The sequence below is a fragment of the Muntiacus reevesi genome, chromosome 6 (genome assembly GCF_963930625.1).
Source record: "Muntiacus reevesi chromosome 6, mMunRee1.1, whole genome shotgun sequence".
Taxonomy (NCBI): Eukaryota; Metazoa; Chordata; class Mammalia; order Artiodactyla; family Cervidae; genus Muntiacus; species Muntiacus reevesi.
Window position 1 is genome coordinate 50753536 of NC_089254.1, and position 144179 is coordinate 50897714.

Below are 144179 nucleotides of genomic sequence, written 5' to 3' on the forward strand. Positions count from 1 at the left end.
AGTGACACCTCTGTTTTCAGCTATAAATGGGGTCGACAGTTCCATGGGGCTTCTATTTCATGCTGACCAAATCTGGCATCAAGTAACCCCTTACTGGCTTTCTGCACCAGGGTTTCTAGTTCAGGCCTGTGAGGGTTAGACAGGCCAGAGGAAGCACAGCCTGGAAGTGTGGGGTGTTGATACCCTCGAGGGATGTCTGCCAATGGAATAGGATTTTCTAGATTAATGCCCTGCTCTCTTGTCGTCAGATACACATTTCTGGGAAACATTCTGTGTTGTTCTCAGCAGGTACTGGCAGAATTGAGACCCACTGCCTACAGTGACAACCTCAGTAACACCTTTATATTGGTTTTTCCTCTTTGCCTGTCTCTCTCCCTGATCCCTCAATCCTGCTCTCTGGATCACCTCCCAAATAAACTAAATACAGGTTCTTGCTTCAGACTCAGCTTTCAGAGCAACCCTATCCAAATAAAATAACTCTTAAATTTGCTTTTCTTGTACTGACTTCTTTTTTGAGTTCCCATTCCATGTATCAGGCTGCCTGGATATTCCATGTATTTGGGGCCCTCATTCTTAGCACATCGTATTCATCAAACTTTCTCTATATTGGTTCCTGACATGATCATAAGGTGGTTAAAGATAAAACCTTCGGTGTCATCCTTGACTCCTTCCTCTGCCTCGTTCTCATCCTGTTACTAAATCCCATATATTCAATCATCAGTTTATCTCCTGAATGTCTCACCCCTCCCTTCCTTTAGCTCCTCTGCCATAGACCTGGGAGCCTTAAATATTGAACCATCAACCTCTCTATAACAACAGACCAGCATCTTTGATCTTATATTATCCCTTCTCTCTGCGTCATTCCAGTTTCTTCTCATCTGTTTGCCTAAATGACCTCTCTAAGACACAAATCTGAAACTGTCTTTCTCTTTTCCTTCTTTAAATTATAACAAATAGAATAAGATCTGAATCACTTAGCATGGTTTAAAAAAACAGTTTAGCCACAGCTTACATTCCCAGTCTCATCTTCCACCCTGTCTTTCCTACAAAGTTGTTTTTTATCCATGTCGAACATTCTCTGATCTTAGAACATGCATGTTCTTCGCAACTTCAATTATCTGTAGATGCTGTTCCTTCTGTTTGAACTGTCTTCCCTCCTCTTCTTGTCTGCCTGGCAAATGTGAGATCCTCTTTCAAGAACTGGCTCAAATGATATTTCCATCCTAATTCTCATTCCTCCCAAGCTTCAGTCTTCTGCAGTCCCATACAATTTTCACATTTCTCTAAAACTTCTCACAATGCATTTTCATAATATGTTCATGTCTTTATTTCCCTCAGTCTACTGTGTTCTCCAGAAATGCAGGAGCCAACTCTGATTTAGCTTGTCTTCCTAGCATGTGGTAGAAAGTGGCCGTTTAAAAATGTGTGCCCAACTTAACTGAATGGTGCTGAGAATATGGAGAGAGAATTAGACATTGAAGAGAAGCACAGGGGTAAGAGGATGATGCACTTAGGAGAGGATATTTATAAACAGACAATTTGGAGGAGGCGGTGAAGAATGATGAATGAAAATGGAGCTTGAATATAAAAGGAAAGTCAGAAGAAAAATGTCTACAGATAGAATGCAAAGAGAAGAGAGATACAGGTGATATAGACATGTTCAGGGCTGTTGCTGTAGTTTAAAAAATATGTTTTAGTCCTACATTTCTTAAGTACTTTTATTGTTTATACAAACTATGATATGCTCAGGGTCAATCTAATTTCAGATTTCAATTTATTCTTTAAAATTTTTGTACATAAAAGTAACTTGTACAAAATAACGTTAAGTGATTTAAATGATCTTTTCCTGATTGAAAACATTTTACAAACAGGAATTTTCCTTTTGAGAATCTTGATGGTCCAGACTTCTAAATCTCAAAAAGAAGGCCAAGCATCACTTTGAGTCTCTTATATTTTACCTGATGTAAAAGCTAGAGGTGGAGCCCGATGAGCAGCGGTATCGGGCTGCCAAAAAGTCTCTGAAATTTTCACAAATGAAAAGCTCAACATGCTTTCATCCTACAGATAAGTTCAGAGAAAACTGATTTGATTTATAGTGTTAATTCACCTTGCTAGATGACAGCAGGCAAGTAGAAAATACTTGAAACTTTTTTTTATATTAATATAGAAGATATGTTGGAGAGATACCAGACCTGTTAGGATGTCTGAGATTCCTGAATTCATATGAGCAAGGATTTCTTACAGTTCTAATAAAAAGGACTTGCCCCTATGAGCACAGTGTTCTTTGTCGCTATCTTGCAGTAACATGATAGTATTTGTGCCATGATATGATATTCTAGGAATTTTTCTTTCTCTCTGATACACTGTCAGTGGTCTCTACAGCATGATTGTATTTATCTGTTCTCTCCCTATCCATGTCTTCTTTTTATCTGGAATATTTTGCTATGAGTTTTTCCTTTTAGGAGACAGTTAGGATTCCAATACCCCTAATATAGTCAGATTTTGCTAGAAAAGAATCTGCAAACCTTCTTCAAATCAGTTATTCTGGATATTTTTCTAGGATATATAGGTGATTATATAAAGAAGGATATATATATATATATATATATGTTGTATATATGCACATGCACACACATATTTTTATCAGCATAACATAAAAAGCTTATTTCTTGAATCTTTATATACTTAAATGTTATCTTTTATATACTAAGCTTATGTGAATATGATTAATATTTGTATTTGTAGCTGAATTGGAAGCAGTGAGAAGATACAAAAGGCAAATTGATGATAAGCATAGTTTCCAGACTAGCTGAATAGTATTGATACTTTGCACATATCAACTTGGATATTGTATGATTTTTATTTTTCCTTGATGAAGTTCATGATTAATTTTTCTTCTGTCAGATTTTTTTACTACAGATATACCAGTTTCTCCCATTACCTTGTAGGAGTTTCTGGACCATAAACTATCCCTGTGAATTGATTCCACACTCCCTCAAATATGACTTTTCATAAGCCAAGTCCTTTAAAAATACATTTCATATATTTCTCAGACTACGTGTAAAATCAGTATCATGCAAACATAATACTTTTCCTACTTTCTTAGAGCATGGTGTTGAGAGGAAAAAAATTTAATATATCTGTGCTACATCTACATTAATGCAGTGGTGCAATATTGAAACTGCTTTTATCTGCCACATTTCTCAAATGAAAACGGCAGCTAAATTTTATGGTAGTTAAACTGTGAACCTTGCACACAGTCTTGCCTGTGTGGATCTGGCCCTTTGGTATTATTAAGGCAGTAGCCTTTATTCTGTATCTTAGACTTTAAAAGTTGCTGTGGATATAAGAAACCTATCATGTGGTCAAGTCTACACCGTAAAATCTTTCCAAAGTGCGCAGCAAATTTTTGATAGAATTCATATGCCTTTCAAGAAATTAGAGTAAAGTTCTGCCTGGCATTTCTGAAGCAGACGGTAGAGGAGACTGTGGTCTACTAGGCTCCCGAAGACCCTAGACATGGACTTTTCAATAGTTCCTGAGTGGTTGGGTAATAACCTGCCAATTGTTTGTAACTTCTGCTGTCTGCCTGATAATAATCTTATATCTTACACACCAAGGAAGTGTAAATTCCACTGTTTGAACAAGCAATGCCAACAATGAGGTGTTTTGAGACAAATACAGTGTTTATTAGTTAGAGTTCAGTTAAATATTTCAGAGAAATTTACCATTAAGCTGAAAAAGGAGCAGCAGATAAACCACTTTCCATGCGAATGTCTTTAAATGGCTTAGAAAGGGATTATGTTTTAAATATTCTTATACCTTTATGGAAATTGAGTATGCTAGCATCCTTGCTGGGATGCCGATAAACTCCTCTATCACCCACAGTCAACAGTACCTCTTCTTTAGCTGTCCTGATTAAATGAGTGACATTCACTATTGGCAAATCCCCCTGGAGTAACATGAGCTTGTGTGTGCCCAGCCACAATACCAGTAATGACATGATTCTGGGATTTGAAACTCTACCTCAACAAATTTATTTCTGTTTTTCAATATATATTCAAAGCAATACTTTGGCATTGTAATGTGATTCTTGACAGGGCTAAGGTAAATTCATCATGCTAAACTGAAATGTTTCTGGCAGATGCCTACTCTGTAACAATCAAATTGTGTGTACTGTAATATATGACAACCACAGTGCTACTTCTAGTTGTAAAACTTGCAAGTGTAATTCTTTATTAATGCAAACTTGGAATGTAACTATGCAGTGTATTATCCCACCTTATTTTTTCATTTAGAAAAACTTTTCAAGACAGTCTGCCAACTTACAAATCATGGGAATTTTTGAGTGATTACAGAAAGAATACAATATTTTTGGTCACAAATATATGCAGGCATTTGATATTTTTCAAGATCAGACACTTGTTGAAATTTAAGAAAGCATACAAGTAACGTGTCTTCTTTTATTAAATATTAATTTTACTCTCCATAGAAATAGTTATTTGTCCTAGGTGGATACTCTTTTTTTAAAGAAGAAATGGTTAAAATGCCAATATTGTGTATTGAAATATTATAAAAAGAGATATGTTTTGAGATAACCTCTGACTAATTAGTGATACAGTTTATCATATTTTAGGTCAAAGAGCCTAAACAACAAAAAGTTTTGTTTAAAGGAAAATGTAATTCAAGTGAATGACAACCTTTTGACTTCATAATATATTTAAAGCCTCAGCACATGTCTCCTTTAATTCCATGATATGAGCTCTGAAAAAAAAAAAAAGCACTCAAGGCACCAAAATATACATTTTAACCAATTTAAGCTTTGGTTTGGATTTCCATCACCTCTTCCTCCATACTTTGAATAATTGTTATTTTCATGAACAGATAAAAACCTTCAGTTCATATTTTATGATCTAGTTGCCAGATGCAAATCAAGGCTCCACGTGGGCAGCTGCATTGTGATCCCCTTCCAGTACCATCCCCTACCTCTGTGGACATGAAAGAACCCACGTAGCTTCCTTGTGCCCTGTTGACTCTCCTTCTCCCTTACAATCCTTAGCACCTACAATTTAGAGACATGCTTGAAAATTCATTAGTATTTGTAATGTGAATTTAAATATTTACATTTTAATGTAATTATTTTGTAAGAAAACAGAAGTTAATTCTATAATCCTCTTGCAATTTTTTTTTTTTTTTGCTAAGAATAGAATAGCTAAAGCAGGTCTGGGTCACTTTATTAGAACTAAGGAAACATAATATGTGATGCACAGAACTTTAGACAAATTAGGCAACCCCTTGGGGCCAGTAAACACCCTCCTAGACTAACACAGAACTTGGAACAGTCCCAGTTGAAAATTTGAATCAGGTTTGCAGAAGGACAAAGGCTGGCAAGAATATAACTTTGGAAGATTTACTCACTAATTTTAGAGCTGCTGGAGGCCAACCAAAGAGATTTGGGTCATACATTACCTAAGACTTATGATGGGAACTGGACTTACTAAGCCAATTAAAGAATGATTCATTCAACCAGTCAGTAATCAGTAACTAGTTAGCAATCTGTTGATTTAGTTAAAAATGATCCATTCATTGTGTATGTAGCCCAGTGAAAATTTCTCCTCTCTTTCACTTATTATGCTCACAATTGTCATCCAGTGTGTGGTAGTAACACAGATCCAGTTCTGCATGTTAAGTAATTCATGGTATACATATACATTCACTCGTTCACATATTAATTCAACATATATGTAGATGAACACCTCTCCTACGCCAGGCACCCTGGCGATCCTTTGTCCATGTCTCTTTGCTTCTGTTTGCCTCTCGCTTCTCTTCCCCTTCCCCCAACCCCTGCCTTACATCTGTTAGCGTACATCCCTAGCATACTAGGAAACTGGAACATTTTACTCCAGCATTTTCCTCACTGGTTCACCTACCTGCATACTGTGTATAGTACCACACCCATCATGTAAACCTACGATGAAATTCTGACAGTTTCCTAATATTGGTGAAACTGTTCATAAGCACTTTCAGATCCATTATCTCATTTAATGAATGCTTGACATTGGTGACCTGAAACATGTAGTGTGTGCACTTTAAAACTTCTATGAATTTGACTTTCATTGAACGTTCATACAGTTGGTTTTGCATGTAAACACTGGGCACATTTAACAGGCTCATTCACCTGGAATAGTCCTTCAGTTCTCTTTCAGAATTGTGTTTAATTCAGTCCCTCCCCACTGCCCCCACATGTGTTTCTACAATTAGTGCCTCAGGTCGGGTCCTTACCATCTTTTGTGTAGATGAACCCACAATCTCTTAAGTCCCTAATATGTTCATCCTCAGTCCTTTATAATTCATCTGCTGCCCCAATAAAGTTATATCAAAATATAAATTTGGTCTTGCTGTTTCCTTGATTTAAGTCCTCAGAAGGCTTTACTTTGCCTCCCGGTCAAAGTTCAGAAGTACACAAAGTGTTGCCTTTTTGAACTCAGTTCTGCTTTTTCCCAACATCACCAATTCTGTCCCTTCCAACATTACTGCAATTTCAAAATGAACCAATAACTATTTACTTTCTCCAAATCCCAGTTCAAATATTACCTCTTCTAAGAAAATTTCCTGGCTCTCCTGGGGAGTGTTAGTCAGCCTCCACTTCTCCCCTCTCTTAGCAATTATACCATCTCTAGTATGTCTTTAATTCTGTCAAATTAATGTGCATTCTTTCTCTAAGCTGTGAATTTGTCAATGGACATCTTGATATCCCTACTCCCAGAACAGGGTCTGGAACAAACAGATTATACTTGGCTGACTGGGTGAATCTTGAGGCATCAATTAAAATGTTACTTCACCAACTCAGTGGAGGGGTTGAACTGGAGGACTAAGTGATCCTGGACCTACTATAGCTTAGAACTATGACTCTGAAGACATATAGATGTCACATCCAGTTGTTTTGTTGCCATTAGTTGCATTCACATGGAGTCTCCAAATAGCATATTCCTGGAGGGATTCATTTCCAGGCTAAGCTTTCTATTGCGGGTCTGCTTATATTAATATTGTTGAGTCATTTTAGGTTGTAGGGAAACAGGAAAGCCTCATTATCTCTAGCAATCCTAAAGCTCAATAAACTTTGGACCATTCCTGGTAATGATACCTTCTTTCTTTCCCTCTCCCACCCTCAGCCAGTTTTAGTGTCAAATATTAGCATGGAAATGTGTGATCATTGAACTAGAAATTGTTAAGTACATTTCTGGAGTATCTAGTACAGTTCTTGTGGTATTAGATTTGACTAACTGTGTTTAAGAGACAAACACGGAAGAGACCACCAGAATTTACATTATTTTGATAAATCTTAGCAACATATGATAACAGTACTGGATTCAGAAAATGTGTGCATTTGGACACACACACACTCACTCTTTCTCACTCCCTCATTAGCGTACTGGCAGGAAACAGATGGCTCACTCCAAGGGCTTAGTTGCAGAGCATTTAATAAAAGGGACTGTTTACAGAGGAAAGTCAGTCAAAAGGTAACAAACATGGGCTTTTGAAGTGCCAGGAGCTAGCGACAATGGGAAACATTCCTTCCCCATGTTGGAGGGGACAAGATCAGGGAGCTGGGGCCGTGGAGGGGTCACTGCACACAGTCACCTCACCGGGAGGAATGGAGCTGTGAAAGATCACTGCCTGGCAGGAAGGAGGCCTGGGAGCAAGGTGAGAATTAACACCTTGACCTCTCTCTCCTCCCACCTTCTGATTTCCCATGAGTGCTTGGCCTCAGCCAATTCCAACTGGGAATCAGAAATCAAGGAACCCTGGCACAGTGCAGGCAGAGACAGAGAGCAGATCTTGAGGGTCATATGGAGAATGACCAGCAAACAGTCTTTTGAAGAACATCTGACTCTTGACTCCTCATCCATCCAACTAGAGGAAACAAGTCATTGATAAACAGGAACAAGACAGTGGAATACTGCGAGTTGATTGACTTTGGGGTCAATGTGTGTAATAAGAAATAAGCAGCACAGTTAGGTAACTATGATTTTCAGTCTCCCTCAGAGCCCATGCCAGGATACCCACCAAAGGCAGCAAAGATGGGAGATAAGAAACAAGGCAGGTAAAATTCAGATCCCAACTTCCTCACTCCAGTTTTAACCCAAGCAGCTGTGACTGAATCTCTTTATTAAGTTATATATAGGATTTCTTTAAAAATATATTGTTCTAATGGAAAGACCTGGGAACAGAAATCAGGTTTCCTACATCCTACCAGTTACTGTGTGGCTCTAGGATGTGAACTGAAGCAATCTGTCCCCATTTTTTCATCTGTAAAATGGAAGTAAAAACGTATATTGTAGGTAAATGGTAGAGCAGCCGAGATCAAATGAGAAAATGTATGTGGTTTCCTTTTGAAAAGTTAAAAAGCTCTACAAATGTCAGGCCCGATCACTTTTGGATACTATCTTGTAAAGCTGGTCCCTGACTATAAGCTTGTCAATATCACATCCTCTCTTTGAGGCTATCTTTACTCTACACATGGAGCACTTTGCTCCACTCCAGCTGAAACATCACATACAAAGAAAAGATAAGCAGTAAGAAAATCCAAATGTGTTGGCAATACGGCTGCATGTTAAAAAGAAAGAACTAGATTCACGCTGAACTCCGTTTTCGTGGGGCATAACTCCCCTTTCCATAGGTCCTATTAACTTCAAAGGGAGCTCCATGCATGTAAATGATTATATTTATTGGATGCGCCAACCCCTTCTTATCCTCCGGGCGCAATTAGAAATATCAGAAAAATGAATGTCAGAGACTTGGATCCATGTTTGATATTCTATGGGAAATTTCCCATAGTTACAGATGTTAAAATTCCAGCCCAATTGTCCAGCTACAAATTTGTAGTATTTCTTCTTTTATCATCCCTGGAATTATTTCTATTTTAGAATATTCTTTTCTTCATTTAAGGAAAAATATTCTCTTCAGGTCCAGACAAGCTAGTGATAATATCTGTGCTTGTTGTACAACTTGGTATAGTAATACAAACTTAGACTGCAGAACCCCTCTCTTGCAAGTAACTGCTAGGGAATCCCTGAGATTATTCCAATACTTTTAGCAATCCCAGTCCCACTTCAAGTTCACTCTAGCATCTGCTGGTTGAGACAGTGTCTAGGAACTAAATTCCTGGGTGCCCACTTTAATATTACATTCACTAAACCATACTGTAATGTCAGTATTTGCTGTAAGTTCAAGCCATTATCAATAGATATTCTTGTTGTCTAGCTGTAAATTCAGGGTTTTTTCCAGTTGAATTCACCACAATCACTGAAAACAGATGGCAGGTGTGTGGAGAACTGTACTGTTCGTACTGATTCATTGTTCTTTTTAAATTCAGTTGTCTCCTGGCTCTTGGTGGAACTCTCTCTAGAACTAATTTTGACAACAATTTAACATCTTCACCCTGTCTTATCAGCAAATATAAGTGCCTTGCAAATGTTACAAGCATGGCTCCTCAGTGATGCTATGTATATTATACACCCATGAGGGCAGGTCAGCGTTTTAACTATACTTTTTTTTTAAGTGACAAAAAAGCAGAAACATGGAAGAAGCCCCTCAGAGTAAATATTTAGAACTATGATGAAAAAGAAAACATGTATACTATTCAGTGATGAAAACCCTTGTTGGAAATGTACCCACATGTAGAGTGAGAGATACAAAGATGTTTCAAAATAATATTTTGTTAAGCAACATGCTTTATAAAAATCATTCTAGCCAGTCTTATAGACAAACAAAACTACATGCACAAAGTAATTTGGATCCACTTTGAATTATCTGTGAGAAATTAGTAGGCAAAGATAGTCCAATTTCAGTAAATATTTATTGAGCAAAACAATCCGAAATATATATAACAATCAAATTTCTAGTGAAAATGTGTGTAAGTAGGTTTATTTTGAAAGGAAAAGTCCTACTCCCAGTGTCATAACCAATTAAATTCTCCAGGTAATGACCCCATTTGCATAGTGAGCGGAGCCCACAAGTGGGAATTTTAATGGGCACACCACCTGAGTACAGTAATCGAGAGTGACACGACTTGAACTAGTTTTGTGCTTACCCCACTGAAAATTCTACTCATATTATTTTTAATGTCAAGCTACAAGTCAAATTTCAAGATGATGGATTTGTTCTTTTTTAAGCACTGAGTTTGAATAAAAGAAATGCTTTAATTCTGTTATGCATTGCATATCTTTGCTTTAACTAATCTGCAGTTCTGATTCTCACCATTGCTCCATTTTCTTCAGTGATTGGAATTTAATTTTATTCATTAATTTGTGAATAATTAGATTAAAAAAATGACATCCTCTGCAGTCAAATTGCTTTAGGATTGCCATTTAATGTACTTTTTACCAGAATATGTATTATCGTTAAGCTGGCATAATAGTTTACTAAAAATGTAATTGTATAAATATGCCCAATTATTCTTTCTGATGATCTAACAAAGTCTAATATGTATTCATGGGCATTTCCCTCCTCCTTCACCTCAACACCAATAAAACGTAGTTCCTGCAGAGCTGATCACAGATGCCTTGTCATCTGAAGGTGTTACTTTTAAAAGATATTCTCCTTCTCTCTCAGGCACTATTCATGTCCTTGAAAGAATTGTGCATTCTGATTGAGGGATCATATGAGGTCCACATTAAATTATATAATAAAGGTGATCTTGAGACTCTGAGAGTCAGACACACATGATGAACTGTGCTATCCAGGTTTTGAGATGACATTTTAAAACTTCTTTTGTTTCACTCGAAGATTGCTTGAGATCCTAACTATTTGTAGGTGTCTGACACCACTCCGTCACATCTGTAATTGGCATAGCATCCAGCAGACAGGCTCTGTACATCTTTACACTGCAACCTACCAAGTTAAGAATGTATTGGTTCAATATAAAACAGCAGGCTGTTTTTAGACATAGTTACTAGTGCACAAGCTTTAATATGGCCTGGCTTCATCCTATAATGAGATCTTTTGGTTCCCTGCTCAACGGGCTTTTATTCCTTTGCAAAAGGCTATGAACTATGTCAAGTGGATCAGCTGCTTTTGTACACCCTCTTTCTTGGCTTTGGAATGTAATTCCTTTGCTTCTACCCCTTTATGCATCAGACAGAACTTAAGAACCTTTTCAGTTTTTCAAGCTAAACTGAGAATTTGTGTGAATTTGCTTTTCACTGTTTTCCTAATAATTACATTCTCCACTGAACCTCAAAGACCTGCCTGAAAGTGAACACTTAATTGCAGAGCTATACTTCATCTTTAACAGATATATCTATACCCTCTGTTGGTAATATGTTGAGGCATGGATAGCTAAATTGATTTCTTCACAGTCACCTCACAAATAAATTTGAGATTCTCTTTTAGCAAGGGTGAAGGTGAGGAGGGATCAAGGGCATAAATAATGGACAAACAGAACTACAACTAGTGGCTGCTGTTCTGTAGGAAGGCAAGGAACTACTCATTTTGACATTTGGCTGCTTGTGGTGGTGGTGGTTTAGTTGTTCACTTGTGTCTGACTCTCTTGGCAGCTCAGGGGCTGTAGTTACTGCCCAGGTGGAGAATGTCACCCAGCTGTCCCAGTGTGACGAAGAGTGAGATGGTGCAGATTTCTGCTTGCTTAGATAGAAATTCTTTCTAGTTGAGGCTTTGATGTGACTTTGCTTAGAATCCTGTTCACCTCCAGACTGCCTGTTGAACTTGATTAAAATTTGGTCATTTGGATGATACTCATTCACAGGCCTTTAGAGAGGGCAGTCAGTGTTCATTGGGAATTCTGCAATGTGAAAATACATGGCGGATTTAGTCACCAGTGATGACTTTTGCGAAAACCACCCCTCCACGTTAGGTTTGCATCAACCCCTTCCATTTTAACCATAATCTCTAAAAGTAATCTGAAATGAACAAGTAAATATTCGCAGCCTCAGTAACAGTTTTCTCATGGGAAGTAGCAAACGTCTCCCGAAGGTTGAAACATCCTGAGGGTTTTTTGATTCCCTTGAGGGATTTAAAGAAAAGAGTCACATAAATTTATTGATTATATGGGACATAGAGATGAAGGGTTAAAAAGAATGCCTTGTAGTACCCAAGCCTCAATTTTAAAATATAAATAGTAAGTGTAGAATAAACCCTACCCCTATATTAACTGTCATTTAAAACAAAAATGGTATGCTTTTCTATATTAGTATTAAAATAAGAGAAAAATGGATATTATAGTGTCTGATGAAATTTTATCTTGCCTGTCAGATAAGATGTAATAAACCTACAGGCCTACAAATCACATGTAATTGGAAAGGGCATAAAGGTCTTGAATAGTATGAAAAATAATCTCATTAATAAACAAACATTCATTAGATGGTTGGGTAAATCTAGGCATTGAAACTGGAATTCAAGAAGGCAAGCCACAGAGACTCTGGATTTGAATCTTATTTATGTTAGGCAGTGACTTTGACGTTTATAACATTAGAATCTAGGGCACTGATAAGAGTTTGTATAGATGAAGAATGAAAAGTTATTACATAAGGTTGCCTTGGTTACTCCATGAACTGTTCAGAGAAACACTGGCTATTTCAGGTGAGGGAAATGGATATAGTCAATATACTATAAGAACACAAAAATTATTATACTCCTAAGTAAAATGTCTTCTCCTAAATAAAGTGATTCAAGGGGTTAAATACTAATAACAAAACATTTCCTACTATTTACAAATTGTGCCTCTAAAAACCCTAGTTGAAAGTACTTCTGATGATTTACTTTTGGGTGAAATTCATTAAAATTAATACCCAATTCCATAGATCTTTTGTGTTTAATTCCAGCATATATATATATATATATATATATATATATATATATATATATATATATTTACCACAGTTTTTTAATAAGTTGGGAGATAATTCCAAAGCAAATAAGTAAAAGCAATTTACTAAAAAACAAATGTGAAAAATGTGAATTTTGCTCTACTGTGAAGTTTTAACAGAAAACCATGTTTTACCATGTTTTGAAATCATTTGTCAACTATGATTTGCAGTATAAACTGATCTGAATCTTTCATAGTTCATTTATGGGCATGAGTCATGTGATTTACATAGGAGACTAAGAAATCTTTCAGAGAAGGATGTAACAAGAAAAGAAAATCCTAAGCTTTTAAATTATAGTTGAATTCATTTAAATATTGATCCATCAATTAGATTAGAGAAATCATCTTTTTTATTTCAAAATAGTATATTCAGGATAATACAGGTCCAGTTTAAAAATATTTAAGATTACGTTTCCACATTTAAAGAGAGACCAAATCTGTAACTGTAAACTAGAGCACTTATGATGGCCATATAATTCAACAAAATATTTTACATACAGAAATTCTAAAATACATATTGAAAATATTTTCACATTTGCTACTTTTGTTTTTTTCATTTATCTTAAAAAATCATACAAGGTACTTTGTGGTATGACTGCAGAATAGACAATAGAGGAAAAGTACTATGAATATAAATATGAGATTAAAATTCTATCAATTAATGCTCTCTGTTACAGAGAAACATTATTTTAGAAGTGCTAACATCATCATTGTAAATAGCAGGATACACTTAAATATTAGACAAATGGTTTGGCATAAAATTTTTGCAGTATAACAGATATACTATTTTAATGATTCCAGGTCATTAGAAGGTTTTATATATCAATATAAAGTTGATACTCTTATATCCTAATATATATACATGTTAACTTTGGATATATGTAAATATTCAGATTCTGGTTACTAAGAAATAAAGACGTTCTCATATTTCATTTGTTACATCAAAAATGCTCTTTAGGCCAGGAAGAGATAGACAGCTGTTTACTAGAATTCTATTTAAGCCTGACAATTTAAGTGTGTGTGTGTGTGTGTGTGTGTGTGTGTGTAAAGAGCACTAAAAGGGGGATTCAAGAGTTTGCTATTTTTTTTCTTTTTTAAGCCCTTTAAGTAATGATATAAGTGGAAACTAGGTTTCATCTCAAAGGAAAAATTCTTGGTGACATACGCATGCTTTAGGTTTTAAAATCTTAAAAGCCAAAAAAAAAAAAAATAAAATAAAATCTTAAAAGCCTACATTTGCTAAAAGGCTTCCTAAAAATATGCATTTGTTTTTACTATCAATTTGATATTCAATTGGAATAATAAAAAATAACTATTCATCCAAAGATATACTTTCAAAATTTCTACAAGGTATTACATTAAATCAAACCAAACTACAAGTTGGGGACATCAAGCTTAGCAGAAGAGCATGTAGTAGGAAAATTTACTCTTCTTTTCATCTGTACCACACAGTCTCTATGTCTTAGTAACTTACTAAATCTTAATAAGTAACTTAATAAGTCTTACTTATTTCTTTACACTTAAGGATCTTTATAACCCACCATTTGGATTTAATGTAAAATTGCAATACTGAAATTTGGTCATAGTAATGGATGTCAAGATTCCCACTGCACTGGAAGGAATAATTTGTATTTAAGGTTAACTGTGCTTACAAATATTGGGGGGTTTGCTTCTTAACCAAATAACCCTTCCCCTTGCAAAATACTTAAAGCTCTCAAAAGAAAAGCATTTGAATAAATCAAAATCAAAATGCTGAGATTTTAATATAAAAATTTTCCTAATTTAAGCACACCTTTTCAAAAGTGCTCCACATTCTTTATAAAATATAGGTATTTTAATAAAGCTTTGTTTTTATCAAAACTTTATCATAACCTCTAAATTATGTAAAAAAATGCTTATTTTTAGTTAACTTAAATTTTATAGTTTTTAAAGAAAGCTGTATTGCCACAACTAAAGAAAATACATACATGAGGCATTTTTCTTGTAACTGCTCAAGGGCACAGTCAGCTCAGGTTGGTCACCTAAAACTTGGTCCTAAAGCTAATTCATTCAAGCAGCAGATGAATCACTCATCCCAAGAGGCCTCCTTCAAATGCCACATTCTCCTCGAAGCCCTCTGAATATTCCCACAGACGTTAGCTCTCCCTTTCTGTATGTATCCCTACAGCCTTTTGAGTTTCCCTCTCATAATCATGACTTCAATATGCCTGTGGGCTGGCTTATTCTTTACAGGTCTCTGCCTAGACTTCCCCCTGCTTCTCTGGATGGCAGCTGAACGCCATCCGTCCCGGCGCTGCAGCGGCCACACGGCAGGCGCTCGGCGTCTGTGAGCCAGCAGAGCGTGGACACAGAGGTGAGGCGCCCGGCGCTGTGTGGGCGTGTTCCCCAAAGTCTACCCTAAGGAGTCTTACTGTAACCACCGTAAAAACATTAACAATAAGTTGTCTGATTTAAATAACCACCAACAAAGAATACATTTGGAGCAAGGGGCTCCTAAGACTGGTTAAAAGAAACAGAGATAAGTATAAAAAGGAGGAGACATTTTGTTTTTTTTTCTTCTTTTTTTCTGTTTTTGGCCAAAATGTCCCTCAGTCACTGCAACCTATTAACAAGTTTAAAAGTAGTTAAAATTTCACATATTAAACCATGTGGATTTGGTTAGAGGGAGAAAAAAAGGCTTTCAGAGATTACCTAAAATAACGAGTTAACAGTGCAAGTACTGGGTTGTTTGATGAGAATTTTACCACGTGCTTTTCTTTTCCCTCAAAAGAAAAAAACTTAAAATACTCTCCAGTTTTAGCGCAAACAGAAGATAAATATTTATGAAGGAAAACAAATTCCACAGCACTCCATACAGATTTCCAGGCAGTCTGATGATTCACAACAGGCATCCATGATGCCACAATCCATGTCACAAGGGCAGTTACAGTCATCTCCCATTTCATCTCCGCAGCAACAGCAGCAGGCTTCTGAGGTGCAGATGCCGCACGAAGCTTGTCCCAGGACTATATTGCAGAGGGTCAGGAACTCACAGAACAGGCAGGCCAGGACACAGTGGACACAGCAGTCTTCATGTTCAGGTCGGAGCAGACCACACCGTCGGAGGAAGAAGGAACACAAAATATGTAAATCATCAGTAAGCTGAGTAATGCTTGATGAAAGCAAGTAATCCAGAACCTAAAGACCTGCAGTCCTAGCAGTCTGCAGAACCTAAAGACCTGCAACCCTAAAAGGGTTGGAAGGATGAAAAGAAACAGGTTAAATTTAAATGAACAATCTTTGGAAGCAGATACTGCATTTGGTGGGGAGGGAGAGACTGTAGTTGTATATACATGGGTCTGTGTGCTTATGGGTTAGAGTATTACTCATTGTGCACTGGTCCTTGGTTATAGGTTCTACACCTCTATGCCTCTCATCCTTCTTCCCTATATCCTACTGCTCTCTGCTAAATGACATTAAAGTCCTTCAGAAAACAGAAAGTTACTACAATGTTCCCACCTGCTCTAAAACTGCAAGGAAAAAAATTTTAAAATGATACATTCAGTATGTTATTGAATAATTAATTCAACAGCTAAATTGGAATCCATTAAACTGGGATCAGCATATTTTATTTCTCAATAAAACTGGCTCAATTTTATGACCCCTGATTTTTTTGGTTTCACAAGAATGAAAAACAGACCCTAGCCCCAACCATTGTTTCTGGGAGAGTTCTGCCTATCTCTAACAAAGGATATGTACCTTAGCAAATGTGAATAATGACACAGTAACACTGCTTTCCCACTTCCCGTGCTTGAAGTACTTGACTGAGACATCTCTAATGATGCCTTTTTGAACAACAAATGTCATGAACTGATATAAGGAAGTGAGAAATCAACAGATTACAATCTAATAAATTTAGTACACCATATTCTAAGCTTCTTTCCTCAGAACTTTGAGTCAAGTAAAAGGAGCAACTGAAGAAAACGTCTATTTCTGGAAGACTTTAATACATGCAATAAAATAATTTAAGACCAAAGTTATAAGACATTTGTCTTATTTCAGAAACATTTATGAATTTTTAGCAGGACTATTTATAGGTGTGTGTTTGTGTTCCTTTCCTTCTTTAAAAATTTCATATGATGCAAGCTTTAATGAGGGGATTCCGCTTCCAAGAACAGCAACAGACAGTATAGAACAATCCCCTATCTATATCCCACTGTGCCATGACTTATGTGTTTCTGTATTTGGCTTTAAGATTGAGTGCCTTGATGGAGTTTCATCAAACTGTGTATTCCATCATAACCACGCCCCCCACCTTTGACTATTCCCGTTTCTCTATTATAGTCTCTAACTTAGTAGCGTCTATAAATTTGTAAAAGGGGGAAATGTGGGAAATACATACTTTACATGCCAGATGGCAAAAAGGGAGGAGGGTCAAGAAAAACTCAAAAAGGAAACTCCAGAGTTGTTTGTAGAATTAAAGGCTAGGAGTTCCCTGGTAACTTAGTGGTTAGGATTCTTGGCTTTCACTGCCATGGTCCAAGTTCAATCCCTGGTCAGGGAGCTGAGATTGTGCAAGCTGCCTGGTTCAGCCAGAGGGGGGAAAAAGAGGCTAAAAAAATACATTGGTGTTTCCTCCCATCCTTCTCAGGGCTAAGCCCACTCTCATATAAAATGGTCTATGGAGCAACTGGAGAAGGATCATAGAATTCTAAGTCTGTGAGTTTCTGTCTTCCTCTAATGTTTCTAGTAGTACAGTAGTCTTCCCTTACAGTAGTCCTCCACATCCCAAGACCCCCAGTGGATGCCTGAAATCAGGATAGTACTGAACTCTATATATTACTGTTTTTCCCCCATGCATACACTTATAATGAAGTCTAATTTATAAACTGGACAAAGAGATTAACAATAACTACTAATAAAATATAATAGCTATAACAATTTTCTATAATAAAAGTTATGTGAATGTAGTCTCTCTTGAAATATACAAATTTAATGCCTTTTCCATCTTAACTACACACTTATTATACACTATGGCCATAACTTTTACAGTTTGAGGTGAAATAACAAAATTATCATGAATTTCTTTTCTGTTCTTCACAACTTCACGGATAGAAAATTGATTCTTACTGCAGACTTTAGCAACCTCACCATATAGTTTGTGTGTGTGTGTGTGTGTGTGTGTGTGTGTGTCTGTGTCTTTCCTTATTAAGTTGAGAACTTTCACTTATTCACTCAAAGAAGTGCTTGACAGCTTCTCTGTGGCATATCTGAGTTGCCAGGATCAGTACTCTTGCACTTTGGAGCTGTCATTATGTAAAATCAAAGTTACTTGAACACAAGCATGGTGATATTAAGACAGTTGGTCTGAAATCAAGAGGGTTGCTACGTATGAACAGGTGGAACACACTGGACAAATGGATGATTCATGTTTTGGGTGGGATGGAGAGGATGGCATGAGATTTCGTCATGCTACTTGAAGCAGCATGCAATTTAAAACTTATGAATTGTCTATTTCTAGAGTCTTCTATTGAATACTTTGGTACTGTGAGTAAATGAAACCACAGAAAACAAAACCATACGTAAGGGGGGACTATGGTATCCAATCATAGCAGGAGAACAGCGAAATCAACTCCATGGATCCAAGTCCATAGCCTTGGGAAGTCCTGCATTTCTAGAGAGCCTCTACTTTCCTTCTTTCTACATTCCTCCTATAAGCTTTTATCCTGATATCTTATATGTCTTAGTTCAATAGAGTTTATCTAGGATTATGTTATCATCATGATTTGTAAAATATCTGAAACATTATAAAGAGCTGATTTTATTATTATTATTATTCCTATTAAGAAGTTAGTGTTTAACTGGCAAGCAAGTCAGTTCTATTCAACATATCTTCACACAAATACCCATATTAACTAATTCTAAGGACACTTCCAACCTTAACTTGTATTCTGCTATGGAATGGCGTGTATTTCAAGACTAAGAGGGGAATCCGTAAGAACTACTTGATACTGAAGAACCTTAAGCACAGTTATTGAACATTAGATTATTTATGGATTAACCATGAAATATATCATACATTGAAGTATATGTAGTGAACTTATCTTGAAGGGAAAGAATGGACTTCCCACCAGCCTTAGAGGGTTACAATACCTTTGAAACCCTCTTTGGTCCCTTCCTAAGTATATCTTCCTCTTTCCTTGCTTTTTGTTGTACTTTGTACAACAATGAATGTGTAAATATCCCTACATAATCTATCAGAAAGGAAATGATATCACATAAATTCCTGTAAGCAACATTTTTCTCAATATTATATGCTTCAGATAGACCTTTCTTGATTCTTGTAGTTAAAGTTCACTTGTTTTACATTATATTTATCCATCCTGTTTAGGAGTATTCTGGTCATTTCCAGTGTTTTGCTATTCCAAACATTAATGTTTGAAACAGGTTTGTGCAAGTCTCCTAGAGCCAACTTGCTAAATAACTGACAGTAGAATTGCTGGGCTCTAGGATGCACATATATTTAATCAGGTTAGGTAATACTGCATTTGTTTCTAAAGTGACTGCTCCAAAATGTATTCCCACAACCAAGTATGAGAATGCTCACTGCTCCACATCCTCACCAAACTTTGAAACTGTCATATTTTCATATATGCCAATTTGTTGCATGTTCATGGCATCTCATGGTGGTTTTCTTTTCATTTACTTGTTTACTAATAAATTTGAACATCTTTTCATGCTTTTGGCCATTCATGTTGCCTCTTCTTTGAAACAGGTGTCATGTATTTCCCTACTTTTCTATTGAATTACCTGTTTTTCTTATTGACATGTAGAAGTTTTTCATGTAGTGAAGACATCCATCCATCAGTCCTTTGTCAAATATGATTGTCCTCTCTTGGTACTGACATTTTGAAGTTAAGAGATAAGATGCACATGAGTTTATGTTTAGACTGAGAGTTTGAAATGATGAAGAGAAATTCAGTCAAATCTTTTCTTTAGCTGGAGATACCAGATGGAGATATCAGATAGACTAAGGAAGTAAGTGGAAGATTGACAAGTCTGGCTAATGAGTAAGTGAAAAGAAGAGGAGTTATTAACAAATTTGGTGGTAGAATGAAATAGAAAAGTTTTAGTGTCTTATTCAAAATAAGGGAGTCCAGCCATTCTGATATACAGAACGGGATGGGAAACCAACAGTAGTCAGGAAGGAGTGACTGAATGTGAATGATATGAAATCAGCTGCCCTCAAGATGAAGAGGAATGAGGGTGACAGTCACAGCTAAACCATTCATAGCTGCTCAGAGAACATATTCATTTGAGAATTAAAATCTGTTCCAGATCTTAGACAATAGTGACAGTTGTTATACAAAAATCAGAAGCCCTAAGCCAAGAACAGATTCTCTCCAAATTTCCATTGGTAGCTAACAAGGTCTACAAAGAACTTAATTCTCGTAAACTTTGTGTTTTTAGTAAACAAAGAACATGAAAAAATAAATTCTTAGTGCTAAATAGATCAAACACTCCTTGCCTGTGTTCAACAACATAGTGTCATTTCTATAATGGATACCAGTGGTGGTTTTATGTAGAAGAGGAAGCCTGGCATTAATGAAGAAAAAGCATTTATTAATTAAGAAATGTGTTATCTTAGAAGAGATATTTTTACCACTCTTGTACTTTGTTTATGAAACTTGGTGATAAATTCTATCTTAAGCTCTTTACAAATATTAATTCATTTGATTCAAATAACATCTCTGAGAAGCAGTAAGGTATTACCCCATTTTACCACAGATAGGTTTTACAGAAGACTTAGGGGATCTGCTCAGAGTCACAAAGGCAGGCAGTGGCAGAGCCAGGACTGGAGGCCACACCATCCCCACTATCACCCATGGTCCAATCCAGCAGCCCCTGCTGCTGCTGTGGGAATGACTACTTTTAACATTTCGTACATCTTCCTGGAGGAGGTCAGTTATAAACAACTAATTTCTGATGATTTGTCTTGCTGGTCTTTTTTCAGCCTTGATTCATGTTTTCTTTCTAAAGATGACTCTGAATTTTAGTTTTAATGAAGACTTGATAGTAAATGTTATCCTCAAGAAAGAGCAAAGTTGATGACTTGGAGAACTCATAAATTTCCAGACACATTGGTGAAATAGACAAAAGAGGGTAGGCAGCCAAGACAGAGATGGTGTCTCAATCAAAAGTAATCTAAATTTAAAACTTAAAAATTCAGGTATGAACAGGAGCAATGTAGAGAGTAAATAGGAACTCTATTGGTAGAGTATACGGTTATGACAGATTTTTAAAAAATAAGCTTTTTTGGTAAATATTAAAACTTACAAAAATAGTTATCCTATCCTGCATAATTTACTGGCAAAGTACTTTCGGCTGCTCTGAAAAATCAAATCTGAAGAAGCCACAATTCAAAATTCATTTCAGAGATTAAAGTGATATTAAGCAAGGTGCATTCATAGAGACATCTACCAAAACCACATCCATTTTCTGTACTTTATAAGTAGAAAAATACTCAGATATGACAACAAAAAAGGAACAAGCCAAAAAATGAATCCCTAAATCCTATCAAATCAGTGTAGCAACCTGATCTGTATTTCTTGCCAAAAGGATTTTTCTTTCCAGTTGTGTTCTGGAAAGCGTAGTTTGATTGTGACGGGAGGTAACGAAAAGGTTAAAATAATCTAAGAAGAAATAGTAGTTATAGTTTACCACCCCTCCCATCACCAGGGGGATGGAAAATCATAAAAGGCATTGAGTTGTTGGTTTTATTTGAAGCAAAGAGAGGATTATAAGAATTAACAAACTAAGAAGACAAATGGAGAAACAAACTTTAAAAAAGATGAGTCCTTTGCATCCATGTAGTTCACTGTCAGAAATAATTGTTTTTCCTTCTGTTCTTGTGGTTTTTAGTTTTTATGGTTTTATTCGGTCATATTTGTAGTTTTTTGCCAAAAGCGTTTAACCTTTGAGAAGCCAACTAGGTTCTGGGAAGGATGCCTTTTCCAAACTTGGCCCAAAAGAATTGCACAATTCAGTGTATTACTGAGAGGAGAATTCAGCATAAGACTGACAGCTACTGTAAATTTAGGAAAACAAAGAAAAAAATCAGCAGCTAAGGAACTAAAAAGAAAGCATAAAAGGAAATACTTGGCACAGTGTTTGATTTAAAAAACAAACAAACAAACAAAAACTATTACAGATTACTTGCAGACATAAATCCAAACAAAATCTTTCAGTCCTCTGGAAGGTCATCAGTGTTAAATCCCATGCAACTGGCATATCTGGTAAGGGTCTGTTATAGCTTCCCAATGCCATGAAGGTAACAACTGAACCTTACTTAAACAGTATCTTACATGACTGGTGGAAATATCTGTGACTGATTTGAGGCTCTTTGTTCTCTTTAAAATGAGACTGAAGATTTAATTTTGTAAGTACACGTGAGTTTAATAATAAAATTATCCCAAATTGATTTACCCAATCATTGGTGGCCCCCCAAACTAGGCAAATATGAGAAAAGCGATTTGTTATAGTGAAAGGAACCCAAAAAGCCATCAGAAAACTCTGCACAGTAAACTCAGCTGTACTCTAAATAAGTCTATTTTTTTAGTTTCCTTCTTTTAAGATGTGGTATGACAGGTGCTTTGAATTTCTTGGAACAAAGACACCAAACAGCAGAGTACAGGGAAGGGCAAACAGCAGTGAATTCTGAGAATAACCCACAACCCATTTTTGAGCAAAGGCAGGTTTGTATGTGTCTTATCATGAGTAATCTCTAATAACACTTCCTATGACTGAAAATGCTTGAAAATACTTTATCAGGTCCCCATCATGTAAAGTATGTACAAAGAAATGGGTTCATTATTTTTTTTCCAACAGGCCAACGATATGCCAAAGAGCAAATGCAGATTGAAACATGAGCAGTCAGTATGTGTAGTTAGTAATTCAGGAAACTGTACTGCAATCAAACCTGACTCTAGCTTTATAAGCAGAGTCAGAGCACCCATAGGTGACTCCATGTCTTTAGCTGCTGAGGCTCACATCCACCCCGGGAGGACAAAGGGGGACTCACCATGCAGGCTAGATACTGCTTTGCTGCAACTGTTTCTCAATAAAATCCAAAAGCAGGCTGAAAGTGGGTTTTGGTCATCCTGAATCGCAGCCAGGATGGCTAAGTTAGTATCTGGCCTCTGTGAAAAGTCAGCTGTGAAGGACGAGATGTAGACATCTCCAGGGAGTTCCGCTCTTCAAGTGATTGTGGGGGCAGGAAATATTTACTAAGACGGCACGGTAGCTCAGCTCCAAGGAGCTGTGTGTGTTCAAGCCAGAGGACGCACGGCATTCTGGCCTATGGCCCTAGAATGACCTGCTGCTTGCATAAATTGGCCTGAAGTCGCCTCCCACACAGAGCCCTCTGGCACACTGCTGTCCCAGCGAGGCCATGCATCTTAGCCAAAACACAGTCAAGATTTTCCTAGTAGGGAAGAAAGTGAGATAGGTCAGGAGGTAAAAGAAAGAGAGCAAGTTACGTTTTCCACTGCAGCATAAAGACCACACTTAGAGAAACTGAACAATAACCTTTACTATTATCTTTCCTCTAAATGAACTCAAAAGAACTGGAAGAAAAACAGCACCATTCTCCCCTACCCTATAGAGAGACTCCTTGATCATTTTCCTAACACGTGTCCAAGTCCTGGAGTCCCTTCTCCTCCTATGGGAAGTGCATTCATATTTTAAATTACAGTAAGTGGAGAGCAGTTTTTTTTTTTTTTTTCCATTCTCTTCTTTGTTGATCCTGCTGCTTGATTTGCGGCTGATTGATTAAAATATTCCTAATTCTCAGAAGAAATTTGATCCAGTGATTGTTGGTCATGACTTAACTGTAACCCTGATTCAAGTAGTCCTTTTTAGAGTCACCTTTTATAAAGTCTAAGAAGGAAACAAAAAGTGAAACAAAAAAAGTTTCCTAGGAGCTTGACAGAAAGAAACCTGCCAGGGAGTTAAACGCTGAGTTAGTAGAAGTGTTTAATTTAAAACACATTAAAAGAAAAGTATGTGGGCAGTGAGGCAGCAAAAGAAAAGTGAAAAAATATCAATGGTGCAAGTATTATTTATATTAGTTTACTGAATCTCTACATATTTAAAATCATATACTTGATTGCTGGTAATAAGTTACTGTCCTCGAAGGGTTAAGATAAGGATTAAGAGAGACAATGTATACAAAGTAGTCAGTAGAGAATTTACCATGTAAGTACTCAATAAATATTATTACTGCGATAACAATGATGACGATGGCACAGTATTTATTCTAGAGAGGCTGCAACTCTCTACCTTTCAATGTACTGTTCACTCTGATTACCACACCCAAATAGAGCCATTCTATTTTAACCTAAGGAGGTTTATTAAAGGCTCTGTTCTTAGTTCAAATACTTAAAAAGAAGACTCAAGAAGGCAATTCTAAGAGAATTTGCAGAAGAGTGGAGCAGAAATCTGCCTGGAAAGATTTAGTCAATCTTGTGTGTTTGGCTACAGCAGGAGATTTAAAAATAATAATCTTTTCCCATATTTAAACTATTATCCATTTATTTTCTCAAGAAGCTAGAAAGCAAAGACAGTAAAACCATACTTGAACCTACTCAGTGCTGACTTTATTAGTTGGCCAGTTGAAATATCTCTAATCCAAAAAGTTTAATTAATAGGAAGGTTGACTTTAACTTTTGGATAACAAAATCTACTTTAGATCTTAAAAGCATTTTCCTAGAAAGAATCACTACATAAACAGTCTGCTAAAGTTGGTCACAATATTATCTATGTTTAGGACAAAAAGTAAGTATAAGAAAATATATATTTGTATAAAAATGATGTAAGAAATCTCTCCCAAAAGCTTAATATTTTCCTATTTTTATTTTTGCCACTGTGCTTATTTTACAATTTACCTTTCAGCCTCACATTTTCTGATTTGTGCTTGTTTAAATATTGTGCCAAAGTATATAATGAAAAAGAATTAGCATTTTTTTTTTAAGCCATGTAGGTATCCTACATGGGTTATCATGTAAAACGTGATGATGGTAATAATAATATAAACAGTAAACAGTAAAATAATACTTTTGCCATATGGGATTCTATTTATTCATTTTTATTGACGTATAGTTTACATATATCAGTCTCAGGTGTACATATTTGTATATGCTGCAAAATGATCACCACAGTGTGTCTCAGGAACATCTGTCATTATATATAATTACACATATTTTTTCTTTCAGAGAAACTTTCAAATATGTAATACAGTATTACTAATTATAGTCAATCCACACAACTTATTTATTTTATAATGGGAAATTTATAGCTTTTGACACCCTGCAACCATTTTGTCCGCCGCCCCCCTCCCCACCTCCAGGCTCTGGCCACCAGCAACCTGGTCCTTTCCTCTATAGTTGTTGTTAAGATGTCACATATAAGATCATAATGATATTTTGTCTTTGTCTGATTTATTTCACTTAGCATAATGCTCTGAAGACCCATCCATGTTGTTGCAAATGGCAAGGTTTCCTTCTTTTTAATGGCTGAATAATATTCCATGGTATAATATACACCATATATTCTTTAACCATTGATCAATCAGTAGACACTTAAGATTGTTTCCATATCTTGGCTATTGTAGATAATGCTGCAATGAACACTGGGGTACCTTTTTGAATTAGTGTTTTTATTTTCTTCAGATGAATATGTGGAAGTGGAATTGCTGGATCACATGGTCATTCTATTTTAATTTTCTGAGAAATCTCTATACAGTTTTCCATAGTGACTACCAATTTACATTCTCTTCTACAGTGTACAAGGTTTCCCTTTTCTCCACAATCTTACCAGCACTTATTTGTTGTCTTTTAGAAAACAGCCATTCTAACAGGTGTGAAGTGTTATCTCATTGTAGTTTTTAAATCAGATTGTTTCTTTGCTATTGAGCTATAGGAATTATTTATATATATTGGAAATTAATCCAAATTTGCATATACTTTCTCCCGTTTAGTAGACTGCCTTTTCATTTTGTCACTGGTTTCCTTTGTCTTGAATAAACTTTTTAGTCTGAAGTACCCTTACTTGTTTATTTTTGCTTTAAATGCAACACCTTTGATTTCTGGATCAAATCTAAAAAGTCATCACCAAGACCTGTGTCAAGGATCTGACTACCTATGCTTTCTTCAGGCCTTAAATTCAAGTCTTCAGTCTTATAATAATTTTTGTCTATGGTATAAGATAGTGGTTATATCTTTTTTGATATAACCAGTTTCATTCTTTTGAACATGGCTATCCAGTTTTCACAGCATCATTTATTAGTGTCTGTCCTTCCCCTATTGTATATTCTTGTCTCCTTTGTCATAAATTAATGGACCATATATCTGTGGGCTTATTTCTGAGCTCTCTCTTCTGTTCCATTGGTTAATGTGTCTGTTTTTATGCCAATACCATACTGCTTTGTATTATAATTTTGTATTATAGTCAAAATCAGAGCACATGATTTCCTGGTTTTGTTCCTTTCTCAAGATTGCTTTGACTATTCTGGATCTTTTGTAGTTCCATACACATTCCAGAATCACTTGTTCTATTTCTGTGGAAAATGCAACTGGCATTTTGATAGGGATTGCACTAAATCTGTATATTGCTTTAGATAGTATGGACATTTTAATATTACGGATTTGTGCTAATCCACGAGCACAAATCTCTTCCCATTTATTTTTCTTCAATTCCTTTCATCAATGTCTTATAGTGTTCAGTATAGAGGTCTTTCATTTCTTTGGTTAAATTTATTCCTGGGTATTCATTTTGATGTAGTTATAAATGGGATTATTTTAAGTTTGATAGATTATTATTAGTGGACAGAAATGGAACAGACTTTAATATTAATACTGGATATAACAACTTTATTGACTTCAATGATTAGATCTAACAGTTTTTGGAAGTGTCTATACATGGTTTTCTATACATCCATAAGATCATGTCATCTGCAAACAGAGAAATTTATACTTCTTTTAAAATTGAATGTCTACTTTTTCTTGCCTAATTGCTCTGTCTAGGGCTTCCAGTACTATACTGAATAAAAGTGGTGAGAATAGGCATCTTTGTTTTGTTCCCAATCCCAGAAGAAACCCTTTCAGCTTTTACTGTTGAATATGTTAGTGGTGGGCATATCATATATGGCCTGTATTATATTTAGGTATGCTCCCTCTATGCCTACTTTTTTGAGAATTTTTATCACAAAGGATGTTGAATTTTGTCCAATGTTTTTTCTACATCTATTGAAATGATCATGATTTTTATCCTCCATTTTGTTAATGTGGTATATCACACTGATTGATTTGTGGATGCTGAATCACATACTTGCATCCCTGGAATAAACGCCAGTTGATCATGGAGTAAGATCCTTTTGATGTATTGAATTCAGTTAGCTAATATTTTGTCAAGGATGTTTGCATCTTTGTTCATCAAGGATAGTGTCATGTAATTTTTTTTTTTTTGTGGTGTCTTTGTTTATTTTTGGTATCAGAGTAATGCTGGTCTCATAAAAATGTGCAAGTATTCCCTCCTCTTCTATTTTCTGGAAGAGTTTGAGAAGGACTGGTATTCATTCTTCCTTAAAAGTTTGGAAGAATTCACCAATAGAGCCATCTAGTTCTAACTTTTGTTTATTGGAAGGATTTTTTTTTTTTTTAATTTTCGTTACTGATTCAATCGCCTTCCTAAAAATAGGTCTTTTTGGATTTTCTATTTCTTCCTGATTCAATCTTAGTAAGCTGCATGGTTCTAGAAATTTATCCAAGTTGTCTATTTGTTGGAAAATAATTCTTCATAGAATCCTATGTTCCTTTGTGTGGTATCATTTATAATGTTTACTTTTCCTTTTCTGATTCTGAGTCATCTCTCTTGGTGAGTCTATCTATTTCACTTATTTCCACTCTGATTTTTGTAGTTTTCTTCCTTCTACTAACTTTAGACTTTGTTCTTATTTTTCTAGTTCCTTGCAGTATAAATTAAGCTGTTTGAGATTTTTCTTGTTTCTTGAGGAAGGCATTTATTAGTATATACTTTCCACATAGAACTGTTTTTGCTTTGTCCCATTAATTTTGATATGTTGTATTTCCATTTCATTTGTCTCAAGGTATTTTATTTCTCTTTTGATTTCTTCTTTGGCCCACTGGTTATTCAATAGCATGTTGTTTAATCATTGCACATTTATGAATATTCCAGTTATATATATATATATATAGTTGATTTACAATGTGTTAATTTGTTTACAGCAAAGTGATTCAGTTATACAACTATATATATATTATTTTTCATATTCTTTTCCATTATGGTTTGTCACAGGATATTGAATATAGTTCCCTGTGCTATACAATAGGACCTCATTGTTTATCCATCTTATATGTAAGATTGCCTCTGCTAACTCCCATTCCTTTTCTTTCCTACCTCACCTCACCCCCCTGAAAACCACAAGTCTGCTCTCTATGTCTGTGAGTCTGTTTTTGTTTCATAGATGTGTTTATTTGTATAGAATTCTAGAGTCTACATATAAGTGATATCGTGTTTGTCTTTCTGACTTCCTTTAGTATAATACTCTCTAGGTCCATCCATGTTGCTGCAAATGGCACTGTTTCATTCTTCCTTATGGCTGAGTAGTATTCCACTGGATATATGCACCACATCTTTTGCTGATGGACATTTGGGTTGTTTCTATGTCTTGGCTGCTGTAAATAATGCTGCTATGAACACAGGAGTGCAAGTAATCTTTTCAAATTATAGTCTTGTCTGGGTATATGCCCAGGAGTGGGATTGCTAGATCATATGGCAACTCAGCTTTGAGTTTCTTTGAGGAATCTCCATATGTTTTCCATAGTGGCTGCACCAATTTGCATTCCCACCAACAGTATAGGAGGGTTCCTTTTTCTCTCCACACTCTCCAGCATTTGTAGACTTTTTAATGAGGGTCATTCTGACTGGCGTGAGGTAGGATGCTGTACTAGTCCTGGTGGCTATCAGAGGCAGGTGATATACAGATGACTCTGGGGAGCACTCATAAGAATCAAGGTGTTCAATCATGGCCAACTCTTTGTGATAAGAATACTCCACCAGGTTCCTCTGTCCATGGAATTCTCCAAGCAAGAATATTGGAGTGGGTAGCCATTCCCTTCTCCAGGGTATCTTCCCAATTCAGGGTTTGAACCTGGTTTTCCAACATCGCAGGTGGATTCTTTACCATCTGAGCCACCAGGAAAAGCACCAGAGAAGGGTACAAGTTCCCTTAGTGGGAGATACCAGTGGACTGGAGGGAGGGGAACACAGAGATGGTGCCTGCTAGCCTCTGTCCCCAGAGAGAAATTCAGTAGGCCCTAGATGTGTGTGTGTTAAATGCTTGTCCCTCGGGTTGACATTTAAAGTTAAGCAAATAGGTCTCATTCACGTATGGTCTGGCACCTCGCAACTGGTTGTCTTTGGTGACAGGTGAGTCAAAGCAAGCAAGACCTTTAAGAGCTATTTTTCAGTCACTGTAACCGTGTGGATCTCATGGAAGGAGAGTATCATTGGTTTTTCAAACCTTAGATGTTTTGGGAACTTATCTCTCTGCAGGTCTTAAAAGTCTCTGATATGAAGTTTAAACCCCCTACCCTCAGGGAGAAGCTCCAGGTTTTGAGTTTCCTCTGGTTGTGGGTCACTATACCAATATTTTGCCTCAGCCCCACTTAACTGCTTTGATATAGGTTTTTTTCTCATTTGCCTAATGTTTAGGAGTTGTTCAGCTTCCAAACCTCAAGTCTCCAAGGTCCTTTGTAAAGAGGAACTTTTATCTTCTTGAGTTATATATTTGGTATGTCTTTGGGAGGAGGTGAGTTCAGGATGGTCTATGTCACCATCTGGAATCGGTACTCCCATCTGGAATATTTGTAGGCTAATATCAGTGGCTATTCGAGAGCCCCCAGGGTTGGCCATGTGATGTGAGGTTTTTGTGGCAGCGTGGGAGTAAACGAACACATTAGGGGGATGCTGACAATATCCGCGGGACTGGGGCCAGACACAACAACACTTCAGCAACTTGAGCACTCCTTAGCCAGGGTCCAAAGGGCTGAGGGGCCCCAGCAGCTCCTGCAGCTCCCATGGAGGCAGGCCAGCATCCCAGCAGGACACGCAGGGTGAGCCTCACTTAAGGCCCAGGGTGTGCTCCCACCCTGACAGCGAAGCCAGGCCCCCACCAAAGAGGCACAGCAGTCCAACAGACACTGCAGGCAAGATGAAGGGGAACAAGAAGCATGAAACGCTCGGGCAAAATGAGACACCAAAGCACATGTCAAAGCTGTGCACAGGAGGTGAATCCTGTTATTTACGGAATTAATTTGTGAATCAATGATGGCACTGTTCCTCTTCCCACATCGTGCGCTCTCTCCACCCATGTATCTCTCAATATCATCTGAATTTTTTTTTTAAGACACCAACACAAGTCAAAGAGCAACAGGGCAGCAGAACACTGAAATCATAAGGTATAAATACTTCTACCTTAATTTAGTGTACAAACAACTCCAGAGCCAAGAAAAATCTATGATCACATTGTTGGCGATACTCTCTAATTGACAAGAGTAGATAAGCCTAGTTTTCTAATTAAAAAAAAAAATCTGTAGCCTTTTTATAACACTTTAAATTGTGCAAAAGAATATAAAAATTCTCTTTTCAGCACTTAGTTACTTCCTAATCCTCTGCACTTCATCACGGCCACTCCCCAGTTGAGGTTTTCCTGAACCACAGCTCATTCCTACTATGACAGTTCAGGCAGTAAATGCCAGAACTACCAAAAGAAGTGCTGTGTCTGTGGTGGTTGTTGCTGTTTGTATGTTTGGTTTTGAGTAGGCTTCTAGCTACAGGAAATGACATTCTTGGGGGCAGAGAAGCAAAGATGTTTCATTTTATAATTACTTTGCTATCTTCAGGAGTAGCACAGCTAAGCATCATCCTGTTTATCAGGATCTGGAAAATTAAAGCCTGTTTTCCAGTCAGTTAAGACAGACTTAGCTGTCACTATTAGGTTCTGTGACCCAACCTTGAACAAGTATTTCACTCAGTGTCCATATGTGTACAGTGAGGCGGGGAATGATCTCCAAATTCTTTTCAAACACTAAGTTCCTATAATGATATAATGTACTATTATCTATAGACAATAGATTCCAAAGTCTAGCTCAGGGTCTTGTCTTAGCCTGGACCAAAGGCACTGCTAGGTTTAACACAAAGCAGTGTTAAGCAGAGCAGTCAAAGTTAAGCAGTCAAAGCAGAGCAGAAAATTAACTGGTGCTGAATACAAGTTGTCTAAGTTGGCCAAGTCCCAGAGGCGGATGGTCAGAGGGCATGTTAGGCGAACAGAAAGCAAAGGTGGATCCAGGTAGTGGGGAAGCTATGTAAAGAAACAGAGGCAAGAATGTGATAGTTTTAGAGATAAGAGTCGCTGTCTATTGTTGGAGCAGGAAAACCAGGTAAAAGCTTAAATTTTCCATTTCAGAAATGGAGAGGCAGGGACAGCATCTGTGGTAGTAATATAGTGTCAGTGGGGTCAGGCAGGATGACTGTGAGGAATAAGAAGGTAAGATTAGAAGGAGTTGATAGGACCCTCTAGGAGGTAGTAACAAGAAGAAAAGAGTCAAGTGTGACTTCCTGGCTCTGGAGCCATTTACTGGAAAAAACACAGAGATAGTTCATTTTAAAATATTTTGAATGAAACACAAGTTAAATCTGAGAACCCTCAAAGGCAGATGCCCAAGAGGTGGCTGAAACACTGGTTTCGAGCTTGGGAGATAGTCAGAGCTGGTAGTTGTAATTCTTTTTTTTTTTTTTTCATTTATTTTTATTAGTTGGAGGCTAGTTACTTTACAATATTGTAGTGGTTTTTGCCATATATTGACATGAATCAGCCATGGATTTACATGTGTTCCTCATCCCGATCCCCCCCTCCCACCTCCCTCCCCATCCCATCCCTCTGGGTCTTCCCAGTGCACCAGCCTTGAACACTTGTCTCATGCATCCAACCTGGGCTGGTGATCTGTTTCACCATAGATAATATACATGTTTCGATGCTGTTCTCTCAGAACATCCCACCCTCATCTTTTCCCACAGAGTCCAAAAATCTGTTCTGTACATCTGTGTCTCTTTTTCTGTTTTGCATATAGGGTTATCGTTACCATCTTTCTAAATTCCATATGTACGCGTTAGTATACTGTATTGGTCTTTATCTTTCTGGCTTACTTCACTCTGTATAATGAGCTCCAGTTTCATCCATCTCATTAGAACTGACTCAAATGAATTCTTTTTAATGGCTGAGTAATATTCCATTGTGTATATGGTATATGTAATGTGTATATGTATAATTGTGTATATGGTAGCTGTAATTCTTAAGAGTGAATAAAATCAAGTTGCCCAGGGAGAATGTCCAGAATGAAAAGACAAGAGATGGAGAGATGTGAGGGAATGGCAGCATTTAAGGAAAGGCCTGGGTAGGGTGAGTAGCAGAGGAGACTGACAACAAGAGAGCAGAAACACAGACGGACTCTTCTTCCCATGCAGAGTGAGGGAAAGTTTCAGAGAACTTTGTGGGAAGAGTAGCAACGGAATGAGACAGTCTTGTGGAAAATGGGGGAGGGTGGCTCTGCAGTTTGCTGCTGTATCCAGGTACCTGAGGGAATGTGCGAATCAGAGTGAGATCTGAGACACACCTGGGTATTTACAGCAGTTTTTATGGCTATCACGGCTTTGCGAGTACGACTCAGCTCCTTGGTATAGAGAGAAGATAAAAAGACAGGCAATCTAGACCTGGGGTTCTGAAAGGCAAGTATGAGAGAATAACAGAGTCTGAAATTAGGAGATTTGCCAAGAGATCCAAATATAAATAAACATATATATTCCAAATATATTTAAATATTTTATATTTACATTATATAATGTAGTATTACATTAAATATAAGTATGTATTTAATATATATAATAGATTATATTATATAAAATACTAGTATATATATTATCATTGCATATATACTCATATATATAATTATAAAATGGTCAACTGGGGTTCGAGAGCTAGTATGTTCATATTTAGTTCATATTTATTTCTAACTATATTACAAAGTAACAATACTAATCAAAGGTACTAGGTTAAAGATGGCTGTACAGAATTCCGTACACAAGCCTGGGAACACAGCAGACCTGTTGACTTGATGAAGCTCATCTGTAGGCCCTGAGGCAAAGCTTCCTTTTGGTTCTCCTTCTCCTTTCACTCTACTCTACAGAACGCAGAGTGAGTGAGCTACCCTCCTATGGCAGATAGCTACCATAGATGTTGAAAAATTCTTTCTACAATAACTATTCTTCTGTCATTCCAAAATGCAATTTCTGCATTCCTCATTGAACATAATTATTAGGCAAAAATAAACTTAACTTCTAGTGTCAAATTTAAATATGCTACGGATAGGGATGCTATTCCCCAAGAGGTCTGGTTTCTCCAACTTGATTTCCCAAGAGAAGTCAAAGTAGAAATTTAAGCAGATTTAATATATTATAGGATATAAGCCCGTTTCGGTCGTTTCTTTCAATTATCTGCACATCTCCCCCAAACTGTTGGATTTCTCAATCTTTAGGAGACAACTATGATTTATTTGTATGAATTTTCCCCTTCAAAATTGGAACTTTGATTAGTTTCCTTGAGCAAACTGTTTATTAATTATCTTTTATTTTCTTCTAATTGCTTCCTATATCCACTTGATAGATGTCTACATCTTCCGTTTTCCCTTCAGTCAGGTGTGCAAGTAGTAAGGAAGACCTTACAAGTTATCAAGAATCTGTGCTGGGAAGGGGGCCTGAGGCCACACTCTGCTGCCTATAAATTAAAATCCTTTCAGAAGATTAATCTGAAACACATTGTCCACCAGATTGTTGACTTTGATTCTTTCCTCTGTTTTCTCCCATACCTATTTATGGAGCATTACATTAAGATTACTGAAACGGTGGCAGAAAAAAAACCACAAAGTTAATTTTCTCCATGCCCTGGTATTGCTGACAATGCCTTGGTAAAAGAATATCACTAAAATGTAAAGACAACTACAACAGTTACTTAAGAATTTAGTATTTAATATAATTTTTAAAGTAGAAATTTGGATATATCTTAATATGAGCAAAATTAAAAAGTTATTTACAAAAATGTGTTCTCTGTCTTATACAACTTGCACACAGAAATGTAAGTGTACAAAACAAGTATGTTACCTGTAGTATAAAAGTAGTATAAAAAAGAAATTTATACTACAAAGAATGCTTAGGATGCAAAGGGCACTAGGGCAGGGATTCTTATTTGTTTGCAATGTCATGGACACAAAATAATATTTTTAAATGTGTAAAATGAAATACAAAAGATTTCAATGGAAATGAGTTATGTTGAAACAGTTATTTATTATACCTCAGCTTTTAATATTATGATAAGTACTTCTTTTTTAACACATTAAAAACAAGACCTAGAGATGATCTGATAAGTACTACAATTTTAAAGTAGTGGCTAGCGTAACTAATACTTCATGATTTCTGAAATAACCATAAGCTTGTTTACTGCTTTCATCTATATTTAAGTAAAATTTAGAATTTCCTTCAAAGTTTAAAGGTTACTGACATTAAGGTTACTTCCCAATTGCCCCCCGCCCCCCATCAATGTCATAGGTTCTTCCCAAAGCTGAAAACTTCTGAACTGGAGGATCTTAAGCACATTTTTCAAATAGCTTCCTTATGTATTCAACTGAAACTTTCCATAGGAAAAAAAAAATTTTTCATCTTACAAGTTTTTTTCAGAAATATGGCAACTTTATACCATGAGCTCCCCTCTATCCTATTTCATACTATACTAGTTAAGGTTTATACAAATTAAATATAAAAGGTCCTCAAAACTGTGATAACAGTATATGTAAGTATTAAAAATTACTGAGAAAAGTTCTAAGAGAAACTAGTATTTCAGTGTTACCTCAATTAGTTTTAAGATTCAGGCAGCGTCATTTAAGAATGCAATTAAAAAAAAATCAAATAGCAATGTAACTATATACTCTGAAAATAATCAATTGAAAGAATTTAATTCAACCTAGAAAAAAATCATTGTTAGCCTTGGATCTTAAGAGAATTTGGAGTCCAATCTTGCAACCATACAAACTAAGAATAAAACTATCTGAAAAGAGTATTAAAGCATTATTATTGAAAATGTCATGAATTATTGCCATTTGAGGTCCTCTAAACTGCAATAAATTGTTGAATGAAATTATGCAAAGGGAATAAAATGAGTCAGGAGGGAAAGAAAGAAAAAGAAATGAGAGCAGGGTGTTGAAAGATCAATAGACAGGTGGACAGAGGTATAGAAAGTATGCTTTGGAGAAATAACCAAAATGAGACAATCAAAATTCTGGACTTGCAGACCAGATCTTTAAAGATGAAGCTTCTCTGATGAGTGCACAAAACAGACATACTTCTTAGACATGCTCCTGTTCCTTAAGACTCCTTTTTCAAAAATTCTTTGTTTAAAGTTAATTTCCCTCCAATATTACAATTCTCAATTCATAAACACTTGAGTATTTAGCTAATAAAACACTAGATCTTCTAAGTGTAGAGGGAGTATGGTGGGGCACACACCCAAAGGAAGCAACTGAAGAAAAAAACCTAGTAACAAAGCACTAGGAAAAAAGAAGAAAAAAAAAATTATAGCAGCACCAAAGAGAACAAGAAGATACAGTATATGTAGATAATACTATAAAATATACTATTATCAAAATTGTTCACATTCCTTTGTCTTTAAAACTATCTATTTAGTCTTAAAATTTTTGAATTTTCTCTTCTAGATAGTCAATAGGCAGACTACATGGCATGAACTGAGGTACAAATTATCCACCAGTATTTTCTTCAGTTCATCAGATGAGGTAAATCATTTTATTCTATCCTCAAAAAATGGAACTATTTTTTAAAAGGTGAAAAATACTTTTTGTTAAGGTGGTAAAATTTAGGCTAATGTGAAGCACAAAACATAAGGACAATGTTTTGATTCATCCTGAGCATCTAAGATAAAAGTTTTACTGTAGGTGGTTACCTCAAATATTTGAAGACAAATTAATATCATATTTTTCTTGTGTATATACTTCCCAAACTACAAGACTCATGAGTCATCAACCAGTTTTCGTCAGAAGATTCCAAACATCCTGCACATTCTGTATCTTTTCCCCAAAATTTCTTCCTTTGAGAATTGTAGTATTATGCAGTGTCTAGTGCTATTATTATAACTATGAGATAATTTTTTTTGAAGTCCTTCTAAAATGAATGGAAACTTCTAGCATATTTTACATCATTACAAATGATGAGACAGTTTTAGATGGAAGGTTTGAAAAACTGTAAATCTACCATGTCAAATCCTACTGGTCATTTCAAAGATCACCAGTTAAATAAATAGAAAGTGCTTAGCATATGAACCTACCAAAGAAGGCAGTGTGAAAGATAATCTCAAAATATGGCTGGCCACTTTCTGGTAATGATCTAAAATCAGAGAGGGATAAGATGTAGATACAGATATCAGTAACTACAGATGGGGTGCCTTCTAATAGATCTCTTCTGCTTCAGTGACTCAAGGGCATCCTTGTCCTGCATCATCCACCAGCTAGTTCTCTACCAGTTCATTACCAACAAAACTCAATATATCCCATCTCTAAAAATATCCTCTTTTAGCTCACAGCCTTTTTACTATTCTCTTTTAGGAAAACCCCTTGAAGAGAGTAGCCTAGCTGTGCCATCTTTAATTTTCTCTACCACTTCAGTCAGACTTTTGTTCCCTTCACACACCAAAAGTATGAAGGTCACCAATGATCTTCACAGGACAATGTCAATGGTCACTTCTTATTCATCTCACTGGCCTTTTCAGTTGCTGTTTGACACATGACCACTCCCTCCAACTTGAAACACAGTCTTTATTGTTTTCTCCTCCATCATTGACTACTCATCCCATTTTTTTTCATAGTGTCTGTTCATTTTCTGACTTATTGAACTGGTCTAGAGCTCAGTTCTTGGATCACTAATCGACTTTACTTCCTGGGCAGTAGTTCTTAACCCTGCATGCTTGTTAGAGTCTTGTGGAGAACTTCTATAGCAGTGGTCACTAACCTTTTTGGCACCAGAGACCGGTTTTGTGGAAGACAAGTTTTTCCATGGACTGGTGTGTGTGTGGGGAGGTGGTTTCAGCACGTTACATTTATTGTGCACTTTAATTCTGTTATTATTACATCATTTCCCCCTCAGATTATTAGGCATTAGGTCCTGGAGGTTGGGGATTCCCGTTCTAAAGGATGCTAATGCCTTGGCCCCACTCCACTTGAGTTAGGTTCTTGGGGGTCTGTGCCCAGAGAGATATTTGACATTGTACTCCCTTTGTCCAGAAGTTCTTACTTCAGATACCCAGGTGCTGGGATTGAGAACCACAACCCCAGGGGATCCCATCCACTGAACATTCTGTACTCTGATGACTCACAAAACAGCTCAGGGTGCAGATCTTTCCTCTCATCTTCAAACTCCTCTACCCAACTGCTTATTTCACTGTACCCCTTGGAAAGAAAATGGGCATCTCAAATTGTTCAAAACCAAACCCTGTTCTTCCCACCTCTATTAATGGTAACTCCATACATTCAACTGCTCAGACCAAATAACCCAGAGCTATCATTAACCCTCGTCTTTCTCTCACACTGAAATATCACCCTTCAATAAATCTTACTCTGCCTTCAAAATACATTCATATACAACACTATCTTACTATTACCACTCTGATCCAACCCTGTCGTCTCTCATCTGAATTATTGCAAGAGTCACACAGCAGGCCCCCAGGCCCCCCTTCTTTGGCCACTGTGTACCTGTAGCCTACACTCAGCACGACAGACAGGTGACGCCTAAAATTGGTGAGTCAGATCATGTCCATCATCTGCTCAAACCCTGTCACTGGCTTCCTACCTCACTCAAACCAAAATCAAAATCCTTAAAATGGTTCATTAGGTCCCTCCATAATCTATACCCTGCTTTACTGTTCAGGTCGTAGCGATATTTCATTTTAGAATAAGACATCTGAAGGTATCTGGGGTCTTTTGTTATCTTCAGGAATAACAAGAGACCTAACAGGTGTTTGTTACCACCTTAGAAACCTGCGAATCATAAGTGTTGTTAGATTCTCAAAAAGCCCACAAACCAAAAATGATCACTGTGTAAGAGAAAATCACAATTAATTTATAGAAGTTGGAATTTTGATCTTAGCTTTTAGAGCTTTTGCTTGTGATAGTAATTCAGTGAAGAGTAGACCACATTAAGGTCCTTCCTGGTGGGTCAGTCAGTAAAGAATCTGCCTGCAACACAGAAGACCCAGGTTCAATCCCTGCTTTGGGAGGATCCCCTGGAGAAGGAAATGGCAACCCACTCCAGTATTCTTGCCTGGGAAATCCCACGGACAGAGGAGTCTGGGGGGGCTACAGTCCATGGGGTCACAAAGAGTCTGACATGACTTATAGCAACTAAACCACCACCACCAGACCACCTTAAAACACAAATTTACTTTAAATACATTTTAAAGTTAAGCTACTGGATTCTGCAGTAATTTCCTTACTTCATCTTTCCCACACTTTTCTTCTCTTTAGCTACGTGTTTATTTGTTTGGGCTTCCCTGATAGTTCAGTTGGGAAAGAATCCACCTGCAGTGCAGGAGACCTGGGTTCAATCCCTGGGTTGGGAAGATCCCCTGGAGAAGGGAATAGCTACCCACTCCATTATTCTGAACTAGAGAATTCCATGGACTGTATAGACCACGGGGTTGCAAACAGTCAGTTATGACTGGGTGACTTTCAGTCACTTGTTTATGTTCTATTTCCTGTCCTATACTATGTGTAAAAGTTATGATTAAATTCAATTAAGGGCCTTATCAATCTAAATTATAAGAAGCTATCAATTTCCATCAACTTGTGGTCTAAACACAAACCAGGAATTTAGAACTCGGATTCATAAATGTCTGCTGGGTCACTGTCTTCCATTCAAATGCAATTAATACTTCTGGAATGAAGGAGTGGGGACTTGAGTTAGATGCTTTTTGAGTAACTTTTATGGAATAACTTGGTATGAAAGTGAAAGAAAGTGAAGTCGTTCAGTCGTGTCAGACTCTTTGCAACCCTATGGACTGTAGCCTACCAGGGCCCTCTGTCCATGGATTTTCCAGGCAAGAATACTGGAGTGGGTTGCCATTTCCTTCTCCAGGGGATCTTCCCAAGCCAGGGATCAAACCCGGGTCTTCCACATTGTGGGCAGACGCTTTACCATCTGAGCCACCAGGAAAGCCCAACTTGGTATGAAGACATGATTAAAAAGCAATTATCAACGATACTCCCACAGCGTGGAGTCACCTACATTAATAATTCAGTAAATGTTTCTCTGGTTGCTCAATTCTCATGCTTTGATAATGGATGTGTATTTACATAATCTGAACTCTAGATCTGACCACTAAAGAAACGATATGCTGGCTTGTCAAGGTTATCATTATTACCTTCTTAAATCTTCAAACTTTCCCTCTCTCCATCCAAATATAAACACAAACCTTTTCCATCTTAAAACCTCTTTGGACATTGGCTTTTCTAGAGCTATTGTTATTAGTGTGTTTTATCACATTCCACAACCTGTATCATTCTGACTTCTCTACAAAAATGGCTCTTAATTAGGCCACCAAATGACAGCCACATTGTTAAATCAATAGAATCATTTCAATTCTCATCCAACTGAGGTGTCACAATAGCTGGTGCAAGCTTCTCCCTTGACTCAAAGCATTTATTGCCTGGTATCCAGGACACCACCCTCTCCAGTTTGTTTCTTCTCTCACCTTTCTTATCGACTCCTCTTGGCCAGATCATCTTCCTCTCTTTGCTTTCTGACCTCTCCCCTAGGCTATCTTATCAGTGCCATAGCCACACTCTGACATCACTTTTAGAGAAAAGTCTGAACTTTCTATGGCATTGTCTTCCCAGTGCTCAAGCTAAACCCACACTCCCATTCTACCAAGCTGGCTGGCCTCCAGTGATCCCTGAGTCACTCGCTTCTCAGCCACCTGACCTTTGCTCTTAAATCTCTACTTAAGAAATCCCATCCAGATGCATGGTTTCAAATATCTGCTCTAAGAGAACTAATAGAAATTAGTGTGCTTACTTTTAACTCCTTCTCTGAAGTTCCAGTTATATATTTCCAAACGTTCTTGGACTGTATGTCATTATTTGAAATTGAACAGGTCTAAAATTCATCTCAAGGTCAGCCTCAAACTATATTCAGCTATTCTTCATGATTTCCTAAATTTCAGTTCCCTTTCCAAACTAACGGAACTAGACAATGAATGACAGTCCTGATTAAATGCATTAATCTGACTGCTACTCTAGTTTTGGGCCTGGAATCCTCGATAAAATCCTGAAACCCTAAAGAAAATGAGGTTGAAAATGGACTATAATCCACGATAAGCCTGGCTGCTGCACTTACCTGTTACTGTTTTACCTAATGAAAACATCATCTAAACTTACCATCATCAAAGAAAAAATTAAAACCCTGACATATTAATAGGACAATTAGGTTATTCAATTCTTCTTTCCACTTAGCCTATTATTCTTTCCACTAAACTGGGTTTCTAGATAGCCTCTTCACTCAGCTACCCCACACCCCAATGCTTCCTGGCCAATCTATCTGTATCTCCATTGTTTTATTTCCTCCTCACCCACCTCCTGTGTGAGTGCTAAGCTAATTCAAATTCTTAGAACAGAAACCAAACACCAAAGGTGGAGTCTATACACAGTGGATAGCTGTCTAGCTCTTTTTTCAGGTGTCAACTAGTATAAAAGAAGTGGTCTGAGATTTTGAGGTGTTTCTGTTTCAAATCTCAAATTATATACTTTAGAACCTTGTAAAATCTTTGCTTTTCATCAAATGGATGGATATAACTTACTATAGATCATAGATTACAAAGTTAACCTATTTTCCTAAACTCCAAAGGAAGTGTATTTAAATATTTACTTTCAGCCTTAAAGTAATACCACTTATAATTTGATCATTTAAAAAATTTTTTAAGAACAGTTGATTTAATATTTCAAGTAAATAAGCAATGATTTTTATGTACAGAATGATTTATATTTTGACATAGTCAACTCTGATCATACCTGTTCTCCACACACCCTTCTTTTTGTATTACTGTTTCAATTAGCTTGCTGGTTGAGAAAATTATTACAATACTATTTTCCAATGGACTGGCAAATATTGCATCAGAAAGCAGAATTCTAAACCTTTCTCCCACACAATTATTCTGACATGGAATGGAAGGCACTATGCCTGAGAAAACAAAACAAAACAAAACATCATCCAAGCAAATGAAGTATTTTGAGGAACACAGCAATATATCTTGCCAAAGTCACAGAAAATTTGTTTCTGGAGGCTCAGATTATAATGTTATAGTCAGATCATGAAGTCCTATTATTATCCTTCCACTAAAGTACTAGTACTTCTAGAAGTTCTTTTTTTTTTTTTTTTTGGCCTGTTTTAGTTCAAATATTTGCACTCCCCTCAATCTCCCCATATAATCTCCCTTGAGGATTGCAGTGATTTCTGAGAGATCAACTATGACATCTGTGAAATGTTAAAGAGTGAGTGCCTGCGTTCTCCAATTTATGTCCCTTACTTGCTTCATCATTTACTAAATAGTTATGATAAGTCAGGTACTAGGCTCTGTGCTTGAAGCTAAAAGATGGATAAAACCAAATCTTTGCCTTCAGTGGGATTACATTTTAGTGCAGAAAGAGTTAAACTCCAGCCTCATTTTGTATTTTGGAAGACACTGTGGGGACCCAAAAGAAGAGCAATCAGCCCAAAATTGGGGCATCAGGAGATGATGCTTGACTTCTGGAAAAAAAAAAAAAAAAAAAGGAAAGGTCATGAAGGCGAAGTAAGTTATAAGAAATATAAGGAAGAGAAGTGGCAAAGTCAGTCAGCTATGTCATTAAATGTGTGTGCTTGCAGTTGAAGGCACAATTTCAAGTGCAAGGAGAGAAGGGGAAGTGGTGAGGTCAAGGAAAGATATTTTTACCAGTGATTCTCAAGGAAGGAGGGGGTGGAACCTATTTGAATCACCTAGTGGGCTTTTCAAACTGACCTGCTCAATTGTGTACATCTCCTTTGAAGCCTGTGTGCCCCACCCAGACTGCCTCCCAGAGTCATGGCTGTCCTCCTCCTACTCATGATACGATGCAGGGGGAAATTCACTGAAAAGGGGAGAAAGACGAGTCTAAACAGAAGACAGAGAAGAGTCATAAAGGCAAGAAGTCAAGAGGCTAGTTTAAAGACAAGCAGAGGGTACCAGTAAAACGGGAGATGACTGGGATGATGTCCATCCATATATGTCAAAAGCTTTCCTGAAGAACTTGTTAGCATCCCCAGTTCACCAAGTCTATAAATAATTCCTCATTTTATCTATTAGTAATAGTTCATTACTAAAATACAAAAAGATCATACAGGTGATCAGAGTACAGATGCTTACTATATAGCCCAGTATTCTGGGCTTACATAATTGCAACTATGGAATTTCTATATCATGGAGAAAAAAGAAATATAATGTTTCAAAAAAATATACAGTGGGCATAAAATGACACCCTTCAGAGAAATCATAAGTATCTGGCTACATTAGAACAACAGGACTTCCCAGGCTGCCTATGGACTGATCCCTTCCAGTCTCATCTCTCCTAATTTGACTCCTCAGCAGCAAAGTACTTAGTGGTTCTCTGAACAAAACACCTTATTTCACAAGCCCCCTTCAGTCTTTTTGAATGCCTCTTTCAACTCCCTTACCTTCTCTTAATCTTCAGGTCTCCATCCAGGCTTTACCTTGTCTAGAAAGCTGACACTGCTGACCCTTCCTTCCCTGCGTGCTCCTTCATGATGATGATGATAACAGCATCCAAGTACTTCATCCAGGCCAGGCTCTGTTATAACTAAAACTGAATGCAGTATCAACTCAAATACTCTTCCAACCATCCTATGATACAGGTGACTAATTATATCCCTGTTTTACAGTAAGCCACTGAGGTACAAAGAGGTTAAGTGACACATCATGGGCCAGTGGTAAAGCCACTGTTTGAACGGAACCGACTGGTTCTAGAGTCTGTGCTCTGAGCACACAGAGGCTGTGTGGCCTCTCTGATTTAAAACAAGACTGATCCTCAGTACTGCCATACACATGATGCTCCTGACTCTCTTGTTCAACAGTTATATTCAATGAACTGCCGGGACTAGGTATACAATTTCTCGGTAAGTACTTAATCTATGTTTCAGTATGAAAGTGTTAGTCACGTCCAGCTCTTGTAACCCTATGGACGGTAGCCTGACATGCTCCTTTGCCTGTGATATTTTCCAGGCAACGATACTGGAGTGGGTTGTCATGTCCTTCTCCAGGGGATCTTCCCAATCCAGGGATTGAACCTGGGTCTCCTACACTGCAGGCAGATTTTTTTCTTTTTAACCATTTGAGCCACAAGAGAAGCCCACTATGAAATGTTAAATAGCAAATATCACTAAAAAGTATAAAATCTCCTCAAAGTATCTTTGTTGACACTTAAGTTTTTACAAAATCATAATAGCTATAGTTGGCACACATGTATTAGGATTTACTATTCCTATGATAAGGAAAAAATCATTTTGAGTCTAATGAAAGCTTTTAGCAATTTGAATATTATAAGATTCTAAATTATAATTATTTCAAAGGTCAAGAATCTTAAACATCTTAAAAAATCTCTACCTGGGTGATGCCATCAAGAAATTGAAGTAATGTATGTATGAATATTTAATTATACAAACAAGTAGGAATCTAATTTAATAATATTCAAATAAAACGTATTTTTCCACATGGGTTTTTTTTCCCCCTCTGTTGCATAAAAAGAACTTTTTAAAAGAACATATTTTAAATGAATATGAGCACATATTTTACTTTCCAGTGCTAGTTTCATGGCGGTGGTTTGGAATAAAACATTGCATCACTTATTAACTTGGGGAAAACAATGAAGCTATTGTACTGGGCATGACTGTAAATTTAAGAAAAACATTTCGACTCAGACCCAGTCAAGCTTCTTCAGGAATTTACAGGCTAGCAGGGAAGGAAAATGGACACAGAGCATAGTTGTGAAAATTGTTTTCAAAATTTTAGTTGGAAGAGTTTAAAGAAGGCAAATGTATACTAATCACAAGATCCTTGCCTGACCCACAGCTGGAATGAGATCAACATCCCACGTGATGTTGGAAAGGCCAGTAAATTACCTTTTCCTCAGAGAACTTTAAGGCAAAATATAACAGTGGTGGCGAGGATATACCATGGAGCCAGAATGATCTAGGTTTGAATCTCATTTCTATCATGCACTAATTGAGTTTGGTGTGTTCACTTAATGTCTGTGTGCCTCAGCTCTCTCATTTATAACTAAATAATTACATACAGTTCATAGAATTACAGTGCTGTTGGGAGGATTAAATGACTTCATATGCATGAAGCAGGTAGAAAAGTTATGTAGATTAATATATAGAATAATCTATGGTACAAATCTTCACAACTGAATCAACATAACTTAAAAAGAGAAATCTGATGGAACCCATGTCTATTTGTCCTGAAGCCTTAAATAATCCACATTAAAGACATATGAAAAGATGTCACCAACTCACTGATGCAATTGCGAGGCTGAGTCAATCTGTACCTCTGTATTAGCAATGGGCTTACATCATAGCAGTGTTTTCCAAACTGTCAGCAAAGCAGCCCTTAATGGGACACTATGAAATAGTTATACATTTAATTTCATTATCTGAACCAGAAGAATGCCTCTTGGGTTATCACTGTTGTTTATGTGCAATACGAAAATCATAACCACAAACACTGTTTATCCAGAAAAAAAGCACATTGCCAGACCAGGCAAGATTAGGTATTTTTGTGGTTTTCAGCAAATACTATTTTGCTACTTGTTTGCTCATTTTGCTGTAAGAATAGGCATTAACAATGTAAACTTAAAACTTTTTTTTTTTTAAATAATTTCTATCCATTTTTAATAGTATCACAAATCAGGCCTCTTCAAGACTGACTGTTCTCACATATAGGCCTCCAGAAATCCAAATGCTATCTCTGTTTAACAAAATTATTTACAGTAGCCAAGACTTGGAAGCAACCTCAGTGTCTACCGACAGATGAATGGATAAAGATGATGTTGTACATATATACAAAGGACTATTAGTAATAAAAAAAATAATGAAATAATGCTATAAAAAGAATGAAATTATGGTATTCACAGAAACATAAATGGACCTAGAGATTCTGAAACATAAATGGACCTAGAGATTCTCATACTAAGTGAAGTCAGTCAGAAAGAGAAAGACAAATATCATGATATTGTTTACTATGTGGAATCTAAGAAAATGACAGGAATTAACTTTACAGAATATAGACTCATAGACTTTGAAAAACTTATGAAAGTGGAAAGGAGGTGGCGGAAGGATAAATTAGGAAATTGGGATTAACATACGCATACTATATAGAAACAGGTAAAAGGACCTACTCTATACAGTCCACAGAACTATACTCAATATCTTGTAATATCCTATAATAGATAAAAATGTAAAAAGAATATGTATGTTTAATCTCTTTGCTGTACACCTGAAACTAATACAACACTGTAAATCAGTTATATGCTAATAAACTGAAATAAATTTTTTAAATTAAAAAAAATTCTGCCATTGTTTTATTCCACAGACATTAGATTCTGCTCATCATGATTCACATATTCTACACAGCAAGAAACTTGCTCTGACAACAAAGCAGCTCTGCTCTAAGGCACGCACCACAGAATCTTGGAACTGAAACCAACTTCTTTTTCAGTTTCTAATCCAAAGCATTTTCTTTAAAAAAAAAAAAAAAAAGGCAGTCCCAGAGAACAAACTTACCTTCACAACTGAAGGCCAGAAGAAACAAAATTTGAAGGTACATCCTTAAATAGCAGCAAAAATCAGGGCAATGTCTATCTTTGAGAAAATATGAATAGGACAATGGAATTTTCATCTTAATTCAAGTAATCACAAAGAAACGTACTATCAGGTTAAACTGCATAGCAAAGCAGTGAAATAAGTGGGCAGGACATTGTAAAATACACTTAGACAATTCCACTGGTGTTTGCTGTTCCTCATTCCCCTAATCCAATATGGAACAGATTTTGTGATAAGAGAAGGATTACAAGGGACTTCCCTTATCCACACCTTTATCCACCCTTATCCACAGCAGCCATAAGGATGTGTGGGTGAGAGGGGAAGAGGAACATGAGAGGGAAAAAGCAGGAAGAGGACAGAGGGAGGGAGAGCAGAATTTTATTCCATTTACATACTATTGGTTTTCCTTGTCCTTCATATGTTAGTTACTAAGTTGCATTCTTCCATTAGAAATAAATTCAGACATGGTATTAAAAAATAAGCAAAAATATATAAAACTCCATAAGCTATTTCAAGTTGGACTACCATGCAAATATTACCATTCTTTAAAATCAGTAAATATCAAATGGAAAATTAGAGGTTAGGAGTACAATAGGAAAAGTCAAATGTATAAAACAAGTAGATTTCAATTGCATTCAATTATTTCACCCAATCACCTAGAAGCAAAGATCCTCTAAAGAAAATTGCATTGCCTTCCCAACTCCTTAGAGAGCCAGTTTAGTTAACAGCCTACCTATGCTTCAGAGATGACCATGCAGCTTACATGTCAAACTCATTTTAAAGTGTCAATCATGTCCTTTTCAATCTAATTAGTTTGGAAAGTAGTGTCACTGACCTGGAACTATGCAGACCATTTATTATCATATCATTTGATCAACCTAACACTTTACCTCAGTTGAGTTTGAGACACCTGTAGCCAAAATGTAATATCCTTTCTCCCACTCATGACTAGTAACTCTCGATACAATTTCCTATTTACAACTCAATTTATCTTGATGAATAAGCATGGCCAACTTCACAGAAGCATCCCCAGAATTTCCTTTATTTAAGATTTCATGATAATTTAAATAGAAAGGTGAATAAGAAAAATATTTGTATCATATATATAATATATACACACACACACACTGCTAAAAGAAGAGAAAGAGCAGAGAAATATGCATATATGCTGAGAGAAATTTGGGACCTTGAATTTGAGGGAAAGTGATTTTTTAACATAAATTCACAAATCATTTTTATAAAAGGAGTTTGTAGGTTATAAACCCAATGCCAACAGATGGGCTGGTGTTTTAATAAAGGAAAACTTTTCCTGCTTCATAGTATTTCATTAATGACGTAATTGCTAATTCTTGAAAGGTCAAGAACACAGCCCAGTGCCTCTAAGGGAGGATCTAGAGGCCAGACCACCATGAGCTTGGAACAAGGCAGAGTTGGTTGAGGGGCGCTGCCCTTGACAGCATTGGTAACTGGAAGATGCTAGTCGGTCAAGCAAGAGTTCACCTAGCCCTTTCTCTGTCAAGAGCATGAAAATTACCAAATTTTTGCTTTAGTTTTGCCTATTTAAAAACTGAACTGCAAGACAAAAATACAAGCAGGTATCTCTGAATCAGAGATTTACACACTGAATCAGGGACCGAAAAAATATATACAATCATATTCCACCAAAACATGGTATTCATATTTTTAAATGTGGTTTAACAAGAAGTATAGCAGCTATATTTAAAGTTATGACTGTTCACTCCAGAAGACAATCTAAAAGCAGGATGTCAGCTGCCAATGCTTCCGTTATAGCCTGGGCCTTCCTTTGGGGAAGTTGCATTTTACCAAAATTCCTGTTTGGAGGCAAAGCAACATTCTTCATACATTTGCTTGATCAAATAATTCTTAGTGAATATGATTTTACATCTGGTTAAGTAAAATATGCATATGCATCACACTTACCTTCAGGTGAAGAGCCCGTCTTTTGGGAAAAGACAGCATTTACTTTACTCTTCTTACTGATGTCACTGTTTACAGACAAGCTGGAGTGAATTTTTCTATGCATTTTTTGAGAAACAGGTGCTGAAAGTCTTCGATTCTCTGCAGATACATGTTTGGCCCCGTGGTGGATTCCATTGCCATTGCTCAGACTTGGGTGGCCGTTCTTTATCTTGCTTATTTCCTCCTCACTTTCCTGTGCTGCAGTTTGAAGCTGAGGCAAGCGCTGAGGTTGGGCTAAGTGAAAAAAAAAAAAAAAAAAGGAAAAACGGGAAATATTTATCCAATTAAAAACATGAGTATTTGAAAATAAACAAAATCCAATCAGTAACAGACTTTCTTGGGTCTCATCCATGATCCTAACGGGGGGTAGGGGAGGGACACACAAATAAATATGAATACAGAGAAAGCATAATTACTAAAAGAGAAATGGTAAGGGGTCATCAAGAGGAACTTTACACAAGGGAAACAAAAAGAAGAGGAAAAAACAGTGCTTCTTTTTTCTTTAAGTAAATTTAAGTTGGAAATCTGCAAAATGTAATTCAAAGCTCATTTACCAGCTAAGTCCCAGGTCCTATTTTGGGTGTCACAGACACTGCAATATTATCTGAGTATCCCTGATAATGATAAACTACTCAACTGCCTTTTGAAATAAAAGAAAAGGAACAATGAATTCAAGCATCAAAGCTGGATAAGACAGTGTGTTGTACTGTTTTCTTTTTAATTTCACTTTAAATTTTGAAGAAAATCTTTTCCATATGTTTTTTTTAATTTTAAAATAAACCATTTATGGCAGCTTAGGAATAGAAGAGAACTTCCTTAATCTGATAGAACACATTTATCGAAATTTAAAGTCAGTCCTGCAGAAATGCTCCTGTTTGGTCAGGACCAAGGAAAGAATGCCCACCTTTACCCTCTTACGTGACACTATGCTGGCAAAAGCAATGAATACCAAAAAGAAAAAACATGCCTGCATCCTGGAAAGGAAGAAACATTTTTGAGATGATACATAATTGAATATTCCAGGGGGAATCTAAGAGACTATACAGTCTGCAAAACTAAGAATTTAGCAAGATGTGTACATGATAAACCATATTAAATTCAGTGAAGTTCTATAAGGCAACAGTAAGCAACTAGCAAATATGCAAGAACTGAACTCTTTACAGAAACAACAAAAGAAAACAAGTCAACAAACAAACAAAAAAGCCTATAAGTATCTAGGAATTAAGCTAGGAAAAGGGGGGAAGAGATTCTATGGCGAAACTGACCAAACATAACTGAAAGACATTAAAAAAAAAAACCTAATAAATGAAAGATTATGTTAATTCTGATAATATGGCAATTATCCCCAATTTATGTAATGCAATTCCCATAAAAATTCTAAAAGGCTTATTTGTGGAACTTGACAAATGGATCCAAAATTTTATAAGTAAGAGTAGTCAAGAATCACTAAGGAAATTTTAAGGAAGAAAAAGAGGATTGTGGGATTTGACTTAGATAAACAGTCTTGTCTTGAAACTACAGTAACTAAGAGAGTAGGCTTTCCCAGTGGCTCAGCAGATTGCTTGCCAATGCAGGAATGGTGAGTTCAATACCTGGGTCAGGAAGATCCACTGGAGGAGGAAATGGCAACTACTCCAGTATTCTTGCCCAGAGAATCCCATGGACAGAGGATCCTAGTGGACTACAGTCCTTGGGGTGGCAAAGAGTCAGATACGACTGAATACACACGCACACACGAACTGAGACAGTATGGCATTGGTCCAGACATAGACATAAACCAGTGGGACAGGAGAGCAAGTCACCAAAATACTTGTGTGTGCAAATGCAAATGTATCTATCTCTGATACAAAGAAATTTCAGACGTTTTCAATGTCTATAAATGAAGACTTTAAAAGAAAAATATAAAATAATATTTTATTGGCATGACACTTAAAAAGGGAAAACTAATTTGATTCTTTGGACAACAAATCACAAAACAAGCACAGTGACCAGTGATCATCTGTGCTGCCCAGCATTTCTAAAGACCCTCATAGATTTTGATAACTTCCTCTAACTCATCCCTGCATTCCTCAAGTTAGAGGGCACGTATGTAACTTACATTCTACCAAGCAGAAGTACAACTCACATGCAGAAGTACAGGTGCAAGATGGCATCCACACCCGGGTGGTGGAGCCTCTCAGCACAGACAGTAAAGAAGGCATTTGTTGATCCTGGCAGTGGGTGCAGTGTCTGGTGTCCACTTCCTAGCAGATCGGTGGGCAAAGCATGCAGTACTAGTAAAGCACTGATTTGGTGGGCATGATCCTTGGCTGTAAAATTCCTGGGAGAGTCTATATGCTGCTAATAAATATTTTCTATTTAAATTAGCTAAAATGGATTCTGGTTTTTGAAGCCAAGTGTCCTGATCTCCCCCCAAATGTTATCTATTTACATTGGTTAAGTAATGAATTCTTAAAATCAACATTTATCTTGCTGGTATAGTTCCTAAGCAGAGTTATCAATCACAGCATTTTAGCAAAAAAAAAAAAAAAAAAATACAAAAAAAACCACAGCAACAGCAAAAACCGTTTGGTGTCAAATTTTACTATTTTATCATTTCCTGGAATTTTAAAATCTGAAGCTGCTGTTTTAATTAGTCTTTTCTGTTTAAGATTATGAGCAGTTATGAAATGCTAATTAAATCTGAATACTAAGAGGTCTTCGACTTAGAAATAAGTATAGCACACAAAACTAACAGTTACACATAGAACTGATAATGGCTAAAATGGACTAATTATCTGTTATCTTGGGACTACCTAAGACTTCATAAATATTTTTGACAAATTAGACAAGTCTTTAGCACACATTGTTTACTTCCATTCTTATTCACATATGCTATGTCTCTTGAGGAAAAATACCTTAACATCCCAGACTCTTTTATTCCTCATGAATGTACACATTGTAAGAAAAGTTTATCATTATTCTTTTACTTAACAAAAGCATCCTTTCAGACCAAGTTTATTAATGTTAATACCCAATTTATAAAACTAATATATGAACTCTAATCAGTTCTTTACTGACAAAGGAGAATAATTATCTAAACATTTAATATTTGGGAATAGCACAGAGTAATGGCTGTAAAATTTATCAAAATGTTTTGTTTTTTTCCTAACTTCTGATGCAAAGAAAAAACAAAGAAAATGGTTATTTCTCTGCTTAGCAGCTATATATGTCCTTCTCAAAGCTAAAATTGACAATCAAGGCTTGTGCAAAAGGAGATCTATTTCTTATGGGTGTGCAATCATTTGATCTAGAGATTAATTTGCTGCTCCTGTAACTTCTTGTATCAACTAGAATGACATCCTAATGACTGCTATTGAACATAAAACCAGTTATGCATATGTATTTAACGGGATGCCAAAGAAGATAGTTAAACCTAATTTGGTGTTCTTTTCAGAGCTCTTTCCAGTAATCTCACCAAATAAATGGAATGTTTTGGACGACTTCTTCTCTGAAAAGAATAATTCAAGCAATTGAGAGCTGGGTTAAGTTGAAATGTTATTGACCAATGCTGTGGAGACTTATCAATCAAAAATGCCCTGTCATATTCCATAATCCAAGATCAATTTATAATTATTATGTAACAAGCATTCCCTATAAATAAAAATAAAGGTGGTAAAAGATAATCAGGTCTTGCCACCAAATTCTAAAACCGACAGATCTGACCTATTCCTAGAATCAAAATTGACTATTTGCAAATTACTGTGTATGGTCGGAGTGACATTCAAACATATTCTTAATGATTTATCTACATTTCAATCTTCAAAATTAGATCTATTTCTGTTGGCAGGTAAATGATAGTACATTCATTTTCGTTTCACTGCCACCTAAGTCTTTTTAGTATAGTTTGTACCATGGTCAATAACCAAGTTTTTTTTTTCACTCCAATTTCTTAACATTGTGATTTTGTCAGATGCAAGCAAATAGAAGCAAATCAAAATTGGATAAAACCTAGATATATGAGTTATATTAACAGACATTCAACTTCATTGATGCTTTTTCATAGATGTGACTTAAATCTTACAGTAAATGTACAAATAAAACCAAATCAGAAACATGATTACGTTCTTGAATAAAGAACAAAAATGTCTGACTGACTGATTAAACCATAACTTAGCTTTAAATAGATATTTTCCCCTTACTGTGTAAAAGTTGTGTATGGCTTTAAAAAAAAAAAGCTCACTAATATGGGAACGACACAATGCTTCTTAAAACACAAGTGATGCCTAGGGACCCTCGCTCTCCCTTTAATGATCCACTGCTCTCATTCAGCTGTCTTTCTTTTTTCAAATCTTTACATATGTGACAGCTCTCAAAAGTAGACCATAGACCATCTGGCATTTTCAGAGGTGTAACTTGTGCAAATTCAGCTCTATTGGGAGTGCACTGCTATCTTCTGCCTGCGTTATAAAGGGACAATAGAATGTAGAACTTATGAGTTGTTTTGAATTATTCATTTTTTTGCCTGTATATTCAAGAAATTTTACAAACTCTGCATTTTGTACTACATAATCACATGCGTTAAAGGTACAAAGAAACTTTTTGACACCTCTTTTCTACAGAAAGCTGGCATTTTGTTTGATATGTGAACATTCAGCATCTGTTATATCATTCTAAACAGGATGGGTGCTTCCACAAAAGACCCCATTTTAAACTTACTCTATATGAGCAAAAAAAAAAAAATGTATTCTTGATATTCAGTAATGAATGCAATACACATCAAAATTTCAAATACCAGTTATTTGAACATTCAGCATCTCCAAACCTGGATAGCATTGGTCACCTGCTTACCATATGTGTAAAGATTTTTCAAAAAATCATTTCTCACACAATGCAGCATGATTGTAATTTTAATATCCATGATGAATAGTTACAAATGTCTTAAGAAACACTATGCTTTCTAGGTTCAAATGTTTTCAATCAGGAAGGAAACCGATAGAATTAGATGTAGTGATTTTCAATAAGAATAAGCATGGGAGTAATGAGTCAATAGCATGAACTTCTTTTGATAATTTAAAAAAAAAATTGGGTGATACTGGAGCTAGTAATAACTATACTTGAGACTGCAGCTGCTGGAGGAGCAATATAAAGCAACATTCTGCTATAACATATAATCTATTAGCATGTGCAAATCATCTTCAGTTGCTGGTCTCTTTACACAAGTCAGATTTAATAAAATTACAAAAGAATTCTCATGCCATTTAGTCAGTTTTAAATGGCTGTTGCACATATACAAAAAAAAAAAAAAAACACCTGAATTAAACGCTTAGGATTTAAAATTGTCAGTAACAAAACGATCAAAATAGAATATGGAGAACAGAATGTGTAAGGGGGAACTGACTTGGCATAAACCGAATTTACTCTTCCTGGGGATGGTTACCAAGCTTTTGCTGCGTACCCAGCACTATGCTACTCCTTGGTCACTGTGAGACAGACAGACACCCAACCACACACGCACACATACACATGTAGACTTTATATATACTTATATCAAAATAGCATTTTATTAAATATACATAAAATATACATCTACATACAATAATAGGTTCAAAAGTTATTTATTTCAATATGCACTGATATGACTAAACTATATTACTGATACTTATTGTTATGATGTAAACTTAGGCTAAAATCAACTAAAATAAATGTGCTATTAGACAACTTGAATCAGCGTGATACAGTCCTTTCTCAGTGTACAGACCCAGCATTCTAATACAGTTTGGAAGCTCCTGGCATTTCCTACCTATTTCCTTAGTTCCCCTCCAAGGGCCCTCTGAAATTTATTTCTCTCTCAAGCTTCTAAACTTTTGCATCACATCTTCGCCATCTTCATTTTATTTAATGTGTATACTAACATATTGAGATACATTTTGGAATTATAATTTTTTTAGAACCTTGACCATTTAAGAATCCCAATTAAATTCTGTGGTTACATGACTGGGATCTCACAGGATAGAGGGGATTGTTCTTTTATGCTCTCACATAGATTAGCAATTTTAACAATGACTCCTTTTTAATTATTGCAAAATAAATCATCAGATGTCAGGAGTTGGAGGTACTTCTTCCCCAAACAAAAGTATACAACTTTTAGAAGTCTGGAGAATCGAACACTATTCTCCATTCACAAGAACATTTAGGAAATACTTGAACATCTTTAAGTACAGTCTGGAAGAGGGTGATTGCTAGCTCTTTGCCAGATCCATCCTCCCCATCTGTCCCGGGTATGGAGCTAACCTATTTCCCAGCATTCCTTGCAGTGCGTTTCAGCCACGTGACCATGTTTGCTCTGAAGGGCTGAAGAGAAGAATTTATTTCTGTCACTTCTAGGCCTAGACCTTACGACTTGGGTGTGTCCTCCTTATGCTTCTTTTTCCTTGCACTTGGCAGCAACCCAGCTTCGACCACGGCCGAGGGAAATACCTTAAGGGATGTTGGAAAAACCAAACAGCAAGAATCTGCATGGCAGCAGAGAAGAGAGCCTCTTACTGACCTGGAATGCTCATCTCATACTGTTACATAAGAAATAAACTTGGATTTAGCCATGGGATTAGTGCTGAGACTCATTATAAAACATAGCTTCTACCAATGCCTATAAACAATTATGTAAAGTACATCTACATATAATACACATAAACTGTCCCTAGCCCAAAAGATCCAAAAGACATCATACTTCACTAGTAAAAACGAAGCAAACCAGTCTAATAGTAGTGGAAAGACCACTGCCAAATCCACAGACTCTGGTGGATCTTAGAAAGCAAGTGCTCAACTTTATAAAGTAGGAACCAGTTATTACTTAGGGATAATCGTGCATGTTGTGATTCTGTAGGAAAAGTATCCCAGCCTTACTCCACCACTCTAGCATAGCGATACAACTCTGTCAAATTCTACCTTTATCGTGGCTGGAAGGAAATCCAGCAGGGTGACCAACCATCCCAGCTTGCTCAGCTTGAAGGAGGTGCTGGGAGGCAGAACTAATAGCTTTATAACTAGGACAGTCCCAGGCAAACTGGGAGCAGTTGGTCACCTTAATATCAGGAGCAATTTGTACACAAGTATTTTCTTCAACAAGATACTGGCAACAACAGATAGTGGGAAGTGTGTACGCTTTTACAAACAAGACCCACTAAGGTCTGAATTCTGGAGCGAGTATGTCCTGGTTCTCTGAGCTTGAGAAAATTACTGTATCCCCCTGGGCAGCAGGACATTCATTGGCACAATGAGAGGAAATGATAGATCTCATGGACCTAGAAGGGCTTGTCTTCCCAGTTCCACCCCACTGATCTCTCCCTCCTCACTCTCCCCTACTTAATCCCCACCCCATTTGATTCTGATTTATTAGTTGGCTTTTATTTTTTATTCTGTGTTACCAGATGCTTTCCCCCACTATAATTCAACCCCAAACCTTCTTATAAATAAGCAGATTTTAAATAATAAATATACAGAGATAAATAAATATACAGAAATAAAAATAAAGATCATTAACGAAAGTGACCTACATTTTCTTTTTAATATCTGCATGTATTACAGAAAAGTCCCCAGGGAGTACACCAAGGAATAATACAAATCTTTATTATATCCTGTCCAAGTGGAGCTTTAGTTGAATCATGTTTTTATCCTCAAATGGATGACAAATTTGGCTTCACTTTATGCCAGCCTTTGAATATCATAGCTTTTACTTAACTTACCTGGATAAGAGGAGCCCACCACCCACACATTTGAGAATAGACTATTCTCAGTTTAAGTTAGCAGGTTTCATTATGGATTGCTGTCTGCAAGCTTCATTTGTATATTAAAAGGACATCTTGTCCACCTATGTAATCCCATAGTGAAGATGGGGCCTCTGGTTGCTGTGGTCTCCTTTGTTCTCTGACTCAATAGGTATTTTCCATCATTTGATTTACTGATAAAGTGACCTCTGCTTATAAGTATTTATAGTTCTATTTGTGTGTGTGTTAATCACTCAGCTGTGTCTAGCTCTTGCAATCCCATGGACTGTAGCTTGCCAGGCTCCTTTGTCCATAGGGATTCTCCAAGCAAGAATACTGGAGTGGGTTGCCATTTCCTTCTCCAGTTATAATTGTAAACATCTATATAAATATGTGTTAATATTTTACAGAGAATAAATAGCCTAAACAGTGCTTTCTGTATGCCTTAAAATACATTTAAAAAAAGACAGCACAATCCAAAACTCTATTTTACATATTGAATTATTTTTTAATATGATAACTTTAAAAGGAATATGATGCCTTCATGTTCTTTTGAAGAATGACTTCTGAGTTTTCTAATAGGCAATAGTGGGCATATTCACCTAGATAGAGATAGACAGATAGATAGGTAGGTACACACAAACATATATATATATTATAAATATAAATTTATATTAAATATAAATTATATACATACAAATGGAATATGTTTACGTATACAAAGGCATTTCCTTTGTATGTTTTAATTTAAGATCAATTAGTGGGCAAGCAGAAGTTTGAAAAGTCCTACTGTTATCATGCTGTTTCAACAAATAGAAGTTTTTTTCTCACAATTCTCAAAACAATAGCAAGTTAGGAAGTATCAGGTAGTTACACCTCACTTCAAAAGTCATACCATTAATCAAACATTTTATTGACCTTGCTAGTATTTCACCATGAGGCTTATAGGGAAAGATTTTTAAAACTATTATTTGTTTTTAGAAGTAATCACTTTAAAATCACCTGATTTTCTCTCACAAAGGAATAGAACATATCAAATATTATCTTTTCAAATAACATATCAAAAACACTTAGCCAAGTTAGGATTTGCAAACATTAAGCAGCATATACAAAAGTAAAATTAGGGTGGATGGCACCTAAAAAACCATATACGGAAAATCCCAAATATCTGAAATTTTCAGATTCATCCAGAGTCTTTATACAGCGATTGCAGCTTTGAAGGACCACAAAGCATTTAAGAAGACATCCCATTAAGAAGCCTGTAATACTCTTAGCATGCAAACACACTGAGATATCTAGATAGGTGCAGAAGTGCTTTCTGGTATAGGTCCTAGACCCAGACTGCTGCTGGGTGCATTCAGCCCTCCTCCATGGGATAAGGGAGAGGATACAACGGTTAGATAGCATCACTGACTCAATGGATATGAATCTGAGCAAACAGGAGACAGTCAAGGACAGAGGAACCTGGTGTGCTACAGTCCATGAGGACACAATTTAGCAATCGAACAACAACAAATATGATAAGGCTCTCTGGTAGGGCACAATACAAGTCAGAAATCCTAAGATGGAGGATTCTGATCTAATATAAAAACCTGCAGCAGGAGTAGCATCAACTACTGACTGGCAATTACCAAGAGCACTGCCAACGGCTAAACAACAATGGCCCTTGCCATCTGCCTCTACGGAGACTGAGCCCTGTGCTGCTATTGCCACTGAACTTCAGCAACCCCTGAAGGAGTTCAGGGGGGAGTGAGGCACTCTGGAAATACAGACCCATCTGATTGCAGAGTTCCCAAGAATAGCAAGGAGAGATAAGAAAGCCTTCTTCAGGGATCAGTGAAAAGAAATAGAGGAAAACAATAGAATGGGAAAGACTAGAGATCTATTCAAGAAAATTAGAGATACCAAGGGAACATTTCATGCAAAGATGGGCACAATAAAGGACAGAAATGGTATGGACCTAACAGAAGCAGAAGATGTTAAGAAGAGATGGCAAGAATACATAGAATAACTATACAAAAAAGATCTTAATGACCTGGATAAACAAGATGGTGTGATCAATCACGTAGAGCCAGACACCCTGAAGTGTGAAGTCAAGTGGGCCATAGGCAGCATCCCTAGGAACAAAGCTAGTAGAAGTGATGGAATTCCAGTTGAGCTATTTCAAATCCTAAAAGATGATGCTGTTAAAGTGCTACACTCAATATGCCAGCAAATTTGGAAAATTCAGAAGTGGCCACAGGACTGGAAGAGGTCAGTTTTCAAACTACCGCACAACTGCACTCATTTCACATGCTAGCAAGACCATGCTCAAAATACTCCAAGCTAGGCTTCAACAGTACGTGAATCATGAACTTCCAGATGTACAAGCTAGATTTATAAAGGCAGAGGATCCAGAGATCAAATTGCCAACATCTGTTGGATCATTAGAAAAGCAAGAGAATTCCATAGAAATATCTACTTCTGCTTTATTGACTACTCTGAAGCCTTGACTGTGTGGATCACAACAACAAACTGGAAAATTCTTAAAGAGAATGGAATACCAGACCACCTTACCCACCTCCTGAGAATCCTGTATGCAGGTCAAAAAGAAACAGTTAGAAGCAGACAGGGAACGATGGCCTGGTTCAAAATTGGGAAAGGGGTACATCAAGGCTGTATATTGTCACCCTGCTTATTTAACTTCTTATTCAGCTTACATCATGTGAAATGCTGGTCTGCATGAAGCACAAGCTAGAATAAGACTGGCAGGAGAAATATCAGTAACCTCATATATGCAGATGATACCACTTTAATGGCAGAAAGGGAAGAGGAACTAAACAGCCTCTTGATGAGGTTGAAAGAGGAGAGTGAAAAAGTTGGTTTAAAACTCAACATTCAAAAAAACGAAGATCATGGCAATCTCATCACTTCATAGCAAATAATTGGAGAAACAATGGAAACAGTGACAGATTTTATTTTCTTGGGCTCCAAAATCATTGCAGATGGTGACTGCAGCCATGAAATTAAAACACACTTGTTTCTTGGAAGAAAAACTATGACAAACCTAGACAGTATATTAAAAATCAGAGACATTACTTTGCTGACAAAGATCTGTAGAGTCAAATATATGGTTTTTCCAGGATTCATGTATGGATGTAAGAGTTGGACCATAAAGAAAGCTGAGTTCCGAAGAATTGATGCTTTTGAACTGTGGTGCTAGAGAAGACTCTTGAGAGTCCCTTGAACTGCAAGATCAAACCAGTCCATCCTAAAGGAAATCAGTCCTGAATATTCATTGGAAGGACTGATGCTCAAGCTGAAATTCCAATACTTTGGCTACATGATGGGAAGAGCTGACTCATTGGAAAAGACCCTGATGCTGGGAAAGATTGAAGGCAGGAGGAGAAGGGACTGACAGAGGATGAGGTTGGATAGCGTCACTGACTCAATGGAAATGAGTTTGAGCAAACTCAGGGAGATGAAGGACAGGGAAGCCTGGCGTGCTGCAGTCCATGGTGTCACAAAGAGTTGGACACACTAAGCAACTGAACAATCATCCTAGCTGGAATGTCAGTAGTCAATATGAAACAACAGCAAAACGGCTAGTTAAAATAAGCAGTCTGCAGTCCTTGGGACACAGAGTACATGCAAAGGAACTCTGGAGCTTTCGGGGACTTGCAGAAATCTACCCATATATTGGTATTTTGGAGTTCTCCTGGCTTTTGGTAGCTGCTGCAAGAACACAACAAACTCCATCTAACTGGCCAACATGAAAGTCGACTAGAAAAAGCAGACAGTTTTATTAAAGAAAGCTTTTTTACCTGCAAGCAATACAGCCAAACCCAGCAACACACAAATAAATCAGTTGCCCTATAAATCGAAACAGAGACTCCCTTCAATAGAGACAAATTTCAAAAAGCTTTCCTTGTCTGAGTGCAAGCCTTGGTGAGTAGAGCAAGGGCTAGATTTCAGCCCTCACTTGCCTTTGTGCAACTCACAAATAGAGAACCGTAAGAAACAGTCCTGGCAGCCAGTAATGGTTAGACTGCTGAAGTTCAGATCTCTTATCTGAACTTCAGCAGCCATATTATTTGTTCCAGTCTGAATGCAGGGTGCTGATCAGGTAAATGTGATGTGATGGAAAATGAAATGAGGGGATAGTAGGGAGGTGCAGGAGTGGCAGGAGCCTGAACCTCCAGGCTCTCTCAAGTGCCTCTCCTTAATACTTAGTAGCTCCCATGACTCATTCACAAGGGATACAAGCTGGGGAAGGAGCCTGAGGAAGCATATGACCTGGGTCAAGCTTCACCACCTGCAGAAGAGCAAGTGACAGGAAGCCATTAAATCAAGACTAAAGGAAATAGGGATCCCTGAATCCTGAAACAAAAGTGGCAAGTCAAGGGACCAGAGTCAAACTATTTGACACATAACTTCTGTACCAGTTACCAGAAAATAAAGCATGCCACACCACCTTCAAAGGAAAAAAAAAGGGGGGACTGGGGTGGAGGGGTACATTCATAAGCAACTAACAAAGATCTTAAAGAACTTATATAGCTACAGGGAAAAAAAAAAAAAAAACAATCCCTAGTCAAGTAAATAAAGAATTGTGACTGTTTCACCTTAAGGCAATCCCTGATGCTACCAACAAGAAAAGAACTGCTAAGGCCCCTGCAAGGGAATCCTCCCCAAAGCCCTTCTCAGAGATGGCCATGAAGGACGCTCAATAAGGGAAAATTTCTTAGGAGATAATCCTCAGGTAAACACATCCACTGGCCACAGAAGCCAGGCCAAGGTTAAGGAAGAAACTTGGCAAAGATGCTTATGATAATCCTGGGCTTCCCAGATGGTGCCCAGGTAAAGAACCCACCTGCCAGTGAAGGAGACCTAAGAGACCTGGGTTCGATCCCTGGGTCAGGAAGATCCCCTAGAGAAGGAAAATGGCGACTCACTCCAGCATTCTTGCCTGGAGAATTCCATGGACAAAGAAGCCTATGGGCTACAATCCATGGGGACACAAAGAGTCGGACATGACTGAAGCAACTTAGAACGCACGTGATAGTCCCTGGCCAGGGCATCTTGTGGACTATCCTGCACCAGGGTGATACGGACACTCCCTAGACCAATCCTATACTTGAGTTTACAGAGCAGCTATCCTATACTTCCTTCACCATTATACAGTCAGATATGTTTTAGGCCATACTTTCCAAGAAGATGAGGCACTACACTCAGATTTGATTGAGCTCAGATTCCTTGATCATTTTAGAGGAGGAATAAAGATCACCTGGAAGTCTGTGGAATAATAACCATATGACACTAGCTCTAGATGTATAATAGGAATGTGACTTGTTTTTCATTAGGGACAGGCAGAGTACACAGTTGGTTCAAAAGAAAACGATCTCATTAGGTAGGAATATTTTGAAATGATACGTAGGGAATAAAATGTATCTGTGTAGGCACACAGAGAAATGGGCGCCAGTCAGCCAGGGGCTGGACCATCGCAGATACCTATTCTTGGTCTACCCAACATCATCCCCTTTCTTCTGGTGGTTGTGTAGGCAATAATGAGAGCAGGACCTCCATTTGCTGACAAGAGCCCTTCTAAAATTAGTATTTTCAGTTACACAGGTTTTGCATGCAGAGCTTGACAACATTAGGCATTTGCTGACTTGCCTTTGATTACATAGCAAGTGCCTTAAGGACAAGATTCTGTCTGCTCAGAGTTCCATCAACCTTATCAGGAGCATACCAGCTGACAAAAAACCTTGTACAATGTTCAGCACCCAGTGGACACCTAGTGAAAATTAACTGATGATGATAAATTATACTAGCTTTTAAGCTGTCACTTGATCCCAGTGTATAACAACCTTCCTGAATAAATCAAGCAACAGTTTGGTATTCAGTACCATTATAAACTTCTTCCTTCACCTTCACGAGTCTAGGGAATTGCTTAAAAGCATAATATGAGGATGGTGACGCTATAGGAAGAATTCAAGAAACCCACTCTGTTACAGGGAATTAAAGATTCAGTTACAGATATCAAACTATGCATAGGGAAATACATCAAAAATACTAGTCAAGTGACCTTTTTGAAAACAGCCTAGGAAAAGTCAGTATACCAAATTATAGAGCTTAAAGTTTTTCCTACTCCCTATAATAAAAGTAAATCCAACTTAATGTACAAGTAAAATTGGTTTCTCCTTGAGATTTCAGGAGTGGCAATGCAAATTAAGTTTCAGTTATGAGATACGGAATCAGATAGAGAAAACTATGTATTGCTAACCGAACATTTAAAAAGTCAACTTATTTTCAGTAGTTTATACAAGGTAAATCAGAAGAAAAGTTTAACTTGTGTTATTATGAACTCCCCAGAGCTTTAACAGAACACATAATAGTTAAGCTTCATTGGTGAGTATTTGTTATTAGGATGGCTCTTCACTCTTCAATAAATTTCTTTAAGATACGACCCAAGACAAGGAAACCTTTATACTTTACTTCAAATAACAGCTCTCATTATGGATAATGCTGTCTCTGACACAATCTGAAAAAAAGGTCTCCAAGCAAAGTTCTCAGAATTGACTCTAAGACTAGGATGGTCCTCATTGTCATGTCCAGCCCCAATAGGAGATCCTGTATTTCCTCCATAAAGAATAAAAAAAGCTGCTTATCCCTGAAATGAACATCAATTTCAGAAAAATGGTATAATAAAATTTTTCAAGTCTGTGTAGGTAGATTCACAAATATACATTTAAAATTCTCATATGTGAACAATGGATTATAAACTTAAGCATTATGGAAAGATTTCAATATAAAAATGCATAAGTGAAAATAACACTATTTTCTCATTATCTTGTCTTCTCCTAAGATGAAATCTCTTCCCCTACCTCCTTACAAGGCTGCTTTAAATTTCTGGAGCCTGATTGGTAGAATGTGAATTTTAGATTCTTGCCCTCACCAACATATAAAGACATTTTTAAGTTCTGTGACAATAAAATGTTACCCAAACATAAGCATCAGGAAATGACTTAAACACAAAGGAACAAGCTCATTAACCACATCTGAAGATGAGTATGATTGAGACCGTTTATACAAACATTTCTTCCTCTAATTATGCCATTAAAACACACAAAATTCATCAAGGTACCTTTGGCTGCATACTAAATTAAATACGTTATTGAAAAATATTTGTTGAGTACATACTCTTGCGCCAGCCATTGTGCTAGGCATAAGGGATTTACAGTGAACAAAACTTTCAAAGACCTTGCCTTCACAAAGCTTTCAGATAGGTATTATCTAGCCTAACAAGAAACCCAAAGATAGGACAGCTCTAGTATTACTGATTCCGCAGGTTCTATATTTTCACTGCCATCCTTGGCACGTCTCCTTTCCCGTCTGACTTTTCCCCACACAGTTACAAGACTCCTTGACACAACTCCAGACACCACATTGAGAGATGACGACAGCCCTTGAAAAAAAGAGGGAGCTCATTCCAGCTGTCTCTTTTAAGAATACAAAAATGCCATTCCCAGAAGTCCTCCAGGAGACATCTTCCAGTTTCATTGGTCAGCAATATCTCATGCTGACCCCAAACTGTCCTCCTGTCTGCTTCCAGAGCAAAATTTGTTAAAGGTCTGCTCTCTTCACCAGACAGGAGGCTCCTCTGTAGGAAAAAGCATGCCACTCATCCACTTGTATAGTCACTCAATGAGCACTTATTAAGTGCCCAACACTTCCTAATATCCACTCCAGCACTTAGAAAGTGGTCATTTAGAAAAGAATGAATGAAGGAATGGAATAAGAAAACAATAATGTTCACTTTATACCTCTCAATTTCAATCATTTAAATAAAATCTTAAGTACATTTGGCATACCTAGAAACATAAATAAGTCTGAGGAGGCCTTACAAATAGCTGGGAAGGGAGGCGAAAGGCAAAGGAGAAAGGCAAAGAAGGTGGCATTAGTGGTAAAGAACCCGCCTGCCAATGCAGGAGACATAAGAAAGGGATGTTCAATCCCCAGGTTGGGAAGATCCTCTGAAGGAAGGCATGGCAATCCACTCCAGTATTCTTGCCTTCAGGATCCCATGGACAGAAGAACCTGGCAGACTACAGTTCATGGGGTCACAAAGATCAGACAGGACTGAAGTAACACCCAACTGAATGCAGAGTTCCAGAAAATAGCAAGGAGAGATAAGAAAGACCTCTTAAGTGAACAATGCAAAGAAATAGAAGAAAACAATGACTGGAAAAGAGTAAAGATCTCTTCAAGAAAACTGGACATACCAAGAGAATATTTCATGCAAAGATGGGCACAATAAAGAACAGAAATGGCAAGGACCTAATGGAAGCAGAGGATATTGAGAAAAGGTGGCAAGAATATACACAACTAAACAAAAACGTCTAATGATCTGGGTAACCATGCTCCTGCGGTCACTCTCCTAGAGAAAGACATCCAGGAATGTGAAGTCAAGTGGGCCTCAGGAAGCATCACTAGGAACAAAGCTAGTGGAGGTGATGGAATTCCAGCTGAGCTATTTCAAATCCTAAAAGATGATGCTGTTAAATTGCTGCACTCAATATGCCAGTGAATTTGGAAAATCCAGCAGAGGCCATAGGACTGGAAGAGGTCAGTTTTCATTCAAATCCCAAAGAGAGGCAATGCCAAAGAATGTTTAAACTATTGCACAATTGCACTCATTTCACATGCCAGCAAGATTATGCTCAAAATACTTCAAGCTAGGCTTCAGCAGTACATGAACTGAGAACTCCCAGATGTACAAGCTGGATTTATAAAGGCAGAGGAACCAGAGATCAAATCTGTTGGATCACAGAAAAAGCAAAAAAAAAAAAAAACAAAAAACAAAAAACAAACTACTTTTGCCTCATTGACTATGCTAAAGCCTTTGACTGTGTGGATCATAACAAACCGTGGAAAATTATTAAAGAAACGGGAATACCAGACTACCTTACCTGCATCCTGAGACACCTGTATGCAGGTCAAGAAGCAGCAGTTAGAACCAGACATGGAACAACAGACAGGTTCAAAATTAGGAAAGGAGTACATCAAGGCTATATATTAAAAAAAGAAAACGAAAGGCTGTTTATTGTCACCCTGCTTTATTTAACCTCTATTCAGAGTACATTATGTGAAATACTGGGCTAGATGATTCACAAACTGGAATCAAGACTGGCGGGAGATATATCAACAACCTCATATATGCAGATGATACCACTTTAATGGCAGAAAGGAAAGAGGAACTAAACAGACTCTTGACGAGGGTGAAAGAGGAGAGTGAAAAAGCTGGATTAAAACTCAACATTGAAAAAACTAAGATCATGGAATGCAGCCTCATCACTTCACGGCAAATAGACAGGGAAAAAAGGCAAACAGTGACAGATGTTGTTTTCTTCGGCTCCAAAATCACTGTGGGCAATGACTGCAGCCACAAAATTAAAAGAGACTTGATCCTTGGAAGAAAAGCTATGACAATCCTAGACAGCATATTGAAAAGCAGAGACGTAACTTTGCCAACAAATGTCTGTATAATCAAAGCTATAGTTTTTGCAGTAGTCATGTATGGATGTGAGAATTGCACCATAAAGAAGGCTGAGTGCCAAAGAATTGAAGCTTTTGAACTGTGTGCTGCAGAAGATTCTTGAGAGTCCCTTAAACAGCAAGAATATCAAACCAGTGAGTCCTAACAGAAATCAACCCTGAATACTTATTGCAAGGACTGATGCTGAAGCTGATGCTCCAATACTCTGGCTAGCAGATTCAAAGAGCCAGTTCACTGGAAAAGACTCTGATGCTGGGAAAGATTGAGGGTAAAAGGAGACAGGGGCGACAGAGGATGAGATGGTTGGATGGCATCATTGACTCTGTGGACACGGGTTTGGGCAAACTCCAGGAGACAGTGAAGGACAGGGAAGCCTGGCAGGGAAGCTTCAGTTCATGGGGTCACAAAAAGTCGGACACGACTTAAAGACTGAACAACAACAAACACAACTGCCTTCTCCCACACCTCTCTGATAAGTCTTCGCCTACTTAATCCAGATGATTTTTAGAACCTGTAGTGACTGTGTTTATTCTCCAAAGCTCCACAGCTATCCCACACACATTTTATAATTTATACAGCCATTTAGTGTCTGTAATTTACAAGAACTGGAAAAATGAGAATGTCAAGTTTGTTCATCACCGCTGACCTTGTATTATTTTAATCAAAAGAATGGTGCTCTGTTTTCCAACAGTAGACAAAAATACACAGATAATAACTGGAACTAGTTAAAAAAACAAAAACACCTAAAACTAAGATTGTTATCTTAGCACTTGAAGATAAAACAGTGGGTTAAAGTGCTCACTAGCTATAAACTTATGTTTTCTTTGTGGTACACATTTCCCCCAGATATTTATTGAACATCACTATGTATCAGACAGTGCTAGGACTAAATAGAGGTGAAAAAAGAGACTAAACATTAAATGACAAATAAGAAATAGAATATGCAAGTTGAAATGATGGTAAGTGCTATAAAAGAAAACTACTATTATCAGAGAGAACAATAACGGAAACTATTTTGGTCTGGATACCCAGGAGTGGTATTTCCACAGAGATCTGAAGGGGACAAGCCTTGCAAAGAGGATTAATGGGGTTCCAGGCCAGGCTAACAATTTGTGACAAGCCCTGAAGTAGAGGGCTCAGCACACCGCTGAACTGATGGGAAGCAGTGTGGCTGGAGAATATTTGCACAGCCTTTTGGACCACGTATTTATTGTGTAATTCAATTTACAATTTAGAAAAACCATAAACTGTGCTTCCATAAAAAATTCCTGGCAATATTTTTCTAGATATTATGCTTCTTTACTATATAAGCCATTACTATGGATGGAGGAGTCTCGTAGGCTACAGTCCATGGGGTCACAAAGAGTCGGACACGACGGAGCAACTACACTTTCACTTTCACTATGATAAATTATTCACTGATAAGACCACTCTCAGTGTAACTGACCAGAAGTTGGCTTAAAACTGTGAATCAAGACACTCTCAATAAAAGGGTTCTTAGAAAGTTACATAAAGGGGCCATCAACTGTATATAAATGTAAAATAAAACAACAATTTGGAATATTAGGAAACATTTATAGAAATCTTATCCTATAATTACCTGCCAAGAAAGAAACACATAAATCCATTTTCCTGAAATGTATAAATCTATTTATATTGAAATTGGGTGAAAATTGTTCTGAGGCTAAAGAGAATAGCATGAATTATCTGAAGTTCTTTAACAGTAAAATGAATGGTTGTGAGGGAATCTTGCTACTATCCTTATGAATCTGCTCAGATTTTAGAAATAATTCTATCACTCTGATTTGTACTTATCTTCATATTTTATTCCAATTTCCTAAATCAGATTTCATTATTCAATTAAAACACAATTCTCAAGCAGTATGTCTCAACCTTTTCCTAACTCTACAGGGTTTATTTGAACAATATACACACATTAGTAACATCTTGGTGAAGTTCCAAAAAGCACACTCTTCCTCCAGGAACTGTGCTGTCTCTTGCCTTGCACACTCCACTGGAGAATCTGAAATCTAATACTGGAACCACAGATGGGTAGAATGCTGACCAAAAGTGATTTTTATCAAGAAGGGAAACTCTTAAGGAAGATCAAAATGGGCAATTGGACAGTGAGTTGAATAAGTTTATCTACCAGGGGCCCTTAAAATTTCTCTTAATGTCTAGTAATTATTTTCTATTAATACGGACTTTCAAATCCCACACTGTGGTTTACAAATTGCAAGGGGTAACTAGATATTTTCACTGATAATGAAAGATAATTTTCAAAAATTACAGCCCAGCTTCTGACACTAACTAGTTGATTACCTTTGGAAAAAATGTTTACCTCTTTCTGCTTACTGAGAAAACAGAGGTAGAATGAAGGCACTGAACTCCAAGGTATCTTCCCTAACTTTAATATTATAAGATTATAAATCCATGATTCACTATCAACAGGTAGAAAAACAATGTATATATGACATGGTGGCGAGAAGCTAGAAAACAATCTTGAAAAGGCATCAGTTTAAGTATCCACCTCATTACGACCTTGTCATTTAAAATCTAAGCCACCTAGATAATATCTATTAACATGCTTATTAAAATGTTCTTCTTTTTCTAGAGAAAGAAGCATGAGGCGGGGAGAAGGTATGGTGTTGTAAATACAGACTTTCACTGGTAGCAAGATTAACCTAAAGGAGTGGTAGTAGAGAACTCTTCCATGCACAGCCAACAAGGACTCATCTAACAAGGTCCGCAGCTGAGGGGTGCTACTAGTGACGATGGTAGATAGCTAACAGGAGGTAAGATGAAATCTCTTCCTTTTTTTTCTCCCCCAAAATTGGAAAACTAATGAAGAGAAGAAAATATAGAAGTAAGTACTTTTCTCTGGTTTGTGATATTTGGTTCATGACCGTCAATGATTAAGGGGAAAGGAGGCTGGACTGTGTCTGTCCTGTCCTGCAGGGAGCTGACTGTCCACAAGCTCCCTGTGGTCAGTATGCCACTTGTCCTTGTGCTCTGCTACGCCAGGTGCCCAGGGTCTGGGGCCCCCTGGTTTAAATTCTCTAGTGCATCACTCTTCCGTTGTTTATGAGGGTGGGAGTAACACAGCTGCTCAGCTTCAGAAGGTGGAGGGATCTGATGGTCTAAGCTTTGTGTATGCACACTTTCCACTTGCCCTCCTCTTCTCCAGTCCAAATTTCACCCCACACTCCAAGAGCCCTGGTATCTCCAAAATCTTAAGCTTTCAGTGGGTAATAAATGTCGTACTGCATCATAAGAGTACGTGACACTTGGTTCTGGCTTTCGGTGCTACTAAGTCAGTTATTATTTTTCCATCTCCTTTCCATATTCCAGAAAATTAACATTTCTGACCCATTGTTGTGTCCTTGTCTGTCCTCTATGTCCTCAAATTCATGTCTTTTTAAATATTATTATTAATTTACTATCATTTAAGGGATATTTCCAAAGAGAAAGGAATATATGTTCAATGTGCCATGTTGAACAAAACATGTTTTACTTTGTAAAATGAACTGAAAAAGACTCAGGGAGAGTTAGCAAAATGTTAACACTTGTTAAAGCTGAACACGGTTGGTATTTTTGTATTTGCATATTGGTCCCCATTTTTAAAGTAGCTAATTTAGCATGAAGATAAGTCAGAATTCCATTTATTAAGCACATAAATTCACACAGAAGTGAATTCCTATTGATTAGTAACATAGGTAGAAGCACCATTTTATACTGAAAACACTAATACAAGAGGTAATACCAGGAACGAAGGACAAAGAGACTATTCTTTCTGTAGAAGAATATTCTCCTGTATGGGTCTGCTGGTAAAGAATCTGCCTGCAATGCAGGAGACCCGGGTTTGATCCCTGTGTTGGGAAGATCACCTGGAGATGGGCATGGCAACCCACTCCAGTATTCCTACCTGGAGAATCCCCATGGACAGAGGAGCCTGGCAGGCTACAGCCCATGTGGTTGCAGAGTCAGACATGACTGAGTGCCTAGGCACAGTACAGCATTCTCTTGTGTATATTTCTTATCTGATTGAGAGGCTTCGTTTATTTTAAAATTAATACTCAGTTTTAAAGATAAGAAAAATCTATGCAGTGCACATCTTCTGATGATCTGTTTTGGGTAGTTATTTTTAGGATCGTATGAAAGAGGCCATGATACTGAGTAACTTGTCTCTCCCCCTGCTCCAGGATAACCAGTGAAATAATCCAGAGAATCACACACCATTTTTTTTTTTCCTGGTCCTCTACTTAATATATTTCTGGGTTAGTCTAAAAATGCAATTACGGAAGAGATTCCATTCTTTTCAAGGCATAACTCAAACAGGTCCTGTGTTTTGACCTTTAACCCAGGGACTAGTTACTCTCATCATTATTATATAATACTCACTTATAAACTTAGACTTAATATTTCCATTTAGATTTCCATGTTTGACCCTTTACCATCCTCATGTAGTAGTGAGGGAAGGGACTCCTTCTATCTATATTCTCGAGATGCAGAAGTTGAAGCTGGATGGTGAGTAACTTCCCCAGTACCAGGCAGCTAATGGGTTTTAGGCAAGATTAGAATCCAAATCACAGGACTCCACCCCTTACTGTTCACACATACACAGCCTTTCTCCGAGCACCACTGTTGCAGGCTGCTGCTTTACTACCAGAGGGCTCAATCCTGTCAAGATGGAGCTGGGAGACAAAAATCAGTCAAGATTTTGGCCATTACTGCATTTTCACTTTTCCTCCAAATGCTTTGTCTGTTTAGAATTTGAGAGTCAAGCTAACTGGCTTGCCAAATATATACTTTTCCTGACTTTAAAAAAACCCACTATGCTATGTTTATATCCATCATCAGCTATACCTCTAGTTCGTCCAAAGTCTTACATACATAATCATTAATTTTATGTGAGATTTCAGGGTTAGTTTGCAAGGCACACTAGAGTGGATTCCATCAGGCCCGACTAATTGGAAACTCTCAAAATTGAAGCAGCCCTTATGAAAACTTATACAAATTAAGTCATCTGAATAAAGAAACTTCTTTATAACATTCTGCAAGGAATTAAGTTTCCACCCCCACACCCCAGTCAAAGGACCAAGTTTTAATATTGTGTGCCAGAAAAAAAAAAATCATAGATATACACTGAGGGTGAAGATGTACATAGTAATAAGCCTCTTTTCCAGCAGAACATCCACACTATTTTCACATTTGTATTAATATGCAAAGAAGTAAAAACAACACTACACCTACAGCTAAAAGGGAAAAGAATAAAACCACTCTGAAATGATTTAACAACGTCATCCTTACCCCCTCAAGAAATGTTATTCTAGGACTATAAACTATCCATTTTTCAACTCATTGTAATTTAGTGTTTCATACACTAAAATGGACACTAAAATCTGTCATTATTACTGACCAAGCTATAATCGCAGCTATTCAGCTTGTCAGAACTGTAGATTCTGACTCTGTGAGCTGAGTTATCCTATTTTGTTTTTTTAGGTCCAAGAAGTAGTGGTTGGGCTTTTGTTTGTTTTTAGCAAAAAAAAAAAAAATGCAGAAAATGAATACTCCCACATGTTTGTGCTTTTAGCACATTAAATATGCACTCTGAATGGTTCCACATAAATATTTTTACTTTAACACTGTAGATGTCACCAGAAAAACAAACTAAATTGAACAGTTCTTCCCAGTGAATATTGTAACAAACCCTTCATTTTCTGTAGGCTTAATGGGGACAAGGGACTGATCATGAACTCTGTGTTTATCAAAATAAGCAAACCTGAGAAAGACAATGAGGAGCAGAGTGATGAATCTTTGGCTAAATAATGGAATCCATTTCTCAGGAAGAAAACTCTTGAACATATTTAAAATAATGATGATGAAAGTGAAGCATTTATGTGTCTCAAAAATTAAGAGTTGATGGTAAACTGCTTGCATAGGATCTTCTACTACATGTATTAGGTATACTATAGCCTGATTAAAGTCCATGATAAAATTGAAACCTTTGAACAAAGTCCTTCAAGGTTAGAATGATTAGGTTTTCTACTGTGTAAGTATGAATATTTATTCCTGATAGCAAGATAGTTCCTTCCACAGAGGTAGTTTCTTCATTTTTACTTAATAAAGTCAATTTATTCCAAACTCTATTCCTTCTTTCCTCACTCAGAATATATTTATTGCATAAATCTAAGTTTTCTTACTCTATAAGTGCTTATATATTTATTGCATAAATCTAAGTTTTCTTACTCTGTAAGTGCTTATTTTTCTGGAGTAGGTCTATTATGCAGTATTTTGTAAAGGGTTAACGCATAATAACTATATAACCAAACCCTTTTGAATGCTTAAATATTGTGATACTGATTATTTTTATACAAGCAAATGATTATTATTTGGTTTATTGGCTACAAACAATGGTGCCAGAAGTTGTATAGAACTAATGTTTTCTAAGCAGGGCTATAAATATTTGCTATTCTTCTTCTTTATGGTGCCCAGTTCTAAGTAGCAAACTGTGAACTTTTATATACTAAGAATGGTTTGAAACTGCCCCCAATAAATCTTCTCAGTCTTAAGCTACACTTCCATACCATTGAAAGAAATAGCTGATATTGCACAAAGTTTTGAAATATACTCTTTTCCAAAGTATATGCTTCATCAGCAATTTATTTTAACATACACATCTCCCTCTCAAAGAGAATTGAAACTAATTATGTATTGTCCCAAATGCAAAGATATCACTGATACCATATGAATTCATATATTATTAAAAAAGCTGATTTTTTTTTTACTTATTAATGTGACTCTTAGGTAAACTGTATCTCCATTATAAGAAACTTTGGTCTACTCAAAGAACAAACTCTAGCTATAATAATCAGGGCAATATTCTTTCCAATATATTTACAAACATTTTGCTACAGTGTTTGGAAGACTGCTTATTCCAGAAATTTTTAACTTAAAATGACAACCTATTCTAATTCAGGACTGAGTGTCTAAAGAAGATGAAAGACACAAGCATTTGTAATTCTTCAGAAAAAAACAGGCAAAAGGGTTTTCAAACTTGAAATACCTGACCCACATAATATAAACCTTGATTTTGATTTAATAAATGTCAAGATTACATTAAGATACACCATAATTCCTTACTGTCACAAATTTTGAAGTCTTTTCATTGTGCCAGTTAACAAAGGCTACATGTATAAATTATAATCATTCTTACCAGTGTTATAAAACTTAAAGGGTTACATAGCAAAATTAGAAGAAACGCATTCTGAACGATGTGAATGTCTCTTGAGAAAACAACTTCCCCAAAGGCTTAGAGCTAAGCCAAGTGGCTAGCACCTGGGCTCTCCCCAATAGGCAGCCATATCCATCAGATCCTCTGGGTCTTAGAGTCACAACTTAATAATAACAATAATAAAGTCTTTAAAAGTAAAAACTAATTTTCAGCTTATTGTACAAGCTTATTTGTTGTAGGGCAACACATCTGATTGAAAACTTTAAAAGTTCTAAGTCTGAGCTGTGCCTCAGAACTAATTGGGGAGCTTTTAATAGTTATGATGGCCCAGACCCTACTCCCAAATGATTCTGAGGTCATTGATCTGGAGTGTTTTTAAGCTAATGTGGAGATGAGAACCACTGCTTTGCACACAGGAGTATGACTGTAGAATCATATTCCCGCCCATCCACATCCCCCAGATGTTCAGCTTCCATTATTAAGATCTTTTTTTTTCCTGCAATAGGAAAACACCTATATTCATACCACAAAAAGAATGGTAGATGCCAAGATTCTCTGCCTATCTCTTGGAATGAGAACAAGTTCTCATGGAGGCAATGAGTAAATAGTTCTGAAAATTAAAGAAGCCATTTTCCTAAGATGTCAAGTATATATTAAGCCTAGCAATTGCCTTGAATTTAACAAAGATAGCATTCCAAAGGAGTACAGTAGGTTGCAATTTTCCCAACATTTTTTCCTGACCTAAGACAAAGGCAGGATGCAGTCATATCATTCATAGTGGTAGAATGGCAATAAATCTCAACTAGGAAATGTACTAGAATTTTCAGTTTGGAATAAGCTTATAATCTGGGAAAACTGCCATTTCCCCCTGTGATTTTAATGCATTCTCTATAGAACCACAAACGGCACAGTCCTTAGCCTTCCCTCTGCTCCACCCCTACGTGAGAATCACTGCTAGGTGCTCTGAAGATCAACTCTGCAGCCCTCAGCACACTGCTTGACTTTTCTGAACTCAATGTTATCTACAGGTAATAATATTTACTCCACCTGCCTGATAAAGTTGCTGATAGGCCAAGTTAGATCATCAATATGAAAAAAATTTCATTAACTGTGAAAAGCTCTAAGTAATAACATTGTTACTATAACTAATAAAAAGCATTCTTTGATATGCATTAACTGTAGACTGAGAAATTAGCTCCTTAAGAGAAGCAGAAATAGTCAGTCCACCTCTTAAGACAAATTACTAGAGCTTAACCAATTCAAAGCTGTCAGTCTCCTACAGAGAAGCTAAGTATAGTCAAAAGGTACCGATTTTCATTTATTCAACAATTAACACGTACGTACTGGGAACCGACTCTCACGCATGGCCCTGGGCTAGACATGGTGAGGGCTACAAAACTGAGTGAGATGCCAATTCTGCCTTTAAGGAGCCTTCAGCTCAGTGACAGGGAAGAAGGCCATCCACACAGCCACTAAACTTTGAAATGAATGAGTCCTTTAGGAGAGAAGATAAACACTCTGCAAATCCAAACAAGGGAGAAATCACAGATGTCTGGCTGGAGATGTGGAAAGAGGTAACTCATGTGAAGCTTGGGAGAAGGAAATCCTCAACAGGGAGAAGGAAGAGCGAGGGGCATATTTTGGCTAGGAGGTAAGTTCATGAAAGGAAGTGGAGGACAAAGTAAAATTTATTTATTACTACAGTTCATCCAAAATAATTTACTGAAAATTTATTGTTACCCTAGAGTAATGCTAATTGCTGGGAATGCAATGTAAAGCCAGCAAACATTAGACATGTAATAGCAACAATCAATTACGAATTGTGACAAGCATTAGGAAGGAAAAGGTGCTAAGAGAAATAGGGAAACCCATTTCAGTTTGAGTGGTCTGGGAAAGCCTCCTTTTGGAAGTGACAGTGAAGCCTGGAGGGAGATCTGGAATGCAAAAGCCCGGAAACAAAGATACTCGGAGCATCTTAGGGACTAAAAGAAAGCCAGTCATAAATACAGAGGCAGGCAGAGAGTGACAGGAGGAAGAAGAATTTCAAACTAGATATATGTCCTGTCAAATTTTACAGAAAAAAAAAAAAAAGGACTGAGAATAGATCACTAGACGGAGAAAAGTGACCTATAAGAAGACTAATTTAGCTGTCTTTAACTATTCCATGACAAATTAAGTTAGGCTAAGGTATTAGCTATATAGAATTGGTTTTGAACACCAGGAGCTGATACTTAAATAGAACCTAAAATGTCTCAGTGATGAAGGAATTAGGATATAATCTGATTCCTTATAAAACAGTGCCATAAAAAGGCAAGGATGGACCACAAGTGGAAGTAAACCAGAAATTGTATATCTAGTAGTAGCAGAGATGTATCAATTGACATTAGAGACCACATATTTATACCATGGGCTTCCCTCGTAGTTCAGACGGTAAAGAATCTGCCTGCAATGCAGGTGACCTCAGGTTCGATCCCTGAGTCGGGAAGATTCCTTGGAGAAGAAAATGGCAATCCACTCCAGTATTCCTGCCTGGAAAATTCCATGGACAGAGGAGCCTGGTGGTCTACAGTCCATAAGATCATAAAGAGTCAGACACGACTGAGCAGCTAACACTTCCACTTTCTTTCATTTAAACAGAGCTCCTCTCCCTTCTATACAACATTTCTGGTCTACGATCCATAGCCCTTGGAACATGAAGTGAGAAGATGGATGGTATGGTTGGCTATCTAAGTTTCAGCGTAAGTTTGGCAGATACAGTATAAGTTCATAGAATTGAGGGGATATTAAAAGATCATTTGCAACTCCAAGATGGCCATGAAAAAATGGTAGGTGAAGTGAAGGAGGAAATGAGAGACTATGGGGAAAAAGTAAATAGTTAGCAGGTTAGGCATAATTAAGGTAAAGTGTAGGAAGAAATGAGAAAGTGAATTTCTGATTTCAAAATCTTAGAGCAGGTCTCATTGGTGGCAAGGTCCAAGGTATGTCCATATTTGTAAGATGGCTCGAGTGAAACAGTTAAAATGGGCAAGAAATGACGTGATTTCAAAGAAATTAAAAGAAGCTCTACATCAAACAAGGGAAGCCTGACTTAGAGGACAAATAAGATACTAGTTAAGCAAGCTCCGGGAGTTGGTGATGGACAGGAAAGACTGGTGCGCTGCAGTCCACGGGGTCGCAAAGAGTTGGACACGACTGAGCTGAACTGAACTAAGCATAGATCATGCTAGAAGCTAGAGCTGAAGGCAAGAATAGTCACAACAATATTATACCCAACACACGTTTACATAATGACCAATGTACCACCAACACCCCTCAACCACCTTTCCAGGCACCAGACTGGCAACTAGACTCAAATTTAAAGCTGAAATGATGAAAAGATTTTGTAGCCTGAAATTAGCTGTTCCACCCTTTCTTGAATTAGTTTGAGTCCAAACAAATTTCAATTTCATGGTAAAGCATTATTCAATCCTCTATTTAAAAAAAAAAGACTCATTTGCATATTTATATATACATATATAGTCTTTGAAATTTGAAAAATTAAAAGGAATCTTTTGTTTAAAAAATGAAAAGGCAAGTTGTGCATATCTAAATAAACACCGAATGGCTTTTGCTGTTTCTTTCAAAGAGCCAGACCTCAAGTCAACCCCTTTAAATTGGCTAAAGTAAAAAAAATATCGAAGACTTAAATATGTAAGAATATGGGTTTAATTTTACATTCCCGGTACTAAGTTTTCTTATTCAGAGCTATTTGGGTAAGACTTTTAGAAGTTTACTGCATATGGGGGAGGAACAGTGAGAAAAGCCTAACTCAGGACTAGTAGGACAATGTTAATTACACTCAACCACACTATTCGCTAGGTGTGCTGCTGCCACTGGTGCAACCTACATTTTCATTCCACTTTGTGATTATAACAGCACCTTGGTGATGTAGAAAGAATACAGAGAAGATAATCTGCAAAGAAGGCCTCTAAATATGACACATGGATGAATCTTTTTCATAGAGACAAGCAATGTATGGGCAGCATCCAAAGATGAGACATACGGTCTTATTATCATCACATCAGCATGAATCAATTATTTGTGACATTTGAGATTGTGGGAATCCTTTTCCTTAAATCTCCCAATCTAAGTTCTCAAGAACCATGGAAAATGTATTTAATTAAATAACATGCCAAAGCAGAACAAATTTCTCCACCCATTCTCTTCTCTGGTTCACTTAATACAATTTCACCCTCTAATGCCAGCATCTGAGGGTTTTAAAGAGAGATTTCCCTGACTTCTGTGTCTCCTGCTACAGAACCCAGGGACTTAGGAAGAATCTAGCTTCCAGTAGAGAACCATGGAGTTCAGATTTACCACCGAGTCCTAAAGGACTCTTTAAAGAATCAGGGGACAAGTCACAGTATTGACTCCCAGCTGTGCTATGGTGAAGAGTAATGGGGCTCCTGAAAGGAGTGGAGGGGAATTCCATCAATCTGCTACAGCCCCTCATTCTCAGCACTGAGCCTTGGTAAAGCTGGAGCCAGGTCTCACCCTTTGTAAGGCTGGATAAGAGCTGGGAACCACTGCCTCCCTTCCTTCTGGCAGCTGTTTTCATAGCTATATGAGCTACTCATGCATGGGACTAACAATTTATCAACAGATGTGACAAGTCCTGAAAAAAAACTTCATTCTTGAATTTCAGAAACTTACTAAAAAATTACAAAATGGGGTACAGGTGATATTTTTTGCTTACCAGAACTAAATCTTTGCTCTCTCAATGCTTCATGGGCCCAGCTTCAGGGGCATGTGACCCATGCAAGAGCATTGAGCACCAAGTTTAAAAGGACCCGTGTACTTGGTTTAATGCCCTGTGGTTTCCATTGTGAAATTCATAACAAGTCTTCCACGAGGGGCCCTGCGTTTTCATCTTAAATAGTTCTCCACCTTCAAAATGGCATAGCTGGTCCTGTCTTCTTCAGACCCTAAAGAAAGTGGAATCTCCTGGCTTACATGTGACCTGAGCATTTCCTACAGGTAACTGGGATCTAAAGTAGCTTTGGAAACTAGTCCCTTAACCTCATCATTTTTGCTGCACAGGAGAATTTTCTTTTTAAAATATTATTGCTTTTAATCCAATAAGATAATTCACCTCATGGGAAAAAATGCAATGCCGAAGAAAGTATACACACTATTAAATAGAGTCTTCTTCACCAGTATATCCTCACTCAATTTCACATTACTAGAGCTAACTATTGTGAGGAGACATCTTCCATTAAGAAAAATAAATACACACATATATTAATTTGACACACAGACACTTAATTTTATCTTTTTTTTTTTTAATTCCAATTCTGTATGTCTACTAGATGAAGAAATTCTCTGAAGTGAAGTGAAAGATGGAGAAGATTCTTTAGAATCTACCAATAAAGATAACCACCAACTTCAAATCATGTTTATTATTTTTCACTCATTTCAGAGTCCTCAGCTGTATTCATTCAGATCAGGTGACTGATGATAGCACAAAGGAACAGAGACCCAGGGCTAACCAACTGGCTGCCTTATCCCAAGCCACTAGGCTATTGTGAGAAATTCAAGAGATTTGGAAGCAAGAAAAACAAAGATAAAGTCCTAGTTTTGCCATGTTGATTGGTGGAAACATGGATTTCTGTTTCCTCACCTGCCAAGTATGGCAATTTTTAGGAAGCTTTCAAATTGTCTTCCCAATTGAAGTCTCAAATTTAGGAAAAGCTATTTCCACCACCTATCCTCAGGTTCACACTCAGTCCTTTTTTCTCACCTGGGAATGTTCCACTTCAGAAATCTTTAAGTTCCTATTTCCCATCCTATTTTAGGAAATATAGGATATTTCCCTATCCTATTTCCCATATCTCATTATTCTCTCTTTCCACCTATCCCATTCACTTACTGCATCTATACCAACTTTTGTTTCTTTAAAAAAAAAACAAAACAAAAACAAAAACAGAAATCTTCAGGGATTCATTAGTCTCATTGGTTTTTCTTTCTTATTTGGAAGATCCTTCCAGTCTTTACTTCTTTCCCTACCCATTTGATATTCATGACCCATCACTGAAGCCCTCGTTGGACAATGTCCTTAAACCCTTTGCCCCACTGTCCTTTCATCACAACTATCATTTGCCCAAACTAAAAACCTTGGTCTCCTTTCCAGCTCCTGCCAGTCCCTTACCCCAGATGTCTTACTGATTGAAGCTGAGTCCACCTACTTCCTGCAACCTCACCTGCCACTCTACCCCAGTCCAAGTCTTTACCTTCTTTTCTCAGCTGGATTAATACAATGGTCTCAGTTGTTCTCTTAATGCCTTCAGTCCTTACCATTTTAAACTACTGAAACGCAATCATCCTAAAATATAAACTAAAGCATAAATTTAAGCCATTTCTACCTTCCATACCTTCCACCTTCCCTTAACCTTTGTGAACAGATTCTTTCCCTCCATCTCTTCACTCCTCATCTAACAATTTACATCCCAGCTTACACAAAACTTCTCCACCTCTCCTCAAACTGGCCACATTCTTTCTTATCTCTAGACCCATAGGTGCACTGTTCTTTAGGCTTCGAACATTCTGGCTCCACCCCTGCCCCTGCTCTGCCTGAGTTGGCCAACTCCTTCAGGTGTCATCTCAGACATCATTTCCTCTGGAACGCCCCCTCGGACCTTCCTCTACCTGAGCATGTTTCACAAATGTGAACACACAGCCACCTGCAGTTACTTATCATAGCATTCAAAACACACACTATCATCTCAAGATGAACTGTATGTCTCTTCCACCAGACTAAATTCTGAATGTGGAGACCACTCCTGTATCATTCATCACTGTATTCAACACAACACAGTTTCAGCAAACTATTAGCACCCCAATGTAATGTAACCAATTTTTTATTCAGTTTTCAAAGTTATAGTTTGATTCCTAATCCTGAAAATTCATTATAGTAACACATTGTACAAGTATTAATCTCTGCATAAATTCACAGAGTGTTCAGACCCAGGAAGTTTGAGGTTTGAGAACTAAAATTATCTAGACCGCAGTATTTATGGTCTTGATCACTGAAGGTTATTTATTTCTTCAGTGGTTAGCATTTTCACGGTGGTCTCTAAGCTAGTTCCCAGGCCTCAGCTCCTCCCTCCAGTTCAATGAACTTCCAAGTGGAAAAAGAGTAAGTCTGGTTCCCTCACTGAGCCCTCGTCCACCACTTGTACTTCAACACCATCTCATCTCACCCCCAAAAGATCAAAAGATTTTAGGAATGTCTGAAAATCTTAATCTTTAACAAAAGAGTGGTAATATGTAAAATGGAAACTGAATGAATCATGGTATTTGATAAAGGTGAAAAGTGAAGTAATAAATAACATTAATAGGAATCTAAGAATAATAAAAACTATATTTTATAGATACAAAACATAAAAACTAACTTACGAGGGCAGAGAGAAATATGAGAAGAAAAGAGAAAGAAGAGAGAGGAGGAGGTGGAGATAAGGAGAAAGCAAGGGAAGGAAAAATGAAGGCAGGCATGGAACTGAAGCAGTCTCAGACTTTTCTTATAAATAGGCAAGAAAAATAAGGAATAGGGGGAAAGGCTCTAACCAAAGTGTCATCCCTAACCACGTCCACAGACAATAAACATTACCCAGAACACTGCCACAGTTCACTTAGAATGCTTTAAAAGAGCCTTATCAGTGAATAGCAGTCAAGCTTAGGACTTGACAGCTTTATATCCTTAGAGCATCTGTGGAACTTGAAAGTTAATATAAATGAACCAGGTGTAGCTTGGGAGTAAGAAGGGAGCAGTTGTGTGTGTGTGCTCAGTCGTTCCTGACTCTGCCACCCCACAGACTGCAGCCCCCATGCTCCTCTGCCCATGGAATTCTCCAGGCAAGAATACTGGAGTAGGTTGCCATTTCTTTCTAGAGGGGAGCTTCCATACCCAGGGATAGAATCCTTGTCTCCTGCGTCTCTAGCAGGCAGATTCTTTACCACTGAGCCACCTGGGAAGCTTACCTAAGAAGGGGGTTAGAAGGATTAAAAGGGAAAAGGCAATGATTCAGAATGTTCATCATAGGACCTTAAAGCTGAAATAATAGAAGCAAGATGGGTAAAGAATCTCTTCCCTCCTCTCATTAATTCAATACACTTAAGTAATCAAGCATTTATTAAGCATAAACCATGTAACAGCAACTGTGCTGGCCTCTGTCATGAACATAAGTATTAATGGTCTCAGAAAAACCTGGTCTCTGTATCCAGTATATCTGGACATATAACCCATCACAGAGAGTGGAGAAAAAAGCCCTTATAACTGATACTTGGGCCCAAGAACAATCATAATAAAAACTGATAAATCCACTTGAGTGCTTACCCACTTAGCTCTATGCTAATCAACATGCTGAAGCTGAAACTCCAATACTTTGGCCACCTCATGTGAAGAGTTGACTCATTGGAAAAGACCCTGATGCTGGGAGGGATTGGAGGCAGGAGGAGGAGGGGACGACAGAGGATGAGATGGCTGGATGGCATCACCGACTCTATGGACATGGGTTTGAGTGAACTCCGGGAGTTGGTGATAGACAGGGAGGCCTGGCATGCTCTGATTCATGGGGTCGCAAAGGGTCGGACACAACTGAGTGACTGAACTGAACTGAATCAACATATAATATGCATTGTCTTATATAACCTTTAAAATAGTACAATGAGGCATAAAGAATTAGTACCTACATTCTAAAAATGAGAAATACAATCTCAGAGAGTTTAGGGAACTGTCTCTACGCCAGTACTAATGATGCATCCAGGGTCTGAACTCTGGCATTCAGCTTCTATTGCTCTCCAGGACCCTGAACCTAAGGTACTTAAAACAAAACATGGACAATGGTTCTCCTTAGCTTTTGGGGCAGAACCCAGATGAGCGAGGGGTGACACACCTCTAGGAAAAAGTGTGTCAGGGAACTGGAGCTCCATTCTAGAACAGTCTAAAATGGCTGTCATTGACCAGTACATCATATATGGGGAGCCATCAGAAATGGCTTATGATTATCCACCCAACCCTGAAACCAAACTATGAATTGGTTTTGGAATAATTGATGGTTAAAGATTCCTCTCTATAGCAACAATTAAAGCATCTGAACTGTAGCTACATGGCCATTTGGTCAGCATATTGAATGGGATAATTCTTCTGAGAGACAAATAGAGGACCAAACACTGAGCACGATGGAAGTCACCATGACCTGCTCCCAGTATGGACTCCCACATGAAGAAGCACGAAGTATTAAGCAAAGAATCTTCAATTGACTATGAAACGTAACAGGAAAGCCGTATTTCCCAGTCCTATTGGGTGGTACTTATGGGAGGTGAGAGGAGAGCTTGTTTATGCCTCTTTTGTATAAAATGAATTCTAAAGAAAACCAAATAATACTGTGATGTGCGTTCAAACATGAGTGCCACTGAAAAGATTTAAATCCAAAGCTCTCAGTTTTCTTCCCTTACATTTAAAGTTAAAAATGCTCTAAGTATATAAATAGTACACCTGAGTAGTCTCTGCTTTTCAGTATTTTACATAGAGGAAGCATTCTCTAATGTAATGAAATGGTATTCATTAATGGGTACTCAGCAATAAGTTAGCAAAGGTTGGTAAAAGCAATGAGAGCCCCTAACAGCAGAGCCTCTGGATGATGTGAGGAAACTCAGCGGATGCCAAGAGGAGGATTTCAAGTAGAAGCAAGAGTGAAAAAGCATGACATACCAGCTCAGTAAAAAGGAGGCAATTGTGAATTAGAGAGAGAGGTTTGTGTTTTACGACCAATTAAGTGCTTACTATTATGAGAACTAAAACCTCTTCAAAATGAATAAATGGGTTAAATAGAATGGGGATTACCATTTAAGTAGAGCATTCTAACTTTGCTTCAGATCTTGGGAATTCTACAAAATCACAAAGGAGAGAATTAGCTGAGCAAAATAGTTTCATTTAATGGGAAATTTATTTCGGAAGGGAAGCTAAGGAAAATTTCTGGAGTGAAGTAATGACATTTAGAATTAGGAGACGTTTATGTAAAAAGTGATGTCCAAGGATAAAGTTAAGTAATAAGAATTTTCAGAAAGACCTAGAAAAATCTGAGACACCTGAGGCACTTTAGAAAGAAGAAGAAAAATGTAAGCTCTCCATAGGAAATAATTAGAATAGTAGAATTTGACCTAAATTAAAGGAAAATTTACTCATGCCTATGAGTATAAGCACAGTAACACATGCACATGCACACACACTCACAGATACACTCCTTCCTACCTTAGAAATACCCCCACAGACTGAGATCAAAATGTTAGTTCTATTCCTTTTCTAGTCTAATTAAAACATGAAATGTTGCCTATTGCCTGTTATCAGTTTATGCATATTATGGGTTAAATGGAAAAATTAGTATTAACTGAGGATGTCACTTCACTGCAACATTTATTCCACCAAATCAGAGGACTAGTGATTATTAAAACATGGCATAGCTCCAAATTATATACTGTCCCACATACGTCAATCTGAGGGGAAAAGCCAGTGTTAGCCATAGAAAGAGACTCTTACAAACTCTAAAATGGAAGCCCCATTCCAGAAACTAAATACCAGAATATTTTTCTCAGAATACAAATGCCTTTTAAATTGTAAAACGAATTAAAAAAAATTATTAAAAGACCAAAACTCTCCCAAACTTCCTCACAAAACCTTCTTCTGTTTTTAATTCTTTACTTATTTGAATTAGACCTTTTTTAAACAAATTTCAGTGGTTGGAAATATCTTTTTAATTTAAATTTCATAAGAAACAGAGCTACTATGCACATCCCCTGACCAGATTGTGTGTGGCCTATTTATTCGAAATGTTTGATTCCATATGGATTTCTTCTCTTTATAACTTCAAGAAAGGTTTCTAATAAGTTAGCAACTCAAGGACAACTGATTTGAAACCCAGACCTTGAGAGCACAGTCCCTCAGGTCTGCCACCTGCGATGATTTCTAGAAGGACCAGGGAAGGCTCACAAAGCTGGAACTTCTGTATAGAACTTGTACCAAGTGGGAGCAACAAGTGGGTGGTCCACTGAGGTCAGGGTTAAAGTTCACAGAATAATTTGGAAATTATTCTCAGCTTGGATCTCGTTTATGAGGCCTGAGAATACACCCTTTAATTAGAATACAATTTCCAAAGCAGCCACTCCCTTGACTTTCCAGAGCCCAGTTATTCTCAGAAAAGTAAAAACAGCCCCGTCACACTGACAGTTAACAGTCCCCTATAAATTATGCCTTAAATGTCCAACGAAAAAGGCAGCAGGCATCCGGGACAACAGAGATGTTAGCTGCCAGCCCTCACTCACCACTCTCAAGAATAGATAGAAAGAAGTTGCATTCAACAGCAGAGTCACTCCCCTTTGCTTCTTGCTTATGCAGCTGAACTGTCCCATGGAAGCTTGGAAAAAGAGTGGGTTGCACATTTGAAAATGTTCCCACACCCCAGCCGGCCTTATTTTTCTGATGATCCCTCCATCCAGCCAACCTCGCACTACAGTGGGAAACTAAAATCAATTCCATGAGAGCCAGCTGTCCGCCTCTTCCTCGGAGCTCAGGGAGCCATACAGGACTCCTGGCACAGGGGCCAGCCCAGGCCTGACTCACGCAGATGCTCCCCTCCTCCCCACGCAGCTCTGAGCCACAGCCTTCTTTCCAGGGCTATTGTTATGACCAAAGATGCACTAGGCCCCCCAAAATGCTCTAGATGCTGAAGTAAGAGGAAAACACACATCTCTCTAACTGCAGGGTTAAGAGAGACAGACGTTAAATGACGCAGAGACGGCCAAGGACTCAATGGGGAAAGCTGAAGATGGAAAGTCAGGCTAGTTTAGCAGACTTCAGTGTCTGGGAGTTGGAAAAGCAAAAGCTATCAGATTATCAAACTTGCAGATGCTATCCAGACTTGAGTTGGTTTTAAAGATGACATAAAGTGTTCCATTTTGGAAAATCCACATATCAAATGTTTCTGTAGACCCAACAGAGTAGCCTTTGTCTAGAGAAGTGTGACTGGGAAAATAACAAAAATGTAGTTTCTGAAATCTGTCATCAGAATTCATAATCCAAACTCACCCACAAATATGTGGAAATTCTTGGCATCTTATGTTTTGAGCAAGAGCAGCATTACTGTCTTTGGCCATTATCTTCTGATAACCATTCATCTGTCAATTTTCCCAGCCATTCTCTCAAAGGAGGTAATAAACCTCTCTCTCTGGACTCTTTCAGTATCTATTAGTATGTACCTAGATAGTGGTTCCTTATTACTCCAGTACCCCACGATACAGGCTGCATCATTATCTCAATAAAAAAACTATTTCATGCACTTTACAATATTTTTTTTATCACTGTCCATAATCAATACAGACAATAGAGAAAGGAGATGTTTTAAATCCATTCACTTTAATAGTATGAGTTCTGTGGCTAAAATGAGTTTCATCAAATAGCACTAAAATTTTTTAACACAACAACATGACTCTCCATATCCTTATGCGATGGTGCTCATATTTTAGTTTTTGTCCTAAGAGTTCTTATTCATGTTTTCCAAGTGTGGGCCTTGGGAAGGGAAACTGGTGAAATAAATCAATTAATGAAATACACATACTTAAAATTCTATGAATATGGGGGGGGGGGAATAAGCAAACAATCATGCCTCCCAAAAGGTAAAGTTAAAATTGTCTGTAAGACCCTGTCTCACGCTCTCTGGTTGCTGAAAAATCACAGATAAAATATGCCAGTATCTTACACACCCTTAAGTTTCACAATAGCAGCGTCAACATTTAGAAAGAAGACAACCAATATATGTTTTGGAGATAAATATTTACTTGAAATAATTTTTTTTTGATTCTTTAGAGAAAGCTGAATAAACCTTGTTCCTCACTAATTTCCGAGTTTCACTTCCTTTCTATTCCCTTCCCCAGTAGAAAGTATAAAGAACCAAAATAGTTCTAAAATTGAACTAAAACACGGTCATGCTTAGAGCTTTTGTTTGAAAACTTGAAGTCTCCTTCTATAGTGTTTTTATTGTTTTTTTTTTTTCTTCTACAAAGTTGGCTTTTTCCTTCTACCTGTTTTTTTTCTGTTTGGTTTCAATTATTCAAAGTAAATGTAATAAGTAACACAAAAAAGTTTCAGTATTATAGAGTTGTCTGAAGAATTAAAACAAAAAATAAATAAAAACAAATAAAAACAAAAAATAATAAAGTAACACTTGATTCCCAGAATAAAACTTCTCCTCTGTCTTCTCTGAAAAACTGAAAAGTGACATGGATAATTTGGTTACCATAAATGATAATTTCAGATGTTGTACTCCTAAGGCCATCCCGGCATGGCACAGCACAGTGGTATTCTTTCTATATATACGTTTACTACAGAGACTCTTTCACTACATGGCCAATTCATCTTGAATCCACCAGGGGGAATTTAGTGGCCAGAACAAGCGCAACCTGCCATCAACATGGATTTTGAATAGCACTTAACAGATACTGGTATTTCTGGACATTCCCAGAGTAAAACAAAACTAAACCAAAGCTTCTTACATATTCTACAGAGCAACTTTAAGAAGAGGAAGAGAATATAAAGAAGCTAAGTAGTGATAAAAGTGTTAACTGGGAAAAACAGTTTGGAGTCACTTGGCCAGAACAGGGACCACATGGCGTTGCCAAAATAGTCCTCACTGTCCTCTAACTCGTCTTTATCTTTTTAGTTTCACTGTCTGTTTATACGTAGAATTGTCCAACTTCTACTTAGTTGTTACTCAAGAAGGGATTAAGTTTTGTTTAAATCTCTCTGAGAATGGAGTCCAAAATTTTCAGCTTAATACTTCCTTTTTAAAGAGAGGATGAAAGCTGGCAGACAATATTATTTATACTCTGCTTTTACTTCTATATTTTAAAAGACTCATGAAAAACACTTTTAGGTAAGTTGTTGATTTACAGATTTCTAGTAGAATTATATGAGATGATTAACTGAGAGCATATTATTACAGTCATGTCCCTGAATCACTCCAATTTTCTCCAAAAATACTTACTTCTGATGAGTTCATCATCCGAACAATTTCCCCAAATGGACTGGTCTTGCCTCTCTCCATGTGTGAAGCAGCTATCAGTAGCTTGAGTTATCTCTCTCTCAGTATTTTCTTTATCACATTTTTCTAAATAAAAAAAAATATGTATTATCATTAAATGTTACATATTTTTCTGTTTTCATTTTTACAGATTTTTCCCCCCAAATGCTTCTAAATCTGCCATAATTTAAAGAAATAGGAGCAATATCTCTACTAACCATTGCATACGTCATTAACTCTAGAGATTTACTAGCATCTACTCTATGACTGCGCTTCAGAAGCAGCACTAGTGGTAGAGAACATGCCTGCCAATGCAGGAGACTTAAGAGACACAGGTTTGGTGCCTGGGTCGGGAAGATCCCCTGGAGGAGGGCATGGCAATCCACTCCAGTATTCCTGCTTGGAGAATCCCTTGCACAGAGAAGCCTGATTGTCTACAGCCCATAGGGTTGAAGCATCTTAGCACACACACATGCACTTTACGACTAGCATTGAAGAAACATTCTACTGTAAAAATTGTCTGTTAAGATTACTGTAACCAGGTCATCACAACATAACAAATGATCTGCCATGTAACAGTTCTATCAAGGATGGAAGTGAGTCCATACATGTAGAGCAAGGGTGGCAGGGGAAGCATCAAAGATGATGAGAGATTTATATGTGAGCTTATGGGTTCTCCAGGGAGGAAGCCAATGAGTAAGGAAAAGTAATGTCTTATCGGGAACATAACTTAAGCAAAAAGCTGACTATAACACAAGGTTAAATGAATGTTATGAGAGGTCTAGAGCACTAAAAAGATTCAAAGTAAGAAGATACTCATCAGAATTCAGAGCTCAAGAAAAGCATGATAGAAAATGGTGCATGTTGGATAATCTTTAAGATCAGCAGGAATTCTCAAAGTAGAGATGAGAGAAAAGTCATTCCAAGTGAAAGAATTGCAGGGCAAACTCCAAAAGCAGACACTTGGGCAAAAGTTCAAATTTTCTGCACTGTGAACTACTTAAAGAAAATTAGGAAATAAGATTGTGAAAGTTTGAACAGGGACATGCTATAGATATTTGCATGCCAAGGTGAAAAATCTGGACCTGATTTTAAAGTAAGATAAATAAGTGACAGTAGCCATGGTAGCTTTGTGAACTGTTTAATCAAAGCCACACATGGGGGAAATGAACAAACTATATACACACCAGAGGTTCTCAATCCTGACAGTACTTTAACTCATTCAGGGGCCTTCTTAAAAAATAGTTTCCTGGGCCTCATAACCTAAAATTCTACTTTAATTTGGGAGTAGGGTACCCACGTGATTCAACTGTCCTTAAATCCTTAAGAATCACTGGCGGATGGATGCATCTAACAGGGAGAACAGAGTAAGGGAAACTAAAAGGGAGACTGATGAGAGTTTTGTCAAATGGATAAGAAGATGGGAAAGGAGGTAACTGTGAGAAAATAATTAGAGGATTCACAGACTATCAAAGAAGAGGATAGCTGGAGATGACTGAGTTGTCTTAGAATGGATTTGACTGGGAAAACCTAGAGATCAGGAAAATAATTTATAAAATACATATTTGTATATGTATCTATGTATAACTGAATCATTCTGCTGTACAGCAGAAATTTGAAAAAGGAAACAGCAACCCACTCCAGTATTCTTGCCTGGAAAATTCCATAGACAGAGGAACAAGGTGGGCTACAGTCCATGGGGTCACAAAGAGTCAGCCATGACTGAGTACATCGGCACAGCAGAAATTAACACAACATTATAAATCAACTAAACTTTTAATATATTTTTAAAAAAATAAAAATATATATTTGTATATAGTAGATATTTGGGCACTGTATTATGCAGTTGAATACATAATCAATTATAAAACACATCCCAACCTTCATGGACTGTAGCCCAAACAACAGTCTAGTGGATGAGTTTAGTTTTGAGCATCTGAATTTGCAAGTCACAAAGTTATAGCTGAAACAGTCATCTTCCTAAACTTGAAGTCGTTCAAATTCAAATGAATTCAAATGAATAGGATCACCAAAACTGTAAGTCTATGAAAAGAAGAGTATCAGGCGGGTTCTATACAATTAGAAAGGAATCAGAGAAGGAAGAAAAACTAGATGATGTCAAGCCATGGAAGCAAGGAAAGGAAAGAGATTCAAACAGAAGTTGTTAGTCAACTGTATTAACATTTCCAGTGGAAGGAAAAAAAAGTTCTGCACATGCAGAAATTTCTCCTGTACCATGGGGATTTCACAATTGAAAAGTTCTACCATAAAACACATTTCAACACATGAAAATAGAAGGACACTCAGGAATAAGTCCAGAGGCTAAGATTTCTGAATTAAAAAAATAGGGTCTTCAATGCTAAGTATTTTTAGAAAACAAAACTGTATTCAGATAGCAGTAAAATATAAATTAGAACCATACTAAACCAACATGTTCTAGATTTATGTAGCATTTACTCAGCATTATCCTAGGGAAAATGTAACCTTCCTGAGATGTGTTATTTTCAATTAAAATATTGAGTTTTTTAAACAACTTCTGAAGTTTTTCCAATGCTACAGTCAACCCAAGGCCTTTCTGAGATGATCAATAGAAAAGATTTTTCTAGTAGCTCTACACAGGAACTCTCGCCTCAGCAGAGTCCTACATTCTTGCTGCTACTGTTATGTAGCTGACTGCCGCCAGGTGTCATGCTAGTAGGCTTGATTCAATTAGTAACTCTAATTGAAGCTGAATGAAATTAATTATATAATTTTGAGCTGTTCAAGTTTAATTCCATTAAAATTAATTCATGAAACCAGGGCATTATGAAGCAATGCTGACTAAAAGAAAATAGGTATGAATAAAGCCTCTAGACACACTTGACTCACATTTGAATCAAGTCCAATATTCAAGTGCTAAACACAGACCCTCTCAACTCTCCACTGACTAAATGAAAATGTCATGTGGCTCATACACACACAATTTTAGTAGTGACCCACTGCTAAGAAGAAAACAATGCTCCTCCTGCTCTGAATATTTATTGAGACAGTTATCTTTTTTTTTTTTTTAAGTTTCCTTATCTGTGAAATTCTAGAATTAGATGATCCCTTGAGAGCTTTTCAAGTTGAAAAAGAAAAGGAAAATTATTATTCTCTGTCTCATTATATTCAAGAAATGATAACTATGTAACTACTATTAAGTCACAATCATCAATCTACCCATCGTTGCCTCCTTTGAAAACTAAATGTTCTTAAGAGTTGGTCTCAGGCTTTTGCTATGATCATTAACACTCAGAACCAAAGCAAGGCTCAGAAAAAACTCCAAATTTAAACTGACTCACCAATTCTTCACTCTTATAAACTTCTGTGACTACTTGACTATTATGTGTTTTTTAACATATCTATTTTTATTTTATTAACACATCTTTAATATTAATGGAATACAAATATGGCAGCCTCATAAATGGTGTGCAGTTGTATCTAATATTGAATAAATGCACTGAGAGAGAATGAAATTTAACTGGTTACTGCAAAATGGGCACCATGATGTCCAGCCAATCTTATTAGAACTTTCAATAGGTTTGCGTCAGCCACTACTCATTAAGAGGAGAAAATAGCAATTTCTAATAATGGATTTCTGTTATCTGTTTACGTTGCCTATCACTTCTGAATTACAGCAGCAGAAGCCATGGTCCTGGTTTAATTTATTCCTTTTTAACTTTATGAAGGTTTGTAGGTGCAATTCAGCTGCTATTTGGGCCTGAAAGATATGACAGGCCCACAAAGATTTGACAAAGAAATGTTTGATATGATGTCAAAGGCAATCAAATAATTTCAATGATGCATAAAATCAATCTATCTTTCTACAGATTTCTGTATATACATCCTTTCCTTCCCAACTATATATATATACAAGCACTCTTTCCCAACTTAGTAACTTTCTCTTAAAAGGGGATCTTCGTCATGTCAACCATGCTGTTCTTCCAAGCCACTGGCTCTCTACTATAGACCATGTTTAACATGAAGATGCACAAGTCCCATCTTTGGGGTCCCAATTTGGGTGATATGGAGAAAGGAGGGTGTCACCATCATATATGGCCAGATTTGAAGGGGACTGTTTTAGGTAAGCTCTTTGGTACTATACAATTTAGAGAAAACTTCCAAAGTGTTAGTTGCTCAGTTGTGTCCAACTCTTCATGACTCCACGAACTTAGCCTGCCAGGCTCTTCAGTCCATGGAATTCTCCAGGCAAGGATACTGGAGTGGGTTGCCAGAAGAGGGAATCCTTCTCCAGAGGAGCTTCCCAACCCAGGGATTCAACACGGGTCTCCTGAATTGCAGGCAGATTCTTTACCATCCGAGCCACCAGGGAAGCCGTTCTGTACTGTAAAATTTGGAGAAAACTTAGAAAAGGCCATCAAACACTGAGCTATAGGCCTTGCTTCTCACCCCCTTGTCACAGTATTCCAAGTTATCCAAAAATACAATTTTATCCAATAGAGGGATTTAGTTCTGTCTCTATGTTAGGACAACACTCAGAATACTAAACCTGAATTACTACACGTAACACTAAACAGTCCTACTAATAGATGAACATTAAGAAGTATGTTTTAGATATCTAGTTAAAACAAAAGTTGAAGACACTTTAAAAATATCACTAGAGCAAAGGACAGTCACATACCACTGGCATCTGCTGCCAAGAGGCTAGCTCCCACACATTCTCCTTTGCCCACACCAAGGAGGGAAACACAGAAGAATCGGTGGATGAGGGGGAAAAGCTTGGTCCTTGATAATGAATTCTCTAGCTGGGAAAACCGAACACACACACACACACACAAAACAATCAAGCAATTATAAAACAGAAGAGAATGAAAACTGCCCTGGGTCCTAATTCTGGGTCAAAGACTGACCAGCTGTGTGCTGGGGCTCGGCCTCATTCTCTTTATCCAGAAACGAGGGCACTGACCTGGATGGCTGCAGAGATCTTTGTTGTCTGTAAAATTCTGTAAATCTGAGTCTGCACAAAGGCTAAACAATAGAGCCAAAACTTCATATACACACACACTGTAGGGTGTTTAGAATGGAGAAGAGAAAAATCATAGAAAAACTCTGTAAAGCACAAGGTTTGAATTAATTTTCAAAGAAAATGATGAGCATGAATTATGCCAAATAGTCAAAGCAAAAAGGTAAGAATTCTAAAGGATCAATTTAAATATAGTATGTCCTACTCAGAAATGACTACCTGAAGGATCGATACTCTATTTTTTATTATTTTTCTAAAGAAAGGTGTGAATGGTGAAAAGTAATCTTTCTCCAATCTTGATTATTCTTGCTAAAGGATATGAGATTTAGGTATATAGAATTTCCATTTGATTTAAAATTTTATAATATTTTGCCCAGTTGGCATTATCTAATTTTACTTATCTCAAACAGGTGGGGAATAAAATAACTTAATAGTGATTAATAAGAGAGAACAATCTAAATGTGTAAAAGAGTACACTGGATAATAGTACATGTAAAATATTATATATACCATATAACAACCACTTAGCTGATATGTAGTTGTTAAATAAGTAAAAAAGAAGAAAATGCTTCCTTTTGTATCCTGAGGGATATTTTTATCCATGAGTTTGTAGTCAAGCATATTTATTAACTGAATAGATAAATGGTTTTAACAAATAAGAGTAAGAAATGTATCTAGTAATGTTGTAGTCTGTTTCCAGGATGAAATGAACTTATCAAAGTTACTAATAAACTTTTAAAACATGTACAATACTGTTCACGAATCATCATTTTCCAGAAAGAGACAATATTGTCTAAAAGTCCAGATATTTGAATCCTTCTTGATAAACAGAATCTGCCTAACAATGCAGGATATGCAGGAGACATGGGTTTGATTCCTGGGTCAGGAAGATCCCCTGGAGGAGGAAATGGAAACCCACTCCAATACTCTTGCCTGGAAAATCCCATGGACAGAGGAGCCTGGGGGGCTACAGTCTGAGGTGCTGCAGACAGTCAGACAGGACTAAGCATGCATGAACAACTCAATGAATAAGAACAAACGATAAATAAAAAGACTCAGGTTCTCAGGGACAGAAATACTATCCTTGCACTGTACTTTTTACTGGAGAAATGTTTAAGAATACAGAATCTGAAATCAAGGGACCTGGGTCCACCACTAACTACATGGATGCTGGGCAATTTCCGTAATCTTTGTCAGATTCTTTATCTTTAAAATGGTAATAACGCCAGTCCATATATCAGGAGGTGGATGTGGAAAGAATTGGAACCATGCCTGGAAAGTAGAAAAGTAGACTGCCTGGTATATAATAAGGGCTCATTCACACTTGCTACTAATATTATATTACGTGTCATTACAATAAGCACCTTTTTAAAACCTTAGGGAGGTGTTGAGAACAGTATCTATCTATTCAGTAACCACTATATAAAAACCAAGCTAGAAATCTGTTTACAGACTGAATATAAGGAAAAGTATTTCTTCTTCTGAAAAGCTATGTATATATATATTTTTTTCCTTATGGACAATGAAAATGATATTAGAGAAAATGCTTTCTTTTTGCCTCACATTTGCAGATAAAATTGAATCATTGGGTTGGACCCTGCAGTTATACCTATACATTTCAATTTTCCCTCAGGTTTGGATCTCCTAGTTTCCATTATTCTGTATGTGTATGTGTGTGTGTGTGTGTGTGTGTGTGTGTACTTTAAAGTACTTTTACAGGTTACCTTAAATATTCTCTTGAACTAGGCATAGGTTAGGTGTAAATGCACAAACCAATCATCAAATCTACTTCTTATCTGTACTTAATATGTATATTTTGTGGAAGACTAGTATAAATGATGGTGCTTGGCAGATATCCTTATAAAACTGCATAAAACTTAATCAGGATACAATTTACTTATTTCTTAAAGCAAGGAATATTAGCAGCTTTCTTTATGCATATAATTTGGGGCTGCTCCATGCTTGATCTACTTCAATTAAATATTTTATTTTAACCTATGACAGATCACTTATAATCTGTATAATATGTATATTCTTACTGCCATGCAATCTATATTCACATCTCCTTTATCTATAAACAATTTCATTTTTACTCTTCCATTCAAATATCAACATTATTTCAGATTATCTATGTGTATTCTGGATTATGAAATCTTAAATAATCTGAAACTAAAATGTTTGGGAAAAGTAAAAAAAAAAAAAAAAAAAAACAACTTTAAAAAATCTGGGTCTCTATTTCCCAGAGGCTAAGACAAAGTGGAAATCTACAAATATTTTACAAATGTAACCTTTAAAAACCAAAGATAAGGCAGCTTTCAGGAAGACCTGAGGCTCTGGAATTTCACTTCCTCGCTGATCCAAATAAAGAAAAAAGAAAAAAATAATCCCTTAAGCTTAATGACCTTTAAGAAACATTGCAAAACCCTCCTGCTTTGCTTGATGTTCTAAAACAGATTAAAATCTCATTGTCCAAAACATTTTAAGATTAAAACCAAAATATTTTTAGCGGATGAATGAGCATATCACTAAATTTCTTAGTTTTATATACATACAAAGTTATCATATAATCAGACATACTGTGTTTGTTGAATTAATTAAATGCTTAAATCAATTTAATCAACTAATTGTTATTGCCATTATTTTGAAAAATAGTAAGACTTCTGAGCAAAAACTAAATTCATTCCTTCAAAGGGCTTCTTATGCAGTTAGAAGCTTATGGTGTGTTTAGATTTGAAAGAATGAGAAAAATGACATTGACTCAGCTAGTTTAGTTGGGGTGGGTAGAAAACAATAGGTTTTATACACAGCAAATCAGAGAACAATTTTAAAATTATACAAAGATGCAAATGAATAAAAATATGCAAATAAATAGGTACAAACTGCAGCAATAGTGCAAATTAATATCTCAACAATCAGAGCTCTAAATAAATGAGGGGTAAGAAGAATTAGGCACTTTCCAAAAAAAAAGGAGTGGGGAGGTTAGAAAAACGCAAGCTGACACAGGGCACCAGGACACATGATCTTAGTCATCTCACTCTCCTGCACCCTTTTACATCAGAATCTAAAGTTCCTCATCCTAAAAATGTATTTTCAGGATACTTGACCCCAGACTCCTGCATCTTCAAATACAAGTTCAATAATGTTCTTCCTACCAGCAAATTCACTCATATTAAAGCCAAACATTCATAAGGCTCATAGAATTTTGAGTTACACGGGCTCATAAAGATCTCTTAACACAACGTGATAACATAAATTCAGTTCAAAATATCAATATCTAGCATCCCAGGAAGAAGGCAAGGAGAGCAGACATGAATAATTCCAGAGACAGGGAAACAGCCTCAGAAGATACCTTACTTCAAGTTAGGAGTTCTTAAGTATTCAAAGACTTCCCCCAAATCGTCTAAAATTGACTTATAATATTCACTGATTTATAGTATTTTGTTCTTTGTCATCAAAGTCTAATCTTTCCTCCATGTGACAGAGCCTCCATATTCAATCTACTTTTATAAGCATGATAATCTTTTTCAGTTCAGTTGCTCAGTCATGTCCGACTCTTTGCAATCCCATGACTGCAGCACTCCAGGCCTCCCTGTCCATCACCAGCTCCCAGAGTTTACTCAAACTCATGTCCATTGAGTTGGTGATGCCATCCAATCATCTCATCCTCTGTTGTTCCCTTCTCCTCCTGTCCCAATCCCTCCCAGCATCAGGGTCTTTTCAAATGAGTCAGTTCTTCGCATCAGGTGGCCAAAGTTTGGAGTTTCAGCTTTAGCATCAGTCCTTCCAATGAACACCCAGGACTGATCTCCTTTAGGATGGACTGGCTGGATCTCCTTGCAGTCCAAGGGACTCTCAAGACTCTTCTCCAACACCATAGTTCAAAAGCATCAATTCTTCAGCAATCAGCTTTCTTTATAGTTCAACTCTCACAACCATACATGACTACTGGAAAAACCATAGCCTTGACTAGATGGACCTTTGTTGGCAAAGTAATGTCTCTGCTGTTTAATATGCTTTTTAGGTTGGTCATAACTACTTTTCTTCCAAGGAGTAAGTGTCTTTTAATTTCACGGCTGCAGTCACCATCTTTTTACTCTTTTTACTTTTTAGTCTTTTTACTCTTATCTAAAAAGCTATCCTGAAAGAATTTGCCGTAATGACCGCCGAAATCCAGAGACACTTTATCTAGAGTAGTTCCCCTACTTAGCAATTAACTCTATTATAAAAGAAATTGAGGACTTTACCTTCTTCCCCTTTTTAAAAAATAAGGTTACACACCCATCTTTAGTGTTTTAACATCATCATTATTCTAAGTGCCATAGTTTTTAAAACTTTTCTGTTACCTCTCAGTTATACTAACAGACTCTATCAAGAACATTCTACCCCAAGCCCTCTGGTTAAGGGATGAACTCTTATTGAGCACTATTTACAAAAATGAAGGCCAATGGAAGTCAAAACTGAACCAGAGAAGTTCTTTAATCTGTAAAAGCATTTCTAAGCTATGATTTGAGTCTGATCTTGAAATAAATAAGTGAGAGAGGATGGAGAAGAGCATTACAAATAGTGGTAAAGCCACAAATATGACGATAATGAGAGACTCTGCAATATATTGAAATTGATTTCTTAGACTTCAGAATGGTGGATATGAGTTAGAAGTTGGGAGGTGCTTCCTCTCTGGTAATTCTCCTAAAGGAGAAAACCAGGAGCCTCTTATTTAATCCATCAATACAACCTCTGGCCTTCTGGATTATTTCTTTGGGGCACTTCCTACTCAGAATCCTCCTTTAAGACCACCAACCCATTCTGGCTTTACAATCTCTGCAATCTCATTAACTTCCAGTTTTAGTCACCTCCAGGAGGATAACCATTATGTTCACCCCAGTTCCTATCTTCACCTATAGATTTGAAGTTTTAGCTCTACACCACTATACCTTTAGCAATTCAAACTTAATATTTCCACTTCTCTTCTGTCCCTGCCTGTTTCTCCAACTGTAGCTTGTACACTGGTCAATGGTATTCACAGAATCACTGTCAGTTCTCTATTTTCTCCTTATTGTCCCTTTCCCAACAATCAATTGCTAGAACCTGCTAGTTATAGCTCTCAATTTCTCTTAAATCTATACTTTCTTGCCTATATCCACTACCAGGGCGTATCCTCATTTCCTCTTCCAAATAGAAATGCTTTTCTAAAATAAAGATTGAATATGTTACTCCTTGGCTTAGTAAGAATTAAATCCATTATGCATATGGGTGAAAACCTGATAGAGTTATTTTAACATTGTACATATTTTAATGCTGCAAATTCCTACACCTTTCCCATGTTCAATAATTTCAGCTTTTTATCTCAGTAAGAAATAAACAGCAAAATCTCTCAGAAAATCTTCCTAAAATCCTGCATGCTGCTTGGGTGATGTGATGAGAAAAATAAGAACAAAGTATGTCTATATTCATAAAGACCTAGAAGATTAAAGGCTGATTCACCATGAAAAAAGCAGGCGAACTATTTCTATGAGTAGATACAGCGAGGAGAGGAAACTGGTTCCCTCATCCTCTGCCACCTGACTTCAGGGGGTGTGTCACCTGCCCAGCCACAAGCTGTTTCATTTGCAGTGCTCAACTCTGCACAGTCCAAACCAAAAAGACCTACAAATTGTGTCTTCTTCAGCTTGAATCACTCACAGCCTAACTCAGACAAGACTGATCCCTTGCTATCCTGAGATTTCTCTCTTAACCTCCAGAAGCTCCAGAGCAACAGGCCGTAAAGTAATCTGTCACAGGGCTCTTGTAGTTCTCTTGAACTGATATTCAGACAAGGGATTTGGTGCACACACACACACCTCATCCTCTCTCTCACTTAGCTTACAAGTTCTCTCTGGGCAGAACATGTGTTACACATTTTCAATTGTCACAGGATTTTGTACATGGTAGGCACAAAGGAAATAGCTATTCATAAGTTTTCCAGTTTAAATATGTTGGTATATTTGGTAAGATATATTATGCTAGCAAGAAAATGTATTTCAGACTTTATACCCGAAACTACTTAAAAACCAGGCATAAAAGCACATGCATATGAATCATCTTACTTCAGATCATGTGGGTGTGAATCTGAAAACAGAAGTGGACTGCTAGCAGAAACCACAAACGAAATTAATGCTAAAATAACTCTTTTCATAGTTCCTGCTTAGTGAACTCTAAGCAATTAGAATCTAGAAAATACAGCTCCATTTCCAAAAGTTACAGCAGAAACCTTAGCTCCTTCAGGATGTGTAGGCTAACCTAAAAGTAAAATACTAAAAGCTTAAGAAACTTCAGTGTTAATGGCGAGAGACACAGGAGGGGGGAAAAGATGAGAGAGAAACAGATTATGAGAAAGAATCATCCAAAACACAGGACTGATCAAGACAGCAGGAAGGGCTGCAGCAAAGTTCAACTATGCAAACATCTAGACTCGAGCCAGTGCAGAATCAATCTCCCCTTAATAAAAACTGAATAAAGACTTTTAGCAATAGAAACATAAAAATCATATCCCATGCCTTTATAGGGTGGAATACTTATATTAACTCAGAAAAACAATTTGGTGGAATTGTTTCCCTCTTCTGTTTGCTGTTGTTTTAACTAATTTTCCACTTGCAAATGGCCTTTTAGATTGTGGCAATTTATGCTTCCTTTTCCCCCAAATCTTTTATTACAAAAATATAATGCTAGTAAAGTAATTGCACACTGTTATTAGACCTTTCCATGAAATCAACTCAACATGATCCAGGAAACAAGGTTCAAAGAAACAGGAAAGGCTCTTACACACCCAAAAATTCCACAGCTTCCCCACTAGCCCTGTAAAGGTCACTCCATTATATATGTTAAATCCTTGTATGTGAACTGACTGAACAAGGTCAACAGGCATGACTCTTGCTGACCAGAAATCACAGCCTGCTAATTGTACTTCGGGTCTCTCAAGCTCCCCATATAGCCTGGAACACAAGACCAGTTGGTACAAACACACTCTTCCCACACATGCCTGATCCTCCTCCCTTGCCCCGACTCCCACTGCTTTCATTCTGCCAATCTCCAACCCTAAGCCAATTCCAAAAATCCATTCTATCTGCTTCTATTCCCAAGGTCCCGAATGCTTCTTGCTGAGAAAGGCAATCAACCATGCTGACCGTGTCCACTAAAAATTCATGCCACTCATTCTTTGTTAAGCTCTCAGTGTTACTGAGCAATCCTTTTGTTTGCCCCAGATGGACTCCCTCTTGAACCCTTCCCAATCTCTTCCACACATCTCAAATTTCTTGACTCATCCTAACCCCAGCTTGCTCTCAGCAAATGTTACATCTATTTTTCTGAGAACATCGAGGCCTTCAATAATCTCTTATTCATATGAAATTTTCTCTAGATCATCACTCATCCTTTTCTCCTATCCCCATCTCAAAGGGGAACTTTCCAAAGACTCTTATCATCCCCTTCCTTCCCAGGATTTTACTCTTTCAATTACAAACGCCCACTGCACCATGGTTCCAACCCAGGCTCTTTCATCTTTTCTCTTTCTATCCCATGGTTTTCTTTCCATTAGTGTGTGATGGACATACTCAAAATTCCGCACCCAAAAGCAGCCCTCTCTACACCCTGCTTCTAACAAACTACAGCTCTTCTCATCTTCCATGGCCCCTAAATGTCTAACATTTCTGTGACCAATCCTATAAACGCTCTCTCTGTATTCTTTCCCTTATTCTCCCCAAAGGGTAGCCATTCCCCTAAATCTTGTCCTCAAATACCCTCTCTCACTCTTGTGCCCATCCATCAGCTACGTGGTGCTAAACTGTAAGCCTGACCCTCACCACTCTCCTACTGACAGATTCTCTTTTTCAGTGGCCTACTGGAGATCCTGGCTTAGGGGTAATTTCCATGGAACCAACATGATCAAAAAAAAGACTCAACTCCTCCTATGTTTCCACTCAGGTTACAAAGCAAACCTATGACTTACCTTAAATTTCTATCTTTCCACCACCTCCCATATTAAGTATTTTACCCAACCATATAAAATGCCATTGAACAAAACTGGACACTGTGCCTAGTTTCAGGAGATTCAAAAATGAGTAAGTAAAAATCAACGCCCTCAGCATTCTCTTACAGCAAGGTAGGTCACTGTCCTACTTTTGCTATTGTTCTAAACCCAGTCTCAATTCCACTCCCACTGGTACTCCTCTCATCTTTTGTCAGGCTATTGTAAAATCCTTCTGCAAAGTCACGACCTTCACTCTTGCCTCTCCGTTCAAAACCATCCTCTGAGCTGCCACCAGATTTATTTTCTAAAAACACCAATTTGGTCCTATCCTTACCCTTAGCAAGAACTTTCAATAGCTCACTACTGCCTACAGAAAGGATATACAAATTCCTCTCAGGAGAATCAAGGAGCTCCTCAAAATTACTTTAGCTTATCTTTACAACTTTACCTTATTTTCAACTCCTTAACAGAGCTCATACAATGCTCTTAGTGAAGTCCTCCATATTCTGTAACAGACTTTGCTTTTCACATCTATCTCCACAAATCTTGTGGAGTTTTGACTATGATTCTTGGTCCAACTCAAATCAAGAGTTTTTTTCTTGAGTTTTCCAAATAACCCAGATAGAGATGCTATCTCTCTCCCATGTTGTTTGCCATCACTTTCTTTGTGTCTTTCTATAGCACCTTTCCATCTTCTTTATAAGTATGTGTAAATTTATTTCTCTAATATACTGCAAGCCCCAGATTTCATTCATCAATATTTTTCTCTCTGTATCTGTCACAAAACATCATCTCTATTTATATATTGTGTGTATATATTGTGTATTTGTGTATATGTGTATTTATATATTGTGTGTAATATATACGTGTGTGTGTGTGTGTATATATATAATAGAACATTTACAGAGCACCTGAGTAAGGCAGAAATAAACAACGTGAGGACAAACAAAAAGGGTATGATAGGGATGAAAATTGCTATGAAATTACCCTGAATTACAAACACAAACATATATTAATAAATGTTTTCCCTATTCCCATCCTCCATCCTGACCCCAAACTATTTCTATTCTTTGCCATTTGCTGCCAGGACTCACAGTTGTTCCGGACAGCAACCAAGCCCTCCATTTACCCAATCATTTATTCCACAAACATATACTAGAGCCTACTTCAAAGTCAACAGTGCTCCCTGCCTATCTCAAGATTTTGTGCTATCATCTCCTTCCTTAACATGGTCCCACCCAGCTCAGTTCATACCACAGTGTCCCTCAGAACTTTATTCACAGTTCTCAGCTCAAACAATTCAAGCTCTCCAAACATTTTCTTAAATCTATTGTCAAGGTTTCTCCCAGTTACTCCTCCTCTTATGCATTGATTCTTTTTCTTAGCAGAGGGAACATGACTATGTCAAGCTGATGAGGCTTGCATTTCTCTAAACTTACAAAATGAACATTAGTTCCTTTAAGCGAAAAAGGATTTGGAGCATAAGGTCTACAGCGCTTGAAATGCCCCCAAATCCTCTTCCAAATCTAGACAAAGTTTGTTATAGTTTTCCAGTTAAGCCTATTCTCTCAAGCACCTGTACTGAAAATGTTTCACTCACCTTTTTCTTAATTACCTGTATGTGGTTGCCAGTATCATTAAGAGTGTGTTCCCTATAATTTATCAATAACATTTAATAAAAGTCTCAACCATCTTTTTGAGATTATTGAGCTAAACATAATTTATCATTCTGTTTCTATGAGAAAGGATAATCCAGATTTCAAAAATCCAACTTAAAAGTGAATACAGATCATGTGAAAATTAGGGACTTCTTTCCTTATTATGCCATAAAATGCTGAGATCCCTAGAGAGAAGTCCAGGATGATGGGACAAAAATATCTACTGAGGTGGTAGAACAAAGAATTAAAAGATCTATTTATTGACTTATTTTTATCTCATTCTTTTCAATGTGTGTTTATATATTTCTTTTTTAATATTCATATATATTTGTACAATAGTATACATAATCTTGACAGGAAACTTTTTTGAAGATGAAGACTCAGGCCTCAGTTCAGTTCAGATCACTAATTGGGATATGGGATAAAAATGCTGGAAAGCTCTAAGAAACAGTACACATGGAGTGATATGATTTAAAGTTTGGAACTTGAAAGGGAGATGTTTCTCAAGATTTTTTGAAGGCTTTCTATAAAAAACAAAAAGACTTTTTAAAAATCAAAAGCCTCTAAAAACAATGATTCTCAACTAGAGATAAAGAGCACCTGGAGACTGTCAAAAATGCAGACTCTTGAGTCTTACTCTCCAGATTCTGATTCTCTAGGTCTAGAGTGGAGCCAAAGGTGTCGGTAGCCTTGAGAGGCTAGAGTAGCATCTCAACACCGCTGTTATTCCAGGCCAGATAATTCTTTGTTGCAAGGGGCTACCATACTGTGTGCATTGTAAGATGTGTATAGTGTTCTCCCTGGCCTCTAACCCACTGCATCCCAGGAGCATCCATCCCACCCCATCAAACAAGTTTCCAGAAGATGCCAAATGTTTCCTGCAAGGCACTTCGTCCCTGATTGAGGACCAAAGACAGAAGTTGCCCAAAGATGACACACTCTGAGAAATGCCATTCTTAAAGTATAAAACGATATGGTAAATGTCAAAGAATATGGATATTACGAGCATACGTGGTATAAATTGAAATAAACAGGCTTCTCATAAAGGAAATCTGATTAGCCACTATAAATTCCTGACAAGTCAGCTAAGCTTCTAAGTCAAAGCTCTTCTTATGTAATTTCAACTTGAAGATTTTCTCCCTAGCTTCTATTTTAAATTATTTTTAATTAACTTTACTGGCATTTTGCATCCTGCTATGAAAAGTCCGCCTAATAGTCTCAGAGGACTCTCCCAAGAGAGAAGAGTGCATTAAATCACACATTATCACATTAAAGAATATTCCAGCACACAGTCCAACAGTCTAAATCTTGACAAATGCAATGGGGGAGGGAGGGGGGATGCAAGGACCAGAACAGGCAAAGTGATTCACAGTATCCAAAGCTGATTATTTTCAATTCACCCATCTGTAGGAAAAAAGTTCTATTGATTCTCTACCTTAATCCACATTTATCACAATGACATATATTTCACAATTTGTGCTTCCATCCTGGATTCTACTGACTATGTATGAGACCCTGGACAAGTCACTTAAGTTCTTTGGACATCCCTTCTAGAAAGTGAGCCAACTGAACTAAGCTATTTCTAAAGATCCTTCTAGTTACAAGTAGCAAACATGGAAGCATTTAATTAGAAGGCTCTTTTAATCATATGGATTTTATTTTATTATTTTTTTTTTTATATGGATTTTAGTAACTGTACAAAAAAGCAAACGCCTACCAAGGTTGATAGCACAATGAATTTTAAGATGCTTGACCCAAAAAAGAAAAAAAATGACAATCAGATGAACTATGCATACAAGATCCATTCTCTTTTAAAACAAAAAGAAGTTTGGCCCAAACTACCATTCACTTATCAAGACACTTACACAGGTACTCTGTGTGAGAAGGACAATCAAGTCAGTCTTTCAGAAGTTCACCATAAATAGGGAAATAGTTTTAAATCACACATTTACTCTCCAGTTTCTATAACAGAAATCACAAATCAGCTGCTTTGGAGCCATTTCCAGCCTGCAGGTGTGGTTGTTTTGTTTGGCCTGGATAAAAATTGGATTTAATTAGCTGCCAACTTTTAAAAGGGAGTGATGATACATAAAAATCCATATTTCCAGTATCTCTTGAAATACTGGAAGATATTAAACCCAAGTGGCAACAGTGAGCTGGACCAAGAAGCACTGCCTCCTGGGCCCAGAGCTCTCCAGGGGTCCTCAGTCCCTACTGCTCCCTATCTTCCCACCCCCATCCCGGGTCCTTCTGACAGCATGGGGCATGTGAGCTTATATCCTGGTCTGTAACAATTTTCAAAATGCACAAATAAGATTTTTAATGCTTTCAGAGCAACAGAACTGTGCTTGGAGAAGAATCACAGCCAAAGGGGAGAAGTTGTAAAGACAGCAGTCTTGCTCTCAACATGAAAAACTTTCATAACTATCAATATGAATGCTGATAAGCAGAATGTGCTACACTATAGGCATTTAACCACCTGAAAAAATGTAGAAAGAAATCCTAGACTAGATGGGGAGTTCAGACTAGAGACCCCCAAAATTTACTTTCAATTTTAACTTTTTATGCCTTCAGTTAGTTAGTACACATAGCTCATCACAACACAGTAATACCTGTACAGGTTATATGTCTTTACATACACACACATATATATGCATATGCATATTAACACACATATATGCATATGCATATTAACATACATATAAATTTAATTTTGTTTGCAGAGGAAGACTTGATTTTATCCTTCTCCTTCATGAAAAGACATTTTCTACTAACTTTCATAGAACATTCCATTTTTCTTACTGATTTTAATATACAAAGTTTTAAAATTAGGTTTCTATTAACTAAGCAGCCATATCTTACCAGAGTATTATTAAATTACTCTTCTGAAAAGATGATCAAGAATCCAAGGATAGAAGAACAAGGATGAAAGAATTCGAGAAAGAGTTTAGAGAAGTGTGGCCTGCAGGCGAAGATTCTTCACTAGCATCTTTACCAACAAAACCACCCTAACCATGGCAGCTACATACAATTTTCTCCCTGCCCACTTGATCCAAAACTTTTTTCCTTATGAGATCTGCTTGTTTGAGATACAACCTTTTAACAAGATTCTGAAGATTTTCTTTTGTAAAAAACTTAACTTTATATTACATTCACAAATAAATTGATGCCTATTTAAAGGATGCGGCAAGTCAAAGTAAACTAATTTAAAAAACTAAACAAACAAACAAAATTGCTGCTGAGGCTGAGTCAATTTTTAGGTAAAACATATCCTAAGAGTTTCCACACTGATAATGTGTTACATGCAGTCCACAGTTTTCTTCAGAACATTCTAGAGGTTCGCTTCCTAAAAACATATCATGTGATACAGCATTACATCTGCACAGGTGGATTAGGCATCACTGCAACTTCTGCTGACTTTAAAATGTATATTTTTAAAGTTGGACATTGCAGATATTGCTAGTTCTAAGTCAACTGTTTTTCTAGTGTGTGTGAGCTTGATTTTTGACATAAGCATTTGTTAACACTAGTGATTAACAGCTCAAGTGTGAACCTGAACAACCCATCAAGAAGCCCATATGACTACTGAGGACATGCCTAATGACAAGAAAATAATTGCCTTGGCAATATAATGTTCCGAACATGGGCTGCTTCTGGGAAAGTGTGTTTATCATTCTGGTTCTGATTTTCTGATTTTCTCTATTTAGAAAAAATGACTCACTGTTTAGAAGCAAAAAAACAACGATAAACATAATTCAATTTAACAGCCTTTGAATGCCAGGACATTTTAATTTAGTCATGGATGTTTTCTGCTTTTACCTACTATGGGTTCAACATTAACTTCTCTTCCACTTTTTAGTGCTTTAACAAAAAGAATCCCAAGAAGCTCATGACATTATTCTTAAGGATGGGGGGGGCTGGGGGATATCAGGCTTGAAATCAGGATTTAAAAATAGGTTTCTGAACCTTGGAAAATTATTTAGTTTATATGAGTCAGAACCCTTCAAAGCAGAGTCACACTAAGAGGAAGATACATCAGATTAAGATCCTTTCTCTGTCACCAATGAAAACCTGATGTATGTTACCTTCAAGAGAAGATCCTGTCTGACATGTGTATAAGCTTCTTATGAAGTTTCCCAGGAACAGGAGTACTTTTTTTTTTTTTTTACAGACTGTATTTGTTTACAACTTGAATGAACACAAAGAGCTAATTCATTCTTGGAAAGCATTTCTTTTGAAACCTGTTTATTTCAAAACAAAAACAGTTATTGAAAGCATGTGCATGAGCCATTCCAAAGCAATTGGTCACAGAAACCTGTATTATCAAAGTTGCAGAGGAGCCCACAAGAAATAGAAAGATGAAGGGAGAGTTCAGGTTTCTCAAAAAGCAGAGGCAGTCCTGGATTTGCTGAAGACACAGAACTTAAGCGGTGGGGAAGGCTTCGGAGCCCACACTGTTGGGTCTTAGGCCCTGAAATGCATATGTTTAAGAAAGAAGTGATCCTGTCATCCAGTTTCTCGGCAGCCAAAGGAAGGGGGAGTGGAGAGATCAGCGGATCCCGCCCTCTTATCCGGTTGTTGATCTGAGGCTGCGATCCTGGAGAACTTGCTTGAATACTGCTAACTATGCAAAAGTTCACTACGACGAGGTAGGCTCAGTCCTTGCACCAATTCCCCCCACACAGATTCCAAGCAGTAAATGTGCGAACACATTTTAAAATGCAACAGTCACAAAGGAGCTTGCCAACTTGCAAGCGGCACTCACCCTGGGCTGGGGCGCCCAGCCGGCCACCGCCAGCCTCAGCCCCGCGCTGGGGCCCGGGAGCCAGGGCTTCCCCCGCGCCGGACATGGGCCGCTCCGCTGAGCCCGCGCCGCGCCTCCGCCTAGCTCGCCGCCCTTCGGGGTCGATGCACCAGGGGCTGGGAGGTGTTGGGTGCAGGGAACTGAATGCTTCTGGCGAGGATTGGGGGGGAAAAAAAACTGTTTTGAGAGAAGAGCACACACCACCCCTGCGGGACATTCCCTCCCTCTCTGCTTCCCTTCCCCAAACCCCACCCCGGGGAAGTTTTGATTTGAAACCCGGGAGGAAAACTGTTACCTAGCAAGTGACAGCAGCCAGTCCTAGCGGACAGAAGAGGGGCCCTCAAGGGGGGGGCGCTAGAAGGGAGATCGGATTTGGGAACAGCTCGGGGAGGGGAGCAGACCCCTCCTCCTCCCGCCAAGAGCACCGCCACCTACCTCGGCATCCCCCAACACACTCAAAGCCCTTTCCTCCTCCTCCTCTTCCGCCTCGGAAAGTTAGCGAGGCTCCGGCAGGGGACGCAGGTCGCGGCGGCTGGACGGCGGCAGCCGCCTCTGGGTGTCCCTCCCAGCCTGCGTCCCGCTCGGCAGACACCTCAGTGGCGGCAACGGCAGCGGCCGCTCCTCTGGCTCCGCGCTCTCCACCCCCTCTTTCCCGTCAGCTCAGCCCGGCCGGTTCCCCTCCGAAACGACTCTTGCCCCTCTGCCTCTCTTTCCCCCTTCCATCACTCCTGCACTCCAGAAAGGCTTCTCGCTCTGTGGCGCCTTTTCATCATATCCGGATCAGAGAGGCCTCGAACTCTTGGCTCTCTGCCCCGAGGCTGGGGGCGGTGCGACCCGGGCTCGGCCTCCCGGTGCCTTGCGCCGGGCTCTGTCTGGGTCAGGAGGCCAAAGCCCGACAGGGTTGGCGCTGGGCGGGATGGGGTGGGAGTGTCCTCCCGGGGGAAGGAGGAATTGGCTATTCCCCGGCTGCCCGAGTGCCCCCCACTCAGAGAGTCACCCCATCCCTCTCCCCACTCCTGCCCCAGACCCACTGACATTACGGGAATGCCTTGAAGGAAGTAGAAGCCTTCGGGGTGGACAATGCAAAATGAAAAAGTATCACTTTCCTGACAGAATACAGAAAGAGTAGTTTTGAAACCCTGACCCCTAGCAGAGCAGTTAATCTCTTCATCTCTGGCTCTAAAGTCTTTATTCTGTTTTTCAGTTCTTTGTTTATGTTGGTCAAACAGGATCCCAGACAGGAAAAACCTGTTGCAGCTGCACGAAGACTCCAGAGGCATCCAGAAAAAGGGTGACACCCTTGAGGATGCCCTGGCCCTGGTCTCAAGCCCCGGCTATATCAGGGCAAATATCTCCTCCACAGATGACTTCTGTGGGGAGATAAACTTGTGGTCGGAAGTAAAAAGCTGACAACCTCCATTTACAAAGGAGATGTTCTGATTGCACTTTAATCTGACAAGCCAAGAATAACATCTATAAAATAGTTTGCAGATACAGAGTACTTCAGATAACTTTTGCTGTTTATTCATTGAGAGAAAAATGCAAAATTTGTAGAAAGCTAGAATAAACTCATTCCCTGACTCTTTAGGACAAGGGTAATTTACAGTAATGCTATCAAAATTGGAGAAGATGTACATTAGACACATCTTCCTTCTAGGGGTAGCAATAATATCCCAGGAATTTCATCTCTTCAAGAAACCAACTGGAATTGGTTCCAATTGATTAAGAAGACATATTTCTTGCCTATATAAACAATGAGTATAGCCGAACTTACTTTCAACTAAACCTGAAAAACTGTCTTTGAAATTTCTGATGAGTTATTGAGACCATATTCTGCCCCAAAAGGAGGATGACATTCTGCCCAATAACCTATGACTAATAAATGCTTTTTTTTTTTTTTTTTTAAGTTTAGAGATTTCAGGAATGGTGTATGTAAAAGTGCCTTAACTCTCTGAAAATTTGTCTGGGGGCCTGGACTGCTTGAAATCCACTTGATGAAAACAGATCAATTCTGAGGGCAACTGCATTACTATTAGAGAGCAAACACTGAGGAAACTTTGCATCTAGATTCTATTCTATCCCTATTTTATATATTTCTCTGCCTTTTAAAAAATACCCTCATTAAGGTGTCAAACTCCATGAATACTAAGAGTGCTAAGAAATTATAGCACTCTTCTAGAAAATCACAGTGATAAATATTTGTTAATTTAATTTCACACAGTATTTAATGTTGCACACACTGTAGGTGTTTCAATAGAAACTCCTTGAATTAAATTTAAACACCTTACTCTTTAATGGGAAAGAAATTCAAATAAAAATATTAGGAACAAAGGAGAGTCTGTGTGGTAGAATCACCAAAAGAGTCAAATACTGTATCTTGCTCAGTGACTTTGAGTAAGTCAGTCAACCTCTCTATGCCTTGGTTGCCTCATAAATGAGAATGATAAGAGTACCTCTTCACTATGGTACATATACACCATGGAATATTACTCAGCCATGAAAAAGAATTCATTTGAATCAGTTCTGATGAGATGGATGAAACTGGAGCCCATTATACAAAGTAAAGTAAACCAGAAAGATAAAGACCAATACAATATAGTAACACATATATATGGAATTTAAACAGATGGTAACGACAACCCTATATGCAAAACAGAAAAAGAGACACAGATGTACAGAACAGACTTTCGGATTCTGTGGGAGAAGGCGAGGGTGGGATGTTCTGAGAGAACAGCATTGAAACAAGTATACTATCAAGGGTGAAACAGATCGCCAGCCCAGGTTGGATGCATGAGACAACTGCTCAGTGCTGGTGCACTGGGAAGACCCAGAGGGATCAGGTAGAGAGGGAGGTGGGAGGGGGGTTCCGGGTGGGGAACACATGTAAATCCATGGCTGATTCATGTCAATGTATGGCAAAAACCACTACAATATTGTAAAGTAATTAGCCTCCAACTAATTAAAAAAAAAAAAGTACCTCATCACAGGTCCCATAAGGACTAAATAAGATAATTTTCAGAGATTATCAGATATGAGGAAAATACTCAAAATACTATTATTCAGGAGAAGCATTTTAACGAGTAATGTTGAACTTGGCGTAATGACTATGTCACAAGAGCCACATCAAAATAACAGGTAACCATGCCTGGTATACATGTTTAGTCTATACACAAACTATCCCAAAGACTCTTACATCAGCCCTTTCAGTACCTTGCCAGGCTTACACTGTTAGAGTTTACAGTTCAAGTCTGTCTAACTGAAAGTCTATCTCGTGTCTTTAGGTAAACTCAGGTCTCCCTTCATAAGCCTTGTGTTTGACACCCAGGAACTGAGTGTGGACTCCTCAGTGTTCATCAGGCTGTCCATTTACCCAGTCCCTCGCTCTATTTGTTCAGACATCTGTCTCAATACTCAGCTTAGTTCCTAATGAGCACTGCAGTGCCCTTATCCTCTCATTCTTTTATTCAGTAATATGTATGGGGGGGGAGGACACTGTCATGGGTGAAGATAAGTAATGTGGCCACTGCCTTCAATGAAGCTCACAGTCTAGAAGGAAATATGGATATACAGCCACTGACTGGGACCATGAGGAAGTTCTGGAATACCACAGTAGTACTTCTTTGCAGGGAAATACTGTCTAGTCTAGGATCAGGAAAATGTTTCTGGAAAAGGTATGTCTCTGCTACTACCAGAAGAAACCAACAAGAGAAACAATTGCTCCAGGCAGTATGTATGGAAGTGCAGAGGTCTGAGGGCAGCCTAGCATCACTGAAAACCTGAAAGAAGTTCAATGGAAGAGGATAACGCAATGCAAGGGAGAGAAATGGGGGATGGAGCTGAAGAGAAGAACAGAGGTCTTAATCAACTTTGAAAAAGGAGGACATACTTTCCAAATTTCTTTGTATAAAAGCCACTCTGGAATAATAAGTAAAATGATTTGGAGGCACTGAGATTGTGGCTCAGAAGTCCAAGTTAGATATGAGGGATGATGATAGCAGTAGGAATGGAGCCCAAAAAGGCTGAGATAAAGGATACAGAAACTAAAGGAATCAAGAGTAACTTGCAGTTTTCTGCATCTTGGTGGGCGGGGGGCAATATTACCTACAGAGATGGAAACATTCAGGAGAAGCATGTTTGGAGGAAAAGCTGCTAAATTAGTCATGTAGATGATGTAGTGTCTGAGAAACCTGTGAAATGGCTAATTGGAACCATGCAGGAGGCTGCTGGATAGGTGTCTGGAATACAAGCACACAGATGGTACTTTACCAGCGAGAAGGTCGTAAGCACCCAAGGTAAGCGTGCTGTGTAAGAACAGAAGGCCCAAAACACAGCTAAGCCCTGAAACTCAATCCAAATGGGTCCTTACTAGCCCTTCCCCCACTCCCCACCCCCTTCCCAATGCCACAAGACTGTTACCTGATGAGCTTTGAGAATCATCATTTAGTACTATTACTGCCTGTGCCCCTCTACCAGCCCAAATGCCTCAGGGAGTATCACATAATGTCTTTATTAAACAGATTTTATCATATCTCATACTATAGTCATGGGCTTCCCAGGTGGTGCTAGTGGTAAAGAACTGGCCAGCTAATGCAGGAGATTTAAGAGACATGGGTTCGACCCTTGGGTTGGGAAGATCCCCTTGAGGAGGTCATGGCAATTCACTCCAGTATTCTTGCCTGGAGAGTCCCATGGACAGAAGAGCCTGGCAGGCTACAGTCCAGAGGTCACACAGTGTCAGTCATGGCTGAAGCAACTTAGCACACATGCACGCACACTGTAGTCATCCTGATACATCCCGGTTCCCTGGGGACTGGCCTTCTACTGGAATTAAATACCCTAGCCCTGACTCAAAGCCACTGAAATCCCAACGTGCCTTACAACAATTGTGCATTCCAGTGGTGCCTTACAACCATTCCTGCCTAGTGATGTACACACTCATGATGATGTGATGATATGTAAATACATTGTGAAAGATATCTGACATGAGCTAAGTGAATGAAATGAACCAATTAAAAGAGTTTATAAAGCATTCTAATGGACTACCTGAGCTTCATCGCCCAGTCAACATTCAGACATTTCTTGTGCAACTATTATACTCTAGGCAACAAGTTAGATTCTGGAGATTTTTAAAAAATGTTATTTAATGTCTTGAAAAGCATTTAAATTACTTTTCAGCTGGCTAGAGGCATATCTGCCTAGCAAAGTCAATGTTTTTACATAGCTACCTTAGCCAAAGGTCTGCGACTGGGTGTGCAAAAGTGCTTCTCAATGGGTACACAAGACAATTCTCTGGAATGTGAGGAGGAAACAGTAGAATGAGAATTCATATTTGCTCTTATGTCATCATTTGCAATTTCAATTCTCAAGTATGTTTTAAAGCTTATATATGTATTAGTACAGAAGTATGTATAATTTATAAATAAATACAAATTAGGGGTTTGTGCTTTAAAGTATTTTATTGTTTGTGTGTGTGTGTGCTTGCTAATTTAGTTGTGTCCAACTCTTTGTTACCCCAAGGATTGTTGCCTGCCAGGCTCCTCTGTCCATGGGAACTTACAGGCAAGAATACTGGAGCAGGTTGCCATATCCTACTCCAGGGTATCTTCCCAAACCAGGAATCGAACCCTGGTCTCCTGCTTGGCTGCTTGGCAGGCAGATTCTTTACCACTGCACCACATTTTTACTTGATTTAAAAATGATTTGTACATTCAACAGTACATTCACCCAAATTGTACCAAGGTTAATTTTCTCTAGAAAACATACATAACTACTTCATTTAGGTAGAAGCATGACTTCAGTAATCCCCAAACCCAAGTACAGAGGAACCAGAAATTAACCCTGAGTCTCTTAGTACCTCAAGTAACCTCCATGACCTTCGCATGGTGCCAACACAATGGCCACTGACTTTCTCAAATTCTAATAATTTTTTTTTTTTTTTTTGGTGCACACATACTTTTCAACAAACTTTATTTTCTATTGTTTTACCTCACAGAAAATTTAGAGCACAGGGGCTTTGAGAAAAAGAGCTTAGCTCAGGGAGCTATTAGGTCAGAAAAAGTGACAGCAGAAGAAATGACAGCTGACAGACAGGGAAGATACAGGGAAATAAATACGTCATAACAACGCCTTTGTGAATTCAGCTCAGTGAAACAGGGCCAGCTCCTAATGAGGGCCTGAGTCATTAAGGAAAGGTTCAGTTACGTTACTGCTGCATTCTGTTTTTTAAGAAGGCAGGTCAGTATTTTTACGTTTTAGGAAAAATTCCACCGAAAAAAAATTTCACATAAAAAAAAAATGTTGCCACTTGAAAGAATAACTTTCACAGAATTACATTTTTTTAAAGCTGCCAGGGAAATGAGCAATCATGATTCTAGGCCAATTTGTTGTAACTGTATTTCTCCATCTCCTGGTGCTCTGTTTAAAGAGGAGAGGTCAAGTGGACAGGTTTCTGGAATCCCATCCTTACTTCAAATGAAGTACTTTCTTTCCCCCTGCCACTCCCCCAGAACACATGGGTACTTCCCTTAAATTTTTAACTGAGAAAACTGGTTCTTCCACTTTAAAACTACCCACACAAGAACATTTGAAAACTACCCACAGGCCCAACTCCTTCATTTAACATATAAAGAAATATAAAGACATAAAGTTCAGGATTTCCCTGGTAGTCCGGGGGGTTAAGACATGGTGCTTCTAACGTAGGCCCAGGTTCAATTTCCTGGTTGGGGAACTAAGATCCCGCATGCCAGGTGGCCAAAAAATAGAAAGAAAAAAACACAAGACATAAATTTCATTAAGTTCAACAAACATATACTGAGAGTTTGATATGTCAAATCATATGCTAAGCATCAGAATTTCAAAGACAGAGGAAAGACCCAAAGCTCAGAATGTGTAAGGAAAGAGACGGGGGCAGGGAGCTGAGTGGGAGAGGTAGCAAATCAACAATTCACTGCCCAGCAGAACAGGAGGGAGCAGCACCTAACTTCTAGGCCGTGGGTGGGGGGAGCCAGGGCTTGTTTCACAAAGATGATACCAAGCTGAGTGCTGCTGATGAGTAAAAGTCTGCCTGTCAAATAGCTTAGGGAATTCCAGACTAAAGAGATAACGCCCACAAGGCACAGAAATGTGAAAGCCCCAGAGAAGTTAAAAATGACTCAGCTTCTAAACACCCAGGCTTCTTGTTCTGATTGATTATCTGGATAAGCTGTGTAAATGAATCCATCACTTCCAAGTGATGGCAAAGCTAGGGCATATCTGATCTTCTATTCAGGAGCTCCAAAGGTTTTCTGTAGTAAATGTGTGACCAAAGGATGTGGCACAGAATCTCCTGTTGCTGAATTAGCGTGACTGGTCCTTCCCTCTGAGCTCTCAGGTAGTGTCCCTTCCAGTTATCTGACTCCTCTGGCCTGGGGCATTGGCCTTTGGGTATTTCCTTGCTGTCAGGGTACTTTCCACATTGCATTCTGAAAGACTGGACTGAGAGGTTAAGGGAGACAGTGACACATGTCAGATAAGAACACGTGGAGTGAAGGCAGAAATGAAGATGTGTTTTTTATCATATGCAGCAGACAATAAGGTACATAGACAGTGAACGTGGATTTACCAGATATTGTGGGAAAGTAGTAAACACAAGAGGCCCTCGAAAATGATGACAGATATGCTAAAACTGCAATTAGGGATAATTTTAGCATGATGACTCTGACAAAGATATGTGAAATAATGGAGAAGATGAGGATTTCTTTTTGTCACCACAGCCCCTAAATTCATTTATAGCCTCAGGTAAAGAGAGGAACTTATGACTCTGGGATTTAAACCAATGCCTATATTTCTCCAAATTTTCTATTAAGAAATAGACACTAAATAAAAAATGCAGGATTGCAGATCAATTATATTTTCCATTCAATCCTGGGACCTTTATTTCACTTTGGGAAAAAGGCAAAGTTTTGCTGAATATTCTTGCACCTCCGATTATTGTTTTCTCTCCCACTTTGAACAGTCCCTCCTCCTCAGGCACTTGGATTCTCTTGTTACCCCGGGTTTCCAGCCTTAAACACAAAGATAATAACAACCCATAGTCATCCTAATTTAGGAGCAGCAAACCTGTTTCCATGCTTACCATCCCTCTGAAATGTATCCAGGCCCACAAGGGGAACTGGGTTATTTGTGGCCATGTTATTTAGGTGGCAAAGAGTTGGAGTCCCCCTGGGCAGTCATCCCTAGTAGAGCAGGAAGTTTACAGAGTGGATGCAGAGCATGAGTTATTAAAAGAAACAGGTATATATGCACATGTTAGCAACTAAATGGATCTTTAAAATATCGTATTTAGCAAAAAAAGTAAGAAGGTAATTTTAGTGTGGCACCAATTAATAATTAAATGTATGTATACACAAAACGGGGACTTCCCCAGTGGCTCAGCAGTAAAGAATATGCCAGCAATGCAGGAGATCTGGGTTTGATCCCTGGGTCGAGAAGATTCCCTGGAGGAGGGCATGGCAACCCACTCCAGTGTTCTTGCCTGGAGAATCCCATGGACAGAGGAGCCTGGTGGGCTACACAGTCCAAGAACACTGCAGAACACTGAACACAGCTTAGCAACTGAGCATGCACACACAAAACAATAGAGCACCGTTTATAACAATACATCCAAGAATAAAGATTTACATAAACATCTTAGAATGGTAATGAGGGGAAGGAAAGGAGTGAAGAATAGGAATCAGAACATGTAAATATAAACAGACGAGCACACACACAAGAAAGGGGACTTGCACAGACCATGATAATGTGTGGTATACTAACGTGCTGACAAACTCAATTCTTTGCTCTAGAGGTCCAAATCCATGACAACTATTACTGCCAAATTAATAAATAAATGAATTATAAATAAATAGCAGTAATAATAATCTACTAACCAAAAATTCAAGCAAGTCTCATTATCAGGCAATGTAATAAAATAACAAGAAATGACAATGTTCTAGGGTATATTTTGAAAGAGGTGTCTTACATATATCACTAAAATCACTACAGAGACAATTACCTAATTTATCTGTGTTGAAAGTCAGCAACACCAGAACACTTCGGTTAAAACAGCCCATTTATACAAAGCCATGTTTTCTTACTCATTCTTGTATAGGCTGTTGTAGTCTGCTAGTACCGGCCCCTAAAAAGATATGTCCACATTCTATTCTAATTCCCAGAGCCTGTGCATGATACATCATTTGGTTAAAGGGTCTTTGCAGACACAATTAAGTATTCTGCAATTAAGAGATCATCCTGGATCATCAGTGTTGGCCCTCATGTCAGCAGCAAGTGTGATGGTCACTTTTAGGTGTCAACTTGACTAAGCCAAAGGATGCCCACATCACTTGGGCTTCCCAGGTGCCACTAATGGTAAAGAACCCACCTGTAGAGACCTAGGAGATGTGCGTCTAATCCCTAGGTCAGGAAGATTCCCTGGAGGAGGGCAAGGCATCACGTTCCAATATTTTTGGCTGAGAAATCCCATGGGCAGAGGAGACTTGTGGGCTACAGTCTACAGGATCACAAAGAGTCAGACACAGCTGAAGTCGCAAAGAAGTTGGACACAGACACATGCACGTGTCTGTGACAGTGTTTCTGGAAGAGGTGAGCATTTGAATTAGTGGACTGATTAAAGTAGATGAGCTTCCCCAGTGTGGACAGTCACCATCTGATGCTTTCAGGGCCTAAATGGAACAAAAAGGCAGAGGAAGGTTGGATTTGCACCCCACCCAACTGTTTGAGCTAGACCATCAATCTTCTGTCACACTCAGCACTCCAAGTTCTCAAGATTTCCATCTCAAACTAGAATCTGTGCCCTTGACTTTCTGGTTCTCAAGCCTTCAAACTACACCACAGGCTTCCCTGGGTCTCCATCATGCAGATGGTAGATGCTGGGACTTCTCAGCCTCCATCCAGTACTTTGCAATAATTCATATATATCCCCTATTGGTTCTGGATTTTTATTTTTTTTTAGGAGACTTCTAACACAGCAAGTGTCCTTAGCTGCACAGATAAGAGAAGGCACTAGAGAGATGCGTGCAGGGGTGGGGCAAGGTGGGCACAAGCCAGAAAGCTGATCATTACCAGATACTGAAAGAGTCTCGGCCCGATGCTCACCAGGAGCCTCCAGAAGTGCAGCCCTGTTAACACCTTGGTTTCAGACTTCTGGACTCTGAAACTATGAGAACAAAGGTTTATTGTTTTAAGTCACCAAATCCGGGATGTTTTGTTACAACAGTCACAGGAAACTAGTACACTTGTCTTCAGGAAAAGCGTAATTGCAGCTCTTTAGGCCCAGTGTACTACTAATTATCTGATGTTTGCTGTTCTCTCACTATCAAAGGGAAAAGCAATCTACTCTAAATTCCTGAAGGGAATCAGCCCTTTTATTAAAAGCCTTTTCCAGGTTGATGTATGTCTACCTCAATACCTCTACAGGTATAGCCCATCTCTTAGCATTAATTATAATTACTATCATATACCAAGTCCTTCAAAATTCATACATTCTTTACCATCCATCCATCAATTTTATCCTAGGGATACCCTGTGTAGTATGTATTGATTATATTATAATCACTATTCTATAAATATAAGGAAACACTGCTAGTGGTTCAATGAAGAATGATTAAGTGTCGATAGTAAGTTGAAAAGCTCAGACTATTATTGAAATCTGCGTGTAATTATTCATCAGATAAGTATTGAATATAAACTCAACCCCAGGTCTCCAGTTAGGTCCTGGCAGCATTTCTTGTTGGATCAACTATAAATGTCAAAGATTCTACTAAACACTGAAATAAAATGAAAGTAAAACACATGTGTCCTAGTCTTCACAAAGTTTTAGCCTAGGGACTGGGAGATGTTAGTCAAAACACACATATAAGTATCTAAGTACAAATAATGGTTAGTGAAGAACAACAGAATGCTATGAGTATGTAAGAAGGGCACAGAATTAAAGACCTTTGCCCCTGCTCTAAAAGAATTTAAAAACAGAGTAAGGGGAAGAATCAAGTAAAGAGAAGATTAAAATATAATTGGATTCATACTATGAAGTAGGAATTGGGCCCTACGACAGGACATATGAGGCAGAACCCAATCCTATGAGTTTGAAAAATGAAGTGGGTTTGGAGAAGAGTCTTGATGAGAAGGACTTAACCACAGATAGGAAAGTGGGGAGAGAAGAGAAAGGAAGCAGCAAGTGCAGAGATACAGGAGAAGGTGAAGTGGGCATTCAGAGAACTCCAAACCTTATATCTGTTCTACTGTATTTCTTATAACATGTATGCCTATAAAAATAATTGATCTCATTTATACATTCCAGAAACTTTTAATTCATCTCAGAATTCTGTTAGAGGGATTTCTAGACTAAGTGTTCTCTTCTCTAAATATGACACTGTTTATTAAATTTTCCTAGGTGATCAAACAAAAACCTATTTTAAATATGTTGAAGCCACAAGCCATTGGCTGTGTGGTGCTGGCAAAAACCCACCTAACATGTGCAGCACAGGGAGCTTCACTCAAAGCTATATAATAGCCTACATCAGAAAAAAAATCTAAAAAAAGAGTCAATATATGTATAATTGATTCAGGCTGCTGCATACCTGAAACACAACGTATAAATCAACTATATCCTAATAAATGTTTTAAAAAACACACCTGATAGTCACACACCCAAAAGAATATGCTTAGAAGCCTCACTTTTATTTACACCAAAAACTGCACTGCTAATGCCACCAATAGTAGCAAAATATTGCCCCATAGTGTTACTGGAACATGACATTGAATGGAGTGCTTTGGTGTCATCTGTCTCTTTTTATCTTAGAGTCTTTACTTCTTAGACTCTGAAGAGTTATCTCTTGGGTCTCTCCATAATCAAGAAAGTGGTACTTGGAAATCCCACTAAGCTACTTTTTTAAACAAAAAAAATACATATTTTTTTAAACAAACAAAAAAAAATGGTATTTATAAAAGATATGATTACAAAATTGTTTCAAAATAAAAGGAAATCTCTGAATCATATAAGACATAATCAAGGCCAAGATGAGAAGGATGAGGCTGAAAAAAGTCATCACAAATGGAAATAATGACACTTAAAATTGCTGGAATAACATTACAATATTTCATTTAGCCTGCAGTGAGTCCCAGAGTGCTCTTTCCTTAAATATTAGTTGATGGACATTGTGATCATTGAGCATTACAGACACTAAGCTTTTTACATACAAGGATGTGAATATCTTCAACTAGGAAGAAGCAACTTCTTAGGACCATTTTTTTCTTTGCTTATAAATAAATCCTTGAAGAGACTCTAGGATTTTCTCAGCATCACTATTTAAGAACTATTTTAAAAAAACAAAAAATAAAACAAAACAACAACAACAAAAAACTAAGCATAATTCCCAAAGTAAGCAAAACTACCATGAAAAAAAAACTAAGCTATGAGAGTTATTTTATTTTTTGTATTGTTCAGTTGCTCAGTCATGTCCAACTCTTTGCAACCCCATGCACTGCAGCACACAAGACTTCTCTGTCCCTCACTATCTCCCAGAGTTTGCTCAAACTCACATCCATCGTGTCAGTTATGCCATCCAACCATCTCATTCTCTATTGACCCCGTCTTCTCCTGTCATCAATCTTTCCCAGCTTCAGGGTCTTGTCCAGTGAGTTGGTTCTTCACATCACCTAGCCAAAGTACTGGAGCTTCAGATTCAGCATCAGTCCTTCCAATGAATGTTCAGGATTAATTTACTTTAGGATTGACTGGTTTGATCTCCTGGCTGCCCAAGGGATTTTCAAAGAGTCTTCTTCAGCAACACAGTTCAAAAGCATCAACTCTTTGGTGCTCAGCCTTCTTCATCATCCAACTCTCACATCCATACATGACTATTGGAAAAACCATAGCTTTGACTATATGAACCTTTGTTGGCAAAGTGATATCTTTACTTTTTAATACACTGTCTAGGTTTGTCATAGCTTTTCTTCTAAGGAGCAAGTGTTTTTTAATTTCATGGCTGCAATCAGCATCTGCAGTGATTTTGGAGCCCAAGAAAATAAAGTCTGACACTGTTTCCACTTTTTCCCCATCTATTTGCCATGAAGTGATGGGACCAGATGCCATGATCTTAGTTTTTTGAATGTCGAGTTTTAAGCCAGTTTTTTCACTCTCCTCTTGCACCCTCATCAAGAGGCTCTTTTGTTCCTCTTGCTTTCTGTCATTAGAGTGGTACCATTTGCATATCTGAGGTTGCTGGTATTTCTCCTGGCAATCTTGATTCCAGCTTGCGATTCATCCAGCCTGGCATTTTGCATGATGTACTCTGCACATAAATTAAATAAGCAGGGTGACATTATACAGCTTCACATATTCCTTTCCCAATTTTGAACCAGCCCATTGTTTCATGTCCACTCCTAACTGTTGCTTCTTGACCTGCATAAAGGTTTCTTAGGAGACAGATATGGTGGTCTGGTATTCCCATCTCTAAGAATTTTCCACAGTTTGTTGTGATCCACACAGTCAAAGGCTTTTAGTGTACTCTATGAAGCAGAAGTAGATGTTTTTCTGGAATTTCCTCAGATTATAATTCTGATGTTTAGTTCAGCATAAAGAAATTAAGTCACTCCCTTCTTTGACCCTGCTAAAGTCATGCTTTCCATGACTGAAAGGTCCTTAAGTCAAGAAGTCACCTCTGTTCCCCAGCCCCTCACCCTAATCAGGATAGACAACGGAACAAGGAGGAAAGAGACTTTTGATTACAGAATTTGAAACCATAATCCAAGAGAAAGGTGAAAACTAAAGGAAAACAATCAGCAATTTGAAATATTTCCCTAGTGGCCTTTGACCCAGGGCAACAGATACATTAAAAATTGCATATTTTAAGGATAATGGAATGCTTAACTTCATTCTTTTGGTTTGTTAAAATTTCTCCTAAAAGTGATAACCTCAATAAGAATCTTGCTGCCAGAATTATGTATGATACAGAAGTTTGATTCGAATATATCAAAAAACAATTTTATATATCTTGTGCATGTAGTTTAGTATATTTAGTAGCAGATCAATGGTAATTTCAAAATACTGAATAAAAGAGATATTTTTCTGATACTAGAAATATTTTCAAATAATTTTGTTTCCCTAGGTATTTTAGTGAATGATAACAGTGGTATGCTTAATACATTTTTAAAAATCATTATTTTAGAAAGTCACTTTAAAGTCTAATAATTATTTTTTGATAGTTTAAGATGAGTTCTATCATTAAAATATCAAGCCAATAAGTAATAAGTTGTTTAAACAATATGTTATAGTTGCCATATTATAAAATGTATTATACCAGGCCCAAATTCATATTTCTGAAAATGATCAGTGGACTAGGAAACTGAATCAAAATAATTATTTAAGCCATATTCCATTTAATGGTTTAAAAAGTGTAATAAAAATTTAATAACTTATAACTTTGAAAGCTTACTTCATTATTTGCCAATGTTTATATTATGCCTTTAGAAGTATGTATTATGAAAGTATACTTACAGATTGTTATATTTTATGTTTAACATCACATGAATTTCTCAATATTATTAAATAATATTACATGCATACTGAAGATCAGAAAACACAACTTTCTATAAATAGTACCTTACACTTAGTACCTCCTATACTAGACACATGAGTAAATATCTTGGCAGGCAGCAATCTAAGATGGCCTTCAGTGATCCTCACCTCCCATGTAGTCCCTTTCCTTGAATGTAGCCTGGACCTAGTGAATCACTTGCAACCAGCAGAATAAGGCAAAAGTGATGCTATACCCCTTCCATGATTAGGTTGCAAAGCCTGAAAATTCCATCTTGCTAGAATTTCTCCCTCTTTCTCTCTCAGTATTTTTCTCTCCCTGCTATGACAAGAAACTGAAAGTGGTCCTCAGCCAGCAGCCCTGGAACATCTGAATTCTGTGAAAAATGATGAGTGACCTTAGAAGTAGTTCTGCTCCCTGTTAAGTCTTCAGATGAGCCTATAGCCCAAACTGACACTGATTTCACCTAGTGAGAGTCTAAAGCAGAGAACCCAGCTAAGCCTTGCCTAGATTCATTTCCCACACAAACCATGAGATAATAAATGGATGTTGTTTTAAGCCAATAACTTTTGGGTAATTTGTAATGAAGCAGTAGAGAACACAATCATTTAACATGTATGTGTGTTTTTTTCCCTAAACCTGCAGAGTACAAAAGAACACTATTCAGAACTATAAAGAAAGAGCTTACCATATGACCCAGCAATACTACATCTAGGCATGTACCCGGAGGAAACCAAAAATGAAAAAGACACAAATACCTCAACGTTCACTGCAGCACTATTTACAACAGCTAGGGCTTCCCAGGTGGGGCTAGTGGTAAAGAACCCACTTGCCAATGCAGGGGACATGAGACCTGGGTCTGCTCCCTGGGTCGGGAAGATTTCCTGGAGGAAGGCCCGGATATCCTCTCCAGTATTCTTGCCTGGAGCATCCCATGGACCAAGGAGCCTGGCAGGCTACAGTCTACAGGGTCACAAAGAGTTGGATATGACTGAAGTGACATAGCAAGCATGCATAGGACATGGAAGCAACCTAGATGTCCTTTAACAGATGAATGGATAAGGAAACTGTGGTACATACATACAATGGACTACTGCTCAGCCATGGAAAGGAATGCATTTGAGTTAGTTCTAAAGAGGTGTATGAACCTAGAGCCTATTATACAAAGTCAGAAAAACAAATATTGTATATTAATACTTATATATGGAATCTAGAAAGATGGTACTGATGGATATACATGCTGAACAGCAATGGAGATGCAGACATAGAGAACAGACTTACAGACAAGGGCAGGGGAGGGGAAGGAGAGAGTGAGATGAATGGAGAGAGTGAGATGCATGGAAGCATACTCACTAACATATGTAAAACAGAGAGGAGTGGAGATCCGCTATGTGACTCAGGGAACTCAGACCGGGGCTCTGTAATAACCCACAGGGGTGGGGAAGGGTGGGGGCGGGAGGGAGTTTCAAGAGGGAAGGGACACGCATACGCCTACGATTAATTCATGTTGATTTACAACAGAAGTCAAGCCAATACTGTAAAACAATCATCAACTAAAAATAAATAAATATAATTTAAAGATCATAAATAAAATAAAATACAATATAACGCAGGAAAAATTAAACAAGAGTTTATGCCTTGGCAACTGCCTTAGTGCCCAGAACTTAAACTGATGTTTCAGGATAACTGTTTGTTTGCTTCTCAGCCCAAATAAGCACAAGAGTTGTTCTTCAACCAAAGGGTAAATGTGTGCCTAATCTATTAGTGTCTTAATTTTTTCTATCATATCTATGGGTAAGTAAGTGAATAATTCTACCTCCTTAAAGCATCAGATATCTTCATATTTTAAATTAATATACATTATTAATATGTAATAAAGTACACAGATTATACATGCTTAGTTTGATACATGTATATATATATATTATATGTAAATATCACCCAAAACAAGCTATAAAATATTTCAACCATCTAAGACTTCCAACCTTTTTCTATTTATTATTCCTCTTCACTGATTGCTAACCCCCTCACCAACTATCTAATTTCTATTGATATGAATTAGTTTTGCCTCAGTCTAGATTTCATCATAATGGATTCAAATGCTATGTATTCTGTTTGGGATATCTTAACATTATAATTTTAAAAGTCATCTACATTATTGCATGTGTCAGTGGTTTCATCCTTATAATTACTGTGTATTGTTTCATTTATGTAGATATTCTACACTTATGTATCCACCCACCCACTGATGGACATTTGGGTTATTTGAAGCTTTGCTTGTTATTAATAAATCTACTATGAACATTTGAATACAAGTCTATGTGTACAAATATTTATCAGGTAAATACATGGGAGTGAGATTTCTGGATAAGTATATAACCAACTTTATGAAAAACTGCCAAAGAGTATTTCAAAGAACTTATATCATTGAGCAATCCCATAAGCAATACAGAAGAATTCCAGTTGCTCAACATGCTTGCTAATATTTCATGTTGTATTTTTTAAAAAATTTTAATTGCTGTAGTAGGTAAAAATGTTATCTCATGATATTAATTTGAATTTTTCTGTTCACTAATGAGGTTGAAATTTTTCAAACATTTATTAACCATTTATATATCTTGCTGATTTTTATACTGAATTGCAGGAATTTTTGTTAATTGGGTATGTATGTCTGTGTACTTGTATTCTGGGTGCGAATCCCCTGTTAGATATATTTGCTATAATTATTTTCCCCCAGACAGTAACTTGTCTATTCATATTCCTTTTTAAAAAATAATTTTATTCATTTATTTTTGGTTGTGCTGTATCTTTGCTGGTGTGCAACCTCTCTCTACTTGCAGAGAGTGGGGGCTACTCTACTTGTGGTGCTCCAGGATTCTAACTGTGGTGACTTTTCTTATTGTAGACAAGCTCTAGCATGTGGGGACTTCAGTAGTTGTGGCACATGGGCTCAATAGTTGCAGTTCCTAGGCTCTAGAGCACAGGTTCAATAGTTGGGGTGCTTGGACTTAGTTGCTCTGCAGCATCTGGGTTCTCCCTGGTTCAGAGACTGAACCCATGTCTCCTGCATTGGCATGCAGATTATTTACCACTGAGCCACTAGGGAAGCCCCATTCACATTCTTAATGGAGTCTTCTGATAGAGCCAAAATGTTAAATCTTAATAATGTTCAATTTATTTCTAAAGTCTTATGGTTTGTATTTATTGCGACCTGTTCAAGAAATCTTTGTCTACTTTGAGGTACAAGGGTGGATTTCTAAATGTTAAGTTTTATGGCTCTGAGTTTTAAATTTAGGTTTATGATCTATCTCAAATTGTTCTGTGTACAGAGTGAGAGAGGGACCTATTTCACTTTTTTCATATTGATATCTTGTTGTTGTAGCGCAATTTGCTAAAAATACTCTCCTTTCCATGTTCGACTAATTTGCCATTCTCATTAAAAATCAAATGACCATAAATCTTTTGGTCTCTTTCTGGGCTCTCTATTCTATTCCATCAACTCGTTTTCCTGGTGTTACCTGGATACTACACTATAGCCGTAGTTTATCTTTAGTCTAGAAATTATATGGTACAAGTCTTCCAACACTGCTTTTAAAAATTGATTCACTATATACATTTAAGAATAATCTGTCATATCTTGAAAATAGTCTGCTAAATTTTTTAAAAGATTTAATTGAATCTATATACTAAACACAGGAAAAATAAACATTATAACAATATTGAAATTCTCAATCAATAATAATGTTATCTCTCTCCATCTTGCTGTTTTTTCCTTAATATCAGTGATGTTTATAGTTTGAATATAAAGGTTTTAGACATGTTTTGTTAGATTTATTTCTAAGTATTTTTGTGAAAAACCATAATGTTTCTGAAAGTTTACCCTACTTGCAAGCTAACAAGTTAGCCTGTCACAGCCACATGGCTGCTGGCAGAAGCAGTTGAGTTCTGGGTCAGAGACAAAAGACAGTTCATTATTCAGCAGTGATAGTACTAGCCAGGGTATCAGCATTTGCACAACTTCTTCAAGCTCCAATTCCTATGGGAAGATTCAAAAAACTCCTCATGATAACTGCACAATCTTAGAGATTGAAACATTTTACAGTATGCAACAGCAAGCCTACCCTTTGCTCTGTAGGGAGGCACTATCTCTGCCTTTGAGTGTTTTTTGTGACAAAAGCATACTTGAAAACTTGGTTCAGAATAGGCAGTGTCTGCATTGATGAGACATGCAGAAATGAGAGAAATGAATAAAGAATTGTCTCCCAACAATCTTGATGCTATTTTAAATGGAATTTAAAAATTTCAATTTCTCATTGTTCATTAGTATTATTTAGATAAGTAATTGATTTTTACATACTAAAAAAGTAATAAGACAATAAGCAAAGTTTTCCAAACTACTTTAAAATTAAGAAACATACTCCTGAAAAATCATTAACAAAAAAGTGAGAATACAAAGAAATTAAGAACACTTTGAATCTAAACCTAGAAAATATAGGAAAAACTGTACTCAGAGAGCAATGTAGGGCCTCAAATGCATTTATTTACAAAATTAAAAGATACACAATAAAACAGTATTCATTTTAAGGAAGTTTAAAGAAAAAAATTATATTTTATTAGATTGATTTAAATAAAGACTAATACTTTTTAAAAGATAGAAATGATAAATCCAGTGATAAATCTTTGAAAAAAATCTATAAAATAAGCTCAAGGTGGTTTTGATTGAGAATATAATATATGTAAAGAATTTTTTTTTCATTTATTTTTATTAGTTGGAGGCTAATTACAATATTGTAGTGGTTTTTGTCATTATTGACATGAATCAGCCATGGATTTAGATGTATTCCCCATCCCGATCCCCCTCCCACTTCCCCTTTAAGAACAAAACTACCATGTGATCCAACAATCCCACTTCTGGGTGCATACCCAAAGGAAATGAAAAGAGGATTATCAAAGTGATATCTGCATTCCCATGTTCACTGTAGCATTATTCACAATAGCCAAGATGTAAAACATCTAAGTGTGCTGATCAACATATGAATAAGGTACACACACACACACACATGAATATTACTGAGCCATGAGAAAGAAGGAAATCCTGGCATGTGCAACAACACGGATGCTGTTGAGATTAAATCTCACTTGATGTTAATTTTCACCTTCATATACCTTCTGCTGGTGGCAGGTGAAGACAATGCCTCCGAATCACCAGGGCCAACTGCTGGCACACCGACAGTTAAGGTGGGATCGCGAGCAGTGCCAACAAGAGTGCACTCTGTGAGTCTACACAACAGGCGAGAGGGGATTCAACAGAGCACAATCACAGATGAGAATCTCTAGAGGTGGAATACACAGCAGCTTCTCCCCAGTGGGAGTCCTCCAATCCCACCTATTTCACACTGCAGATCAGAAACAAGTTGAAAACAGATCTGGGAACCTCTACTCCAACACTGTGGAGTAGACCCCACTCTAACAGGGCAGTGACAATAACAGAGCAAAGGGGAGGCTCCACTCAATATCCAGGGCAGGCTCTGGTCACACCAATGAAATCCCCTAGAGGATAATGGCACAAGCCTCTGGACCAGCTTCACCCACCAGGGAGCAACGTCAGGAGCACGAGGAACTACAGTCCTGCAGCCTACAGAAAGGGGACTACAAACACAGTAAGTTTGCTGAAATGAGAAGACAAAGAAAGAGCTTTCAGATGAAGGAGCATGATGAAAACCTGCAAGAACAACTAAATGAGGAGGAGATAGACAATCTACCTGAAAAAATAATTCAGAGTAACGATAGTAGAGATGATCCAAGATCCCAGAAAAAGAACGGAGGCATGGGTCAAGAAGATACAAGAAATGTTTAGCCAAGAACTAAAGAACAAACAGAGATGAATAGTAACTGAAATGAAAAATATACTGGAAGAAATCAATAGCAGAATACCTGAGGCAGAAAAATGGGTAAGTGACCTGAAAGACAGAATGGTAGGAAATCTCTGCCATGGAACAAAGGAAAAAGAATGAAAAGAAATGAGGACAGTGTTTTCGTTTCTTTTCTTTTCTGTACCAACATTTGAATTATAGGGGTACCAGAAGAAAAAGAAAAAAGAAAAAGGACTTGAGAAAATATTTGAAGAAATTATAGTCAAAAATTTCCCTAATATGGGAAAGGAAATAGTCAACCAAGTCCAGGAAGCACCAAGAGTCCCGTAAAGGATAAACCCAAAAAGGAACACACTGAGACCCATATTAATCAAACTAACAAAAGTTAAATACAAATAAAAAATGTTAAAAGGAACAGGAGAAAGCAACAAATAACATACAAAGGAATCCTTCATAAGGTTATCACTGATTTTTCAACAGAAATTCTGCAGGCCAGAAGGGAGTGGCATGATATATTTAAAGGGATAAAAGGCAAAAACCTACAATCAAGAATTAGAATGCCATATGCCATGCAGTACAATTTTTTTAAATCACATATTAACAGCAGATGGAGTTAATTGATATTTCTAGGACATCCCCGGAGAAGGCAATGGCACCCCACTCCAGTACTCTTGCCTGGAAAATCCCATGGGTGGAGGAGCCTGGTGGGTTACAGTCCATGGGGTTGCTAAGAGTCAGACATGACTGAGTGACTTCACTTTCACTTTTCACTTTCATGCATTGGAGAAGGAAATGGCAACCCATTCCAATGTTCTTGCCTGGAGAATCCCAGGGACGAGGGAGCCCAGTGGGCTGCCGTCTATGGGGTCACACAGAGTTGGACACGACTGAAGTGACTTAGCAGCAGCAGTAGCAGCAGGACATTCCATCCCAAAGCAGCAAATACACTTCCTTCTCAAGTGCACACAGAACATTCTCCAGTGTAGATCACATCTTGCAAAAGAAATCAAGCCTTGATAAATTTAAGAAAATTGAAATAATATCAAATATCTTTTCCAGCCACAACACTATGAGATTAGAAATCACTTATAGGAAAAGAAATTGGAAAAGGCACAACACATGGAGGCTAAACAACGTATTATGAAATAACCAATGGATCACAGAAGAAATAAAAAAATACCTGGAGACAAATGACAACAGATACATGACAATCCAAAACCTGTGGGATACAGCAAAGGCAGTTCTAAGAGGGAAGTTTATAGCAATATTATCTTACCTCAGGAAACAAGAAATATCAGAAATAAATAATTTAACCTTATACCTAGAGCAGCTATAGAAAGAGGAACAAACAAAACCCAAAGTTAGTAAAAGGAAAGAAATCATAAAGATCAGAGCAGAAATAAATGAAATAGAGACAAAGAAAACAACAGCAAGGATCAATGAAACCAAAAGCTGGTTCTTTGAGAACAAAACTAAATTGATAAACCTTTAGCCAGACTCAAAGAAAAAAAGGGAGAGGGCTCAAATCAAAAAAATAAGAAATTAAAAAGAAGTTACAGTGACACAACAGAAATACAAAGAAACATGAGACTACTACTAGTAACTACATGCCAATAAGATAAGACAATCTGGAAGAAATGGACAAATTCTTAGACTGAACAAGGAAGAAATAGAAAATATGAACAGGCCAATCACAAGCACTGAAATTGAAACTGTGATTAAAAATCTCCCAACAAAAGTCCAGGACCAAATGGCTTCACAGGCAAATTCTATTCAGAAAAGACTTAACACATACCCTTCCAAAACTCTTCCCAAAAACTGCAGAGGAAGGGACACTCTCAAGCTCATTCTATGAGGCCACCATCATGCTGACACAAAAAGTGGAGATATCACAAAGGTATCACAAAAAAAGAAAATTACAGGCCAATATCACTGATGAACATAGACATAAAAATCCTCAACACAATACTAGCAAACCAAATCAAATAATACATTAAAAGGATCATACACCATGATCAGGTAAAATTTATCCTAGGGATATAAGGATTTTTCAATATCCACAAATCAATCAGTGTGATATACCACATCAACAAACTGAAGAATAAAAACTATATGATCATCTCAATAGATGTAGAAAAAGCTTTTGACAAAATTTACCCACTTATGATAAAAGCTCTCCAGAAAGTGGGCACAGAGGGAATCTACCTGAACATAATAAATGCCATATATAACAAATCTACAGCTAATATACTCCATGCTAAAAAGCTGAAAGTATTTCTCTAAGGTAAGGAACAAAACAAGGATGTCCACTCTTGCCATCTAATTCGACATAATTTTGGAAGTCTTAGCTATGGCAATCAGAGAAGGAAAAAAAAAAAAATAGAAGGAATACAAATTGGAAAGGAAGTAAAACCATCACTGTTTGCAGATGACATAATACTAGTCATAGAAAATCATAAATGTACTATCAGAAAACTACTGGAACTAAATGAACTTGGTAAAGTTTCAGGACATAAAATTAATACACAGAAGTCTATTGCACTCCTATACAGTAACAACAAAAAATCAGAAAGAAAAATTAAAGAAACAATCTTCATTTACCATCACATCAATAAGAATGAAATACCTAGGAGTAAAGCCACCTAATGAGACAAATAAACCAAACTCCAAAAACTATAAGATGCTAATAAAAGAAATCAAAGATGACACAAACAGATAGAAAGATATACACTGTTCTTGAATTGGAATAATCAATATTGTCAAAATGACTATAGTACCCAAGCAGTCTACAGATTCAGTGCAATCCCTATCAAGTTACTAATGGCATTTTTCACAGAACTAGAACAAAAAAATCTTAAAATCTGTATAGAGACACAAAAAATACCATATAGCCTAAGCAATCTTGAGAAAGAAAAAGAGAGCTGGCAGAATCAGGCTCCCTGATTTCAGATACTGAAGTCTGTACACAGCAAAGTTGTGTCATCAAAACAGTATGGTACTGGCACAAAAACAGAAATACATATCAATGGAACAGGATAGAAAGCTCAGAAATAAGTCTACACCTCTGTGGTCAATTAATTAATCCACAACAAAGGAGGCAAGACTATACAATGGAGGAAAGACAGTCTATTCAGTAAATGGTTGGGAAACTGGACAACTACATTTTAAAAAAAAAGAAAAAAAATAGAAAATTCTTTAACATCAAACACAAAAATAAACTCAAAATGGGTTAAAGACCAAAATTTAAGATCAGATACTATGAAACTTTTAGAGGAAAACATAGGCAGAACACTCTTGACATAAATCACAATAATATCTTTTTCCAGTCATCTCCTAAAGTAATAGAAATAAAACCAAAAATAAACAAATGGGACCTAGTGAGACTCAAAAGCTATTGCACAGCAAAGGAAACCATAAATAAAACAAAAAGACAACCCATAGACCGGGAGAAAATATTTTCAAATGATGCAACTGACAAGGGATTAGTCTCTAAAATTTACAAATGGTTCATACAGCTCCATGTTTAAAAAAAAAAAAAACATAAAATGGGCAAAAGACCCAAATAGACATTTCTCCAAAGAAGACATGCAGATGGTTAACAGGCACATGAAAAAATGCTCAATAATTAGCAAATTATTAAAGAAGTGCAATTCAAAACTATAATGAGATATCACCTCACATCAGTCAGAATGGCCATAAACAGAAAAGAATTGAAAACAAATGCTGGAGAGGGTATGGAGGAAAGGGAATCCTCCTACATTGTTGGTAGGAATATAAACCAGTACAATCACTATGGAGAGCAGTAGGTAGGTTCCTTAAAAATCTGAGCCACCTTATGATCCAAAAATTCTACTCCTGGGCATATATCCAGAGAAAAACAGGGTTTTAAAGGATACATGCATCCCAATTTTCACTGCAGCATTGTTTACAATAGCCAAGACAAAGAAGCAACTTAAATGTCACAACAGAAGAATGGATAAAGATGATGTGGTACATATATATATATATATACATATATATATATACATGTGTATATATATATATATGTAAAATGGAATGTTAGCCATTGAAAAGAATGAAATAATGCCATTTGCAGCAACATGATGACCTGGAGATTATCATACTAAGTGAAACAAGACAGACAAAGACAAATATCATATGATATCACTTACATGCAGAATCTTAAAAACATGAGGCAAATTCACTTATTTATGAAACAGAAGCAGACTCAACAGATTTAGGGAATGAACTAATGGTCATGGTTGGGGAAGGCAGAGGGAATGGATAGACTGTGAGTTTGGGATTGACATGTAAACTGCTATATTTAAAACAGATAACCAACAAGGACCTACTATACAGCACAGGGAACTCTGCTCAATATTCTATAATAACCTAAATGGGAAAATAATTTGAAATAGATACATGCATATGTATAAATGAATCAATTTGCTGTACACTTGAAACTAACACAACATTGTTAATCCACTATCCTCCAATATAAAATAAAATAAATAAAACAAAAAATTAATAAATAAAATGATAAAAATAAATACATTAGCAAAAAAGTGAAGGAATGAATCAGAAAGAACAAAGGTCCTAGGAGATGAAGAAAGAAGGTCAGGACAAAGTGAGAAATACCCAGTGAATACAGTCACAGGAAGAGTCAAATGTGGTGGTCTTTTCTATTAGATTCATTTCTTGACAACTTTATTCACTCCCATCAGGATAACAGAGTCAAGCACGCTGTTAATGGCAAGCCGGATACTGACAACAATGGTGTACTAGTTAATAAAAATGGGGCAAAGACATTTTCCTACATAAATTCATAATCTTCACAGAAATCTTAATCATTATATGTTATTTCCCCCATTTTGAAGATAGGGAACCTGGGAGGCTGAGAAATTATTTGCTCATTCAATTCACATGGGTATACATTTGTAGAATTTTATTAATTAAATGGTCCCTATATTTCAAACTCTAGCAGAAATCTGTCCTGAAACCTAAACTCTAATTTTCAATTTCCAAATGAATGTTTCTCAAACATAAAATTGAAAATGTTCAACCTCAAACTTATACATCTCCTTAATCTGTTTTTCCATCTATTCTGCCCCTTCAAATAGTAATCTCTCCTCCCTCTCAACTCCTGTAACACTTGCTTCCTTCCTTTTGGCATTCTCCATATTTTGCCTCTAGCTCTCCTGTAACTGATAATGCACAGTTATGTCAAGTTGACCCCCCCCCCCCCCCCCCCCCCGTGAATCAAATGACTGCGGTCTTCCTTCCCCCATGGTGGTCCATTGTTGTGCAAACACTGGGGTGAGCAATACCTGGAACAGAACAATTAGGCTGTTTTCTCAAAGTTATGCTTTGCTGTGATATATTAAAAGGGGTATTTTGTCTGCTTCTATTTTATGAAGGAATGAACTAAGAATACGACCAATGTATAACAGTGAAAAGGCGTCACTAAATTTAGAGGAGTGCTGGAACAAGAAAACTCTATAAACAGTATCATAGTGTAGGTTATACTGCAAAGGGTTCTTCTTCAGAAAATGAGTTGCCTCAGATGTTTTTTTGGATGGTAAATGCATTTAATGTTTCTGATATGTGAAAAACAGTCCAATTAGTCACAGTTCTTACCTAACCGTTCATAAGAATGCCAACTCCACACTTAAGTCTCAGCAGTGCTGGGAAAGAGTAAAATGTGGTCTATAAAATTTTCTGTTAAAATTTAAGAAATCAGTGAAAAATTAACCTTATCATGGATGTTGCCTATTTGTATTTCTTCTATAGCTTATAAGCTTCTGGAGGATGGATAAGCTTGTAAAACACACCCATGCTCTTGTATAACAGGTAGATGAATGCAATGATATATGCAGATAGAAACTCAAAGTGCTTCTGAGCTGATACTAGTTGAAACTGTGTTAAGATGAGCTATTTGTGGAAGAGAACAGATTTTTTAAAGAGCAGAATGCTAAGTCTAAATGAGAGGCAGGGAGTAAGAAGATGAGAGGACAAGGCAGTAGTCGGGAAAAAGAAATAGATTTCAAAGGGGAATTAGGAGCAAAGTACTGTTTCCTGAGACCCTTTAACCTTCTCTCCCTGAACCCTGTGCAGACTGACATCCCCCTTCCCAACTCTACGTGGTTCTGTTGGGGCTTAAAATCACCCGACACTGTGCACAGTCACAGGGATGGATGTGAACTGTGGGCCAAGAAGAGCCCTTCCCAGAGATTTACAGTTACTAGAAAAGAGAAATGTTCTTTCCCCATGATTCACTAACGTAAGAATATGACTCAATCTGCGAGTAGTCATATTCTCTACCAAATGGATAGCATCCCTTCAAACCAGGAAAGGGTAACAGACAGAAAGAAGCCGACAGAAGAGATGCAGGGATGACAAGAACTCCTTTAGTCTACAGATTCAGGGTGGCTGAGAAGAGACACACCCCCTCTCTTCCTATTTCCATTAGCCAATATATTCTCTTTTTGCAAAAGCAAGTTTGAATAGGTTTTGTGTGTGTGTCACTTGTGCCCAAATACTGTGGTTAATCTAGGGAACAGTTGGCAGAGGCATTACATATACTACAGTGAAGTCAAGAGACTGCAGACAGAAAAACAGTCTCTGCTTTTGACTGTTAATCTTTACCAGTCATCTCTGGGAATTCAATTTTATTATACTACTTGGGGGCAAAAGCTAGTTTTCAAGTAATCTATTAAAAACCACTTAAAACTAACATAATTATTTGAAACTTTTTCTTGGTCCTCAATACAACCACCCCACCACCATCCACTCACACTCAACAGAATTTCTAGATAGTTTTTGTTCAAATACTCAAGTCCCAGTATTATAATCTATCCAATTTAAAGTTAAGACGTTAAACTATGAATCACATAAAATATTTTTACTTTTGCTCAAAGTGTTCAGTTCAGTTACTAGAAAATATATGTTTTAAAGTCAGAAATATTTATTTCAGAAGTAAGGTGCTTACCACAAGGCTTATATATGGGAAATTTACATTCTTAGAACCCACAACATCACTATAAGCTACCCTTTCTAATAGAGAGCATGATTGTGAATTAAATACATAGAGGGATGAATGGCTCCAGTTGAAATATTAAGATTTGAAAAGTACCCTAAATATAAAAGATAATTCATACGGCATATGTAAGCTTCAACAGTACGGAGATTCGAAGTCTCACATATTATGAGAAACAAAAATATATTAGAGAACATGTAAGGAATTATTTTTCTCAGTAGGGACTGCCGTATTGAAGGCAGAACTTCTGCTCTGAGTTCTTTTGCTCCAGGTGGTGGAATTAATCGCAGCATTGCTCTCTGGGGCAAAGCAGGGATCCCTCTCTTACACTCAGGACATTTTTGCTCAAGAAATTTATTATAACTCAAAAGTAGGCTAATGTGCAAATTTAATAATTTCTTTACATAAAATACTTTCTAGCCTGGATCTAAATCTAGATTAGTGGACACATTATGCTTGCGTTGTACAAATGAGAGTTAATCATACCCTTCCCTTTTGTTTCTATGATGAGTCGCCTCTTGGAATATTATAGTTTGGTATATTTTTATTCTGACAATGAGCACCCAGATTATGCACTTTCAGCATTAGAAACTCTATTTCTGAGCCAGAGAGCATGATTCTCATTCTTTGTTAGGTTTGCTACATACTTTAAGAAATTATAAATTTTGATCAGGTCTTCTGATCTGAACACACATTATAGCAATGTAATGTATGCTCTTTTTGCTATATTTATGAAAGTTCCTGGGTAGTGAGAGCATATGTTTAAAGACATACGCTGTCTAAATTCTAAATGCTTAACTTTCTGTTAAGACAACATCAGGTTAGACTGGACATTGGTTCATCCAAATAAAGTGAGAGGAGAGAACTAGACACCATAATCCCCTGAATTTTCCTTTCTAGTAACTATTCTTGGGCATCTTTCCCGCTATCAGTAAACATGTCAGTGATCACTGGATAACTACTTTCTGTTTTAACCCCTGCCTGGAAATATTCAATTTGCAAACAGCACAAGACACAGAGTGGTAAAGTTACACCAGAAGAAAGAAAAATGTCTCTGTGGGAAAGGTGGGCTCTGCTATCTAATAACAATAACAGAATCCATTATTCACTTTAATTTAAAAAAAAATGACAAAGTGTCACCTGATAGTTTATTAAAATATATATACCTTATACATAATACAGATAAAGAAAATTTTATGTCAATCATTATCTTAAGAGCTAAATATTTTCAGAAAGAAAAATGAGATCATCTTAGCACCTTGATAATAAGGTAAAATATGATTAAATAATGGAAAATGACTTAAAACATTGTTCACAATGAGTGTTCAAAATGTGAAAATAGCTTAAATCAAACAAATATCTAGTGCAAAATAATTTATACTGGCATGCTAAAGTTCATGGAGTTGCAAAGAGGCAGACATGACTGAGCGACTGAACAATAACAAAAAAACTTGATAAATCTATTCTCTACTAACATATGTGCACAGAAAGTATAATGGATGATACACTCACAAGCTGTTAACTGCTTCTTTCGTCATTTCACTGGAAGTGACTAGAAATAGGGAATTAGGGATAAAAGAGGAAGTTTTTGTTGTTATTTTGCATTATATTAAAACTTTTTCACATTGAAAGTTGCGATTTGAATAATTGTAATTTTTAACCAATATCAAACTTGAGTTACACACTTATTTCTTTATCTATTTACTGAAATAGATGTCTAATGTATATATCCACTGATCCTCTCCTTAGTACTAATTTACAAAACATTCAGAAATGCTCTGTAAGTTGCCATTTCTTAAAACCATTATCAATAAAAGTGAAGGGTATGTTATGTTTTGGCTCTAATAAGGAAATGCTACAAATAAAAATATTCTAAAGAAACAAATACTTTACTCTCTAGACTGGTAGGTCACAAACGCAATACCATGGGCTAAAAGTCCCTTGGAAATTTTTCTAAAAATACAGATTACCAAACACTACCCACGAGGATTTTAATTCAATAGGTATGAGATGGAGTCCAGGCAATTCTGTCTTTTAAAAATCTTCAGTAATTCTATTCAAAGAACACATTTGGTAACCACTGCCTAAAACTCTTCAGTATATACTATTTTACTGACCTTTTATCCTATTAATATTTTGGTACATCCTTCCAGTCTTTTTCCACTCTAAGCACAGATCTTTTGTTACATAGTCACACTAACACTGTGATTCAATTTTCTTTTCATTTTTTTTCTTTTTAAAAGTTTAAATGCATTTTTTTTTACTATTTTTAAATTCTAAGTCATTTGACTATTCAAAATGGTAATGTATATAAATAATATACTTAACATATTTTTGTTCAGTCAGTAAGTCCTGTGTGTCTCATTGTAACCCTACGGATGGCAGCACACCAGGCTTCCCTGTTCTTCATTATCTCTTGGAGCTTGCTCAAATTCATGTCCATTGAGTTGGTGATGCCCTCTAACCATCTCATCCTCTGCATGTTGTTCTCCTTTGGCCCTCAGTCTTTCCCAACAACAGGGTCTTTTCCAACAAGTCAGCTCTCAATTGGCCAAAGTCCTGGAGTTTCAGCTTCAGCATCAATCCTTCCAATGAATATTCAGGGTTGATTTTCTTCAGTATTGGCTGATTTGATTTCCCTACAGTCTAAGGGACTCTCAAGATTACTGGCTTAAAACTGAACATTCAAAAAAACTAATATCATGGCATCTGGTCTCACCACTTTATGGCAAATAGAAGGTGAAAAAGTGGAAAAGTGATTGATTTTATTTTCTTGGCTCAAAAATCACTGTGGACAGTGACTGTGTCCATGAAAGTAAAAGATGGAAGAAAAGTTATGACAAACCTAGACAGCATATTAAAAAGCTTTGAGACATCATTTGGCCGACAATGGTCCATCTAGTCAAAGCTATGGTTTTTCCATCCACATTCCAGTGTGGATATGAGAATTGGACCATGAAGAAGGCTGAGTACTGAAGAACTGATGCTTTCGAGCTGTGGTGCTGGAGAAGACTCTTGAGAGTCCCTTGGACTGCAAGGAGATCAAACCAGTCAGTCCTAAAGGAAATTAACCCTGAATATTTATTGCAAGGACTGATGCTGAAGTTGAAGCTCTAATACTTTGGCCACCTAATGCAATCAGCCAACCACTGGAAAAGACCCTGATTCTGGGGAAGATCAAGGGCAAGAGGAGAAGGGGGCTACAGAGGATGAGATGGTTGGATGGCACCACCAACTCAATGGACATGAATCTGGGCAAACTCTGGGAGGTGGTGAAGGACAGGGAAGTCTGTTGTGCTGAATCCATGGGGTTGCAAAGAGTTAGACATGACTTAGTGACTAAACAACAACAACAATATATAGTACATTTATAACTCAAAAATAGAACAGTGTAACCAATTTGCAATAAATAATATTTACAAAGATAGAGGTTAGGATATATTAGATTAATTAAAAACCCTGAAAACTACGCTTATTTGAAGAATCCATGATGTTAGTTAAATTTATATATCTAAAAAGCTTAATAAATTAAATGGAAGGGATAGAATTTCAACTACTTCTCTACATGTAGGTGAAAGAAGTTTTAGAACGACCATAGGAACTTTTAGAACATAATTCATGAATCTGAGAAAATGCATGATTATTTTTCAGAAAAATTTAGAGTAGGATGTTTAAGGAAGTGTATGTTGAGAATAATTTTAAATATTGAAGAGGCCATGGGAGAAATGATTTTGAGTGTTTCTTGATATTATGCAAGAATTATCTATTCTGTATCTTTAAAAAGTATTTTTTCATTTTGTAACAATCTGTATAAATACAATCTACTAAATTGAAATCATTCCCAAACAATTAGAAAAAAATAACATTGTTCCATTTCATGTACTGTAGTTAACTACTAGCACTAGAATGAGTAACATCTAAAAATGAATTTGTAAACAAAATGAAAAGGCAACCTACAAAATAGAAGAAAATATTTGTAAATAACATATCAAATAGTGGATTAATATCCAAAACACACAAAGAACTCATATATAACTCAATAGCAAAAAACATCAACCTAACCAAAAAGTAGGCAGAGGATGTGAAAAGATTTTTCTGAAGAAGACATCCAGATGGCCAACAGGTACACAAAACGGAACTCAAAATCATTACCTATCAGGGAAATGCAAATAAAAACCATAAACTATCAGCTCATACCTGTTAAAATAGCTATTATCAAAAGAAAAGAAATAACAAGTGTTTGTGATATTATGGAGAAAAGGGAATCCTTGTACACTATTGGGAGGAAAGTAAATTGGCACAGTCACTATGAAAAAATGGAATCAATATTGCCAGGTGAAATATCAATAATCTCAGATATGCAGATGACACTACCCTTATGGCAGAAAGTGAAGAACAACTAAAGAGCCCCTTGATGAAAGTGAAAGGAGAGTGAAAAAGCTGGCTTCAAACTCAATATTCAGAAAACTAAGATCATGGGGTCCAATTCCATTTACTTCATGTCAAATAGATGGGGAAACAAAGAGGCTTTATTTTGGGGGGCTCCCAAATTACTGTAGATGGTGACTGCAGCCATGAAATTAAAAGATGCTCACTCTTTGGAAGAAAAGCTATGACCAACCTAGACAGCATGTTACAAAGTAGAGACAGTGCCAACAAAGGTCTGTCTGTCAAAGCTGTGGTTTTTCCGGTGGTCATGTATGGATGTGAGAGCTGGACTGTGAAGAAAGCCGAGCGGTGAAGAATTGATGCTTTTGAACTGTGGTGTTGCAGAAGAGTCCCTCGGACTCCAAGGAGATCCAACCAGTCAATCCTAAAGGAAATCAGTCCTGAATATTCATTGAAGGACTGATGCTGAAGCTGAAACTCCAATGCTGTGGCCACATGATGTGAAGAACTGACTCACTGGAAAACACCCTGATGCTGGTAAAGATTGAAGGCAGGAGGAGAAGGGGACAACAGAGGATGAGATGGCTGGATGGCATCACCGACTCAATGCACATGAGTTTGAGCAAGCTCTGGGAGTTGGTGATGGACAGAGAGGCCTGGCGTGCTGCAGTCCATGGGGTCACAAAGAGCTGGACACAACTGAGTGACTGAACTGAACTATGAAAAATAGTATGGAGGGTCCTCAGAAAATAAAAATAGAACTAGTATATAGTATAGATCCATAAATTTCACTTTTGAGTATTTATTTGAAGGAAACAGAAATAGTAACTCAAAAAAATGAAAATGTCCACCACCCATACTGATAATAGTACTACTGACAATAGCCAAAACTAGTCCATCAATGGATAAAGAAAATATGGTTTAATACATGTATTATATATACATAAATATCTCATATATATAAGATATATATTATATGTATACAGTTACCCCTTAAACAACACAGCTTTGAACTGCATGGGTCCACTTGTACATGGATTTTTTTTTCCATAAATATATTCATATATTTTTTAGAAATTTGAGACAATTTGAAAAAACTGACAGATGAACTGTGCACCTCAGAAATATCAAAATATTAAGAAAAAGTTAGATATGTCATGAATACATAAAATATATGCAGATACTACTCTATATTATCATTTTACTACCATGAAACACACAAATACACTATAATAACTTAAGATTTTTCAGAAGCTACACATATCACTCTTACAAACCATACATGCTGCACCATTCTCAGTTCAGAAAAATGTAAACAAACTTAAATGTGCAGTATTAAGTCATAACTGCATAAATTTAACTACAGTTATACTGTACTACTGTAAAAGTTTCATAGCCACCTTCTGTTATTGCAAGTGTCTGCTTATAATGCCATGTGATGCTAATCATCTCCATGTGACAAATTTTCTCTTCAGTAAATTGTATGTCACAGTAAAAAGTGATCTCTCCTGGTTCTCACATATTTTTCATAGTGTGAAATGTAAACCTTGAATAGCATCATGAAAACCATACAAAGTCCCACTAGCAATGCTGCCAGTTTTCCTAAGGAACAGAGAAAAGTCATGACATGACAAAAAAATTTGGATTGCTTGATATGTGCTATAGATTGAGGTCTGCAGCTACAGCTGCCCACATTTATTTCATGATAAGGACCATCATAAAAAAAGAAGAGGAAATTCAGGAAGCCATCACTGCAGCTGCACCAGCAGATGCAAAATTCTTGCACTTTTGGTGAAGTATACTTTTTTTCTCATGTTGGAAATTAAGCTTTTATGTGGGTGCAAGATTGCCATAAGAAAGTCATACCAATAAGACTCTAAGATGATTTAAGAAATATCAGTCAGTATACAATAACTTAAAGCAAAAAAAAAAAAAAATCTCAAGCTAAAGAAGTTAATGCCAGGAAAGGATGGCTTGATAATTCTAAAAAGAGATTTATTTGGCTTTAAAATGTCAATATAACAGGAGAAGCTGCTTCTACCAATCAAGACATCAGAGATGAGTTCTCAGATGCTGGTAAGACAGTTATTGAAGAGAAAAGATATCTGCCTGAACAAATTTTTAATGTAGCCTGAAGTGCCCTATTCTGGGGAAAAATGCTACAAAGTAAATTTATTAGTAAGGAAGAGAGGTGAACACCAGGATTTAAGGCAGGGAGGGATAGGCTAAGGCACAGTTTTGGGCAAATGTAGTAGGTTTGTGATCAGAACTGCCCTTACCTATAAAGCCTTTAAGCCCTGAGCCTTGATGGGAAAAAAAAATTAAAAAAAAAAAAAAAAATACCACCAGCTGCCAGTCTTTGGCTTGGGCAACAAGAAATTCTGGATGAGAACTGTTTTTCTGAATTGGTGCCATCACTGCTTTGTCCCTAAAGTCAGGAAGTACCTTGCCAGTAAGGGGGTGCCTTTTAACATTTGTTGTTGTTGTTGTATTAGACAATGTCCCTGGCCACCTAGAACTATGTAACACAGAAATGCTAAAGTGGTCCACTCTTCCTCAAACACAACATCTCTAATTAGCCTCTAGATCAGGGGGTCATGAGGGTCTTTAAGATTCATTACACATGGCACACTGTGGAAAGGATTGCCAATACTACAGAAGAGAACCCAGATAAGGAGAAAATCATGAGGGTCTGGAAGGAACACACAGTTGGTAATCCCTGAAGGGGTCATCATTGTTATAGAAAAAGCCATGAAAACCATCAAGTCCAAAACAGTAAATTCCTGCTGGAGGAAACTGTCTCCAGACATGGTGCCAGACTCCAAAGGATTTAGAACAGAACCAATCAAAGAAACCAAAAAAGAGATGGTGGATATGGCCAAAAAGATGTGGATCTTAGGGAAATGAAAGTGCAAATAAATACCACACCAGAGGAATTAACACATGACAACTGGATGAGAATGAGTACTTCTGAACCAGTGCGGAGGTTCAGATGAGGAAGATGAAAAAAGATAAACCATTATGAGGAAGATGGAAAAAGCAGTGCCAGCAAACAAACTGACATTCGACCATCTGGTAGAAGGTCTCCTATTACCCAAGACTTGCTTTTGACTTCTGTTATGACATGGACCCCTTTATGATACTGATCCTGAAATTAAAGCTAGGGGTGGAAGGACTGGTATTATATAGAAGCACTTTTAGAGAAATTAAAAATCAGAACAGTCAGACAAATTGTGACTCATTTCCATAAAGTAACAATGAGTGCACCTACCTCTCCTGCCTCCACTTCCACCTCAACCACCCCTGAGACAGCGACACCAATCCCTCTTCTACATTTCCTCAGCCTAGTCAATGTGAAGATGATGAGGAACTGTGATGATCTCCTTCTACTTAATGAACAATAGTCATCATGCCTGACAGTTAATAAACTTATCTATTGTGTATGTGTGTGAGTGGTATGTGTGTGAGTGTTTTCATGTGGAAAGTAAAAATGGTAGAGCAAAAACTGAATGAGATATATTTATGTCATCATCATTGTCACCCAAGTCTTCACAATGTAGAACACTGTGCCAGACTTGCATGCCTATCCATATATAGGCATAAGGTGAGTGATATTTTACAAAATGTGCTAGCTTTCCTATCATTTTATAACTTTGTTTGCAAAGAATTACATTATAATACAGTATACCTCTGATAGCAAAATTGCCTATCAGCCTATCATCATAGGTGTTTTTTAAAAAAATGTAATAATGTTTCTAATACTGTATTATGCACATGACTGTAATATGATATGCCATAAAAATTTTATAATCATTCATTCATTCATTAGTATAGGCTAAGCTACTGAGGAGCAATTGTATTGCTTGCAATAGGTATCATAAAGCAATCATTTATGCTTCTTCACTATCAATAAGAGTCAGATACAAGTAAGTTCAGAGGTCAGTGACCCAGATTCAGTATGTTACTTCCAGAGACCCAGGCTCCTTCTATGTTGCTGCTTTATCATGACCTACATCACCCAGATCATCTCGTGTCTACGGTGACTATGCCAGCTATGGCCATCACGTCCACATTCCCACCAGCCAGAAGGTAGATAAGGAGGAAAAGAACGTCTTCTCTCAACAAGCAAATATCTTAGAAACTAGACATACCACTTTTACTTTCATTCCATCTGTCAGAACCTAAATGTACTAGATCACTCCTAGATAACAGAAGCGGGAAAATGTAATTTTTAGTTTCAGGATAGCATCTGTTCAGTTAAAAATCACAAATTGTATCACCATAGAAAAAGAGAAGAAAGGATATTAAGAAATAATACATAGTTTCTTCCTCAGGAGCTTAAAATTCTATTGCAGTAGGTTCAGTTCAGTTCAGTCGCTCAGTCGTGTCTGACTCTTTGCAACCCCATGAATCGCAGCACGCCAGGCCTCCCTGTGCAGTAGGTTAGGCTATATTAATTAAGGAAGTTGACGAATGAAACTGCCAGTAAAGTTTCCGTATAGGCATAGAGAAAGTTCATCTATCGTGCTGATTTTAACACTACTACTAGCTCAGGATGGTACTTCCTAATATGCTTGTGTCAACTGTAGATGGAAACTGTGAGCTCCCCAAATAATAATTGCACTTTCAAGGAACAGGAAATGAAAAGAAAGGCCAAGTTTAGGCAAAGATAATTGCTTTTCAAATTCAAACTTATTTGCTTTGTTTTCTTGCTTCTTATCCATGAGCCAAAACAACAAAACTGTGAAGTAATTTTCCTAGACTCTCTTTTTCATGCCAAATTTTCATGTTAAAATTTAATGTTAATCTTAATGGATTCTGTCAAAGGCATCTCCATGACACTCTGGAGATGTGATGCTGGGGAGATACTGATCTGGAAAACTATTTTCAGCAAGGCTCACATGTAGTTAATAGAAGCCAAAAACCAAGCTGAGGGGACATCCAAGATAATGGCAGCCAAGAATAAGAGCCATTAGAACCCCATTTTGAGCAAGTAAATTACCGTATGTGAGAAAGATTTAGGAGTAGAACCTTCCTGGGATAGGTACACTGATACTGTTACCAGTTAATAATAAGCTCAAAATGTATGATTCCTACCACAAAAAAATCTATTTCTCATAGGACAAATGTTGTTTAGTTGCTAAGTCATGTTTGATTCTTTTGCAACCCCCCAGGAGCCCACCAGGCTCCTCTGTTCATGGGGATTAAACCCGGGGATTGAACTCGTGTCTCCGGTGTCTCCTGCACCGGCAGGTGGGTTCTCGGCCACCGAGTCACTAGGGGAGCCCATAGGACACGCAGCATCTTAAAATTCAACTTCAATCCATTTCCTTGAGCATTTTTAGATAATTTTTAAAATATATATATTTTTAAAGTACAAAGAGGAGTTGTAGAGAAGTCAGGTAGAGAGCATTTGCACCAAGTGTATGGAGTTAACATCAGCAGTAATGGGATAAATTGATATCAACATTCTCCAAAGAACACAATCACTGCTGACATTATTGCCCAGAAAAACAAGTCAATTGCAACCTAAATCTAATCACGAAAAACACCAACTTTATTCAAATGTCTAGCCAAATAGAGTGCCTATAATCTGTAATCCCTAATAGTTCATTTAAATCATTAATCTTGAGTGTTCTAGATATCCTGTCTTTTGCTAATCAGTCTTCTCTTTTAGAAAGTTTTGAGTTATTCTGAGCCATTAACACCATCCTGTTTGATATGACTGTTTTTAATCCTCATCAACACAGAGTTGATAGGGTATCCAGACGGGACCTAAAGACTAAACAGTCTCTTTCGTCACTGATGCCCCAGGCCCCTTCCCCTCCAATCCCACATAGGAATCTTGGGTATCAGCACATTCCCAAGTTGATCTGACACAAAGGGAACATTTTGGTAGTTTCAGGTCATTAATTAGTAGTGAGAATTGCTCAAAACATGTCAGAAGTTTGAACAGAGAAAACGGAGAGAAGGCTCTAGCATAAAGGGGAGACGTGTTCTAAGAGCACATGACTGTCAGAAAAAGAGAGAAAGAAAAACAGTAATTGAAAACAAACTTGTTACCAACAGGGAAAACGGAAGTAAACATTCGCATCTTCTAGGACCACAGCACTTCAGGAGGAAAAGAGAACCTGCCCCTGACCCAGGACATGACATTTACCTGAGAAACGTCCATTTCTTCCTTTTCCTCCACTGGGTTTCTTTCTCAGGTGAGATAAGGTGAAGTCACAAACGCATCTTGAGAATGTTGAGACCCTGTGTTGGTCTCACACTCACAGGCAGGGG

At 37.4% G+C, this 144179-nt stretch overlaps 1 protein-coding gene across 3 annotated transcripts; it reads right to left on the reverse strand.

The window, feature by feature from the left end:
• Positions 1–9840: 9840 nt before the first annotated feature.
• On the reverse strand, positions 9841–106914 carry MDFIC (MyoD family inhibitor domain containing). 3 transcript variants are annotated; one of them, XM_065938638.1, is made up of 5 exons: positions 106462–106904; positions 105988–106173; positions 86525–86647; positions 47900–48172; positions 9841–15954 (listed from the first exon to the last, which is right to left on the reverse strand). In XM_065938638.1, exons 2-5 carry the CDS (start codon positions 106070–106072, stop codon positions 15707–15709), a joined length of 729 nt encoding a protein of 242 aa, XP_065794710.1. In that variant the 5' UTR covers positions 106073–106173; positions 106462–106904; the 3' UTR covers positions 9841–15706. The 3 variants fall into 3 exon arrangements, with proteins under 3 accessions (XP_065794710.1, XP_065794709.1, XP_065794711.1); XM_065938637.1 differs by having other exon boundaries at positions 105988–106176; positions 106462–106903; XM_065938639.1 differs by lacking the exon at positions 9841–15954 and adding an exon at positions 42722–42945 and having other exon boundaries at positions 105988–106176; positions 106462–106914.
• Positions 106915–144179: the final 37265 nt, after the last annotated feature.

Coding starts and splice junctions, on each gene's coding strand:
- MDFIC (XM_065938638.1), bottom strand. CDS start 106,072: ATGTCCGGCGCGGGGGAAGCCCTGGCTCCCGGGCCCCAGCGCGGGGCT. Junction 86,648..105,987: donor GCTGGGCGCCCCAGCCCAGG/GTGAGTGCCGCT, acceptor TTTTTTATTTAG/AAAAATGTGATAAAGAAAAT. Junction 15,955..47,899: donor GACGGGCTCTTCACCTGAAG/GTAAGTGTGATG, acceptor CTGAACATGAAG/ACTGCTGTGTCCACTGTGTC.